At 37.6% G+C, this 144,179-nt stretch overlaps 1 protein-coding gene and 1 long non-coding RNA gene across 2 annotated transcripts; both read left to right on the forward strand.

The window, feature by feature from the left end:
* The first annotated feature begins 10,547 nt into the window (after nt 1-10,547).
* XKR4 (XK related 4) lies at nt 10,548-115,528 on the forward strand. The gene is made up of 3 exons (XM_053465967.1): nt 10,548-11,448; nt 82,143-82,342; nt 114,523-115,528. Exons 1-3 carry the CDS (start codon nt 10,754-10,756, stop codon nt 115,467-115,469), a joined length of 1,842 nt encoding a protein of 613 aa, XP_053321942.1. The 5' UTR covers nt 10,548-10,753; the 3' UTR covers nt 115,470-115,528.
* Nucleotides 115,529-133,703: 18,175 nt separating this feature from the next.
* On the forward strand, nt 133,704-134,582 carry LOC128496373 (uncharacterized). Its single transcript, XR_008354230.1, has 2 exons — nt 133,704-133,962; nt 134,356-134,582. It is a non-coding gene; the product is annotated as an uncharacterized LOC128496373 (long non-coding RNA).
* The last annotated feature ends 9,597 nt before the right edge of the window (nt 134,583-144,179 follow it).

Here is a 144,179-nt window from a genome sequence, read left to right on the forward strand (position 1 = left end):
ATCAGTCTGGAAAGGGCTACAAAGTCGTTTTTAAGGCTCTGGAACTCCAGCAACCCTCCATAAAAGCCATTCCCAGTAGTGGCCAGCTTAGAAAAAGTCCTCCAAGTGCATTGACAACTCATCCAGGAGGACACAAAAGAACCCAGACAAACATGTAAAGAACTGCAGACCTTACTTGCCTCAGTTAAGGTCAGTGTCCACAATTCTACAATAAGAAAGACTGTGTAAAAATGGCATCCATGAGAGAGTTGCAAGGCAACATTTTGGCATGTGTCTAGTTACATCTGAGGTAATAAAAACATCATACCAACAGTCAAACACGATGGTGGTAGTGTAATGGTCTGGGCTGCTTTAGTACCTGGGCCACTTGCCATAACTGATGGAACCATGCTCTCTACAAGAAAATCCTGAAAGGAGACTGTGTGGCCATCAGTTTGTGACCTAAAGCTCAAGCGCGGTTCAGTTATGCAACAATGAACCCAGAAATTACACTATGACCAATGCTCCAACGCGATTGAAAGCTGCAACAGAACGACAATCGTCACCGCTAATGGCTAGGTCTCTGTCTGACTGCCCGAACCACTATGGTACTCAAGAAATCCACATATAATGCAAATGTAAATGCAAATGTACAAGCTAATGATAGAAAGTGGAAACACTAAATAGACAATATATAATATTATAAAGAAAGAAAAAATAAAGGAATTAGTTACTAATAATAGATGATATTTTTATAGCATGTCAAGTAATGTAAAAAAAACTAAACTTATCTCCATGGGAGCAGCAAAGAAAGGATTTATTGACTTTTGGCATGATTGGGGGATGTACTGTTTTTTCTTTCATGCTATTTGGGAGTAGTAATGAAAGTAATGCAGAATATGAATTCTTACTTTCATATCGCTCATTTGTATCATCTTAAGCCAAGAAAGGTTTGATTATTTTACTTTACGTGAATCGTGTTATTTTTCTTCCAATTATTATGGGAGTATCTATATACATACAGATCGTTTTTAGAAGTTCACATTACCTTTTATTAGGTACTCCAGATGCAAATGTTCTGTTTTATCTGTAAAACTCTGCATGTGCAATATTACACGATGTGCATTTCCTATACATATACATGGCACATCATGACTGAAATTGCACATTATTAGTCAATGAAAAATTTCACCAAGGTCCACCAGTCAGGAGACAAAGGCAATTTGTCACCTAATGTTAAAGAGGCCATAAGCGTTTATCTGCCTGATTTACTTATTTACACTAGTTGGACACCAGTGGACTCGTGGAAATTATCAGCATTTTCCATAATTATGATGGATCCTCATGCATTAGCATCATATATAAGAATGCATAAAACATAGGGACTTAACCAAATCATGTAAACCACATTCAAATATGGAAAATAATTATTAATAGGATGACAGCAAATATACTTTCAGATATACACCTCGCTACATAGTTAATGGAATTGCCAACTCTCTGGAATAAGAGGTGTTCAACCCATCCTTTTGGCTGAACCAAAAGGGTTATTTCTATTTGCATCATCATTTTTATGGTGAAGGGGAGAGATAAAAGGGAAAGGGGAGATAAAAAGAAAAATTAGGGATAGGGAAAGAGGAAGAGAGATAAAAAGAAAGGGTGGGGAGATGAAAAGAACAAAGAGGTATAACAAGAAAGGGGAAGGATAAAGAGAAATATGAGTCTAAGGACTGGGATGGGAGATTTAAGGCATAAGGTGTAGACAACCAGTAGCAGTCCAAAAAGACAAATGTAAATATTCAGTCCAAAAGTTCAAGGACAGGCAGCCCAGGATCACAAAGGGTTAACAAGCCAAGGTAGTGGAGCGGGAGATAATCAAGATAACTGCTTAACAAGTCAAAGGTCAAGAAAGGTCAAGCAGATTCAACTAGAGTAATGAGCTGTAGCAAGAACAATGGGTTGGTAGCTGCCGGTACCTGAGCTTGGCAGTACTCAAGCAATGAGTCAAGGGTCAGCAGAGTTTATATAGGGCTGCAGGTAACTGGCTTCTCGCAGTGGTTACAGATAATTAACACCTACAGAGCAGGATTTGGCCAGGTGTGTTCCTTCAAGTATCCCCACCAATGAGGATGCTCCTAAACAGCAGGACAAGCCCCTTGCCAGCTTCAGTTCAATTACTCTACTACACATTAAGTTTAATGTACTATAGGCCTGGGATGTGGCCTATTCCACGACCAAGCAGCAGCATCAGGACTGTGAGGGGACCTGGATGAAGGCACTTGATGTACTGTCACCGGAAGCACCACCATATTGCCCTAAGTTCAACCTAAGGCAAAATGATGGTGCTTTTGGTGACTTCCTCTGCCTTGATATGTCCTAGGAGAAGCAGACAAAGATTGAACACAGAAGAGAGAAGGTGCAGAAATGGTAGGCAGACGCGGCAGTGCTTGGCAGAGAAGGTAGGGAAACATTTAGAGATCCTGGGAGGGAGTGAACGAAAATAAGAGTATGAGAGAATGAGTGACAGTGAGCCCACGTATTTTGGAAGAATATTCAGAGCTTTTTGCTTTTTTTTCCGTCTGATTCATGGGGGTGTGTGGCCTCATTTTTGTGGCTTTGTACGATTTCCTGAATTGACAAAAAGTTGGTAACTTTGTACAAATCCAAATGCACAAGTCTAATATACATAAATAAATATATATATACAATACAGAAAACTATTATATTATGTATTTAGATTATGTGCAAAACAATTAGCAAGGCTAAGACTGGTGCCATCGCTGAAGAAGATGTTCATTTTTTGGTACATTTTCTGGTACCAGCTGAACACACGGGCATGCAGCAATTACTAGCAGATATGACAGTTGATGAATGCCCAGGATATGAATATATTTCATTGGGAACAGGTTTCAGCTAAATGGCAAGGCTAATTGTTTTAGTCAATCTTCACCTGCCTAGTGATTTTTTTTCCCTCAGCTATGTAATTAAGTGGCATACAATGTGAAATTCATAAATCAGTCCTTTAAATGACTTTTTATCTGGAATTATCTAAAATTAAGAGACTCCTTTTTTGAACCTCAATATTGATTTCATACTTTAAAGCTTATTTACACTGAAGAAAGATCATTTCTGTATGAAGATGCCTGTAGACATTACATGCTGAATAAGCCAGTTCCTTTTTCTATACATTTCATCATACATTATAGATTTGGAGTATTCACAACTCTAGCTGACTATACTATGTGATATACCTCACCATGCCAATTTTACAATTCAGTAAAGCTAAATGTTACACAGTATCAATTTGTATCCCATGCATTAAAGGGAAACTCCATTCATTATATGCACTTACATTCTTGTTTGGTTCGCCTTGCAAATTGAGGACTCACCAAAATTCTTAATGAAACTAAGCAATGGTGTTTTAACATTTTCATGCTGGATTTGGACTTACTGGGGCTCCTAAATGTAATAAGATGGCATCAGTATAAAGTGAACAGTGTATGAGGGTAAGGGGCGCAGCTTGGTTAAAATTGTGCATAGTTAACATTAAACCCATTATAACCAGAGCTGCCATCAGAAATCTTGTGGCCCAGTACAGACATACTGCAGACATTCCAGTACAGACATTCCAGGCTGGGAATATGTATTAAATGGGAAAACACTGGGGACGACTGACATGGAAAAGGACTTAGGAGTTTTAGTTAACAGTAAATTTACCTGTAGCGACCAGTGTCAGGCAGCTGCTGCTATGGCAAATAAAATCATGGGGTGCATCAAAAGGGGCATAGATGCCCACGACAAGGAAATAATTCTACCACTGTACAAGTCACTAGTCAGACCACACATGGAATACTGTGTACAGTACTGGGCACCAGTGTACAAGAAAGATATAGTGGAGCTGGAGAGGGTTCAAAGACGGGCAACCAGAGTAATAAGGGGAATGGGAGGACTACAGTACCCAGAAAGATTATCAGAATTAGGGTTATTTAGCTTGGAAAAAAGACGTCTTAGGGGGGACTTAATAACTATGTATAAATATATAAGGGGCAGTAAAGAGATCACTCCCAGGACCTATTTATACCCAGGGCTGTATCTATAACAAGGGGACATCCTCTACGGCTGGAGGAAAGAAGGTTTTTACACCAGCACAGACGGGGGTTCTTTACAGTAAGAGCGGTGAGACTATGGAACTCTCTGCCAGAGGAAGTGGTAATGGTAAACTCAATAAAAGAGTTCAAAAGGAGCCTGGACGTGTTTCTTGAAAGCAATAATATCACAAGTTATGGATAGTAGATTAATAGGGACAGAACGTTGATCCAGGGATTTATTCTGATTGCCATATTTGGAGTCGGGAAGGAATTTTCCCCCTGGTATGGGGCAATTGGCATCTGCTTCATAAGGGTTTTTTGCCTTCCTCTGGATCAACACGGTAGGGACACAATATGTATATAGGTTGAACTTGATGGACTTTGGTCTTTTTTCAACCTTATGAACTATGTTACTATGTTACTATGAGCAGGGCTGTCCTCATCCTTTGATGCTGTACAGGCCTCGACTGGCCATCTGGCACACTGGGGAAATGCCTGGTGGGCTGCTGCCTGACATTGCTCCACACATTTAGCATATAAACAAAATGTTCGTCCTGTCATATCCAACCGTCAGATGTACTTACATCACTAAAGAGGCAGGGCTGCCTTGTTATCCCCTATCTGACCCTGTCGCTGTAAGTCCAAATTGTTATTAGATTTGTGCATTTAAATTTGTACGAATGGTAATTTTAACAGAATTTTAATATTTTGTCAGGTCGTATGATTCCTTCAAAATGAGGAGGGACTCAAAATAGAGAAAAGAGCTCTGAATTTATGTTTAAATTCCATTGGTTCTTACACTGTACCTCACACATTCACCCACATTCTCATTCACGCTTTCATACTCTTCCATGTCCTTGTCTCTGCTTCTGATCTTGCATCTTCTTGTTCTTCTGTCTTCTTTCGCCGCTCATAAAGAGTCTTTGTTCTTTATCCACTTCTCTATGGACAACGGGACAGGCACATGACCTCCCAGTGAACGTCTGCAAAATGGTGGAGCTTCTGGGCACATTCTCTCCTCCGACTGGAGAATCGGGGGAGAGGATGTGCCCAGAAGGTCTGTTTCTTTGGAAGTTCACCGGGAGGTTACTTCAGGCAAAAGGGGAGAGCCTCCCTAATACTCCAATTAGGGGAAAGGATGTGCTAGGATGCTCAGCCATTTGACGGAAGTTCACCGCAGGTCATGTCCCTGTCCTGTTGTCCAAGGAGAAGAAGACAAAGAATGAGTGCTTTTTAGAGCAGTGGACAAAGACAGAATAGGGAAGACAAAGAACAAAATAAGAAGCAGGGCTGCGTGGCACAGAGATAGGAACATGGAAGCAGAGGAGGAAGGGAGACATTGCGGAGAGTGTGAGAAAGAGTAAATGAGTGTTCGAGTGTCAACTAAAGTGTGAGAGAGCATGAAGGAGCATGAGGGAGTAAATAAGTGTGAATGTCAATGAGTTGTGTTTCTAAATGTAAAAAAGCCCCCCTAAACAAATTGGCAGGAAATGTAATTTGTTGCCAGAAAACGAAAATAATAATAATTGTTTACACAGAAAAGTCATTCCAGGACTATCCTGAAATCTCCGATTTATATGCTTCTAAGGTGTCTGCTTCCTTTTTGTATTTTTTTTTTGTGCTTAAGCTGTGCTACTTACATATTTAACAGGGTAAAATGAGGTCAATCTCTCAGGAAAGCTCCCACATTACATATTTATGCATAGGATAGCGCATTGCCTAAAGAATTATATGATACTTAAGTAAAGGTTTATTCAACAATCTTTAGACTGCACTTAATGATATTCTTTATATACCATACAATACCAAATACTGGATGGATATGAATGAAACACAGATAAATTGAATGACCACACACAAGTAGACAGAACTGAAGTGGATTTTTAAAAGAAAATGGAACAAAAAGGTGCAACAAACAGGAGCAACATCTTTTTCATTTTCTATTTCTTATCGTAAAAACATAACGTTCGTCCTGTCATATCCAGCCGTCAGATGTACTTACATCATTAAAGAGGCAGAGCTGCCTCATTATCCCCTATCTGACCCTGTCGCTGTCCAAATTGTTATTAGACTTGTGCGTTTAAATTTGTACGAATTGACATTTTAACAGAATTTTTATATTTTGTCAGTTCGTATGATTCCCTCAAAATTCCCTCGTATTAAAAATATGTTTACAAAAGGATTGTGCATTTTGCCTTTAAAACTTTTCCATTTTTTGTACAATGTACAGTATGTTTGTTCAGTATGTATGTATTCTAGCAAACTTGGCGGCAAATTCAAACAGAAGTGATGTCATATATTGGTTGTGTTACCACTATAGGCGAGTCCGCAAAATCGTTGATCGCCTCCTAAGCTCTGCCTCCAGTAAATTTCAGTGTCGCTGAATACCTCGACATTAAGGCATTATAGCAACACCGTTTAAGCGAAGAAAGCAATCTTACACCCTGCTTTCGAAACATATTTAATGCCATGACGTGCCATTAAAGGACAAATTTAAAAAAGAAGGGCAGGCATTCCCCAATAGCATAAATTTATGTCATTTTCTTTCTTGATGAAGGACAAATTTACATTAGGTTTGCTTTTTCATTGCAATGGTTTTATGATTGCCACTTTCCATCTGAAAAATAGGCATATGGCTCCTGAATCCAAGACAAGACCAAGGCCTGATTCATTTTTGAGCCTTTACAGCAGATAAAACAGGCAGATTAGATGGGCTGAATAAGTCTCATCTCTTGTCAATTTTTTTATTTTTCTTTCCAACAAAAAAAAAAATCCATGGACACTTTGCCTTCAGACAGACACATCTTTCCATAATACTGGGAGCTAAATGAGGATTATATTATAATTGAGGGTAGCTTCTACTGCACACACAGTGTACACTACACACTTTCTATGTGTCTAGGTATGCACATTAGTGTCTGCCTGGGTATGTATGTGTGTCTGGGTTTATTAGTGTGTGTCTGCCTGAGTATTTTAGTGTACGTGTGTCTGTATGTTAGTGTGTGTCTGGGTTTTGCCTTCTTTTGGATCAAGAATAGGAAGGTTAGGTAGAAGGGTTGAACTTGATGGACTTAGGTCTTTTTTCAACCTTATGAATTATGTAACTATGTATGTATGTCAGTGTCTGCAGGGCCGGCCCGACAATGGAGCCGAGTGGGACAACCGCTCCAGGCGGCGCTTTTGAAGGGGCGGCAAAGCCCTTTTTTTAAAGCCGAAAAGAGAGAGAGGGCGCCGAGTGGTTTTATCTTACCTCTGCGAGCCCTCTACCTTGGTCTAGGTGACAGCTGGTAATGTTGAGTGCCGGAAGATGACGCCATTTCCGGCGCTCAGCATTACAAGCCGACAGGGAGACTCACCGCGGGACTGCTGAAAGGTAAGTACGGGACGGGGGGGAGGGTAGATAATGGGGGGGCGGCAGGGAGAGGAAGGGTAGATAATGGGGGGGGCACCATTTTAAACTTCGCCCCAGGCGGCATTTTGTCTTGGGCCGGCCCTGAGTGTCTGGGTATATTAGTGTGCCTGGGTATTTATATATGCCTGTGGATGTATACAGTATCTCACAAAAGTGAGTAAACCCCTCACATTTTTGTAAATATTTTATTATATCTTTTTCATGTGACAACACTGAAGAAATGACACTCTGCCACAATGTAAAGTAGTGAGTGTAAAGCCTGTATAACAGTGTAAATTTTCTGTCTCCTCAAAAAAACTCAGCCATTAATGTCTAAACCTTGGCAACAAAAGTCAGTACACCCCTAAGTGGAAATGTCCAAATTGGGCCCAATTAGCCATTCCCCCTCCCCGGTGTCATGTGACTCGTTAGTGTTACAAGGTCTCAGGTGTGAATGGGGAGCAGGTGTGTTAAATTTTGTGTTATCACTCTCACACTCTCTCATACAGGTCTCTGGAAGTTCAACATGGCACCTCATGGCAAAGAATGCTCTGAGGATCTGGAAAAAAAAGAATTGTCGCTCTACATAAAGATGGCCTAGGGCTAGGCTATAAGAAGATTGCTAAGACCCTGCAGCACAGTGTGCAATACCATACAGCGGTTTCACAGGACAGGTTCCACGCAGAACCTGGGTATGTTAGCATGTGCGTGTCTGGGTATGTTTTTGAGTGTGTGTGGGAGGGAATTTTATTATGTGAACATGTGTTTATGTTCGTGTGTGTCTGGTTGTCTTAGATATATCTAGATATATTTGTTTGGGTGTCAGGGTGTGTATGTTAATTTGTGTGCATGTGTGTTTGTGTCTGTGCTGAGTGTCTAAGTGTGTTGGTGCGAGTGTCTGGATATGTGTGTGTGGTTGTGTGTTAGTTTGAGTGCCCCTCCTGAGGTCAGGCTCTGGATCCAGCCCTGGCATGCTCACTGCAATGGAGCAGTGAGACAAAGGCCTCATGCTCCCACCACCTTAGGTCCTTAGCAAGGTAAGTGATTGGAAAAAAGAGGAGAGAGATATAATGAGAAAGGGGAGATATAGTAAGAAAATTGAGAGATAAAGAGAAAGGTATATGGGAATATAATGAGAAGAAAGAGGAGAAATAGAGAGAAGGGGAGATGAAAAAAGAAGAGAGATGGGAAGAAAGGGAGAGTAATAATTAGAGATGGGGAAAAGTTGTAGAGAAAACTAGAAAAGGGATAGATAATGAATAATGGGAGAGATAAAGAGGAGGATGTGAACAAAGGGGATAGATAAAGAGAAATGGGAGAGATGAGATAAAAGATGGAGTGAAAGGGTTAAGAGATGGGAAGAGAGATAAAGATAAATGGGAGAGATGAGATGAAGAAAAAGGGGAGCGTTCATGAGAAAGGGGGATCAAAGAAAAGGAGAGAGATAAAAGACAAAGGTAGAGCTTGGGAGAAAATAGAGAGACAGAGAATGAGCAGAAGAGATAAACTGAAAAGGGAGAGATAGGGAAAGGGGTGATGTAAAGAGAAAGAGGAGAGATAAACTGAAAATAGAGAGATGAGGAAAAAGAGGAGGATTAATAATGAGAAAGATGAGAAGTAAAGAGAAAGGGGAGAGATATAAAGAAAGTGATACAGAGAAGGGGAGAACTAAAGAGAGATGGGGGAGATGTGGCTGCTGGGGCCAGTCCTGTGTGCTCAATCTGGGTATTGGGCAGTTCTGTGGATGCAATCTTGGTGCTGGGCAAGTCCTATATGTACAATGTGGGCACCAGGCTGGCCTTTGGGGTGTGCGATCTATGTCTGTAATGTAATGTCATCTTCAAAGGGGGTGGTCTTGTGTATGATGCACTCTTATGACTCGGTCCCCAAGGGTGGCATACATGGGGCGGAGCCGAGAGGGAGGCAAATTTAGTTTTGCACCAGCCCTGTCATAAAATGTGAGAAAATGAATGACCAAAAAGAAAAATGTGATTTTTGTCCTCCTGCACAAGCCTAATACTCATTCCTATTTCACATGCTACATGGTTATTGTTTCTGTTTGTATTATTGTATCAATAATAAAAGTTGCATTTGCATCACTAAAGCCTGGCAGGGTGTTCTGTTATGGGGGAAGCTCCACAGTTTGCACGCCGTGTGTCTGCCGCCTGACCCGAAACGCCTCCATTCCTGAGGTGAGCACCTGTACGTCTGTGACAGATTTATTTTTACTTCTCACCGTAACCCTCACCGCTCCTATACCCGGGCATTTATTACCCGGTGACCTCACTAACAACCCGTGCCTTTGGTCACGTCCCAAACATATCCATATTCCGGCCATCGCTAAAGGCTGCGAGAGCCTCGTCACGGAGCCCCCGGAGCCACACACGGTGATCACATCCTGCGCGGCTTTCTCCCCATTCGCTTGGACCTGTGCGCACCCGGCACGCGTCTCCCCCATGAAGGTATGAATGGATTCACTTTGCATGGGATTGGTCAGGATCTGCACCATACATGTGCTTCTTCATACATGTGCCTCTTCATGCATGCACCTCCTTAGCATGGAAACATGCACCTCTCTTGCCGTGCAATATTTAACCCATTCACTCCCCTGCACGATTGTGCTTTAGCTGGAGGTAGAGTCCTTATTTCTATGACATCAGTAACTCTTTCGGCACTGGGATTTGAGAAAGTCATCCTTCGCTGCCCCGCATGCGGTTAAGGAGCGGGTGGGGGGCGCGGGGTTTAGGCACACGGGGGCCGTCCTTTAGTTATTGTGAATGGTAGCGCCTTATTCCGGCATGGTTTCTTTGTGTGCCCGGCTATCCTCGTTTCACCCCTCTCTCCGCCCATTTGCAAACCTCCTTCCCATCTCCTTCTCCCTCTCTCCTCTCCGCACTGGTAGTGAAAGAGACAGGGGGAGGTAAAGGAGAAGGACAAGAGATGAGGTCATCCCTCCCCCCCTCCTCCATCCGCCGGTGGAGGAGTGACAGGGTGGGGAGGACCGGGATGTGGTCGGGGCTCTGTGGCTGCAGGGTGAGGTTGGCTGGCTGGCTCCACATGGCCAAGCCCACCCTCCACTCGATGAGGGAGCGCTAGGAGAGCAAAGGAGCACCAGAGGCAAGACGAGGAGTGCGGGGAGGAGGAGGAGAAAGCCCGAGGGGAGGAGGAATCCGAAAAGGATCGCTGTCATATAAAGGAGGGCTTTTCTTCTTCTCTCTCTCTCCTTTCATCCTTTTATCCATCCTTCATTTTTTTCTCTTCCTTTTGTTTTTTTTTTTTGTTTTTTTTAATCATCATGGCCGCTAAGTCAGACGGGGTGCTGAAGATGAAGAAAAGCGACGTTGCATTCACCCCATTGCAGAATTCGGATCATTCGGGCTCAGTGCAAGGTCTGGCTGGAGGGTCGCAACCCGGATCAGGTTCTGGCGACGGGGGCTGTTCGGACGGCGGATCCCGGTGCTGCTGCAGTGGCGGTGGGGACAGGAGAGGCGCTGCTGTGGACGGTGGTGGGTCGCTGTCCCTGCGCCTGGGCAGGGAGCAGCAGCGCTATTCTGTATGGGATTGCCTTTGGATCCTGGCCGCGGCTGCCGTCTACTTCGCGGATGTGGGCAGCGATGTCTGGCTGTCTGTGGACTATTACATGCGGGGCAGGCTGTGGTGGTTCTGGTTGACCTTGTTCTTTGTGGTCCTGGGGTCGCTCTCTGTGCAGGTCTTCAGCTTCAGGTGGTTCGTGCACGATTTCAGCACCGAGAACAGCTCCCAGTGCTCTCCGATGGAAGCCAAAGCAGTCGGGGGCTCTGCTGCAGTAGGAGAGGTGGATGTCCGACCCACCACCCCGCAGAGACAGGCATCAACAGCCAGCAGCAAGACAAACAACCCCACCAGCATCAGCACCACCAGGGCCAACAAGAGCAGATCTGCCTCCTGCTCCTTCTGCATCTGGGTGATGCAGTCACTCATCCACATCCTGCAGCTGGGACAGATCTGGAGGTAAATAAACACCCAACACACAATAATATAGCACACACACATTTATGTATCCCACCACACATTAATATAGCACACACACACTAGTGTAACACACACACACTAATGTAGCACACACACACGCATTAATGTATCCCACCACACATTAATGTAGCACACACACATTAGTGTAGCACACACATACACACTAATGTAGCGCACACACGCACTAATGTAGCACACACACTAATGTAGCACACACACTAGTGTAGCACACACACTAGTGTAGCACACACACTAATGTAGGACACACACACACACTAATGTAGCACACACACTAATGTAGCACACACAAGAGTGGCCCTATAGTCAGGAGCATTAGATGAGTGATAGCTTCTTCCCCTCTTCTGTCATGTCTTGAGCTGACAATGGGTCTGGAGCCTCATATCCCAACAGGTGTTCGTTTAGTGTGTGTGTACACAATGAAAAGGGCAGGTGATAGTGTGTATGTTTGAGTGCAACCACAAGAAACACAAAGAATTACAAAAAATGCACATGCTGTTAAAATATGTATGCCATGAACAACTACTGTTGGGCCTGAATCCATAGTTCTTAAATGTTGCTGTAACCATATGCTATATTCCTATTTACTAAAAACAATTAATATAATAAGCCAACAGATCATGGTATGAAATATAGTAGTACAAAACCTCAGCAGTCACTTCTTCAGATGTACTGTAACAACATTACCAACAGTTCCAAGGCAGTTAGGTTCTCTATTTTATCCTTATTATTGAAAAGTTATTATGCATACATTTTTATTTTTGTCAACCTCCAGTAGAGGGAGGTGAAGGTATTGTAGACCTGACCACTTTCTTGCTCTTAAAGGAATCACCTGTCATATACAAATAATAAATCTTATCATTTTGTTACATTGGGGTTATTGCACTGCCGCAAACCTTTAGTAAATATAGTTAAACTCTAATGTTTTTAAGTGTAACAGATTCCCTAAAATTCAAACCTTTAGGCAGATTTCTATTAATAGGCAGAATATATTGCATATGACTCCTCTGCCTGGAATTGGTTCTACAGTTTGCTTAATGTGTTATCCGTTTTATGTTGGTTGTCTATTAGCGTACTTATTTTTATCTATTTATTAAAGCTAACTAAGAGCCGTGTACTTTAAAATAATATAGAATAGCATTAGGCTAAAACATTTGTCATCATCACATGAATGATAGTATTCTTTGTACTAGACGGCAGTTTTATTATTATTATTATTATTGTTGTATTTATTTGTTTTGTATTGTTTGCTTTCAGTGTGTATTTTGATTATTCCTAAGATTTGTAGAGAGCACAAATCTAATGGAATCCTGGGCGTTCTAGCAAACAGGAAATCCTGGCTTCTCTTTCTAGGGATGCAGCTTTCGAGGGCCATGAAAGCATCAGAAAGCATTAGCTTTAATGTGGTACAAAGAACAGGAGCCCCTGCTGTGTCTGCTTACCATCAAATTATCTTAAATATAGCTAACAAATAAAGCCACCAGATAGAGATGCGAAGAAAATCCCCCGATTTATGAGTCATGTATAATAGCATGTTTACGGTGGAATTTTATTTATGCTGTGCTGTGTTTGCAAACAGTTTGTCCAATTTTTGCATCAGTTGTTATAATTACCAAGTTATGTTAAAAAAAAAATCTTGAATACATTACAAAGATTTTTATGCAATTACAGGGAACCTGGGTGACTCCCGCAGCTGTGGGCTATAACTCATAATATTCTCAGTCATGAGAAGGCCAAACCTGAGCCTAAAGGGAGTGGTAGTCCATACTCACTGGAGTGTTACAGATTGTCTACTGTTCAGTGTGGTTGGCCAAACTGACATGATAGGTATTGTGTAAACGTAGGTGAACAAGGTCCTCCATTCAGAATTAGTTGTTTTTATGGCTGTTTAGATGTTACAAACACATTTTTAATACCATACAAAGAGGTTTGAGATGAACTCACAGTATGAGGACAGCTGGTTGAATGTCAGACCTTGTATGGTATTTGTTTCACCCTTCAGGATATCTCTTGGGGCCCACATCAAGTGGAAACATGGACCTCCTTGCTCACTTGTGCCTAGAAAGATACTAATTGGACCCCATTGAGTAGGCCCATGAAGGCAGAAATGCACTTCTGGGGTTGTTGGGTCCCTCATGTGGAGGAAATCTGCATGACTTTTTGGTTGTGGACTGCCCTTGTGACAGGGTCAGAGTGATATGTTGATGGAGATTTTTCCTCTGTAATGGCATACAATTTGATCTGATGAGTCAGCATACACAGTAGGACAGGCTGTGAAGAGGTTATCTGTCCTCTGTGAGTTAATCCCAAACCTTTTTTGTATGGCATGGTTTTTGTATTATATAGTTCATGGGTTTGCTGCATACTCCTATAGACTCCTATAGATTGTTTGGAACAGTTAAAATGTTACATTTTGTCCAAAGTAACCTCCGCTTCTTTAAATACAAAATGTAACATTTCATCCAGTTACTTAAAAAAAGGGTAGATAAAGACATGGACCATGTGAAAGGAACATTTACCTGTTTAGTCTGGAGAAAGTAAGAATAGCTATAACAGGGATGGATGTACACTACTGTTGCCCCCCCCTCACAGAGTTAGAATAGAAATTGTCACTGTGTGTCATAATAAGCAATCTGTCTTCCATATCTGTATTTCCTATATGTATCCAAGATCAATGCAAGATTACAATCTACTAATGCAATCTGTACACTGGCAGCTGGTTTAATTATTATTTAGTTAATAAGAAATAATAAAATTATTTAGTTAATTTTAAAATGTTCTTATTTTAATATTTCTCATAAATTCATATATATATATATATGTGTGTGTGTGTGTGTGTGATAACAGGTTTTATAAAAACATCAGTGCTTTGGGGAGGTTTTTGGACTTTCTGTCATAAGAGGTAACCTGAATGACCCAATAAGGAACAATATTGTGGTCTCAAAGATATGTTATTGCAGTTATGTATTGGCCCCCTCGGATGCAGAGGATGGCGGTACAAAAGTCCCATCACTGTATAACCCTTTCTAATGCATAATGAAGTTTTATGTCTGTGAACTGGATTCCCTAAAATCCAGTAAAATTCACTTTCACTAATGTTTTGAATGTTTTGAAATCACCCATTTTTTGAAGGGTGACTGCTGGGGGGTTGTTCCAGCAATCTTTATATGTCTTATTATATATATATATATATATATATATATTAATATTTCTGTTATATAAATTTCTATATTCTATGTATGTCTAAAGTTTCTTCTTTTGTCAAAATTATTGTCCCCTAAGTACAAGACAACCCCCCAAATATGAATATTAATTTAGGAAAAAAAGAAAAAGCCTGAATATAAGACGACCCTATAGGAAAAAAGTTTTACCAGTAAATTTTAATTCATCTAAACTATTTTTTTTTTAATAAAAGCTATGATTGAGAAAAATATTTTGGTTTTATTTCCTTCTATTTTCCAACCTGCCCCCCAGTTATGCACATCTGCCCCAGAAATGCCTTATACCCCCTATATGCTACTGTGCCCCATGATATGCCTTTTAACCCTCTAAATGCCACTGTGCCCCATGATATGCCTTTTAACCCTATATGCCACTGTGCCCCATGATATGCCTTTTGACCCCCTATGTGCCACTCTGCCTCCAGAAATGCCTTATACCCCTATATGCCACTCTGGCATTTAGAGGGTTAAAAGGCATATTATGGGGAAGAGTGGCATATAGGGAGGTTTAAGGCATTCAGGAGGCAGAGTGGCGTATAGAGGGCAAGGCATTTCTGTAGGCAGAGTGGCATTAAGGGAGTTAAAAGGTATTTCACAGAGCACTCTGCCTCCAGAAATGCCTTATGCCCCCCATTTAACACCCCCCCATCGCGCAGACCTTCCCCGACTGTCAGAGATCAGAGTTCCCCGCACCGGAGAATCCAGGTCCCCTGCAGCTGCGGGGGATCTGGATCTTAGTCGTATCATAGTCAGACCTATTTGCTCTGAAAAAAACCTTGTCTTATAATCGAGCAAATACGGTAAGTCACCTGAGCATGGCTCTGTATGTAATGTTAATTTGCCCTAGATGTACTGTTTAAGGCAATAAAATATAGCATTTGAATCCAAAAAGTCTTTGTGATACAAACATCTAGGCATAATATTAGAAAACAAATAAATTAAATGTTTGGGGTCATTTTTTTTCTATCATCCAAAAACTGTATAAATATGGTTCCAGGTATCAATTTACATGCATATGTAAAAATAATCAGGCTTTATATAACTCTTTAGTTTTCTTAAACAATATTGATATTTAATTACAAAAATACAAAAATGTTATTAAAATAGGGAAAGGGTGATATGTTCCAAAAGCGTACGAAATATGACCTTAGAAGGTCTTGTGTGTTTCCTGGGTCAGCTGTTACTGACCATAAGCAACAATAATCTTTCATGATTGTTCATTATACAAATATGTAAATTTGATGGATAATCCGCTGTATCTCAATACATCTCTCTCTATTTACGTAATAGAACACTTTGCTTGACTGATATGTTGCTCCATTACAAGATATAACAGTCTACAAAGGCTGCTTTTCCCTAGAATCGATATAACTATAAAATCTATCTGACTGTATAAATATGTGGAAATGAGAGAAATGTGAAATGATTAAATGGAAATTACCATCTCAAATTGCCTACTTATGCCATAGTAAGGTTAGCTGCATTTCAGATGTTGTGAGAATGCATGTTTCACATTCGGATTTTAATATTTCAAAAATGTTTATTCTATCCCATTTATACAGAATTATGGAGCCTGTTAAAAGAAAAAGTCACATCATTTTTTGTAAAAAAAAACAAAAACCTGTTGTTGTGACGGTTCCTTTAGCTCCAAAAATCTTCCCCACCTTCCCTGCTGAATGTAACGGTTGGGTTTCATCTGATGATTCTTTAATCATGTAAACATTTGTGTAGTTCATACATTTTATGGGTAAAACTTAATTGTCATGTGACACAAAAGTAGGCACTGAATAGGATGTTGCCATAGACACTAAAAAAACATCTTAAAATGTTTTTGTGTTGTTTTTATGTAAACGAGAAGAATGAAGGGTGTGTTTGCTTAACATACAGGAGAGTGCATTCAAGCAGGGCCTTACAGGCTGTCTCTTTATTTAAACAAAAAACAAAATACTGTCTGCGCTTCTTACCCTAATAAAGTTGGCAACAAATATATAAACATAATATAAATGAGAGGTTTTGGTTATATGAATTGGCCAAAGCATAATTAAGCTCACCCGCCACGTCAAGGCACACTCTCAATAGGGTGAGCAGTTTATACGGCTACCAAAACCTTATTAATGTGTTGGGGGAGGTGCAATTAAACCTCCTCCCTATTAACCCCTGGACAGCAAGCTGCAACCAGACTGATGAGGAGCCAGCAACCTCAAATATGTGCAAACTGTCTCTTTAGTTAAGTTGGACAAAAAGAGGTACCCATGGCTTTATGAGTAAACAATGAAAATTAGATTTTTACATTATTTTAGGAATCTGATAGTTCCACTTTTAATGCCATACAGGAGTGATCACAATTCTGTCTAGGACTACTAACTAGCCCCTTGGCATGTGGTTTGATTGACACGGAGTCAGCTCTCTTGGCTGTGGCCCTGACCTGGTGATTTATCTGAAAAATTGCCGTAGACCAGCAGCAGCAAGAAAGCCGGGTCCTCTAGACGATTTACAATGCCAACTTATCAAGCGATCACATCTTCACCAAACATACATGTCTCAATATCTTGGTGCCATCATACTCACTCACATGCATATTGAGTTGTGGACCAACTGAAAAAAGTTGCATTGCAATTGGAATTCCACCAAGCACACGTAGAAAAAATATTGTATATAGATCAGACATGGTTCAACGATAAAAAAGGAGAATGTTTTTCTGATTTCTTTAAGTGCTCAGGTTAATCTCATCAAATAGAGGTTTGGTATTGGCTTTGATCCTCTACTGTGTCTCATTCAAAATTGCCCATAACTACACATTTCTAATGATTAAATCAGCAAGTAACTAAAAACACATATTGAACTTCTCTCTGGCTTTGTAAATTATTAAATAGTAACACAGCTAACAGTGCCACTCAGTCAGGAAGAAGGCAGGTTCTGTGATTAGAAGGGGTGATTCGAAATATAACCCATACGGTTGTTGAGCTAAAACGTTCAGCTCAACTTCGGGACAACTCACTGGTTTCCAGCTTAGTGATCCTTGTACAAGCAGTGATTTTGGTCCTAGAGGTTGCGTTTCACAGCTGATGAAAACATCCTGGATCTCCACAGTTACTCTTACATACCTATTTGATGCTAAATAACCTTCGCTTCAGCCATTAAAATCCCTCTATTATTGTGTGTGACACAGTAACATTAGACTGTAAAGAAGAACTTTAGTATTTCGGAAAAGGTCATATAAAATTAAAATAAAAAAAAAAGAGTAAAATATTACTTTTTTAATTCTATCGTAAAGCATTTTGAAAGTAGAATCACTCCTTTTTGACCTTTGCATTACATTACATAATACACAGGTGTATTATTTATTTTTTTCTGATTTCTCTACTAATAATTTTGTATTATGGCTTTTAGTACAAGCTATCCTTAACTGCGAATGAGTTAATACTTTTACAGCTCAAAATCCAGTCAAGTATTTGATTAGCTTGCCAACAAATCTTCCTTTGCTTTCCTTATTTATTTTGACCTAAAATGAACATTTGGAACTAAAAATATCAATTTTATACATACTGATGTGTTCCTATGTTCAAATATACATGCATATATACAGGACTCTTTCCAGCCAGCGTTGCCATGATAATAATGATTTATATGATATCATAATTACCTTAGGCGAGGTTGTCCCCATCACATTATGAAGGCGTATGACCAATAAAAAAAAGAAAGAAACGAAATTGGACTTTTGGAATGAATACTGAATAAGCAATGGCTACATCATATCTCATGCTAGTGTTTTATATTGGGAGAGACATGTTGTCTGATTTCTTGCCTATTGGAGCAGATAGAGCCCTGTGGGGTTTATTCAAGCATAGTACTTGTCAGTAATCATACTGGGACATACATATATTCTGACAGGTCCACTGGAACGCCGCTTTGCCTTTTTAGCAAATCTAATTTATTTTTGTCACTGTGAAATAATAAGAATAAGTATGGAGGGCAGGGTTTGTCATTATGGCGTGGTAAAGGAATCTCATACCATAGAATTTTGTTGAATACAGGCCAACAAAACATAATATCTTAATTAAGAGAGTGAGTGAGAAACTTGAGAATGACTCACAATGTCGTCTATTAAGGTGCATCGTGGTACATGTGGTATGTATTGATGTCATAATTCCATAATTAAATAAAAAGCCACGCCAATACTTTTGTTCACATGCTTTGTTTTCTAAAGGAGATCTATAAAAACTCTGCAGATGTACTTGGCTCTACCCATTCTAGAATGATGGCATGTTAGCCTGACACCTGTCTGTTGGGGAGTATTTATATCCCCATCAATCTATCTATCTATCTATCTATCTATCTATCTATCTATCTATCTATCTATCTATCTATCTATCTATATATATATATAATGTTATTATATAGTTATATAACATTGTAGAAGCATTTCCATGTATGAAATCCAGAATGAACTTTCAACTCTATAATATAGTTATTTGACCAGAAGCTACTGTTCTATTTTATAATAAAAGCTTCTTTTAAAAAATATATTAAAAAATCATCTTATATTGTTGCCTTGTGCTAAGATATACATTAATTTTCTAAGAACCAGAGGAACATCAGTGAGGTTACTTTGTGAGATGACTTCTGTTTCCATGACGACTCTCCACATCAGCAATAAATTTGGTTCTACATGTGCTAACATGGCACTGCGCAATGTTCGCTCTCTACAGAACTGTCTCCCTTATTAATAATATTTTGATATATTACAGCAGTGGAACTTCAGCAGTGAGATATGTCGGTGTTGATATTTTGTGGTTTTATAGCTGTGAGCTCAGAATGTGCATCAAGTCAGGGAGTTCATCCTTCACAAACCTGCGACGAACCTCTTTTTGTTGTTAAAAGCCGAGAACATGCGTAGAGCAGAAGTGGCATGTTGCTCTGTTGATAAATGATGTATTTGTGGATTACTCATTTTTTTGGCAAGAGACTTGCGTTTCCTGTTCAGAAGCGAGTCGGGTACATTTCGGAAACAATGTAAGATTCAGATGCACACTTTGTGCCCTGAAGCAAATGTAAAATAATAAAGCATTAATCTATTTATGCAAATGGTCTTTGCAATCCATTTTTTATATAAGCTGCATGCTTAAAAAAATCCTATTGTCATTTCTAGAGAGATAAGCAATATATAAAGATCTCTCCCATTGTCATGGTACACATGGCACAATGACATGTCGGATCTATGAAATGTTCTATATATATATATATATACACACATTTTTATGCATGATTTTGCTGACCTGGCAGCATATTCTGGCTAGAGTTGGACAGCAGTCCGGTGGCAGCCTTTTTGCTGCATTACCAGTGATTTGGCTGCCTTTATATCGCTGCTCAATGGGACCAGTTTGGTAGAACACAGACGTCCCTTGTAACCTGTGTATTTACACAATGGAGGTCTGTGCCTAGCCCCCACAGCCTCTATAGTGTCACCCATGTAATTTGTGCTGAGCAAAGTGCCAGGATATGACATCATTGTGCTCAGTATAGAGGTGCTGAAAAGTGGAGACACCGCTTTGGGGGCCAAAATGCGATGTGCATTCACGTGACTCCACCGAGTCCCTGTGCAGCCGCGGCGGATGAAGGTAAGCAGCAGTTAATTAAAAAAAAAATACCACCACTGTATAAGACGCACCCAATTTTTAGACCCCAGTTTTTTCTAAAAAAGGTGCGTCTTATACATGGGGAAATACGGTAGCTAATAAAACCTGACATGTCCCAAGTTGAGTGTTGAATGCAAAGAGAATGCCTCCCTTCTGTCCCTCTTTGTGCGGGATAGTCCACTCTATCCCATTGTCCCACCAAGCTCTACCTCTGTCCCAAAAAGCGGGACAGAGGTAGAGAGCACTTTGCGGGACAGAGGTAGAGCTCAGCAGGACAGCAGAAGAATGCATAGCGCTGGGACATCCGAGAATGCATACTGCTCATGTGCAGAATTCTGCACTCCACCTCCCAAGGCTAAATGTTTTTTGCAATCCACAAAACGAGTGCACTCAGTTTATTTTCTTAAATGTTTTCAGATTCATACATCTCATCCATGGTCATAAGAATCATATATCGCACACATTCCTGGATTAATCAGGGTGTGATGTTCAAGTACCGATATACAATCCTAATGTTATGAATGTATGTATTAGCCAGGATATGTCAGTGTTTCTGAGATCTGCCGTCTGCAATTAGCGAGTTCTACTGTAAAGCAGGAAATTCTGTATAATCAGGGAAAGTTAAATCAGACGTCTCAAGGAACTCCGCTAAAATGCCTGCTCATTGACTAAATGGTCAAGAGGTTTTATTAATTCTTTAATAATGATGCTCTGCCTAAACAGCCGCCCCCTTACTCCATGTGAAGGCTCTGAATGCAGTTAAACAGCTAGCCTATTTATAGACTCTAGAGTGCTTCATCTTCGCTCATCTGCCGAAGCCCCGGGGAGAACAGGAAGACAAAGTCGCATAAACTCACTTGCTTTATTCCTCCTTCTACAAAAACAACATCCATCATATGTTACAAGATACCTGTGCTAATGTACATGAACTATCTTGCTATTGTGCACCTTCTGTTCATCGTTTCATTATTCATTATCATGTTATGTGTAGTTGAGCTGTTATATTTAATGGAGATAAGCGGTAATTATTTAATTGGATCTGTCACCTAATAAAAAAATAACGTTACCAAGAAAACATAAAATATCTATAATGCTGTGTTAGCTGTGTTTTATAGATCAAGCTGTTTTAAGATCTCTTAATATCAGGTTTCCGTGACTTTACTCTTGGGCGTAGAATTTAATATTATTTAATGAATTCTAAGAATTGACGAGCTGCATTGTTTACAGTGTAACATAAACACAGTGTATTGATTGTATATTTAACCCCTTAATGACAAAGCCCGTACATGTACGGGCTCAAAATGCATTGTTTTCAATGGGTTTAGGGACCGCCCATTGTCCTTAAGGGGTTAAGGTGGTAAAATGTCCATATGTATGCATATATAAGTTTCCAGTGTCCTAATTCAGAATATTGGAACATGTGTGATGCGAGGGCTGTGGCATAATGCTGTGCTATGCATGCGTTATGTGGGAACGTTGCCAAAAAATGGCCAAAATACAGATTACTCGGGTTTTCAATTCCACGTGTGCATAACCACAACCCACGCGTGGCTAAACTTCCTTTGCGACTCACTTGCACACCCTCCCATAATAACAAGGAGGGGAGACTTCTGGGCCAGGATATTTAGGAAGTTCCCTAGTACTCATCACATTGGTATTATATTTAATTCGCTATGGAAAATCCTTTGGTGCACGTTTGGTCTTTGAGTTTAGCTCCATCTAGAAGCTTTAGAAGGTTTAGCAAGGCCATTGAGATAACCTGACTGCACATGAGGATACAGCTAACATGAAGTTGGCAGAGAGTGGTTGGAGCTAATCCTAGTCCCTCACCTGGAGGTTAAAGAATAGCCCCAGAAACTCTGTATTAACAAGTGGCACCAGATAGCTCAAGGGCAGGGGACAGCCAGCATCTTTTGGCTAGCGGGCAAGAACTCCAGGGCACATCCAGAAAATGACCAGGTATTAGTAATTCAGCTACACCCACCTGCCTTCCAAGAGGTAGTTAATGTAATATACCTCTAAAGTACAGCCCAAAATGAAATCCTGTCTTGGATATGTTATTTGATTTTTAATCCTTAAAAGAAATATATTTAACACCATACACTAACACATACTAACCCTAGCTCCATACACCCACGTCTACTCACTTAAACACCAACCACTAACGTACACTCACTTTAACACCATGCAGTCACACACTCTCTCTTACCTTGCACACCGCTTGTCTTCAGAGTGGTTTTAGCTGCCACGCGTCTACAGCTTGACCACAAAACACCAACAATAGAACAGCAATGCAAAAATCTGTGCTTTCTATGTATTGTCACAACAGTCTGGCTGAAATTAATAAATGTCTTTGGACAAATTAGTGAAATCTAAATTGGGATAAAGAAAGAATAGCTACAAGTTAAAGGACTCTAGAGTCTAAATTGATGGGAATCATTTGTGCCAAATGTAATAAGAACACATTTTTAACAGGTGCACAAACACCTGTCGTGTTCACCTTTATTGACCTCTGACAGTGTCTAGATGATTGTCACTAATTTACAGTAGATCATTTAGAGAGAAGTCCATAGTGCAAATTACTGTGCTGAGGATATGATGAACCTGGGAAGAATATCAATGTTTTAATATACAACAAGGTTCATAAAGTTGATCCATGATTAGTATTCAATGACAGTTTAGCATACATCTGAACATGATCAACTGAATTTTAATTCATTATACATCCTCCAATCAACCTAATGAAAGACAGCATTAGCTTATTTTATGTTGGAAAAGAAGGACCACTGCATGCATATTGTCTAGTTTAAGTATTATTTGAATCATTCAAATTAAGTTTCACTTTTTAATCACAGGTATTTATATCACTTGAAGTGTGTTGTGTCTCCGCAGTTTTCAGAAAATGGACATGCTGCATGTCTACTACTTTGCAACCAAAAAAATGTAGAATGGTTAAAGTGGCAGAACATCAGAAATATGTTTGCACTCCATAACCCAGAGAGGATTATGATAGTTCTTAAATGTTTCTGTCTGGTTTTTGAATGAAAATGTTATCTCATTAGAGTATAACTTGCATTTTCCTGTGCTGAAGATGTTATTAAAAATAAAGTGATGGCACTTTAATGAATTGTCTGTTGTGCCTAGAGAATTATATCTACCAGCATGCACCTGGTCCCCTCTTGCTAACCAGCTGCTCAATTTATCTTTTTGAAATTTCTACAACTTACTTTTAACTAAAGAGGTCATCAGACTGTAATGAAATATTAAATATATATTTAAAATTAGTAAACAATAAAGAATAAGCCTTTGAAGCGACATTTACAGTTCTGACACAGGAAGAACATTTATGCCCCTGACACTCAAAGGATGAATGCAGTATAAGTCACATGAGAGGACTATATGTATCGTTACAATGCCATTTTATTCCATTTTGTGATCGATAAATAGGCCCTTTAAATCATCAAGCTCTTAGGCAATGATTTTAGCAGTCAGAATGGAGTGTGCCCTGCGTTCTAACTTTCCTTATCACATCTGAAGTGTTCTCAGCAGGGATCACTGTGAGGAATCACCATTAAGAGACTGCATATGAGGGCATTAAAGCTACTATCCTGTTCAAGTGTAATGAAAGGACTCTTAGAATCTGAAAGGAAGATGTTTAGTCACCCAAGCGGAGACCTACGAAAAAAAATAATAAACAGATGCAGGTTTTCTTGTCTTTATTTTTCTACTAACTGTGCTTGTATAGCTAATAGATAATAAAGCTGTTCCACCATAATACATTTTATCCTGTGATGTCTTTGGATTAAAGGTCCAGGAGTCCAAGCCAGATAATGATGTTCTCAAGCCAACAAAGCTGTGGGTTCTTATGATTCAAGTCTCTTATCATAAGATACATTAGACAGCAGTCTTTGTAATAGATGTTCAGAAGACTAAAACATCGCTAAATCTCCAGGAAGTAAAACTTTGCCAAAGCTTTCTAGAAGGCTGGTCTCCATGTAACCTTTATATTAATCAATAGAATATAAACATGTCTAAAAGCACCATTATTTTACAGAACCTTTCAGCAACTTTTATGTTTAATAATTGTAACAATATTCATACAGGAAGCCTTGGGCATATATATAAGATCTCCCAAGATTTCCGGCATGGGCTCAATGACAGTTCCTGGGAACCATCAGATATCGGTGTGTACTGATGTTCCATGCCGTCATTATAGGTTATAAGGCACACTTGTTCTTAAACGCATGGAAAGTGGAAGGGGTTAAAGGCCCCGTAATTTTAAATAAAACAAAATATACCCCAAAAAACATGGAAAAGCAAAAGAACAAGCTATAGGTAACTGTGCTAAATTAATTTCGGTATGCTAAAAACTCTGAAGTTTGAGTTCACCAAAACTCAGTGAGGTTTGTCCCAATCAACTTGCAACTGGTAGATGACAGGTGAGGCTCCAGATCCAAATATCCTATTAAATCCATTGAACGTGTTTGCAATTCTGGCTAGTGAACATGCTTCATTTATTTATTGGAGTTAGAAAATAAGACTTCCTACTAAAAACAGGAAGCAAGTATACTTCTTGCACATCCACATAAACGCAAGTGGCTGATTCACCTATTACTTTCATTGGGAGTGCTTTAGTATGCTTCCTCATAGAAATGTGAAGTTTTCAGAAAAAATGAAAGAAATGCAGAATGGAGTAGTTTTACAAATTGAACATCATTTTGTTACACTGGGAACATGAAATATAAAATATATAAAAGTATTACGCTCGAAATAAAAGTACAGCTTATTACGGAAATAATATACTAAATTTGCTTTATAAAACTTTAGTTTTTGTTACAAATGGAAAAAGGTCTGTATATGTGAAGAACATTTAAACTATACGCGAGAACAGGATGTTGGTCTAACCATTTTACTAAGAGGAGTAAAAGAAAAAACAATTTACTGGCCAGACTCGGATTATAGGTAAACTTTACACTGTGACGGGGAGAACATTAATAGGAATCATTTAGATAAATGTTATAAAGATAACCTAATTTTTTAGACTCTTACCTGTCAATTAAGGCCTAACTGAGAGGACATTAACAATCAACTACTGTATCTCAATAAGATGGAGCCCGGCCACAACCAAACTAAACTGATACCCGTTTCCCTGCAGCGCCCCTAGAGGCAGAAATGCATATCGCTCTTATTTAAGAACTGCATTCTCAGTATTTGAATTATATTTCAGGTATCAGTCTTTTATGAAGGTCTTTACGTTATATAGTTAGAATACCATGTTTTAAACAAATTGTTTATCATTGTAAAATAACATATTCCACGCTACATATTTTTTTCATTTAAAAAAAAAAACGGCCGTCAGAGAAGGGGGCAAAGGGGACAGGTTACATTAAGTACAAGGGAATGCTTGAAAACACACTTAGACATAGCAGCACCTATCATCGTTTGTGTTCTAATTTAAAATAAAGTCATTTTAAATATATAACTGCATTTCTGATGGTTTATCCCCTTATGCTTGTGAAGCATGTTTTAAATACCACTCTTCATTACAGTCATTATACTAATGCACATCCTTTAGGTATCACTTTCCTGTATCTTGCCTGTTGGTCATTTCAAAAGTTTTGGGGTGGCACATAAAAACTAAATATACCATATAATTATATGTTTCCAATAGGCTGCTTTGGAGAAGAGACATTTAATGTAAATTACTTTGAAATTGTATATGAACTGTAAAGTTTTGAATTTACTGTACCCAAAGCCTAAATTATCATGGTGAATCAGATATAACTGAAACGGGCACAGCAGATGAGCATTCAGTACTCCTTGCACTACATTGGTACTTCTGTCTAGACATATCAAAAGAGACAATTCAAATTGAGGACAGGTACGCATACACTAGCTGTAATTAGGGGAGGGGTAGCACCTTTTGGCTTAGGGGTCAGGAATAGCCAATGCCCTCTGCTTGCACCAACATCCCCAACAATCCTTTATCCCCATGCCAAAAAGACCCCCACACACATACACACTGTTACTCACCAATCTGGTCTTTTTGATGTGTGTGGTGAAGGCTACTGCTCTTCTACTGCAAGGTCATGTAACGTGAGCCTGCTGATCATCCACCTCCCACAGCAGAAGAACCCAATGTTAAGGGTCACGCAGATTCAATTTCTGGAAATCTGACTGGCTGGAGTGGGGGGTAGTTGCAAGGCTGCTGTTATCTGGAAGAAAATATGGGTATTAGTAGTAGACTGGTAAATATTGTTAAATAACTACTTAAAAGCAGACAAACATTTCCAAATAAATTCTGTTTGCCTCTGTGCATTTGAATTCCTGTTGCCAAGAGTAACCGAATTAATATGAAAAAGGTCAATTTAATGAGAAAAATTGTACCAGGAGATATATTCCCTTAGTACTTATTCCTTGTGCATTGACCGCAAAGAGCACAAACGTTCCAGAACGAGATACAGCAGGAAAGCTTGATATGGACAAGTCTTGATTTGTAATTAACAAAAATACTTTTGATTACAAATGAGAGAACCTGTCCAAACACTGTAAATAAAATTAGACGCATAATAGCATAAAAATTTATTCACAGGTTGTTATTTTCAAGGTGAAGAAGAGTAAGTGAATGCAGAATGTTCACATATTTGTAATCCTCAACCATTAGAGAAAATCTAAAAGCTGAACATGTACAGAACAGAAAGTGTTGGATCAAGACACCCGATATATGAATAGCTTCTCATATGTGTGGCTGAGGCTGTGCATACCTAATTTGTAATAATGAATAATTTAATCATTAAGAACTTGTATACCGATGTATTACAAATCAGTAATACCCAAAGAATGGATCTAAATGTAGGGCCTTGTAAATCTCAAATGATCAAACCATAATTTGTACCTCAAACTTGTAGGGTTTGTCTTGACATGGGCTTCCTGAGATACCAACAGCATTGGCAGGTGTTACATAGGATGAATGTTGTATTTTTAATTGGATAGGCATAATGTACTGAAGTTTTATTTAGACGTGGATTTTCACCTTTTTAGCTATCTTTGAATTTGAAATGTCATTCAGTAATACGTGGGTGGCGAATAGAGGTGTTGCTTGTGCTCTAGAAATGAGTTTAGTAAGGAAAGCCACGCAGGGAGATGAATTTTTAGAGAGAGACTTTAAAATTCTATGAGCCCAGTGACAAGCTTTTGTTTCGATAGGAAATTAAATCCCATCAATGCATGCAGGTAATTAAATGGTTCTCTTCAGCATGAACGGCTGCATTCCCTGCAATGCTTTTTTTGTCATTTTGAAACCACGCACATTGCATTCTGATATCATGGCTTTTCTTTAAAACCAATTTAGATAAAATTGACTATTTTTGCTTTGTCTAACAATTTGGCAATGTGAAAATGACCATAAGGTACTTAGCGAATAGCTTTCACAATGTTGCATTTGCCAAGTAAAATGTATATCTCAATCTATTTTTATATTTAAACATTATTTGAGAAGCTGCATAATTATCGCAGAACATTTGTAATCAAAGTTGCAGAAAATGACTATGTCTCTGTTTATCATATCAAGTATTCTTCATTTTAATTAGGATGAACAGATATGCTCCCTAATAAATGACAAGCAATATCTAGACTCTGATGTAATGTTGTAACTGACACTATATAATTAAGAATGTTTGAATACAGCTCTGGTCATCCTGCGTAGATGATTCAGATACCCAGTCCTGCTTTATTAACCATGTTAGAAAAGAACAAGATAGGTTGGGTTGGTAGAAAATGTGGACTATTTCAAAAGTAAGTGTGATGGGAAGACCTGTACCCCGTCTCGGTACACCTGCCAAACTGTGCTTCCTTCTGGTGAGCGTAACCCCTTCAGCACCAGGTAGAACCGATGTTGTAGAGAAAAGGGGATGCAGCTGCACCAGAGCTGCACCAGTACTGTTCTGTAAAGCATAGTGAGTTATTATAGCAGCCCACCTCAAACATGAGACAACACCAATGTTGAGGTGAGAACTGAACTGCTTTATTAGACACACATACAGCTAGTTATATACATACAACAGAACAGAAAAACACACTAAGTCCTCCTTCAGGTCCAGCAAAGGGAATACACAAACAAACAATACATTGGGATGTTAGGACTATCCCCCTGGTGCCTGACTCTGGGACCCCCTGGGGAGACATAGTCTGGGGAACATAAAACATGCCCCCCCGAGCCCCCCCAAGGGAGCTGACCCACAACAGGTTGTCATTTGATATCTCAGGGTCCCGCATAGCTCAGGATTGTCTGTAATCCAAATATGACCCTAATCGAGCATTGGGGCCCTGAGCAACACCTCTTTAAAGATTTCCATTTTCCGGACGCAGATGGAAAAACACCCAGTGAGGAGTTCCAGGGAGAATTAATCCATTTACCCCGGCAGAAAAAGGTACAATTTCATGTGGAGCTCCTCTACAAGTAAGGTGTCAACCGGGATTTCTGGACTCCATCTGGTAACTGCAATCCGTTGCAGGAGGTCCGAGCTACACCAATTAAATGTCCAGTGGGTTGTGGCAAAGTTCTGATCTGCTCGGGAATTCTACCGAATCAATATGTTTGACCCGGTCAGGCCCATGAAGTATTTTCGGTCATGTAGAGCCCCCCATAACTCGCTGGTCCATGGAAGTCTGGTTAGGGCAGACCAGACTGGATTTTCCAGTCACCCTATGCCCCCAATGAGGACAGGGTGATTTAGACATAAGAGGGTACTGGGCAGGCAGGAATTCCCCAAAAAATTCATCATGGCCTCCCTCCAAAACTCAAATCTACCCCCATGTGTCCTCAGCCTCAGGGGGTTACCGTGACAGTAAGACTTGGATCAAAAGGTTTGTAGTACAGTCAGGGCTGATCTTGGTTATGAATGTGTGAAAGCAACTTCAATAGTTACACGATCTGTAGATGAGTCCTGTTGAACCTACTCTTGTCCTTTGCTTAGGGCTAAACACAGGTCAGACTAAGATAAAGCTAAAGAGATATTAAATGTATTTGAAAACTTCTAGGTCGATCCAAAGTTTTGGTGGATTGTCTCCAATCTCAGGCTCTCATGGTGAAGTGATAAACTTCTATATTCAGTGCCTCCTTCTAAACCTATTATTGCGGCCTCAGATTGGTTATTTTCTTTCCATATGTCATATATCACAAGTAATTTATGAGTAAAGAACTGCTGTTATAACCATTTAGGCATTATTACATCAGATCTCAACTAGAAAGTTTCAACAAATGTAGAAGCATGTTATTCACAGATCCAACTTTAGGAGAGCAGACCAAAAGGTTGAGAGATTTTGTCAGGTCTGTTTGTTAATATATGTATATATATATATATTCATACACTCACTGGCCACTTTATTAGGTACACCTGTTCAATTGCTTGTTAACACAAATAGCTAATCAGACAATCACATGGCGGCAGCTCAATGCATTTAGGCAAGTAGACGTGGTCAAGACAATTTGCTGAAGTTCGAACCCAGCATCAGAATATGGAAGATTTTCACACACAACCATCTCTAGGCTTTACAAGGCATGGTCCAAAAAAGAGAAAATATCCAGTGAGCGGCAGTTGTGTGGACCAAAATGCCTTGTTGATGTTAGAGGTCAGAGGAAAATGGGCAGACTGGTTTGAGATGACAGAAAGGCAGCAGTAACTCAAATAACCACTCGTTACAACCAAGGTATGCAGAATACCATCTCTGAACGCACAACACGTCGAACCTTGAAGCAGATGGTCTACAGCAGCAGAAGACCACACCGGGTGCCACTCCTGTCAGCTAAGACTGGAAGACTGGAAGAACGCTGCCTGGTCTGATGAGTCTCTATTCCAGCTGTGACATTCAGATGGCAAGGTCAGACTTTAGTGTAAACATGAGAGCATGGATCCATCCTGCCTTGTATCAAAGGTTCAGGCGGGTGGTGGTGTAATGGTGTGGGGGACATTTTCTTGGCACACTTTGGGCGGAACGGGAGATTGGCATATGGATCAAAATCTCAGGAATATTTCCAGCACCTTGTAGAAAGTATGCCACATAGAGTGAAGGCAGTTCTGAACGAAAAGGTGGTCCAACCCGGTACTAGCAAGGTGTACCTAATAAAGTGGCCAGTGAGTGTATATATATATATATATATATATATATATATATATATATATATATATATATAAACACACACACACATATATATAACTGCTTTACAATCTTATAATCCAGTTTGGTCTAAGACAATGACAGAAATAATCAGACCAGGTTTCATCTTTTAGAATCACCACAAGTGTTCTTATCTGTTTAAATTAAGGAATTACAAGAAAGAAATACCATTACAAAGCAATAAGATTTAGATAAGCACCAAATACAATTTCTACTGTCATGCATATAGAAGGCATTATGGTTTTAAGGCTTGAATGTGCTTGATTCAACAAACATTTAATTACCTTGTGCTGTTTGGAGATGTTACAGGATGTTGTCACGGTCTACATTTTATTCAATCAAAATTCTAGCATTTATACACAGCATATTAAATAAGTTATTTTTCAAAACATGACATGTATCCTGTGAAATACATTCTACTGATGCCTGACATCAGATCAGCTGTACATGTTCATGCTGTAAGTGGGTGTCTCAGCTTTTTAGGGTCCCCTTTACTAAGGTGCCCCACTGGTAGACAAGAAAATGCACCTACCAATATGTATACTGTGTTCCTTGGCGTATAATTACCATAATTTTACTTAGAAGTTTGGTTATTAAATGAATGTCACTTAGAGCCCTTAAAGGCCTAGAGCGGTTTTTCTTCATTTCATGTAATTGTCTCTACTTCTATTTCTGTTCTTTCTCATTCTCCCCACCCACTTCTATATTCCCTCCATCATATGAATTTTCCTTCCTACTCTCCCCATCTTCTGTTTTCATATTGCCTCATTTTCTCTTTCCCCTTCTATGTCCATGCATTTTGTCCATACCTAATTCTGTTCCATCCCCCACATTTTGAGTTACTCTTCACCCTATTCAGCTCACCAGCTTCCACCATTTAAAACAATATTGGGGTTTACTCATGAAAGCAGAAGTTGGACAAAGTGTTTGCGGGAGAGATGCAGTTTCAAAATACACCTTCTCAACCACAGTGAGTTTATGCTGTTAGAAGAGCTTGGCAGACCCTACAAAATGCATAAATAAACCAGTGATATATTTTTTTTACCTGGGAACTTCCTAAATAAGCTAACTCTGGAAATATTAACCCATTAGTGGCAAATCGTGAAGATTCTATGTAGTGACTCGCCAAATGTGTTAAGAAAATGGCTCTAAAACCAGTGCTCATAGACAGTTGGAAACCTAGACTTGTCATTATTTAAAGATACAAGAGTCACCTGCATATTGGTAGCAAAAGCAGCATTTGGAAATCTTAGATATGATCACAGCAGTATAGAATAGCAAGAGTCTGTTCCAGACTGGGACCTTTATAATCTGAATATTTTTTACTAAGATCACCATTTCAAAGATGTTTGGTATTCCAAATGTTTATGCTATCAATTTATATTTAAAACTAAAAAAAAAACCATCATTGGGTTGATGGCAGAAACTTTAATTAACGGATCTTCCGATTACAGGATCATAATACCAACATAATGATTAAGTTGTCACTTATCCTTGTTAAAAATGTAAAACAACTTACGCCACACTGTGTTTAGTTCTCAATTTGTGTAACTTTATTTACGGCCTAACTGTGCTTTTTTGGATTTTGACTAGATTCTTAATTATATAGCAATCAGAGGATTTTTATACATCTTACTTGAGAGAACTGGGGCTAGATTGTCATCATCTTAAATTTGATGCATCAGCTGATTAGCCAATCCCAAAGGTTTGAGACTTTTCTTTAAAAGTACCTCTATTGAAATAATTTAATGAAAAATTATCTTTGGAACCAAAACATCTGATATTTTTTTTAACTGTTTTTCCTAGAAAATAGCGCTAATATATATAACATCACTAGGGATCAATTGTATTACTTACATAACTTGTAGCATCAGTATGTATCCCCCAACATTTTTGGGGGTATGACTGTGAGCCAGAATTTATATTCAAGATAATCTAATTTCTATAATATGATAGATTATTAAAACTACCTTTTTTGTTTTCTATGTGAAATATGGGAAATTACAATTTTCTTCTTCGTTTTTATTGCTTATTTTGCTTCTTTTGGCTCTGACATGATATTAGCAATACAAAATCTTAACCTTTTCCTTACCAAAGTTTTTTTAGCACCCTACATACCGCACGCTACTTCATAATTTTTAATTGGTTTAATTAAGATTCCAATTTTATGTTTGATGTACCCACATAAATTAGACATCCTTTTTTCAGGAATAATAGTGCTTTCGTTTGAAACACACAAAAAAATAATTGTAAGTGCTGATAAAAATAGCTACAATAAAAAAAATGCCATTTTGCGTAAAATTTAATCTACACGGTTCGGTGCTACTGATAAACAATGATTTAAGTTATGTTTCACAACATTCCCTGATTATATACATACCTCACATATATATTTTTATGTGCTAGAGTACACATAACCACATCTATCACTTACTTAGTACTTTATCTGGTAGAATTTTTTATACTTCTGCTTTAAGGAGTTTGGGGGTAATGAATGCGGGCTATCATTTTTAAATGTTGTGCTAAGGCAATGCAATATCAGGGATTTTTTTTTAAAAAAAATTGCTATGTGGATAGAGATCCCTTTAGGGATTCCTTGTACATCTTATGAATGCCAGTGATGCCACAATGCCTCACCATATTCTTATTTTTTCCCTTTGAAATAAGAGAGAAACATTCACTTTTCACTCATCTCCACTCAATTGGACCCTGCTTTATCTCTCCTCTCCTCCAAAGAGCTTTGTAATGGAAGGGAATACCCAATCAAAGAGCGCTGTCTTCTGCTGACAGGGGTCCAGGCTGTCAATAGAAAGTCTAATGTGAAAAACCCATGAGCATAACTGGGAACTTTCTGGGTTTGACCTGGAGATTGCCGGGTGAGCACTGCTTCTCCGGTTCTCCGGGTCAAGACCTGAATCCTCTGGGTCGCAGGCAGGGCCGGCCCTATAATGGGGCAGACTGGGGCAATTGCCCCAGGCGGCACTTTAGAAGGGGCGGCACTTTGCCGCCCCAAGCACTTTTTTTTTGTTTTGTTTTGTTTTTTTGAAGCGGAGGAGAGAGAGAGGGGCACCGAGTGGTTTTCGCTTACCCGCTCGGCGCCCCTCTCTCTCTCTCCTCTGCGGCGAGTCTCCCTGTTCGGTCCCGGTGCCGGCTTGTAATGCAGAGCGCCGGAAGTGACGTCAATTTCCGGCGCTCAGCATTACAAGCCGGCACCGTGGCAGAGCAGGGAGACTCGCCGCAGGACTGTTTAAAGGTAAGTACCGGGGGGGGGATCGTAGAATACGGCGTCGGCGAAGTTTAAAATGCCCGGCGTCGGCGTCGGCGGGCGGCGTTTTAAACTTCGCCCCAGGCGGTGTTAAGTCTGCGGCCGGCCCTGGTCGCAGGAGTGGGGTCTTGACACGCCTGCTCCCCGCCCATTTTCCCCTTAAATGGGGGTGTTTCCCACTGCCGTCAGCGGGATCACCCCTGTCGTCAGCGGGAACTCCCATTAACGTAATTGGAACAGCCCACCGTCGTCATCGGGACCGCCCACCGACATCAGCGGGACTGCCCACCAGTGTGCAGTCCTGGCCGCGTCCTGCAAGGGAAGGCTCCGGGTAGCTGGAGCCCAGAAGTTCCCAGGTATGGCCATGAGGTACAGGTACATCCTAAAGGCAATCTTGACACACATTTTGTAGAAGTACCAATATGCCTATAGGGTAATGAATAGGTTAAAGTTTAAAAAACAAAACGGGTAGTAATACTAATAATATGCCAATTAAAATATGCTAGCACAGTAGGCTGTAGGCCTGCTTTAAAGACTAAAATGAAATGTCTAATTCTCGATTATCCCAATCCCATTTGTTACACCTGCATACATGATATCATTGAAATAGTTTCTCTTAGGGATTAATATAACATAATTCCTCTATTATTTTTGTTGTGCTTTATGTGAAAGCTATTATCCTTTTTCTCCATCACATTTTTAACTTAGAGAAGTTGAGATAATATCTTTAGAGACAAACTACGTGGTTCTGTTCATTGCTATGGACATTCTGTTAATACAATGTAGCTTGAGCTGACAAGAGTGATAGTGGAAACCAAATGAATGTTTGCATGAAATACTCTTGATGTCAGAGGTGGAAAATATAAAACTGAATTGCTTATAAATGGAGCATAAACTACAAAATAAGATTAACTCAAGCAAAGGTTGGTCTTCAGGGATGGAATAAGTTATAATTTATATGTTATGGGTTGCAAATATGTAGCTAGGGTTATTTGCGCCTGGACAGGGTTGGAGGTCCGGTTCCGTTCTGACATCATATCCACTTTTTTAAAGAGAAAGGAAACATAAAGAGGTGCAGGAACATTGCCACAAAGCAGCTGAAACATGACTCTCACCTTGCCAGGCCTTGGGCAGCTGTCCCTCTTGCCCCATGGAATGTAAGGCCCTGACGACTGAGTGACAATTTGAACAGGCCAAGACTGTTAGACTAGATCGATAGATATAAATGAAACAAAAAAATCTAAAATAATTTTTTACCTCATCAGTATGCCATCAAAGCCACATTTTGCTTTCTCTGGAAGATTTATGATTCTCTCTATTACCGGGGTTTATTTTTTTTTTCCCAAGCAAAGGAAAGCAGCTTTACAGTATATTTAATAGGGCCATATAACATAAACTGCGAAGGCTATGTTAACATTTTTAAAGCTAATTTGCGCTAAAATATTTATCGACTGACACACAATTTAACACTGGGAGGAGTGTTATTACCAGAAAATATTTTTCATTTATAACGGCACAGGGAAATGTTGTATTTCAATTGCAGTTAAATAAGATTTAACAATATACCATCATTATGGGAACTGTCCTTGGGCGCCAGTTAATTTGAGTGTTATTAATGCAAATAATCTCACTCTTCTATAATGTATGGTTTCTTGCTTTGCCAAGCGATATATCTATTTTTTGTCATGTTATTTGTATGCTTCTATTTTTAAATGTCTCTGACAAAGAATTAAAATTCCCTGGGTTCTTTTGGATTCATTGTGCATATGCGATTTACCAGAAAGCATGGTTTTCTTATCTATACAACCATATTTTGGATAAACATTTAACTTGTACGGCGCATCCGAGCCTGGATATCTTTTTTTGTAAAATGTTATTAGTTTAATATACCTCATGGGGATAGAACATTTATAATCTGGCCGATGATCTCAAATGGAGGAAATACATTTGTATAATACATAGATTTTTCATTTAAATGGGTTCATGTCACACTTTTACTAAAAACCTATTAATTAAGATATATTGTATAACTAACAATCTAAAATTGTACCCGTGCTACTTGTATTTTCATAATATGAGTCAGTCTTTAGCAGCTTTGTCTATAATTTATTGTACACTTGGTGGTATAGTTTTCTTCTTAGGGTATTCTTAAATTTGTGTCCCTGGGTAAAACATTCCGAATGTATTTGTTATTAGCAATTGCAATTTGCTGCCTTGTATATGGGTGCAAAATAATAATAATAATACTTTATTTGCAAAGTGCTACCGCATTATATATTCCCCAGGATAATACTTCATATTGACTTGATGTGTGGCTTGCTGATTATTAAATAGTCTGCTTGGAATGTTGTAGGTAGCTTGATTAATAGGTTTATTATCTAAGTCTCAAGTTGTGATATAAGTTGTCATTTGGCAGTAAAGTTGTCGCGAAAGTCCTTTGAGTCAGAAGTCAAGTGTTCTTTGGGGTTGGCAGTCCACTGGAGGTCAATGAAGTTCAGGGTCAACTCATTTTCTTCCTAAGGAGTCAAGTTTATTTATTCAAGTTTGAATTCTTCTTGAAATTCTGGTCGAATTCAACTTAAAATTCTGTGAATAAAACAGTTACTATGCTTTTTCATGGTAAATTAGGGTATGTTTTGCCCATCAAAAAAAGTGAAAAACCTCTACTGTAATAAAAGTCTCTTTATACATTTTTAAAAATTAAACTAATATCATACTTTTTTTTATGACTAATAATGTTTTAAATGAATAATCTAATTTTTTTCAGACCTCCTGGTCTGCTTAAGCAGTAGAACCTGACCACGCTGGTAGTGACAAGAACTTAATTGGTTAAACAGTAATATTATATCTAAATATACTATTATTTTTCTACATTTTTGTTTTCAAGGACTAATTTGTTTAGACACGTGTATTAGTGTAAAGAAAGAACCATGATGTCATGTCGGCTTGTGTTTACATGGAGAAGTACAGGGGAAATGAACTGACGATTGATGCAAGAGGGAAATAAAAGGGAGAGACATAACAGGAGGGCCAATATGCTGCACACAACAGCTGATGCTCAGCGGGTTACTGTCTATTTAATATTGGATATCAGATGGTGCCATCACTGCTAATTTCTTCCTTGTGATCTAATCAACTATAGCATTCAAAGGGCTGTTTTGGTAAATCTCTGGAGTGAATTATTCTTTGCATCTGCTTGTTACATTGATACAAAAATTCAACATATTATATGTATGATAACTTTCCAGTTGTATTATGGGTCAGCATAGGCAGAATCAAGTTTTAAACATATTATACTAGTGTTATTGTTACAGAAAACATGTATTGTATAAGTTCACAGAGAATTGCCAATAAGTTTGCACATAATGTAAACATACACACTCATGCTAACACACTCAGGCTAAAAAAAACTTATGCATACAGTACATACTCCTGTTAACATACTCTTACACATAGTCATGCTCATACTCATGCTCATGTTAACACCCACATACACACTTATGCTAAATGCACATTCACTGTACCATATATGCATACATCCATACTAACTTATCATCTCTCTCCCTCTTTCTCCTCTTCTCTCCCTCTCTCACCGTATTCTCTCACTCTCTCCCACCTCTCACCCCCTACCATCCTGCAGACTTCTTTGTTTTTCTGTGTGCGAGCAGCTGCGCTTCCTCCACAGGGTCATGCGACCCAGTCACGTTCCAGCTTCCGAGAATTGCCCCCTACCCCCTAGGCCGCCCCCTATTTGTCCTAGCCCTACCAGAATTAAAGGTGAGCATGTCAAGTCAGAGCAAAATATTGGCTGGATTGGCTTTATAAAAGTAAACTGCAGTTCAGATGAAACCTTTAAGATCACATATTTAAACATGCCTTGTGAAAGGGTAATCACTGCACCTTCCTACAAGAAGGAAATAATTGTATCTTGCCCCATAATGATGGGCAGTACATTCAGATGAAATATTACTGTCACCACTTCCCATGAAGAACCTCATATCCTAGTGAGGAAATCTCACTAAACTTTTCTTTTGAATTTATTATATTCTTAATTTCTGTTAAAATGCCCCTTTGAAAGAAGGTCTTGTACAGAATCAGGTTGTCTGGGCACTTCTTTTATCGTACTCCACAATCTTTCTCTACTGGTTTCACTTCTCTTCACTTTTTCCTAGCAGGCTCCTCTTACACCCCCTGTTCCTAACTAATTCTGAATGTACAGCATCCTTTTTAAATGCTCATCTAATTCTCCTGTATAATTATGAAACAATTTACAGATAATTCCACCAGTAATTTGTATAACAGTGTTCACCATAGACATCTGCGATGTATACCCATGCGTCTATCATTCTTCTTTCCATAGTCTAAAAAAAATCTAAATTTTTCATAATGGTTGACAAATGTCACAATTGCATTAGAGCACTGGAATCACTAGGTTTGTCTCGAGCCAGCAACCAAATGTGGTAATTGCATTTGGGACAAGTCGAAAGTCAGTCTTATGGTGACAACATTTGTCCAGGGATTTTGGATAAGTGAAATATTCAGATGTAGTACACTGCACGCTCACATCGTCTGTGTCCCTGAAATACACAACTATACATGTATAATTAAAAGTACAAAAGGGAAAAGCAATTTTCTTCGTGATAGTTTTCCTTTAAGTTCATGTGAGGATAAGTTCATATGAGGATGGAAAGAATGGCTTGTTTCTAGAAGGATGCTAGACAAATATTGTTTTCCTAGCCCTGATCTCATTAACCCAAGGGAAAAGCTACAGCAATTCTCCAAAGGTTCCTCTAGAGGATCCACAGAGAAAAATAGCAAATTTTAAGTTAACAAAGCACTTAAATCTTTAGGGATGGTTGAGATGCAATAAAGAGAAGCTAAAAAGCAGGAAGAAAAGTGGAAGTACACGCTTGTTAGGAGAATGGAGCATATGCTAATCTTCTTCAGGCATCATCATGATCACATCTCATGAATGTTACATGTTGGGTAATGTAAAGGAAATATGACATGCCATTCATGACACAATACTGGGAAAATCCTTTTGCTGCCAAAATTTCACATATCAAACAAATGCATATATCATTTTTTTTTACAATGACAATATATACGAAGTGTAACATAAATTACCCGTGTTGAGGATTGGGAAGAACAACAAGTTGATGTTGCATATTGTAAGACAAATACACGGCTTGTGAGATCTGTGAATGAGTTTATCTCGGAGACAGCTGATTTTCTGTGGGAGATTGATTTATTCATGGTTTTGTGGTTTTCAGTGGGATCTCCCTCCATGCGTTCAGGTGCCTGAAGCATTTTAATATTACTTTTTTCTACATGCAGAGTTCACTGCTTCTGTTTCCATTAAACTTCTTGGTGTACATAAAATATTTTGGCAACTATTTACTATTTGATATCACTCTGGCAATGTACACATCGTCATTTGGAAGAACTGGGAGACACAACGAGGTTTACGTGAAAGCTTTTTTTCAGCTCCGGTATACTGTATGTCCAATCAGCAAGCTTTGTTCAGTCTCTGTACTCATTAAATTATGCATTATACAGGGCCAGCTCAACCCTTCACACTGGAAAAACGTGCTTATGTTAATGACTACAGGTAATGTTGTTGGCATGTAACCTTCTTGCGATCATTGCCCAAAACCTATATAATAATAATTAAGTTGATTTATGTGAATCATAAGCTAGAGGTCCACACTTTGCCATATCCCAGTTAAGGCAGCAATTCTTTATTATTTTGTGCATATATACAGTATCTATCTAGATATAAAATATCTATTATTACTATTATATATGTTACTATTAATATATCTTACACCCACATTTTATAAACATTTAAATTTCATATTTTATTTTGTAAAAATGGGATTATGACTGTCTGTGGATTACAGCTCCCATTACCCTCAGCCAGGTAGATGATTAGGGTGATAGGCGTTGTGGTCCACAATAGCAGGTGTATGAGAAAAGCAAAAGGTTGGCATACTTGTGAATTTTTTTTTTTTCCTTTTGTATCTTTATTTTCATAACTGTCCAGAGGTCTTCTCTTCAAAAATATTGACATTTGTGAGGGTATTTTGAGCTGGTGCGCTGATAAACAGTCCCAAAATAAAATGCGCTCCGTAATGTACAAAAAACATAGAAAACCTACACGTGTTGAGTATTTTCAAAATCAGGACAATGAAATATTTTAATCAACTGAACTAGTTTTGGGACAATCATCAAAGGAAAATACTTAATGCATTATTCATATTACATGGTGGGCTATACATCTAAAAATGGATATGAGAAGAAAGCTCTATTTTGTGTAAGGACACAAAGAAGTAATCGTGGTTAAAGAAACATAATGTAAAACTGCAAAAAAGCAAATAGATTTTTACGTACAAAATACCCTCAGTAAAATAGGAGTTAAAAGGCTATTTTTAATTTAATTTGCTTTGGTATGTCTAATCCTTAAATAGCACAAATACTGATAAACCCTACCAGATTGTGCACCTTGTAGCAGGAACAAACCCTCTTTTATTCTGCCACAATAATAATCAAATTGTTTTTGTATGACTGCGCTACAATTAATAATGCATTGAGAACCTCATACCATAACTGTTTTAGGGTGGAAGTCGGCTCAACATGCTATGTGGCCCAGAGCTATGTCCTATTATGCCATTGTGAATAAATCCTTAAGTAGACATCCTACCAAGCATTATGACTGTTGCCTTATGAATATTTATTCTGCAAAAGCATAAAATAGATAATTTGAATGTTTTTTTGTTTTCTGTTTTCTTCGTAATGTATACATCTCAGCTGAACTTACTGTATGGTTGATAGAGATGGTGCTATCGTATAAGCAGAATAAACAGCTGCTTAGGTACCCCATGTGTCTAAGGTGTTCCCTCAGAGCATATAAGGATTGTCGCAGATTTCTCACAAATATATAGGACAAAAATCCATTCAGCCATGAGGTGCCATGTTGAACATGTTGAACACCAGTGACCAGAGTGTGAGAGCGATAACACCACATTTAACACACCTGCTCCCCATTCACACCGGAGACCTTGTAACACTAGCGAGTCACATGACACCGGGGAGAGGAAATGGCTAATTGGGCCCAATTTGGACATTTCTACTTAGGGGTGTACTCACTTTTGTTGCCAAGGTTTACACATGGCTATGTGTTGAGTTATATTTGAAGGGACAGCAAATTTACACTGTTATACAGGCTGTACACTCACTACTTTACATTGTGGCAGAGTGTCAATTCTTCAGTGTTGTCACATGAAAATATTTAATAAAATATTTACAAAAATGTGAGGGGTTTACTCACTTTTGTGAGATACTGTATATCAGAAACGATCATTTGGAAATATAATGCAATCAGACACCATGTGATTAATGTTACATGTTCTCCTAAGCAGACACTTCCCACCTTATCTTACATACATTTTTTTTTATTCACACAAGACAAGTAAAAGTGCTAAATTAGAAATGGCACCCAACCGTCAAAGCGGTGACCTACAGTATATATATATATATATATATATATATATATATATATTTATATATATATATATATATATATATATGTATATATTTATATATATATGAGTTGTGACTTACTGTGAGGAGGGCTCATATGCACTTCCTCAGGATCTGTCATTAATTCCATTGTGTTCTGATGGAGTTCCCTTCATATACTTTGATAATTGTGATTGACCTTTAAATTAGCTGTTGCTTTTAGGATTGTAACAAAAACAGTGTGTGTGTAGATAGAAATAGTGTCATTTTTAATTGTGAACAATGTCACAGCTTATGTGATGGAAATAATGCTCTAATAAGAAAATTAGCATCTCCAGCTCCCCCTCGTTGGTCACCATTTTCACTACAGAGCTACAGGACATGACATCCTGTTGCAAAGTTCCATGTCTATGGAGGCTGTGCATATGAGGAGCAGGGGGAACTGTCACGCCTCTGGACCCCCTGCCCTAGGCCAGAATAAATCACTGTTTAAGAGTAATGATGGGTGAAATTTACTCAAAAGAGGGGAAAAAGTCACTTCCTGTCTCCATACGGACCTTTTCAGTATAAATAGGCTTATAAAGAATAGCATCCTACTGATGCCAAACTACCTAGTGTTTAATCTGTGTGCATTTTTTATTTAATTTTTGCCCCCAAATTCCCCAATAAAATATCTTTTACTTTTGTATTCACATGATAAATTCACGTGGTGTAGAATATTCTCTGGTTATACGGTATAAAAGGGATTTACTAGCTTAAAAAATGGAATTGGTGCATGATGGCTGGGCATCTGTACATGTAAACTTTTCACTAAAAATTCTGCTTTTCCATTGTGCCAGTGGTTGGGAGTCTGGCATGACCACGAGGCATTGCATGTATCCACAGCTTGGGTTCATAGAAACAGGCAGAGTAGGAAAAAAGGAGGCTTGGGTACTATCGTTATGTTTAAAAAAAAAAATGACATCGTCATTTGTTCAAAGTGGCAGGGAATGTTTTTTCTGCTGAGTCAATGACAAGTCTTTTAATCATTTTGTGGAACAGTTCTCGCTCAATTGTTTAAATTCCATTTTACAAATAAAAAAAAAAAAACTCTTTGCAAGATGTAGGAACATCTGTCAGCTTTGTCTGTGAAACAATTATAAAGGTTGTATGGTCAAGGTTTCATGTCCCAGTGCTCCACATGCTGGATATCAGCATTTCCCGTGTCTTTCTCAATTAAAAGGACACGTCACAGCATGAAATCATACTCATCTTGTTTGTCAAAACACTTATCAGGGTCAGGGATTTACTTGGTTCAATGGGGACTTGTTGAAACATTTGCTGGAGGGCCTCAATGTTTAACTCATAAGACGTTCATGAGATTTGCTAAAGCAAATGTTAAGGTCCTTTTTATTTATTATATCCATATATTTCTTTTGTTTTAATTTTTTTTTCAAGTAGAAGTATTAGTCATATTTATCTTGGTTACTTATATGATGAAAACAGTTTATTCAGATCTTTATGTATTGCATGGGTCGAGTGGTATATTTTGTTTGAGGGTTGCACTAAGTTTGACCCAGAGCAGCGCCCCAGCTGCCCATCACCTCTAAGGCCACTGTCCTTTGTTGAACACAAAGCTATGACATCATATCCCACTGTTCAGCCTCTTAATGACTTGTGGCACTGGGTATAACATGCTATGGCACCAGTGCTGCCCCCCTTTCCCCAAACCTGCCAAACATAGTGCTGTGAAAACATATTTGTCCCTTCCCTGTTTCTTCTATATTTGCCTATTTGTCATATTAAAATGCTTCAGATCATCCAACTAATTTTAATATAAGGCAAATACAACATGAGTAAACATAAAATATTGCTTTCAAATGATCATTTTATTTGTTGAAGGTCAAGAGTTAAGTAAAACCTTTAATACCCATGTAAAACAGTAATTGCTGTCCTAAACCTAATAACTGGTTGTGCCATTCTTGGTGGCAACAACTGCAATCAAATGTTTGCAGTGAGCATTTTAAACTGTCTAATCCCAGCTCATTCCTTTAACTGAATAGTCTAATGTCTATTGGCCTCAGGTGTGTAGCACTATTTACAAGAACCCCTTTCTTTTTCTCCTGGAAAGCATACCAACATCATTGCTGAGATGTGAAGTCCAATCTGCTTCAAAAATTAAGCTGTAGAAGTGTACTACCGGGCATTGTGGGTATCGCCGCAGTCTCTGTTCGCTCAAGCTGCTTCGAGTGTTATAGCCAGTCCTAGCTAGTCATATGCGTGGAAATGAGCGAAAGGAACATAAGCAATTTTTAGAGCACTCTTCTTGGCGGAATTGTTAATTTAGCCACTTTAAAGGGGGTTTTAAGCATAAGCTGCCTTTTTAAGGCCATGCCACATCATTTCAGAGGTGGATTTGCTTGTGTGCTTTGGCTCATTGTCCTGCTGCATAACCCAACCGCACTTGAGCTTTAAGTTACAAACTGATGGCCAGACATTCTCTTTCAGGATTTTCTGGTGGAGGGCAGAATTCATGGTTCCATTGATTATGGGAAGTCACCCAGGTTCCAAAGCAACTACAACCACTGTGTTTGACTATTCGTATGTTTTTATTGTGGAATCTTGAACCCTGCCTTAACTGAGGCAAGTGAGTTCTTTACATGTTAGTTTCGGTTCTTTTTTGACCCCCTGGATGAGTTGTCCATGTGCTGTTGGAGGAATTTTGGAATCTCGGACACTTCTGGGAAGGTTCACCACTGTTCCTTCACATTGTAAGAAAGGATTCAAAAGGCCTGGCACTAATCATGCCTGGGTGTGTCTAGTAAAATTGAACCCAATTATCAATTTCATTTAGTTAATTGGTTGATTTTGTAACTAAGGGGAAACTACTTTTTCACATAGGTCCATACTTTCAAAACTGGAGTTTGTTTGCTCAGGTTATCTTTGTATAATATTAAAATTAGTCTGATCTGAAACATTTGTGACAAATATGCAAAAATTTAAGAAATTGGCAGATGGTGACAAAATGATGCAAAGTAAAGAAGGCCTTGCTTGCAATCTTAGAATTTAGATATTGATTTTTTTTCATTTTGGGAAAAGGAACTGGGCACAAATTGATTTTGCTCTATGGAAAACACAACTCTGGGCAAGGTGCCCAGAATGTGAACAAATCAGTCATATATTAGCAAGGTCCTTCCTCTTATGGCACTCAAATGGGTTAATCTCCTAAAATAGAACACAGGATCTCAATCAAGAAACGGTTTCTTCAAATGTACGAGGGTCCAGACGGACTTGGTGGCCAAATTGCCAAAGTAAAAAATAATATAACTATCCACCCGCATCATACGTGTTTCATTCGAACATCCTCAGGGGTCTTGCAGATATAATATACTGAAAACAGATATGCTATATATATATGTACCTGTCCAATCTCACCTCATTCCTGAAAATGAACAGCCATCGGCTTCATGTCTGTAGCGCTTTTTTAAAAGATCTCTTTATATTTCTGAGAAAACAACATATCCTCTTCCTGGAAAGCATACTGACATTGTTGCCAAGATGTGAAGGCCAATCTGCTTCAAGAATGAAGCTGTAGAAGTGTAGCAGCGGACATCATAGGTATCACGGTAGTCTCAGTCCGTTCACGTGACTGCTGCTCCGATTTACCAATAATGACATTGAGTATCATATCCAGTACTATGTAGTCATATCAGTGGATAGAGGAGCAAAGTGTTCTAAAAGAAACATATGTTTTTTTCTTACCCTAATAAACTGGCTCTGGATCGAAGTATTCAATCAAATTTAAGATGCTGGAGTATATAGAGTAAAATCCCAAAAATGCATTGAAAACTTATTTATTTTGGTTCAAAGATGTTGTAAAATCGATTAAAAAATCCCATAATCCCAGATAATCAGGAAGGCGTCAATATAATACAGCAAAAGGGTTATTGTCCCAGATGGTATTCTCTTCCCATTAAGTCCTATAGAGATTTGGCATAACTAGAGGCAAACTTGGTGCCGATGATAGTGCCCTGATATTGTAAATAGTTGTGTATTGTAAATTGTAATTCAAATTTAATTGTAATTTGTAATCAGGGCCGGCCCTACAATGGAGCCGACTGGGGCAATTGCCCCAGGCGGCACTTTAGAAGGGGCGGCACTTTGCCGCCCCAAGCGTTTTTTTTGGTTGTTTGTTTTGAAGCGGAGGAGAGAGAGAGGGGCGCCTAGTAGTTTTCGCTTATCCGCTCGGCGCCCCTCTCTCTCTCCTCTGCGGCGAGTCTCCCTGTTCAGTCTCGGTGCCGGCTTGTAATGATGAGCGCCGGAAGTGGCGTCAATTTCCGGCGCTCAGCATTACAAACCGGCACCGTGGCAGAGCAGGGAGACTCGCTGGCAGGACTCTTTAAAGGTAAGTACGGGGGGGGGGGAATAATGGCATCAGCGAAGTTTAAAATGGCGCCCCCCCCGCGTCGGCGGGGGGGGGCGGCATTTTAAACTTCGCCCCAGGCGGCGTTAAGTCTTCGGCCGGCCCTGTTTGTAATTGTAATATTGTAAATATTGTAAATAGACTGTATGAAGTGAAGCATAATTATACTTGGGTCATGAAAAATCTTAATACCTAATATTTGAAAGTTTCAATAGAGTTGCATGTTGCACACGAAAATCTGTTTATTGTCTCATGTCATGATATTGAAACGTTAGCTAAGTGTGAATAAGTAAACCCCTCGCAAATCATTTATTTGTGTCTCTTAGTTCTTTTCCCTTGGTATATTACCACACGTACAACAAAAGGGAAAATCGGAACCTAGTTGCTATGACAATGTTGTGTTCTGAATGAGCTACAGAGATAAAATAAACCGCTTCCTGCGATATGGTGCCGAAAGGTTCCCTGTTTTGGACTTGCTTAGTGCTTAAAGTGGTATTTCTTAAACACATAAACATCTGTAGACCCCAAGACATAGCACCAGGCAAGGGAAGCACACCAACAAGCAAGTATGTATTTTCTTATTTTAGCAGATCTATCATTTTAATCTGTAAAGGTTATATCATACATGAACTACATAGAACTGTTTTATTATTTTTCAGTTTCTATGACAACAACCTATCTGTTACAATCAGTGACATTAATTTTTATTGGCAAAGATTCCTAAAAATACAGTTCTACGAGTGTTCCTAATGCAGCATTTAGTTAAAAAAAAGTGTTTTGGAGAGCATGTAGAAAAGTTAATTTAACCCTTTAGTGCCAACTACTGTAATATATTAGAGGTAGCCATCTCCCTTCTTCCCTAGTCAAAGTCTTGTGTGTTTAACCGTCCATGTGCGACGATAAAGAGGAAAGCCTTTTTATAAGACTTCATTTTAGAGTGAGGAGACAGTTGCTGATCAGTCGCAGACTGGGCAGCAGCTTCTCCAACATTAAATAAAGAGTAAAAATGAAACCTGAAAAAGAGACATTTTCATTAAAAAAAATTGTCTGAGTTTCTGTTGACCACAGCTCTCATCACTCAACCAGAATGATGATGTGGGAGATAAGACATGCAGCTCTGAAAAGCATCCGCAAAAGAATATGGGAAAATTCAGTTTAGTTTTTTTTTTCTTTTTTTCCCCATCAGGGCCGACATCAAGGGGGCCCCAGACCCCCCGCTTGGCCGCAGTGTCTCCACTACCGCGGGGTCCCGTAATGCATGATTCACGGCATCAGTTGCCAGCGAGCATTGCAAGAAGCAGGATCCGAGGCCTGCTCCTTTGATTGATTTTAAGCAGGTGAGAGGGAGATCCTTGATCAACCGAGCCTGCTCCTCTAGCGGCGGACATGCATAGTCCGTCACTGGAAAAGTGCACACCCGCTGCCGGCCTGGTGGTAACTCTCTGATGAGTGGCACCCGAGGTGGACCACCCGCCCTGCCCCTCTTTAGGTTAAGCCACTGCTATGCATGCTCTGCAAGTGCCGCCTAGCATTTATTACAACCACCAATGATTCACATATAATTGGAGTTCTCAATAGTCTTCCATTTATTTGTTGTGAAAAGAATGTGCAAACGTCTGCTAACAATAGGGCTGCTTCTACTTCCTCTGTGCAATGTGTTCACTCATTGGAAATACGTCTGCGGTCAATACGTATTTTTTAGTTAGCAGGAGGCCGTTATCAATGGTTACTGCTACAATTTGTGTGGAAGCCAGTCATCAGAACCGCTGCAAATGAAAGAACACTGATCAAAAGATGACTTTTCTTTCTCTTGAATTCAAAATTACTGTCATTTCATTATACTGCTAGGAACTTGCCAGCCACAGCTGTCTGAAACTAAAGAAAAACGAATGATTTCTGGATCTTAACCAAACGGAGGCTTTACAAGCAAGCTAATGCAAAAAAGACAGCTACAACAAAAGACAAAAACATCCTAACAAGCATGTTGTTTAGAATATATTATATAAAGAGGAAAAGGCTTGATTGATACTTGTTATGCGGCAGGCAAGCTAACAGGTTCAATTACTAAATCAGGCTCTTGTAGATCTTGTTAATAACATTATGTCCCAGTTCCATACTTGCCAGGATTGTAGAAACACCTACAAACATGCTATGCATCCGTGTACACACACAACACTGCCATTTTATCACAGGCATTGAGACAACGGATTGCAAGACGTAGACAAACATTGGGGTTTTCTGCTCCCCTTCCATGTGGAATCAGAGAATAGTCATGTGTAGGTGGAGAGGAACCATTGTCTGTGTTGATGAAGCCAGGCAGGCAACAGCAGACCAAAATCATTTTACTTTTCTTCAGAAACCAAAGGACTGTCAGCAGATATAATCTACCCGCCTAGAACCGCCTGGGAAGTAAAGATAAGGGCCTCGACTGCCCCAGATAAATCAGGACTGTTAGAAAATATGCAAAAGGTGTTGCATTTTTTCCTGGTGAAATGATAATAATCCAGCTGCTGTGTATAACCCTAAAGACTCTAGTGCTAGATTGTCCGCATTAATAACCAGGGAATCTACATTTAATAAAAATATTTTTATATATTTCTATAGAGAAATAATAGGGAAACATTCTATTATGTAGAGTTTCTATTGTTAGCTGTAGAGTTTTAATGTTATTCTATAGAATTTACTCATCAGCACTAAAACGAACTGCAAAAGTGACGAAAATTTTGTTAGGATTTGTTCATTCATCGTCAAGTGTAGCCGCCTCCATTACAAGATGTTTCGGCACCTTGATGAGGTAAAGTGGGAAGGGACAGTGCATATGAAGTTACATATTTGTCACGTCCTACCCAGGCTGCGGAGCTGCATAACTCGCTCTTGTTTCAGTTTCCCTGTTTTGCTTCAATCCATTTCTGGATTTCCTTTTGCGCTGTTCTGATCTCCCATTCCTAGCTTCTGCTTCAGTGCTATGTGTTTGGATTTCATGTTTGGGGTGTTTCGTATCTTTGTTTGCAGGGATTAGCGTTAGGACTCACCCTCATTGGAGTACTTTGGCGTAGTGGTGGGCTAAGCATACCATGGCCATAAGATGACGAAATCTGCAATAGTGATCAAACGGTCCTAGGCTAGTTTCTGTATTTTTGTGTATCAGTCTGTATCAGAGGAGCTTACAATCTAGAGGGCGTTAGGGTGTATTACACAATAGGTAAAAGGTAAAAGTGCCAATGTTAGGGAAGTAGAGAGATGGGAGGGAAATTGGACAGATCAGTCGGGTCAGCCAGCAATCATGCTGATTACAGACAGGGTAAAGGCAAAAAAGTGGAATACCTGGATAATTAATTAATTAAGCAGGACAGCCAGCAATGATGCTGATTACAGACAGGGTAATTCTATGTAGACAGAATTTGATGGCACAAAAACATGAATGGCAAAATCTCAGAAATGCCATTAAGATTTGCTCGTTTGCAACATTTTGGCGCCATTACAATCGGTTATGCCCATTTACATCACTAGCAAAACCTCTAATTTGTGGACAAAATGATAGATCATTTATACATATTGGTAACAAAATTAGGCATTGGACTATTTGATGATGATGGTGACCTGGGCTTAGAATATATTCCAGGGGTGGAGTAGTCAAGCAACAAATGTTCTAATCATTTCTCTGCTAGATGTGTGGCTCCTCCCACTGAGCACAGGCAGCAGCGTAGCTATGCCACTGGTTCCTCTACATGTACTGGCACCACTACTACCGCCACCATCATAATAATCATCACTAATACTGTTGTGGGGAAAAAAACACTAGTACCACTGCTACCTCTCCTGGTGGGCAATGCCTTAGTAAAATATCGGATCATTTTCAGACTATGCAAGATAACAGCCACGCCCAGCAGTAGCAGCAGCAGCAGCCAGAGCAAAGACCATGGTGAGGCCTTAGCTTCCTCTAAGGGTGTGAATGGTTCCCAGAGACCGGTGGAAATAGACATACACAGCAACAGCCTACCCTAGAAAATTTTGGGGGCTTTTCATTTAAGGGGCATGTCAAAGCAGCAGTCAAATAAGATGGCACAACTGCTTGGTCAGCTTATCGCTATTGGGGTGCTTTCTTCTCCATGAATGAGGGGGAGCTCTTCAGGCAGCTGATAGAGGCCCTCGGTCCCCACTACCACCCCCCATGACACCACCTTGAGCAGGACTGTAGGACCCTCCCTTTACCAGATATGATGGCACAGTAGTGGCTGCCCAAATATTTGGAGGACAATACCATAGCTAGTGTAGGCAACAAAGCCCAAAGAAGGGTCATTGGTGCTACCACTGTGCATGAAAGGTGTACTTTCATGTGCCCAGATGGGACTACTCTCTGGGAGCACCAAAAAAGTAACCCCGGACTACTTGCTTCCTTGATCCATAAGGCCAGAGGATCCAGCTTTCCCCTTCTCACAGATACTTATTTGACCTTAACCAAAAAGCCTAAAAATGTTCATATATAATCTAAACGTGATTTTTGGAAAATGAATATTATAGCCCATTTATCACAAACCAAAAGGCTAAAGCATGCATGCCCCCTTTTATTAATACTGTTATAAATCATATATAAGAAAATATGGCATTTATGATTATTTCAATTATACAGTCTGTTTTTGTTCAACATGAGCTTTCAGTTTGCATCAATGCTCCCTTGAAAAATAGCATGGTTGTCGATCTACTAAGGAAATGATCACTTCAGTTTGCTATTTGCTCTGCCAGTTAAAGACCTTTATCCTATTCAGGACACTGAACGTGTAAATATTCTACACACCTCCCTGACTAGGTGGAGGTTAACGTGTCTGTCTGCTGAAAGCGGTTTTAACCTTGAAGTCATTGAAGTATACAAGAACATCCATTCATCACTGTCTCATTGTCCCAAGACATTCAATGTTTAAACACCTCGTTGACCTATTTTCACAGTAGAATGTTTTTTCAGCATTGGATGAAGTGTAGCATTTTGAAGCCACTAGATTCCCGTAACAAGGTTGACAGATCATACAATAACAAAGGCATGACACAGAAATGACATATATAATTTAATATTAGTCATTGGCTTTTCAAATGATATTACCTCTGTGCAGCACAATGCACGGATATATTAGCAAACCATCACAGTCGGAAATAAATGAATGCTTATAATGCGTATGACTATGCTTTACAACATTTCTACAAGAGGATTCTATTTATAATGAATTGGTTTACACAAGACCAGTTTGTGATAAATAGCATTAATGTTATTTTAATGTAAAGTAATTGCTTATCAAGAAGGATTTCAAATAAATTAGCAGACCGAGTTCTAAAGTTATGGTCAGTACCAGAGAAGGATACCCTGATAAAAAAAAAAACAAGTCTATGGAATTCTAATGATTTAAATTCATGGGTTATCCATGACCACGAGGTCTCCCTTTGGATAGTTCTAGTTCAATGCATGGCGCAAAAAGGATCAGGTCACCTGTACACAATGTGGATGTGTTGTCCATTGGCCAAATATATTAATTTCACTATTATGACAAAAGAATGTTTGCAAATAATGTGTTCATAGATATGTCAATTCATTTAGGAAGATCCCAGATATTATCATATTGTTTATGCAGAATGACAGACATTAATGGAATCTGACCATGTACATGATACAGTTTACAGCCAGGCTCCATTTAACTCATCCCTAAGCACGAGTCTATTCCTGGATTACCTAGAGACAAATCCTATATTTTTAACAAATGCTGTAAACTTTTTCTAAGTCATCTGTTAAATGTATGACAATAAGTGATTGAATATTCACATTTTTTTTTACTTTTTCTATTTAGAAGATTAAAAAAAACATGAACAGTTGGCCAAATCAAAATAAAATGTCATTAAGAACTCCCACTCAAAAAAATTATATTCTTTGAATAAGGATTAAAACAAAAAAAGAAAACTATATATGCTGCTTAAAGATCATTACTAACTGCAGACAGCTGTAGCCCACATAAAACTGTCAAATACAAGTTTTTTACTTTCTTTGGTGAGAAAAGAGTTCTGTGAGTTGAGGATTTGTATAGCAATCAAGCAAGAATTATTTTACAAGAATGCATTGCAGAAAATCATACAGAAACCTTAATTACTAGCTTCCGAGTATCAAAACCTTAACATCTGCAAGCATATCAGCAGGAAAAAATGCTTGTGTTCATTAAGCCTATTTTTGTATATAAAGATTCCTTTCCTGCGTCTTCCCCTCAACAAATCAATGTAAGCAAATGACAAATAAGAATGTCTGCGAAAAAGTAGAATGATTTTCCGTACATTCTTGCAACATTGTGATATAGCTCACAGCTAATTAATATGTGTTTGAATAGTTTCAAAGTTAAATGAAAACTCACTATCATTGTATCTTTAAATTAAATGCATAGAACCTAATTTAAGAAGAATACCATCCATAATGATTAAATATGTCACTTCTCGGCAGTTGCATACTGTGCATCAATGCACATAATCAATGTTCAAACCTGCAGTCCATTATGGCAACATACATGATGCATAATGGAAATTAGCGAGTAATAGGCAAAGTATCACACGTTGTAGAAGTAGAAAGAATTTTACCCCTTTGATCAAATAACAGATTACTTTTAACTTGCTTTACAGTTAATGAAGATGAGAAGCATGGGAATATTATATATTATATATATAAAAAAATATATTGCTCTATGAGAAACACTGGTCTATATAAATTCCCAGAACTCTAGAATTTGTGTCATTAAGTTATATTACTTTATTTTTAGGGTGCCAACAGATTCTGTAGCATTATTACAGTAAAGGGACAGTGAAAATTAACAATAACATTCTAATTGAAAATATACAATTTGACAAAAAGATTGACACACATTAAGACAAAAGGGCAAGCTTACAAGCCATGAACCTGTGCATGGCTGTATATGAGCATACATGGAAACTATGGCTCCGGCTACCCGTTGTCGTCGGTGGTGCGGGGGCCGGATACATGGCGCTTTTTAAGGGGGAAATAGGCGAGGAGTGGGGCGTGTCAGAACACCAATCCTGTGAGTTTCCGGTGTCCCAGAGTCTCTAGGCGAAACCAGGAGAGTTCTTAGGTCTGCAAATGAGTTTATTTAATATATAATCAGATAAATTATTTTGGGTCTGTTAGGATGTTTCTCTCTACCCCAGGCATTAGACACATGTTTGTGTCTGGCCTTGAAGTGAATATATAATCAGACATTTCTGTTTCAGTGCATCTGTCTTGTGTTGATGATGGTGGATGTATCATCCTGAAGCAGTTGATTCAGGCCTTTCTCTCCCTGTGTTAAAGTAACTAGAATACTCTGAATGTATTAGCCCCAAGCAGTGTACAAAGTGCTAATTAGTAAAAAGGAAGATTAAGATTTGATATGAGAAATGAGAAAGGAAAATCAAATGACAGGCTAAACTGCATATGTAAAAGGAGAAAGTTGTTCCTGAGATGATCTAACAGAGTAGTTTTAATCTGCTCTTTGTAGAAGCTGAAGGAGAGCTGCATTTGGGAATAGAAAGTATACATATATGTATAAGTGAGACATATTGCTATGTGTTGAATATAAAGCCAGATAATTAGTTAGTAATCACTTCTTCATTGTAACATCTTGCATTTTTTTTTATACATATTGTGATGCATTTTATTTTGCTTTTTTATTCTCATGGATAGTCTAATGCATAACACTATTCAAGTTCACTTCTTTAATACGTTGGATATCCTTAGATCCGACCGCACCCGGCCAGCACCCACCCACTCGACTAATGTACCCACTAGATGCTTCCGAATGTAATGGGTATTTCGCATTGTAAACCCACTAATCTCTTACCTATGATTGCCTACTTATCCCATGGCAATTCTTGGTATATTATTTGAGATTTGTTTTATTTTCCGATTCCTTTGTTGTTTTTAGTTCTGTTTCAATGTACGTTTGTGTTCTCGATTCTCTTCCGCATCTAAAAACACTCAGAAACCTTCGGCTCTGGCCTTCCTGGATTGGGACTCCATTCACCATTACCATCATTCTGGCTCTCTCATTACACGTTTATACATTTACGGCCTTCCCCTTTCATCTTATTACATTGGAGTCCTCAACCTAGTGATGCTTACGTGTGTCATCTCTTCTTGTCTCATCATGCTGCACTTAGAATCAGTACAACATCCTGCGTGACGGTTGTCTACTTTTTCCTGTGTATTGATGACATTTCTCTTGTACTGTGTCAAGGACCTGATGAATAAAACTTTTAAATCGAAAAAAAAAATATGTTGGATATCCATTCTGAAAAAAATATCTTAGTAATTAAAATAAAATACTAGCGATCTGGTACTCAACACAGAAAAAACTACACTTTAAACATACTGTTATGTTTCAAGTGGCACGCACAAATATATTCTAAGTCTCTGTAAATGTAATGAATTCCTAACGATGTAACAAGAAAATAAGGATACTTCTGAATATCTCTTTGATAATCTGTCTATAGCTATCTGGCATAGAGAATATCAGGAAACACGAATGTCCTTCATCTTTAAGTGGTACTTTCAGAGATGGCCTAATATTCTGTAGACAGACATGTTTTCTTACTTCTCAATAATTTATTTTGGATTAACCATTTCTATTTTTTTTACTCTTTACCTTTTTTGTTTACCTATTCACTTTTTCATGTTTAATGACTTGTATGATACCTCTCAACCACAGGACAGGGTTGAGACATTAATTAAATATAAACATATGTATTTTGCTAAACCGATATATGTTGGGAAGATCTTTAGCAGGTATCATCCTTCTGCCATTGTTGGTTGATGGTTGTATGTATTGTATTATCCACCTCAATATGTGTTGACAATATTGCTTTCCATGCTTGTTTTGTACTATTGGTGTGCAAAGTTAGTTTTGCACTTCAGTAATACTTTGTTGCTATTGGGGTTATTGGATAGTCTTTATATTGCTATTTAACCTCTTAAGGACAATGGGCGGCCCCTAAACCCATTGAAAACAATGCATTTTGAGTATGGGCTTTGTCATTAAGGGGTTAACAACTGAGTTTCTTTTTTGATCTATTGTGGCTAATAAATATACATGCCCTCATGTTTACCTTTAAAGAGATATATTCACTTATTTATCACAAGTTAGATCACTATATATATATATATATATATATATATATATATATATACAGACATATATACAGATCCACATACCAAATTGATAGCACCTCACAAGTTCTCAGGTATGTATATAAGACATATCTAAACGGAATCCCTGCTTGTTTTGCTTATAACTGATTGCAGTCATCAATTAGTCAAACGGAAATCTACATTATGTTCTGCTTATCAAATCATTGACCGACTCTTGCTGACATAATTAGATGATTTTTTATTATAACAGCAACCCTGTGGCCAGATGTACTTGATGCAGGCCCATCCTTTTAGCATTGTTTATCTTCAATTCTCTTCTGCCCATCTGTTCAGCATATTGCTATTAGCATTTATACATTGCTTTCGGATTTTATAGAAACTAATTGTGAGAGTATTTTATATTCCTATCACATTGTAAAATAGATTGAACTGAGCACTGAGGCAAATCCCTTCACATCCTGGAAAAAGTCACAATATGCATATATTTAAAATCCTTGTTGCTAACATATAAGGCCCTCCATAATACTGCTCCTCCACAACACTCCCCTACTCAATCTTTTGGTTAAAATGGTGTAAATGCTGATTGTCCAAAGTGAACCAAAGTAGGGGGAAAAAATCCCACAGGTTGTTGGACCCGTCAATCACAGACATCACCATCAATAAAATGGCTACTTCTAGCTATCAGTCATTGATATGTACCCTCCTATACACAGTCCCTCCCACATTAAGTCCCTCCTACTTTACCTCATCAATTGTAATGGCGCCAAAACTGCTTGTAATGGCAGCTACACGTGGCAATGAATGGATGTATCGTGATAAATTTTTTGCACTTTTGCAGTTTGTTTCGTCAGAGATGGCCCTCGTTTTAGTTGGTTCGTAGGAATGCACTATGCATAATTTTTAGTTAATTTTTTCAATCACAACCCCATGTATTTCATGTATAAAAAACCCATGCAAAGGAATCAACAAAAATATATTCATACAATATAACAAAAATAGATTTAAAAAAATCATATTTAACGTGCACATCTAAACAGATTCCTTGTCTTGGGAGGCATCTCAGAATGCATTTGAATGCAATGCATCATGGGAACAAAACAGTGCTTTATGGGTATGCTGCATCCGTGCCTGTACTTTCTAAGATAAGAACATTTGCTAGCAATGCGGGCTTTAGCTTATTGATAATCCTGTATACTGAAGGTGGGATTGTTTTATTATTATTATTATTTATTTGGCATTTTAACTGGGTTTTATTTTCTGTATTGCCAGCTGCTTGGAATTCACATATGTGATTATTATTGAACGCTTTTATTCAACGATAAGCATTATCATTGCTGCCTATTTATAAAGATATTATACACAGTTGATTACATTTTTTTTAGGGTAAACTATGTACCTTTATGCTTACAGTATCTAGTTTACAAAATTTAGTTCATAAAACACCACAATTTCCCATTCCATCGGTATTATAATCGAAGGTATAAACCGCATACAGAAAAAGTAGAAGCAGAAAACTTAAATAAATACGTCTCCCGCACACAAACAAATGAAACATCTTCACCAGCTCAAGAGATAACGTACGGTTGAACAGTCTGGATGAAGAAGCTATTTACATGAAGATGGGACACGGTGCTCAGGCAGAGCTGCTCTGGAGTGCGCACGGCGTCTAGTGGAAACAAAATGTTAATGTACTTTTTCACATATTGACATGGGGCTAATTGAATTTGCTGAGATGCAAAATTGTGTAAAAATGGATGTTTCGTCTAGAAGTTCGTATACTTTGTGATGGTTTCCCGCAAGACTTATTGCAATATACAGAGATTTTTTTATTTTGTTATTACAATATTGTCTAATCGTGTTTGGAACCGTATAGAATTTACTGAGTGAATATGTACAGAACTGTCTTGATTATATGTGACATGTGTATTCTCAATGTTGTTTGCTCACTACAGATGATAAGGAGTGGGAAGATGTGACAGGATTAGGTTATTTTTGTCTTGTGAACTGAAAAAGATAAATTTTGTTTCCACAACAGGGCTTTTTTTACGCTAATGTACCAAATGATGCATTTATAACTGTCCTGATCAAAAAAAAGGAATGTCCTGGATTTGGACTGGATACTTACAATACATTACATTTATTTATAAAGCGCCGTCAGATTCTGCAGCGCTGTACTTGGCTTTCAGTCTTAAAAGTGCATTGTAAAGTCTATCAACGTTTGGACGAATTTGATTAAAAACAAATAATAGCAAAATAATTACAGGTTACTACAATTCCTAGGTTACTAGTCACACAGTGGTGTATTGTGTACACATACTTAGGTATACTAGCACATATACATATCTTGTAAGTTTGCGAGTAGGGCCCTCTTTACCAGTTCTAGTTTCATTATTGGCCATGAATATATGTATTGTAAGAAGTGTGTGCATGTGTGTGTATATACAGTATATACTGTATGTGTGTATACGTGTATGTGTGTATACGTGTATGTATGTATAAATATGGCATAACTGGGAACTCTCTGAGCGCCACTTCTCCAGGTCATCGCGGAGAATCTCAGAGTCGCGGGAGCGGTGTTGAGTCACGCCCCACTCCCCGCCCACTTCTCCTACCAATTTTTTTGCGTTTGGCGCTAGCCCTGCATGCAACATCAGTGGGACCTCCCACTGATGTCAATAGACCCGCCCACCTACATCCCAAAAGAGGGAGGGCTTTGGGGGGCTGGAGGCTGGATATACCCAGGTATGATAATAGGTAATGTAAGCAGCATTCTGAAAATTATCTGTGTCGAGTATCATGTTAGAGGGGAGCTTAAAGCAAACAGTTTATGTGAATTGTATATTTTATTTCAGCAATAAACTCCTCTATTCAGATAGATTTATCCTAATATTAAAACTCTAAGGTGAATGCATTGTGTCATATATGGAGGAGTACAATTTAACGTTCACTACTCATTCTTTAGTAATACTAAAAATATTGTTTAAAAATCCTTATGTACAGTTAGAAGATTGTTGCCACCAGAATAAATAACATGTAGTTTAACCAGAACTGAAACATGACAGATTGTACGTACATTAATTCTAATTAATATGTAATGTAATTTGCATAATTCTTAGTGCATTCTCTGTGCCATGACCTGACTAATTACCCTTACTGGGGGCATAATTTCACTTTGTCATCAGTTTGTCAAGTATTCAAGCTCGCATGCTTGAGAGTTATAAAAAGCTATTGCTAACACTATGATTTTGTAACCTCATGGTATGTAGTAAAATACGAACGGGATATAATGCTGACTGTATGGCTTTATGATCCCCCTACTTGAAACATCCACCCTTTTTTAACCAGTTATTAATCTAAACTTTTCTGTATTTATTATGCCCATGTAATTTGCAGCAGTGAAGAACTGCTAAATTTGTTCAGTCTTAAAGATTATGGCCACTTTATAAACGTGCTACTCGGATTAACCCTCACTTGGAAACCTACCTTTTTATCTAAACATTGAAGTCTTTTTTTATTATTTGCAAGTAAGAAGAAAATAGAACCAATGTCAAACAATAATGACAGATAATATTAGACAATAACTCCAGTCAAACTAAAGAATGATGCAGTTTGTCCAAATTGCTTGTCAAGCCTGGTTATTGTACATTTATTATATGATATATTAATGGTGAAACAATTCAGGTATGGCAGATAAGAAAGTAGAGTAGGAGAAAAAACTAGAATTGTGTCATACCTTTTACAGGGAAAAAACACCCCTGCCCCTTTTAAATAGTTTTGGGAATATACTCATATTTTGGTCGATGTGGAAGATGTAGCATTTTTATGGAGAAGGGACTAACGTTCCTCAACCCTAATAAAGTATTTTATGTTTATAGCAGCTTTTTCTTCTAGGGGTGGTTTTTGGAAAGTTTCAGATAAAGGTTAAATATAAGATAATAAAAAACAATACTTTCCTTGGAACTCAAAATCACCCTCTACTTTAAACTACAACTTTCAGAAAAAAGTAATTTTTATATTTAGGTCTTCATAAATATACAATGACATGATCGTCAGAGGACTAACTATGTAACTTTATAGTCTCTGTTTATGTTGTTGTTCTGGTTCTTATAGTTTCAGGATCTAGCAGCGAGTTAGCACTATACTTGTGAGCTTTACTGTACATCAAGTATTGCTGGACAGCTTGCGGGCCAGGGATTCAAGAGTTTAACCGTCCTCCAGGGCACTTCAGACACTAGAGACAAGCACTGAGATATAAGGGGGTATGGTAAAGACATGGACTTGTATAAGGATAAAAGCCACAGTTATTTGGTGTCTGGCAATTACGTTGGAATGCAGGACAATAGGCTTACTTCTGTTGGCCTAACTTTTGGGCTTGCCGTAGCTAGACAACATTAAACAAACAATGGTAACATATTAAGACATATGTTTCAGATGTAATACAATTAATTTTCCCCACATAACTAATGGACTATTTAAAAACAATGATACTTTCCTCTTTAATTCATTAAAGTGATGACTTTTTTCTCAATTTAAATTCATTTTCCTAATATGTGAACCATAATAATTTAACAATGAGGTTGATACATTAGAAAGCAGGTCCTCAGGGGAGGGTTGGCATTACTCAACCTTGGGGAGAAGCCCAGCCTAGTGCCCCATTAACACAAAACATCAAACACATTTGGGATGCCCTACCTCATCAATCTTAATATATATTCCATAAGTCTGTCATGACTATGTTAAGGCTCAGTTCTGGCTTTCTTTGCTCATAACTTAAAGTCAGCTTGTTAGATAGAGGGCATTAGAATCCACATTCACAGAAATATAAGCCTATGAAATAACAATTCAAAGACTATAATACGCGAAAAGGTTGACTTCATCTCGGCTGCTTTGGCTTATAAGGTCATCAAGAAGAAGATTCTCTAAGATGTTATCAAAAAATTACTACTTTATTCTTCCTATTTTCATTTCCCATCCCATAATTGGATATACTGGATTTGAATTGCTGCCAGAACAGTCTCTCTCTGCTTCCAATCCTTTCTCTGAACATCAGCTAATGAAAGAACAAAGACTGTGATTGCTGCTCTTGGATGCATGGACTAATTTATTTCCCCATTCAAATGTAGATAGCTTTGTAACTCTTGGAAGAACAACTTTAGCTGTTAAAGTTTTACTCCCAAAAGACACAAGCAACGTGTTTACAATAATGCTGCTCTTAGTTAATGGCAGGTCAACAACATGCTAGACTGCGGTTGAGAGTATAAGGAAAGACACTTTCATTTTAGCTCATGTTTATATCTGTCTGTAGAAATGTAGTTAGTAGTGAGATCCAAGACTAGTCAGACCATAGGCCATTCCAGAATAACCGTATTAGAACACAAGCTAACTCATTCAAGCCTAAGATGATCCTGCAGTGTTGTCTTCTTCAATTACCCTAGTCATTTGTTACTGTGCAGTGTTTAATGGGTTTGTCATTAGTAAAAGGGGGTTGTTCTGAAAAGATCATGGAGATCATCAAATATAAAGTGGCTAATTCACTTCCTCTTTTATTATCTATTTAAAACGCGCAGACTTACAGCTGTCCAAATTACATGCACGACTTATCCATAACTCATATGTTTACCTTTAATTTAACTCCATACAATCCTCAGATATTCTTGGTTAGCATAAATCAAATACATTTTGAAGAATTTAGGTTTTGGAGATCATGATGAGGTTTTCTTAAATATTATCAAGGAAGTAGGCAGATTGGGGGACACCAGAGAAGTAGTTTGGCCAGGGTACCTTAAAGGGTTTGTCCTGTAATCCCCATAATGTAAGTATATACTGACCCATTGTTAACCACACCATTTGCCATGTTAATAATACCTATTCATTTTGTTGCCCCGCAAAAAATGAATCTTTAGACAGAACTCTGTCCCATCACAATTCTGGTTTGCAAAGTAGGTTTTGCTAGTAAGTATTTAAGAGATGCTAACTTTCACATTACACCACAGAAGCCATAATCTTAATAATATTAAAAAAAAAAAATATCTTGCAGTGTAACTCATAATAAAAGTATAAGATATCATTTATAATTCCTTATCAGGTCCTCTTTGATTCTCTTCATAAAAAAAGGTTTATTACTAATCAAAACATGACAGCTCTGTGTCTGCTCCTAGCTTCTGATGAGTATTGACATTTAAACACAGCAGCTCGTGTGTATCAGACCATGTCAGCGAGACCCGAATGTCAGATTGGACTTTACAGTGTCTTCTTCTTATTGCTCTTTTGTTCCGTTTTAACAGAGAAACATAGAAGTTAAAGCAGAAAAGAACCATTTGGCCCATTTATGCCTGTTTTTATAGCTGTAAAGACCCAAACCCTAATCAGTTCTTGGTTCTGGTTTCAGCATATACCTAAATATACACCTATATATTATATGTTTAAATGCCCTTACTGTATTAACCTCTGCCCCTTCTGCCGGGAGGCAGTTCCACTTCTCTGCCACCTTTCAGTGAAATAAAAATTCTTTGCATTACATGTAAGCCTCCGGCCCTCTACTTTTAGACTCAGTTCTAACATTTTCGTGCCTTGCAACATACCCCTTCTAGGTGGTACATATACAGATTTTTATTCTCTGATTTAAAAAGAATGGGATAACCAGGAGTCATTTAGCTGAAGCCAGGAAATGTGATTCTCCAGTGTATAAAGTGCAATCCATTTTTTTTTCTTTATGACCAGAATTCTTGCCATTTTTAATAAATGCATGTTTAATTATAATTACCCTCCTCTATGTTTATTGTACTCACACCAATCATACATCAGTTTTTGAAGACGTTCCTTTGAAACAATATTCATACATATAACGCAATATGTATTTGTACTACAATATATTGTTCAGCCGCAAGCCCCAAATCCAGTTATACCATTTTAAAGGGCCACTGCACTTTTTTTTAACATTTTAAATATGATTTTGGGTTGGTAATTATTTTTTAAAAATTTCTGCTGGGAAAGACACAAGCTGTTTTATCTGAGACTTTAAAAAAAATCCTTTTTACAATTTTCTAATTTTATTTTTACAATTTATTTTGTAATTTGTTTTACCCTGCTGTCATCAGAGAACTTTGCAACACGACTAGATATAGCTCTTATAACTAGATGTTACTGCCTATGATGTCACAGTGACATCACTGGCAATGCCATATTTCTTTAGATTGTTACTTTAGGCCTTTCCCAGGATAGCACCCCTACCTACCTCCCAGACCTACCAAGCCCAAGAAATTCTCCTCTGGATTATGGGGTATTATCTCGGTGCTCACCATCTCAGAGCCAGCTTGTTATGCTTCCCAAGGCTAACATTCTCTTCATTTTCCATCATTCATACACTTAACTGTTTCCAAAGGAAGCAAAATCAGTTTACCGAAAGCAACTATTGTAGCAATTTACAAAAATGCTATTTTCCCCTGACAGATGTAGCCAAAAACCGACTTTGTGGCATAGCAATATCAGCGCTAGAAGTAGCAGAATGGAAACTGTCTTTCAGTTTGTGCTTGCTCAGTGGTTGATGGTTTTTATATTACTTAGTAGACTAAAATAAGTGAACAAGCATGGCGGTGCCTTTGGAAAACATACACATGGACCCATTGTGTTTCTCTTTGAAAACCATATAAATTTAGATTCATTCAACTCAGCATTCAGATGTCTGCAATGTGCAGTCATATCCACAAAAGCCAAAAGCACAACATTGTCTTATCCTAAATGAGCTAAAACATGAACTTTAATCATATGTGTTCTTTTGTTGTCAGAAATTTTTTGATCATCCTGTACGATTATAGAACATGATTCTGGGAAGCAATCAAATTATGATAGGGCTTGGTCACCACTCAATGTGAAATAGGATAATTTCATCTGCGTTGAAACATTGTGATCACCCATCGGACGTGTGCCACTAGTGTATGACCCAATTGAAAGTGATTGGGGAGTGTATAATGGGACAGAACTGAAAGAACACCACACAGGTAGAATGCCCAGGATTTCATTGTAAATTCAAAGTGTTGAACGTGACTTGACCCTGACTAATTCTAGAGGAGATCTTGTTTTCTTGTGTCTTATTGTACTTTGTCCTATTACTGTTTTTTTTCAGCTGCACAATTCCAGGATTTCATTACCCATGGTGAAATGTCATTAATCCCCAAATGGATAGCCGTTTGAATTTAATTTATTGCTTATGAGTATTTTTTTAATGCTTATAATGATGTATTTCTTTTTACTCAAATTATCAGTGGCTTTAGTACTTACGGAGTCAGTACCCAGTATTTTGTACATTATTATTTAGGATTGTAGTAATACAAAGTTTCCCAGAATAAATGTACACATTTTAATCCGGTGTTTATTTTAGATCACTTGTCCTTGGACTAATTAGTGGCTTTCCATTAGATAGTTAAGAGAATCTTTTTCTTAAAAACAACCCAAACAGTCAAGCCAATTAGTGGAGGGAATAGCCACAGGCTACAGGATGAATACCACTAGTCAGTACTGTCAACAATTTGTATGCTACCAGAGGAAGAAATTGTGTGCTAAAGGAGTTTTGTACCCCTCCCCTATACCCTTATATCTTTCACTCAACACAACCAACAGCTCCTTTCCTGGAGCCTTTGCCGAATCCAATTAAAATTGATTACTCCTTTTCCAACAAGTTATTAAATTAAATTGCATAGTGGTCCATGCTTCCCTTGCCATTGTCTTCAGCCCTGCTCTAGTGGATTCACTACGTTCTAATACGTATGCCCCAACTGTTGCGATCAACCTGTATCTAAAGAGACAGCTAAGGTCAGACATGCATGGCCAGTCTGGGTCAAGGACAGGAAATATCAAGCTGAATTCCCTTCACATCACTTCTGACTTTGTTGACTAATGTTCTTCATTTAATTGTGAGATTACGAGAGGTTTGAACGTTTCAATTGGCCAGTTTCACTTTGAAGGGTCATAAAGCTTCCCTTGCAAGAACGGATGAGTTGATTCATGCCAACACATGATTTACACAGAGAAATATTGTAACTGCACGGAACAACTATGTGTTATGTAGGGTGAGATCAGCCATTATTTTCCCTTGCTGCCTAATTCAAACCCCATGGGACACCTGGGATTATACCTAGAAAGCCTAAAATCTAGTTAATTGAAAAAGTGGCATGAAAAATTCAAAAAAATGGAACGATTATTTGTATGCAACAAATTAAATAGTTCAAATGTAATGAGACTAATATTTTAACAAATGGCTGTTTTGACAGATGACATAAAGACTAGAAAGCCACTTATTTGGAATCTTTTTTGCTGAGTAATTACTTTGTAATTGACAGATTTTTTTTTATTCAGGTTAAAAAAGCACAGTTCCTTCGGCACAGAACAAAACCTTTGTAATGGGAATTATTCACACGATATTAAGCAGTCATAATTGTTGTTTCAAATGTGTAAAGCCACCCACTGTTTAGATATGAATAAAAACAGTACCTGGGGTTACAAATTCCGTATTTTCACACAGCAAACTCCATTCTTATTTGATTAAATTTTATTTATAGCGTGCCAGCAGATTCCTGAGCACTATAACAATGAGGAAAAACATGAAATGTAAAATAACTTTAAAATTAACAATATACCAAATAAATAATAACATTAACATGCATAACACTAGAAGGAGAAGCCTTGTAAGCTTCAAACCTAGTAGGAGGTATAGGACGAATGAGGCCAAAGATGGATTAATACATTGTTAGTGATCATTGAGCTTCAATATATGTGAAAGCATCTCATTTATATTGATGTGAAGTGAATCTCAGTGTACTTGAGTTACCAATATTCCCAAGTTATGTGCATTATTCCCTTACAAAGCACTGCTTTTGACAGACCACAATGTAATGTGGCATAGTCAGAAGGACAGAGGATCTGCTGCCCAGTTAACTGTATTTGAGCGTTCTGGTACCAAAGGAGAAGAGAGACCTGTTTGTTGCGAGCCTACAGTCTATTAGGAGGTTTAAGATACGGTAATTTAAACACAAGTTAAGGACACATTGGACAAAGATGACTTGATTGTAGCGAAGGTCATGTTTAGCAGTATCTGACCTGGAGATCAGATCCGACCTTGAAAGTTGGAGAGAGAGGATGGTTTATGCTAGATTTAAGAGGATAAATGGTTTCATCTAGCTATTGCATGTCGCAATAATGGTAAATGAACCTGGTTAGTTGGAAGATAAAGCATGCATCTACAGGTATGTGCATTTAGTTATTTATCTATCCTATTGTGATATATGAAAAACAATTAAATGAAGAATACACATTTTAAGAGTGTTTGAGATGATATGTGTAAACTTAAATTAAGATATTGTCTATAATTTAAAAGACACACAAAATGCAAATTTTTTTTGAACATCATGTACTTTCTTACATGGCTCTCAAAAAAAAAGCATTAAGATGACATTTAAAAAAATCAATAAATCTTCAGTGACATTATTAAAGATCAGCATTCAGCTCCCTCAATTTGAGAAAAGGCATATATATATATATATATATATATATATATATATATATATATATATATATTGTGATGGGAAAGGTCATTTTTGCCCATTTGTAGTTTGATTATTTTAAAACCAAGCTGTTCATTAACATGCAAATAGAGGTTAATTCCGTAAGTTTATAACCAGTTACTCCAATGTTCGATGTATTTGAAGAAGGTAAACAAAACAGAGATGAGGTGAAACCTTACAATATTAAATATAAATAAAAGGTTCTTGTCTACAGACATGTATGTCAATCATGGCCGTGGCAGGAGGAAATGAAGGAGAGGGCTGGGGTACCATTGTACCCTTGACCAGTGCAAAATTTTTCACATAGGTCTGATACAACCTGGAGAGAGCCACTTGTGGGGGGTGAGAACACAGCAGGACTGCGTAACGTGGTGTTATGTTATAAGAGGATGCTCGCATAGTGTGTGTGCAGCCCGAAAGAAGGCTGCGGGTGAGGTAAGGGGGTCAGAGACTGAACAAGTGAGAAGTAATGAAAGGACTGAGTATATATGCATTGTGATGTATGTATTATGAGTGCAAGGAGTAGTACTACAGAGTAAGGAAACACAGCCCCAGAAAGAGAAATAATGATAAAGTGTGCATTTTGGGTCCCTGGGATGGAATATCAAGAAGAGCATGGTGGGCCAGTTCTCCAGAGCGGGTTTTTGGGTGGTGCCTGGCTCCTGGGAGCGTGGAGCTTGTGGAGATATTTACCAGGTAGAGGGTGATTCAGTGCTCAGTATGTGTGTGAAGGCTAAAGGGGAATCTGACAAACGCTTGTGGTCTGTTACATGCTGCTAATTGAAATAAACAAGTCCTGTGCAGCTGGAAAACTCATCTATGTTTCTGGTGATTACTTTGTGTTACCCTGAATGGCCGTGCAGTGGCAGATATCCCAGATCAGCTGGAATATGTTAAAGTAAGAGTGTATGTGCAAGAGAGAATGTGTGTTAGCTTTTATGTGTAAGTGTGTGAAAGGGAGTGCGAGAGTGTGTGTCAGTGTGGGAGTGAGTATGTGTAAATATGTGTGCATGTGAGTTACTTAGTTTTGCCAGCCAGAAGGCGCTAGCCTTCCCCTGATGGATAGACATGGGTAGGAACCAAGGGGTTATAGTTTAACAGCAGCTAGCCAGAGAATTGTTTGCCACAACTTGTATTAACCCCCTTTAAAATGTATTTCATTTATTTAAATAACATATTTTTTAAAAATACTTGTATCATGTGCTTTTTAATTAGTATAATTGTTTTATGAGTTAGATAGTTTAAAAAAATTGTGGCAGAATATAACACAACAAGCTTGTCTAATTGATTTGGTGTCCTGATGATAATTTGCCTTCTCTTCACCCCTCCCATGCAAATACTGTCTGAACTAATGAACAGCAATGAGTTAAGATTGTTGGTAGGATATACACATAAGATGATTTGTAATATATATATATAATGTGTATATACTGTATATAGTTACATAGAATTCTGGGGTTTTCAATTAAAATATCACCCAAGAAAATCCCCTAATAAATCTTAACAATACCCAGAAGAGCATAGATCATTGTCTATATGTAAAAGATGTTTACATCGATTTTTACCTGGGTAAAAAAAAAATAGACCAATGTCCATTTAAAAATAAGTTTTTCAGATGTAAGTAAATAATGCAGTTGATGTTTCAATAATATTACTATTGCATAACTGTGTGTGAATAATAATATTAATTTGTGTGACATAATCACACAAATTGCCCCATCATGTCTGCAGCAGCTTCACTATCTGGTTGCTCTTCTCAGAATATGCGTTTCATTTCCGAATTGGCATTTGATATGTTGACCTTAAATGTTCCTTTCTGACATATATTGTAAGGCAGTAAAATAATCAATTAGAGGATGGTTTGGTGAGGCTTTCCTAAAGAGCTTGAGCATCAGTTCCTTGACTTGTGACAGCTGTTACCAAAGAACAGTCTATAATTACAATTACCCTATTTCATCAAAAATGCGTTATAGATCTGGTCACCTTCATAATGGCAAGCTCTTTAAAAAGATTTTCTCAGCTGGGTGAAAAGGAAATGGCAGTTGTCATACTGAAATAGTTTCATTTGGTGAAAGAAGGCCTAGGTCATATGTCACTGCTCTCGGGTTATTAATCATTGATGAGAATTCAGTGTGAGATAATTGCGTGACATCAAAGTCATTATGTAAAATGACTTTCTATCCTCATGGAGCCTCATTCTGTAACATCTGATATGTTTTCCAACAATGACTGTTGAGATGGTAGAGTAGAAACCCAGGGCATAACAGGTGTATTCATCCATTTTCTTAATCATTAAAATTGCATTAGGATCTCTTACTTCAGACTTGTTGGTTTAAACGCTTTTGATGTTCTCCAATCTACTAAAGACAGCTTCCTGCTGGGATAATGTATTGTTTGGTCACTAAGAGCTCCTAATGGCGGAGCAAAGCTATAGAACGACTATTATACTTAATTTATTTTTTATAGGGCTCCCACATGTTGAGCAACTATTTACAATATTTAGAGTATTTATATCAAGCAAGACATTCACAAAGTTATATGTTAAATAGCGCAAAGTGTTAAGATTTAAGTGCCGCATTTTTAAGAAGGGAGGAGGCTATATGCAACAGCCTTCCAGGAAAAGAGGTAGAAGTTAGAACAGTTTCACATTTAGCAGAAGAATGTTTGACAACTTCATTTATTAACTTTCTGCTGCTTATACACATGACACGGTATTCCATTTATAGCCAAAAGGACCATAATCCCTCTGCCCCCCCCCCGCCCCAATGTCCCTCTATTCTAGGAGCTCTGAAGGTTTGGTGGGCATAAGTGTCTCATAGTGTTGTACAGCCTTACATATCACAATAATATATAGGAAAAGCACAACATTATTTTGTAAATTAAGTTGTATATATAAAATACATGATACTTCTGAATTTCTTATGCATTAAAGGAAAATTTAGGTTTTTTTCAAATTTAGATATTATATGTATATCATAGGATCCTTGTAACCATCATATTTTACAAATGTCTCCTCCCACTCCCAATACCAGTCGATTTGAAAGAAATTCCATCAAAGCAAACAAGATTTTTTATATAACCTGCAAAATAAATGTACAAATACAAAAAAGCAATCTTCATTTTCTCAACCCTGTTACTGGGCTTAATTGTACAAAGCATTTCAATGTTTGGAAACATGATTCCCTTTAAGATGCTTCAAGAATACATAATAGATTTTTGCTAAAGGTTAATACAATTTCTTCTTTATTAAAAGCCAGAGTTCAGCTTCATGACCTTTTTTAAATGGTAAACCTATACAATGAAAACAAACTGTAACAGCAAACATGGAAAATAAACCAAGAAACATAGATATATTTAATGAATATTTACATTAATATTGCTATTTTTAATATGTGGGGGGACTTTGACATTTGTGGCTAGTAAAATAGCTTGGCAAATAATTTATTTGTTGCTAAGCTTATATATATGTACATATACTGTTCAGCAACGTGTAAAATGTATGTATGTCCAGGAAAAAAAAACAATGGCTGATGTGGTCACCTTAGTCAAAGTGTCTTTTTTTCATAGGAGGAAAATGGAGTAACCAATATACTTCTTCATTTTAACAGAATGTAGTTATCTTTCTCAGTGGAACCATCCTTTGCTCCTGTGTTGCACATATAATATGAACAAAGGAGAGTAATTCCCTTCTATCGCAGATTAAAGCTTTTTTCAAATGACACAGTCAACTCTTTCCATGCCAGCACATGGACTGTAGCTGAAGAAGAAACACCTATGCCACTTCTACACTAAATGATACACCACTGAACTAAGGATGGTTTCTTATGCAATCATACATTATTATCCTATTATTTGACACATAATTGTAATAATGCTATGTTTTATAATTTAACTGTATTGGTTGCAGAAATATTAATTTAATATGGGGTAAAAAAAATTACCAAACACACTAATGGCTGTAATGAGCTTCTGCTGTGGCAATGACCGCCTCTGACATCAAACGGATGTTTTTATTTGGTCTTATGAGGTTTGTACTGGTTTAGATGTGGAATCCGTACACATTGAAGAGATATGCTTGCTGAATGTGTATTTCAGCACATAGTAATGGATTTTTCATTTGAAGTGTGAGGTTTTCACTTTTGGCAGTAGACTGAAGTTTATAATGGTAATTGATCATTGATTCCAAATCAAAATGTCAGTTGTCACCATATGTTTTTCTATTTAGTTTATTAGTAAATTACGTTACGTAGTTCATTTCCTTTACTATTCTGTGTTTGTTTGTTTTTAGCTTGGTCTCTAATCTGTTGCGGTAGGAATTTACTGTAATAAATTCTGCCAACTATTGTGCTTGCAAATGATGTGGTTGGAATCCTTCATTTTTGTCTGAATTCTTATTGTATTTCATATTGTTTGAATACCTATGGATTCATAAGGAGCTTTGAAAGTATGATCTGGCTGACAGAACCACATATCTTTTAGTAAAAGTGCATATTTATGGTTTATGAATTTTTGATTTCCATAATTTCTGACCTTTTGGCATAAAATTTAAAGTTTAAAATTGGAGACAAGGGTTTTGTTTTTAGTTATTTTGTACCCACAAGTTGTAAATACATGATCATATTTTGAAGATTCTATATGATACAGTGATGATGACAATAATTCTAATAATATAATAAGGATGCATGCTACTGGTACACAACGCCAAAACCACAAAGCAGCACAAACTGCCCCAAACCATTAAACTATGTGTATAAAAAAAAAGATACCTCTCAATTACAGAAAAAATTGAATTTTATAAAACTGTTCCCTTTTAATCCAGACAGGCAAAAAAATGCCCAGTTTAAGAGTGTGTCTAACCTGACCCTGGAGCTATCAAACAAACCTGGACATTCAGATGGAGGGAGGACACTTAAGATCCTGATGAAAACAAATCTCTGTCTAAGTCAGCTCTGATCTGTCTTTTCCAAACCCTGGGAGCAATGGCACTTCCAGTAAGGGTCTGGATCCTTAAAGCCTATGAGGAGTTCGTGGATAGAACTCCTAAATCAGAGGAAGGCTATGTAAATATTGAGAATTGTTTCACAATGCTATGATAAATGGCCCCTCAGGAAATTGACTAATGTAACAAAAGAAATAACTGAATATGATACTGCTGCTCAGGAGGCACATACTAAATGAAGGAATGCAGGGTCCAAAGAGAAAGGCAAAAGAAGTAATAAAAACTGAGGGAAGATCAGTGGTACGCATTTTCCTCCCGGGTTACTAACAGTACATGATTTAGAACACATCCAGATTGCAGTTCAAATGACTGATCCATGTATTGGCAAGAGCTACTGACTTGGGCAGTAGATTCAGGAGCGAAAAGGGAGACAAACCTTATGCCGTAAAAGATTTAGACTTACTAATCCTTTCAAATACAAATCTTTTGTGACAAGCCAAAGGGCCTGACCTTTTTAGTAATGGGAAGTGTAAAACCACAATGCTGAGAATGCAACATTTTAGGTGAAATATAGAAATAACAAATATAAGAGATCCGCGTTTATGCTGCTCCTAGAAACATAATGTAAAATTGACATGTTCAGCCAAGACATCAAGAGAAGTTAAAAAGTCAACGTTATCATGAAAGTCATTGACATTGCAGTAGAGGCTAGTTTAATGTAAATTCGTCTACATAAAGCTAAGACTGAAATGGGTTAAGAAAGGTTTTCTTCGCATTCTGTCAATCATATGTCTTTCATTCTCATTCAAGATTTGTGAATTATGACTTTAGGAGTGAGGAAATCATTTATTGGCATTAAAGATGCAATGTTTAGTTGATTTTGTGCATTCAAGATGGTTGAGGATTTAACTTTCTGATATCGATATAGGAGCTTGGCATATATTCTGGCATAACTGCAGTTGAGTAGTCTTATGAACATAATTGTATAAGCTTTTGTTCACATAATTTTCTTTTTTATACTCATAGTGTTGGTAAGAAATGTACGTGTCTATCTCTAGGTGTAAGTTACATTATTATAGTGTTAGTCATCAGATTTCGATATTATATACACAGAAGGAGTAAGTCATGTTCATGTTTTTTTTTTTCACCAGTCTGTTATATCTATTAGGCTTTTCCTGGAATCTGACACTCTTCAAACAGAATAGTAATTTTGTCAATTTCCTCAGGAACTGACAATTTCAAATAAGGTCCTTCTAGTATAACTAATACCTGCTGTTCTAGCAGCCATCATATAAATTGGCATTTGCATTGAAAGGATAATGGATTTTGTGTAGACACCCAATTATGATAATATTGTGGTGATACCACAAAAGTTTCTGTACATCAGTGACATTCTTATGGATATGTGGGTTTTATTCACATACAGCCTTAAACCAGTTACATGTTGATAGATTTTAGGAGTCATCAGCTTGTGAATCTCAACCATGGACCACGGCAGGTCCACTGAAAGTTCTGAGGAGATTTAGTCATATTTACCAGAGCTTCCCATCACAACATTTTCCCTGAGCTAAAAGTAAATTGAGGATAAGTAGTGAATTACTGGTTTTCTTTAGGGTGACCACATCGGCCATGTTTTATAGGACACATATAATTTTTACATATTGCTGACCAGAACAGATAATATGCTGCCCTGCAGTATGTGGGATGTATAGACTTATAAAAAGGGAACCAATTAGTCAGTTATACATCCCTCATGTTGCAGGGCAGCACTTTATCTGGACTGCTCAGCAATATGTAATATGCAATGTTATATGTGTTCAGGAAAACATGGCCAATGTGGTCATCATAGTTTTATTAATCCAGTGAATTGCATGATGGCAGCCAAATTAAATATTTTTTGGCACTTCTGGGCTGCCTAAAGTTGGAGGCTGTTCTATATATTTTATTTCAAAGGTTTCATATTTGAATATGTCTAAACCACTAGTGTTAGCAAGCCTTTACAGTATTGTCGAACAAATTAATGAATAAGGTGAATATTATAAAGTTATTTTATTTCTGTAATATTAAAATTACTTAGCAGATATTGTCTGCATTATTTATCATGAACTAATTGAATATTGTTGAATGGGTTTGCTGTTAAAAAGACACGTGACATGAACCACTGTTGATTCCAAAAGACGTTATAGTATGGAGTATGCCAGTATTATCAGGTATTGTACTATTTTCAGTTCAGTAGTATAATGGTTTCAGTTAGTTAAGCCAATGTTGTATTATATGTATTTATATAACACCAGCAGATTCCATAATGCTGCTACAATAAGGGACCTTGAAAATATTGAAAAAACAGGGGTATGTTTTATATTGTTCCAGGGAAATTCCTTTAGCTGCAGGCCTGACATTTAAGTGACATTCATAAAAAACCTATAGTGAGATGATTGTTTGTGGCAGAGATAATGAGGTTCTGCTTATGGTAATAAAGTCCCTTGTTAGTCCGTCCTCCTAGAGGTCCATTAGTCAGATGTCCATCTGGGTGTCATGTCTTTTTTCAGGGAGTAATGAAGCAAACTGTTTCTGCTTCACTGGCTCTGGTCTTTTAACAAAGGAGCCTACACTTCACTTTGAATCCCACCTCACTTACTTTTGTCTTCTCACTTATTGTTCCTTCTCTTGGTGCTCACACAAGGTTGCCACATTTTGTGATTTTAAATGTGAAGCTGTGGTTGTGTTTGCTGTTTTACTGGTAAAAGCTAAAATGTTTGGCCCCACAGCAGCAGAAATAGTCAGTCATGCCTTTCTTTCCACACAGTCAGCACTCACAGGGCTGTGGGTCATCTCCCCAAATCTCCAGCACATAAACACCTCCATATTCTAGTTTAGCCTTACTCCTAAGAACAGCGCACGCATGCATTTAATGTCAATGTTCTCCCTCAACATGCCTCACCACACGCATTCCACTGTGCTTCATGTGGCAGCTTTCAGTCTCCTTGCTGAATCCAGACTATCATGAACACGGACACAGCATTTTCCTGGACATAAAGAGGTAAATCTGGGGCCCGGGACTGGCTTGTTTGTGCTGGTATTTTCCAAGTGAAACCTGGATAGGTAGCAACCAGATGCTCATGTATTGGTACTGGATGAAACCACAAGATGGATTTTATTTATTGTAGTCAAATTATGCAAGGGACAAGGGTAATCTTCCTCCTTAAGTGATTAACTTGGCCTCTTATATAAACCCCTACAAATGTATGGGGTTATCTATTAAATTGTGCCCTCTCAGGGATTTTACCAGGATCCTTGTTTGCGGATTCTCATTATTTTGGACTCTCCAACGCTCCAACATATAGCTTTGTTTTGAAGTTGGCTCTGTAAGTTCGTTTGTTGTATTGTTCTGTTCAATGAGTCTTTTGATAGGATCTGGATTGATTTTTTTATCTCTCTAAAGACAAAAAACTTTACCGATGCATCTACCGTGCACTCCCTATTTCTATTTTTCAGTGAGGTAGTCAAGATTAATTTGTCACACTGTGAGATCCATCCACTTCAATATTCATACTGACTAAATGTGTGTACATTTCAGAGAGAGTGTTGCCTTTTGTATTGGAAAATATAGTAAATGGAAATTATTGTATAATTTTTCTTCTGTTAGTGTGTTTTCTCATTGGGAATTAAATTCATACTTTTCAAACCAAAATGTAAAAAGTCAAATATATATATATATATATATATATATATAACAGTATTATTAATAATAATAATAATCTAGTATTATTAATAATAATAATTAGTTAACTGTTATATACTCCAGTCTCCACTGCTTTTCCTGCTAAGTCATTGATAGACATTCTCGATTTTGATAAAAGGCTAGATATAAACGTACACAAAGACGAAGGCACACAACACGAAGAATCTTCATCTTCATCTTCTTCTTCACCTGCTAATCTCCCTGGTCCCTTCCTCATCTAGCCTACCTTATCTATGCAGCATCGCAGGGGTTGACCGATGCGGAAATCCGTAGGTTCGCCTTCAGGGGCCGTGCGAACGACTCTTCTAGTTGCCAGCAGGGGCTCGTCTTTCATCAACCAATTGGTTGATGCCAGAGGAGGACCCTGCAGGCGACCAATAGGCTCACTGACGGCGAACCTACAGATTTCCGCTCCCATTAACCCCTGCGATGCTGCGTAGATAACAGGAGCGGAAATCCGTAGGTTCACCGTCAGGGGTTAACTTTGTGCAACTTGGCTGTTAGAGACCACTGGTCTCCCTGCTCCAACAGTTAAAAGTCAATACAAACGACCAATAAAGTAGCTTGTACGGACCTTCAGCTGTTGGAGCAGGGAGACCAGTGATCTCTGCCGGCCAAGTTGCTGGACCAGGATTTTAAAAGTCTGTACCAGCGACTCTATTGGTGTACTTCATTGGTTGATGGCAGAGGAGGCCCCTGCCGGCGACCAATAGAGTTGCTCATACGGACATTTAAACTCCTGGTGCCAAAGCTGCAGCTGCGTGTTAACCCCATATTAACCCCTTCTACAAAAAATAGCAAAAAAACAAACACGAAGAATGCACACGAATATTCTCCCGAACCGAACACAGGAACGGGCAAATATTTGCGGAATACGAACATTTATTCCCCCACGAAGACGAAGACAAAGAGTTGGCCAGCGCCCAAGTCTATTTTATACTACCTAGAAATATAAACACTTAATAAGGGCAAGAGTGTATTTTGTATAGTTAACGAAAGCTACCAATACTTTAACAATGTTGACTGATACAAAAATAGTAGAAGTATTACCATAAATTAAGATTCAGCAAATTAACGTTTTATGCAAGCCTTGTAGTCCCCTGTCTATGTATATCTGAATGCTCAGTGGACAGTTCCTATCACTGGACAGACCTGCACCAGATGTAGGCAACAATGCCCCCCCCCTCAGAAAATCCTTACCTGTGCCTGTTTAAGTGGGGACCATCAGCTCAAGTGCTAACTCTAAACTGAGTTGGACTTTACAGTTTATCTACTTCTACCAGTGCAACAGTTGTGGACTATGAAAGTGTGTAAAGTTATTTCTAAAATCACTCTAATTGGTATGAGTTTTAATGAAGATATCCTATGTTTAAGACAAATCTAGCCTTGCAGGTATACTGATAAATCTCAAACATACAACACTAGGATAGAACAAGGCAGTTTGCAAAAGGAGACTTTCTGCTTCCTTACTCTATATGCCGATTACCTTGCTTATCAATCATTTGGAATCATATTTTTCAAGCTAATTGAAGCTGTAGACAGACAATATATTATAATATAGTTTAAGTCTCGTTTCTGTATCTTACATTTGCATTTAATGTGATTTATGCATTGTTAACTCCGTCGACAGATCTGAAACCATCCACAATATATATTTGTATCACTGTCAGAGGTCTAGCTGGGAAAGACTGATTTATCAATCCTGTCACAAAGCTATTCAGCACAAAATAAAGAAAAGTAACAAAAGCCAATTTTGTAAACTGTCTAACTCAGAAGCCTTTCCACTGTAAAATCCATCTTCTCTTTGGCTGTCAGAGCTGACAGATTTTTCCTGGAGGTTATGTTGTTCTGAAAGGTATGCGGCATATTACCGTACAGAATATTTCCTGCTATTTTTTTCATAGCTCTTTGACTACAGCTAGGATGAAAGGAATTACTTTTAAATTGAAATATAGAAGGGGGTTTTTTTTCGTATCAGTTTTTGTAACCCTCAAAGAAATAGAAGAGAACACTGTACTTTGGAAATACAATTTCTGGAATCTAGTATTAATTTCTTATTTCAAAGAGAAAAGTATAGTTTCCAGCTGTTCTTTATTGGCTAGGGCATTTTATATTTTGTGGCTGTCTATGGAGCATATGGTCACGGAGGAAGCAGGTGGACCTGGGGCTTCAAAGAACTGTTTTTTTTCACTTTTGTTAAGTGTAGTGTAGAATTATTCATTTGTCTTAACAAAGGTCCGTGGAGGTGTTGGATGTGTTTCTTGTAGCTAAGCGTAGACAGCCTGTGAGTATCACAAACCACAGAACGTTACCCTAAAAACACAAAGTATATCTAATATTAGTAACTAGGTCTTCCATTTAAAAACTTTGTAGCCAAGGTTGGCTTTGGAGGTTATGTATGTAGAGCAATTCTGGTACAACGCAAACAACAAAATGTTCCAGCCAGTTTAATACTTCATGCCACTTATCTTAACTTACTTTATGTTTTTAGGGGTTGAACAGTGTGTACATTTTGTAGCAACAGATAGAAGATACAGTGAGCTTTCACTTTGCTTGCTTTTTGAGAGCTAGCAAGAAGTTGCTTGCCTAGAGAAATAGACAAGCAATGTGTGAGTGTGGGACAGAGGAGTTCACTGGTTGAAGGAGTTAGTTGTTACTCAGGTTGGTGAGATACTGCAGGGGACAGGCTCCACCTGAACGGCATGGACCATGGATATACAGGTGAGATGAGGATTCAGACCTACCACAATCAGAATTATTTTATCTGCTATTTCAAAACGGTTTCAATTTAATTTGTCATATTAATTATAGCAGAGGAAATTCCTTAATGTATATGCATGCATATGTGTGTGTATATACAGTATATACACTATATGTCTATAGGTAAGTATATTTTATATATATATATATATATATATATATATATATATATATATATATATATATATATATATATACTGTATCCAAGGTAGATAATCCGAACCTAGCAGATAGCATTTGTAGGAACATGTCCTAATGTTTAAATATTTTAGAGGGTCTCTTGGTTTAGTATGGTGGCATTCCCTTGTACATTAGAGGACTAACCTTGCAAGTGTTTTTGATACATCATAGAAACTATTACTGTAGCTTGTTACATCGTGAGATGCTTACCATAACAGCTTAGAAAACCTTAGATCAATCGAACTAGGATTCTGTCTAAACAGCCAGTAAGTGTACACATTATTGACTTTTCACTTTTAAAGATACTGCAAAGAATGCGGGATACTAGAAATACGTCTCTTAATAAATATCACACACACACTGGTGGGCTATGTTTAAAGAGAAATTATAGTGCAAATCACCACAGATACCTGTGCAATAAGCCTGGTAATTAATCTGCTATTACCTATTTAAACTGAAATTTGTTGTTTATACATAACCCCACTGTTTATTTTATGTTCCCAATATTGTTTTTAAGCATCACCAGTAATTTAAAGGGTAGGTTCCATTAACTGTCGTGTGAAGGCTCTAGAGGAGGTGCTATTGGCAGCCATTTTGGAATTTGTACATTTGAGTAAATTTAAGTGTGAGTCATAGAGGTTGGCTGAATAGACAGTGAGTTTTAGATGAATTAAAGTAAAATATTTTATCGATTGCATAAACAAGGAACTAGAAGAAGCCAATCTTGGTGACCTGCCCCATTAATATTGCAAAGGTTATGTGCTGTGAGGAAATGTTTCTTCTCATCATAACTCTCTGATAACTCAACCTTACTGCCTGTAAAAGCGAGGAGTATGAGAGAGATGCTGAAGGAGAATGTACAACATTAAAATACACATATTAACTATTCAACAAACACAGAGAGACAGAGAGAATAGGCATATACACACAAAGGTATAAACATGGACTTAACTTACTTTCTGAAATGCCAAATGTGATGTGTTCAACTGCATATTGTGGCCTAGGATCACCAGGATCCTCTCTGTTACATAATTTGGGGCAGATTGCCCGATTCGGCAGTTAGACTACCTGGTGCACCCCTTACTGTGCTGGCATAGAGGACAGGGACCACTGAGATGAGAGCAGGCTGGACATTAACTAGGGTTAGGCCCAGCGCTGGATGCTTAAAAAAATTGAGTCTCAGGATTCACAATCACAAGAACTGCTTTGATGAATTCACTAGAATAACACAAATGCAATATTGATAAAACAGAACAAATTCTGGGGATACAGCTTTTAAAAATACTCTGTAAAAAGAATAAAAACCACAAATGGTGCAATAACGTTTAAAAGGTTTAAAACAGCCCCCACTAGTTGTGCCACACTCACAAGATTGTAGTAGGAACTGCGCCTTAAAGATAGCCTGTATCTTAGGAATCCTGAAGATTTACTGGAACTTTTTAAAACCACCTCAAAGTTTTAAAAAACCGGTCATCTGCTGGATACAAACGGATGATAGGCAGGCAGGGTATCTTCCAAAAGTTCTTTATTTAAAATAGCCCATTAAAAATGCTTAATGTTTTAAGAAACTAAGTCCAACGCGTTTCGTCATATATTGACTTCATCAGGGACTAGTTATAATGCAATATTGTAAGATTTAAAATTTTCCTTTTTTGTCGATCTTCCACATTATGTAATTTTTGAGAAAGAACTGTTCTACTTCCTTGCAATTATCTGTGCTTTTAAAAATAATTAGCAATTAATTTACCATTGAGAAAAAAAACAATTATATAAAGTCTGCTTTATAGCAAGCAGTTTAAATGTATGGAAGTAACACATCGTGTAATAATTTTGTGTTGAAAACCTTTCAAAAAACGAAAGATTTTTTTATCGTCGAGCTTGTTTGTGCTGTTCATATTAATGATCTACTATCTTATTTTCCAGCAACTATGTTCTCAAAAAATAATATTCTGCCTAACGTAAAAAGGACAAATAGCAGTGACACTTTATTTTTTTGTTCTCTATACAACGTCAGCTATTGTAAATTAATGTCAAGTACTGTGGTTTGTTTTTGCCTCTTTGAGCTGTCCTTCAGTAAAATGAAATCGGGAAAGGGATGCAAACCCTATTTCATGCTAAATCAAAAATATGTGTAGGGTGTAAATTAGATTTTTGGTCTTTGCATATGAATAAATTGTCTGGTCTTTTCTTCTTACCGTTCTGGACTAAATAGCAAGCTGTGGTCTGAAAATGCACAATGTACAGATATTACATAGTAATACAACCACATTAAATACACGATTTCCTTTCATGGATATTTTCCACATTAAGTGAATTTGTAGAGGGGATAAAACAGCTGGTACAGCTTTTTTCATAGATTTACCTGTGCATACATTTATCCCTCCATCTCTCTATTTATCCATCTATCTATTTCTCCATCTCTATATCTCCATCTCACTCTAGCTACATTCCCAGATGGAGCTTTCCCACTTCTGAGACTTCATGAAGGAATGGAGCTAGCGACACATGGGTACAGAACTAGCTATAGACATTAAGTAGGGGCAGTGGAGTAGATTTGGGTTGGGCATAACAAAATATTGCTCCCCTGCCCAGAAAAGGAAAAAATGGACCCAAAGACTACTCTGGTATGCCTGTCTATCAGCCTACCAGTTTTTCCATTTCTTCTTCTGTCTATCTGAAAGATGTCAACATACGAAGGCAGATAAGAACCATTTGGCCCATCTGGTACCTTTCCCTGCTTTTAAAATCTCAAACCTTATGTGGGCTTTGGTCTTGTCATTCAGTTAGGATAACCATGTGCTTTTGCCTTATCCATATTCCTGCCCGTATATAATAAATATATATAAAATCAGGGGAGGGCTGGCAGCCTAAGGCCTGGTGGGCAAGTCAAGTCAAGTGGCCCATTGCACCAATGAATCAGCCCACCATCCATGCCCATCTTTTCCTAATTTTTTAACGCATACTGATGTAATGTGATGAGATTGGGAGTAAATCAGTCCACTAGAAAAAGTCATCATACACGGGACACCTGAAGCCACAATTTAGTGCCACTAATAATTTTTTATAAGATATGCAAATGTGATCTGATCTACATCTAAATCACAAGTATAAACAAACACAATGTGTTTAAGCTAATAACAGACAAAAATGCTAATCTTTCATGTCTTTATTGAACACTCCCATTAAACATTCATAGTGCTGGTGAAAAAGGTAAGTAATCCCTCGGATTTAATAACTGGTTGAACCTCCTTTGCCACCAGAAACCTCAAACAAGCACTTCCAGTAGCTGCAGATCAGACCTGCACAACATTAAAGAGAAATTTTAGACCATTTTAAAACACACCTCCAATCCAGTTTCATTGATTGGGCTCCAGGTTTGCTAACTCCTGAATCCAATTAGCTTTTGTTGAAGTCACTAGCCTAGAGGTTTGGATACTCTTTCCAACCCGCACTGTGAATGATTGAATGATGTATTACAAGAACAATACAATATTGTGTTTGTTCATTATAATAAATTTGATGAAGGTCATTTCATATTTTAAGACATGTTTATACATGAATGCTGGTATTACTAAGGGGTTTACTTAGCTTTTTCTTGCAACTGTATATACACAAGGTTGCACAGAATAAAATTCTGCTTATTGTGTTCATATGGCATACCTGTGTTTAAATTGTGCTCATTGTACTTATGTCAGATCAGTTGAAAAGTAATTTCAGTCTCAGTTGGAATTGTGTTTGTAGCAGCAGTGGCAGTTCAGATAAGCAGGCTGATAACTAACAGGATTGTATTCTGCAGATGTCCAGTTTGCATTCAAGCTAACTTTCTACAGGGATTTACTGGACTCAGCTCCAGAGAAAACAGAAATTTTGTGTTTAGCAGAATAACATGTTCAAATTCTTACTGTGTTGTTGGATATTTACTGGAGACATAAAGCTTAGAGCAGTCTCTAAATGCATGTAATAAACATACATATTTATTTTCTTTTAATAACCATGTGTGAAGTACTAAAAACTTAGGGATTACAAACCTGAAAATATAAAAAAAACTGAACACCAGTTCAATCTAAGAACCATATTGTGGTGCCCCCACTTAACTAGCATTCCAGTCACACTACTAGTCGCATTCTCCCACACATTGTTTTGTTCTTCTGCTAACACTAACAGCTAATATCGTCTGCAGTTGTTTCTACACTCAGAAATCAGAGCGAGTCTCTGCTTCATCTTTTATGGATTTCCTATACATCCTCTTTCTGTAAATGTGTTTTGGACAGGGAAAGATAATACACACAGAACATGTTCTCTTCTAGATGCCATTTGAGCTGCTTCATTACTGGGCCAATTGGTTTTATTAGCCCCTAATCTGAATGTTAGGCAGTTAATGACTAAGCACAGTTTGTGCGAAACGAGGCAAGCGGTTTAGCCTTTTTTTGTTCGTGTTTATGCACTGTTGCTCCTTTCAATTTTATTGTCCACGGACGCTTAATAAATGTATATTTTTTTATACGTGCATGGACTTCCTGGTGTGATACTGGTGTTGGCTGGCATAACTATCGGTTTTTGTGATGCAGTTTGGAACCTGGACCGGGTCCTTTTGGCGTTGCAGCACCCAGCTACGCTTGGATTTATCATTGGAATTTATATGGGATTGTAGCCTCTCCATTTGTTTCTTTTTCCTAATCTGAATGTTGCCAGCCCTCCCCTGTATGTAAAACAAGTTCTTGAAAAGTATTTACAAACTAGAAGTGAACTGGATTACTCTCTCGGAATGTGACATCTTAAAAGTACTATAAATAATCAAGACATTTGATTTGTACATATTAACTTTATAGTGTTATGAGTATCTCCCCTAATCCCAAACATTCCCAATCATTACATTATTGTTAAAATAACAGAGAACTACAGTATGTTGATAATAAAAGTAGATTAGCTCTGACGTTTCACTGAAAATATTAGAAACCAAATATCAATGTACGTAACAATACACTTGCACAAACCCACAATACTTTTGTTCTCTGTGACGACACAATCATCTGTTTGGATCTTCAGTGAACCACTATGGTGAAATGCTACATGAGTATTTCTTTTTTACTTCAGGTATTTTCATACAATATACTTGGGAATTCGAAGTCGGCAGAGTGGAGAAAATGACAGGTGGCGATTTTACTGGAAGATGGTATATGAGTACGCAGATGTGAGTATGTTGCACTTGCTTGCGACATTTTTGGAAAGCGCCCCTCAACTCGTCCTTCAGCTGTGCATTGTCGTACAAACTCGGAATTTCCAGTCCCTTCAAGGTAAGGAATAACTAACATACTCATTCAGTTTTTAGCTCGTTCAGTGTGCTAGACAATTACTTAGTGTGAGCAGAACTAAAATGTTTTATTACGTTTTTTTTCTGAAAATCAGTCCATGCTGTGCCAGACAAATACTTTTCATGAGAATAATTACAACCATGAATAATATGTTGTAAAAGTACATATTGTATTAATTATGGTAAAACTGGTTAAGGTTTTTCTTCCTCTACTCTACTTAAAATTGTTGCAATCAGCAGCAGAAATACATTTTAAATAGTAATATAATAAAGACCATGATATGAACAATAATTAGTTCGAAGGGTACTCTCTAGTTTTAGCTTAAAATCTATTAGGAGGTTATAGGGGAATGAGACAGAAGGAGATGGGCTGCATGGGTCATGATTTCATTGTAGCAAGAGTGGACAAATGAAGGACCAATGGTTTCTTCAGGAAACAGGGTGAGGAGGATAGGTTCCCTGAATAGGTCATTTTTTTGTAAACATTTAAAGTTAACATAAGTAAGAGAGAGTATGACAGAATAGGAAGAGCGTATGTGGGTGGGAAGAGATGATAATGGTTAGTTATGAAACCAGGTCTCCATTTGCTTCAGTATGGAACTGACTCTAAAGCTGGTTTCAGAGGGACTCTCTGTGACCAAATTAGTGTGTGTGGGGGGGGGGGTTGTTTACATAAACAGCTTCTCATGTTTCAACTTGATTTTTTATACAACTTTATAGTTTTCAATATTCCATTGAGACCCAGGGGTCAGCCAGTAAGTACTAGCAAGCTGGATCACAGTTCAGACTATAACACCTGGGTGTCACTGTTTTAGTTTCAGAATTTTGACCATGTACTTGTGTTCTTGAAGTCCACGCATCCTGATATTGTGACAACATGTATGTTTGGTTATCTTTTATGTGTACTATATTGTTTGTTTTTCTTAGTATTTGCCCTCGGCTATTTCATCAACCTTGATGGAATTCAGTCTGCCCTGACACTTTGGTCTGCTTTTTTGACTATAAAATAGCATTGTCCCTTAGTGCTTTGGTTTACAGCGCATGCTATTGGCAGAAACCTTTTACTCACATGGTTTTCCCTAGCTATTGTAGACCAAGGGTCCATTAAGGATGCATTTGAGTTCAGATTAGTGAATACAGTAATAATTTCAAGGTCACACTGATTGGAAGGTTTTGTCTTCTGCTCTGTTCAAACTCTTTAAAATGAAATACAAAAGAAAACTCTCAACTTCTCACCAAGCTATGTATGAATGAAATAAGTCTAAATGTTTCCATATTAAATTTGATTAGATGCAAAAAAGTAACATATTAGGTGTATTCATTTGCATGTCATTACCTAGTGTCCCTGGGTACAGTATTGTGTTGACAAATTACTTTCAGAGAATAAAATGGATGAGCATTCATTTTCTTCTGTTAAAATCTAATACACATGAAATAATTCCAATTGTCTCCTGCCAAAGAGTATTATCATTGCAAATACTGATTCAGCATTTGTTCATTATACAGTTCTTAATTGAAGAGCTTCATTGAGGCCATCTTGGGAATTGTCCCCCTTAATCAGAATGTTTTGTGAAAGCTCTATTCAGTATCTTATCAACAACTATTATTTCCTTTGAAAATATTGTATTGCCTTTGTCTTATTGTGAAAAAAAAAAAAAATCAAGTTACTTTTAAGAGTTTTGGAATTGCAGTTTAATAACTGCAATTCCAAAACTCTTAAAAGTAATGTCTATTTGGACAATTTGGTTTCTTTTACATGCTGTCCCGATTCAGTAGAGCTTAGCAGAGTTTCTACAACTGAGTGTCAACTATTTCATCACTTGTCTCTTTTTGCGTCTGCCAAACAATAATTCTGCTGGTGTCTTACTATATTTTAAGGGAGTAGCTCTACAGCTTAAAAGTACCAGACATGGAATATTTCCCCTTATTTTGCTTTACAGAGTATGTTTTTCACTTTACATCAGCTTCTGATGTCCATTGTCTTGTGGATATCGTGGGCTGGATGTTCAATGTTCAAATTCATAGGTCTCGCATTTACCTCTTAAGAAGTTGTGGAGTACAACAAACCACATAGTGTGCAGAAGGATGCAGTCACTGTATAGTGAATATAAGTGGAGGTCTCTGTGAATATTGGGTCCCGGGCTCTTCCAACGAATAGAAGGAAGTATGTATTGATCCAAGAAGTCCTGGAATAGTGCCACAGTTTTTGAGGTGCTTAATGCAATTGAGCACTAGGGCTGTTCTTAGTGCCTCGTTTGAATATGAGTGTGTATAAATGGAATAACTATACCGATATATCCAGGGCCGGCCCAAGACAAAATGCTGCCTGGGGCGAAGTTTAAAATAATGCCCCCCCCCCATTATCTACCCTGCCGCCCCCCCATTATCTACCCTTCCTCTCCCTCCCTCCCTCCCTCCCTATTATCTACCCTACCCTCCTTGTACTTACCTTTCAGCAGTCCTGCGGCGAGTCTCTCTCTGCTCGATCTCGGTGCCAGCTTGTAATGCTGAGCGCCGGAAATGACGTCATCTTCCGGCGCTCACCATTACAAGCCGACACCGAGCTAGAGGGCTCGCAGAGGAGAGAGGGGCGCCGAGCAGGTACTGACAACTTGGTAAGCGAAAACCACTCGGCGCCCCTCTCTCTCTCTTCCGATTTTAAAAAAAAGGGCTTGGGGAGGCAAAGTGCCGCCCCTTCAAAAGTGCCGCCTGGAGCAGTTGCCCCACGCGGCTCCATTGTCGGGCCGGCCCTGGATATATCCTTTCTTCTCTTTCTCCATATACCTTTGGACGTTCTTGGAAACATCAAGTTCAGTTGGTCTATTGGTCTAATCAGAATTTCTCTCATCTCTCTTATTCGGACAAAGAGAGTTTTTTCCTTCTTCATTTAAGGAGGGTATCCTCCTTCCTCCTTAAATGCAGATGAAAGGTGTGCGAGGTAGATGCATTGATAATCACCTTTGGACTTCCTGCTACTTTCTGAGGTTGTCAAGATACCGTGATGATACATGTGACAACATGGGAGAAAAAGTTAAAGGTTAAGCATATAATACAGTGCTGTATGTAGTAATGTAGATAAGTAGTGGCAAAAAAACAGTATTATCTCATTTTTTGCAATAAACATCCTTTATATAGAGACCCTGAGGCTGCCATAGTTGTCATATTTGATATTTTGGGGGCTTGTCCTTCTCAAACACCACACTGAGCTGATTTTTTATGACAATGGTAATACATCTGGAATCTTGCAGATGTAGGTCAGTAAAGGATCAGAAATGGTTTCAGTCCTTGAAGACCAGTTATTCAATTGCGATCCCTCCATGAGTTTATGAGTGCGAGTACAATTACCATTACTCCTCTTAAATTAAACAGTTCATGCATTCCTCCGATCCTTCTGGGACATTTATCACAAATGTATTAACTGTACATAGTCGTTAAAATGTTTAAATGCTTAAATGTTTCATTTTACAGTGTAAAAATAGTGTGTGGGGGGGGGACTATACATTCTAAATAGTGATGTATACTATAACACTAAACAAAGTGGTTTATTCAATCAAGTCAAACCCAGAAGATAGGATATATATACTTAACACTCATTTTTATATATATTTTGTTATCATGTTACAGAAGTGTTGCCTTTATACTAGTTACTATAGTAGATTTTTAATTCTAAACTTTTAATTTAAAAATCCAAGTAACAATTCAATTCAACAAGTTACAATGTCTGGAGTCTCCTGCTGGGTGATGTTTAAGTCAGAATTATCAGTGGTCACCAACCTGGTTGGATGTTTTCTGTTTTTTTTTTCTCCTCAGAACAAGCAGTGTTCTGTAACTCCTTTTTTTACATGGTCTGTGCCTGTTGCCTAATGATAAATTTTCCCTTTCAAGCCTAATTAGTTTATTAAAAATGCCAGTTTTTTTTTTCTTTATTGGCACGGTGTAGGTTGCTGTGTAGTGCCACTTCACACAGCACTTTATGCAGCTGAGACTCTGCTGCTCTATTTAATGCAATCCCGTTCACCTATCTAGCAGCGATGTGATTATACCCCTACATTTGATATAGCACTTGGTGAATAATTTCATCACAACACCCACAAAACGTTTCAGTTTTTTGCAAATCCCCATTACCACCTCCCCTAATTTTTGAAAACACTAAGTTTTAAACGTGGTGAGTAGCAGAATGGCATGCAGTATTAGGCATACACATATATAGTTACAAAATATTATGCACATGTGAATGTATATGTATAAACACATACATATGCAAAAGAAAAATAAAAGCATATGATACCTAATATGTCAACTTATTTTACTCCAAAATATCCCTGGGTGCCACAAATGTCCTGAGAGTTTGCGAGACTTGTAGAAAGCAGGGTTTGCAGGCTCTTTTACCCTTTTTGGGGAAGGGGAAAGTGGAGGTCCTGCTCTCCTTCATGCTTGTGGTCTCTGTATCACTGATAAAGCGGAGTTCTGGGATATGACATCATATATTAGATCTCTGCAATGCAGAGACCATGAAAGTTAGGGAGAGGTGCGATAAATAGTGGTACTAAGTGGCCCTCCCTATTACGGGGCTCAGGACATGAGCCCTGCTTGCCCTTGCATAAGGGCCACCACCCAATTGGTGTTGAATTATCTAATTGGTAAGATACAGTAGAAGCAAATAAATAGAAGACATTATGGTCAGAGAAACTAGAAAAGTTGACCCCATGCATAGTAATGCATATATGCCCAAATGAAAGCATTTAATATAGCTTTAATGTATTAATCTAGAAGTTTAATATATACAGTACCTTGAAAAATCTTTTTAACAGACCTGTTTTATTATTTTCAGTTTAAAATATGAAGCAGAAATCACAATATATGCAAATAAATGCCCAATCAAGCAGGGGACTAATACTGATGCATCCCAAGTACCAATCATTTCTTTAATCAAGCAGGCGACAAGGTCTCTTAGTAGTCTGTAACCATCGCTCCCCATGTCATTACTATGATTTGTTGTTTATAATTGATTTTACTAATTGGGGAAATCATTTGAAGACCATTGTGAACCATAAAAGTATATTAAAGCTCATGGTTAACTCAGGATGTATTGAGAAGCAGCTCTGCCATTTATCATTCTTTCTCATGAAATCATGTCACATAATGAAGAAAGCAGAATGGCAATTGACAGCCAGACCTCCTCTGAGATTCTCTAGCAGCTAAGATCTTTCCGTTCAATAACTCACCCTGGCCGAGAAGGTTTTTACAGCCCTGCCAGAATAAGAAATCTGAAGATTGAAGGCTACTGATGCCTTGGTGTCTGGACCGCTGAGATTTGTCCTCTAGTGAAAATACTGCCAACTTGCCCTTGGTGGCTATGAGCTTCCTACAGCTTGTCAACCAGCAAGTTCCAAGAAGCACTTTCTGTTACAGGCAAGTCTTTAAAGATACAATGAACTGCATATTGTAACCTCTTCAGTCTGACTGTACTTGATTATTATTTTCATTTATTTTGACTATAGTCGCACATTATACTGCAGTAGAATATAAGAAAATGAGTGGCCTGCTCATTAAAATTGGATAGTGTTATAGCAGCTAGCCAATTTAGCTTCAGCTAGCTGGCAGGTTGCATTGTCTGGCTATCATGCTCTGTTGTATTAAATAGCCACTGCAGCAAGAACCATGTGTTATCATTCTGCTGCAAGTACTACTATTGATCTCACTTCATTACACATAATGAGAACTGAATGTGAGCTCTGAGCTATTTTATTGCTTCAAAATATGTAGGGAAACCTTTTTTTACCGGTTTCCACATATGGAGTCTTATGACAGCACATAGTTTTGACAATGTATTTAATGGTTTTATGATTATTCCCTAAACTTGCTGTCGTCCAGGACAGTGTTTTTTTTTTTATCAAACTCATTTTTTTTCTTTGAGTATTGAATCTAAGGTCGTAACCTATTCAGTTATTTTTACTAACTAAATTGAAGAGGTGTAGGGTTGAGCAATTGATTGTTAGTAAGCACCATAGTGATATATAATCTACACTATGAAAAGGAGAGGGCATATCTATAGGTTCTCTAAAATACATACCTCCCAAGTGTCCTTTTTAAGCAGGTACTGTCTTGTTCTAAATAACTGCCCCACTGTCCTTGCTATGTATTAAAGCAGAGTGCAACACTGTATGGTCATATGCTGGCTTTCTGCTTCAATGCACCTAAATTGGTAAGACTCGCCAAGTAGATGGAAGTGCTGCCCTTGCCTTGCCTTTAACCATGCGCCTAACAAAGATGTCCCACTTTAAACACCCGGGATGTTGGGGGTATGATGGTATTTTCTAGAGTTGCCTTTGACAACTATAGACAGAGAAGATATTTGTCTGCCTGCAATGCTGGAAGTTGAAGTAAAAGAGAAACCTTAAAACACGTCATGTAACCATTTATTTGCAAAGAAATAAACAGATGCCGTATTAGGGTGATATAATCTGAGTACACGTGTTGAACAGCAGATTTTCTGACCAGATGTCTGCAGCAGTAATATTATATTTTATTTATAGAGCACCAGATGATTCTGTAGCACTATTACTGTGATGAGAGAATACAACAAATTAACAATAACGTTAACAAATATAAGGTTAAGAGGGCTCTGCTTTTGCAAGTGTAAAATTTATTTTAAGAAGTTGAGCGTGACTGCGAGAGGAAGAGAGGGACTGCTTGGGCGAAGATGATTTGGTTATAGAAATGTTCAAGTGGAGAAACAAGTAGCCTGCATATCTTGAAGAGGAACAGGTGACTTGTTTTCTAGAATGCTGGACGTGAGGAATTAAGAGAATAGATTGTTTATTAAGATGCGGGTTTTGGGTGAGTGTGTAAAGCTGCAATAAGAAGATGAGAGTCTTATAGAGGCAGTAAATTACAGCAAATATGTGCAGCTTAGTATTTTAGTTGCATCCTGTGCAAGAAAATGACAAATTCAATGAATATTTTGCAGGTGAAGGCATAAATTATACTACTAAGTCAACAAACATGGGTTTGTAATGCCTGGGTGCAGTATTTCTTCGGCTCCCCCATAACTAGAACACTGTGAGGTTTTAGAGCGAAGACTAATAGAGCTAGAGCGAAGACTAATAGCAGGAGAGCGTATTAACCTTTCTCCAGGAGTAACGAAGATCATAAAGTATAGCCAGGGTAAGGATCACAAAAAACATCAAAGTCCAAATAACGATAGCCAGGGTCAGGTTCACAGAAGGCAGCAAAGCCCAAAAGCAACAAGATCAATCAAAATAAACTCCACGCAAAGAGGAGCTCAAACAAGCACAATAACTGAGCACTGAGTGATACTCAGTGCTGGGTTTTAAACTTGCCGCTCATGTAAGCTCCGCCCCTGTGTGTAACACCATCCCTGACGCCATCCAGTGCATTCCCATCGCCTCCATTCGGGAACGAATAAAGTTAGTTGAGGGCGTGAATTCGGGAGGCAGCAGAGGAGGAGGCAGAAGCAGCAACACAGGACCAGGTACCTGCCGTTAGCAAGTTCTCCGGTGAGTGACTCCCTTGGGGTCCCTGACAAACACACACACTCACTCATTTATGCATACATACACAAACGATCTCCCTCCTCTCCTTCTTACTACTAACCCTACTACTCTCCCTTGATACTCTAACACCATATGTTTATGCTAACACCATATACTCACACATGCACACTCTAATGCCATACAGTAACATACTCATGCTAACACTATACACCTACACATACACACACACTCACTCTGTCCCTCGCCCGTTATCCTTGCAGCTCATACAGCTGCAGACATCCTTCTAATAGTTTATCGCTCAATTATTTTATTGGTTTGAATAGGAGAGAGAATTAATTTATATGGCATTTCTATCCCACTTCAGTAACGCCTCATAAAGTGAACCTTAATTCATTGTGTGAAATGTAACACTGTCGGCAAAATCATTGTTTCATTTTTTATGGTTTTCTAATTTGACCTCACTAAGGCTTTTCTGACACAGCTAATTAGGTATTTTCTGTATGCACAACTTGCTACATATTACTGCCCAATACCTGACACATCTAGAAAGCGCTGTGTGTTACGGAGTGTTTCATGCGTGGTGCTCCGGGAAGCCTGTTGCCATGGATTTACTCACATGCCTGACTGCTCTAGGAAAAACAAATTAAAAATATGAAGGCTAACTAGCCAATTTATCTCTGAGGCTGTGGAACTTTAAACCTTTACATTTAAACAAAACATGATAGGATATAGGTAACATCAGTCAACAAACATAATCAAGGTTTGGAGTCAAACAGTGTAATGTAAAATAAGATGTAATCAGATAAAGAGCCATGTTTTAGGTTCTGATTGTAGTATCACATTTAACACACAAATAAAGAAGAACCTGGTGGATGATGATGGCAGCCTGTGGCAGGGAAAGCCTCTAATCTATTTCCTGCCCAGATTTTCCCACCTTCCTCCTCACCCTCTCTTTGAAAGGCTGCCGGAATCCTTCCGGGGAGGGGTGGTGCCAGCACCAGAAGTTCATGGCCCCCGTTACCATACTTGATGAGCCAACTCGCAGCACTTACAGGATGTCCCAACTGGCAGCTACCCGGAACAGCGGAACAGGGCTCAAAAATGAGTTCTGACCCGTAAAAAAAAAGTGGGAAAGTTTGGGGGGGAACATATAGTACATTGGGTAAGAATAGTCATGATAATCCGAACAGGAAGTGAGGATACTTTTTATATACACTTTATGTTTGTTTTTAATATGTATATACTGCTTATTTTAATCCATAGATAGCATTATATACCTACTCTCAATGGTTATGCTAACATGGGGCTTCGTTCACAGTTGCTGAACTAACTGAAGCTAAGTAAATTCTTTTGATATCGTTTGACATAATAAATAACATTTAACCCCTTTTTGTAACTTTTTTGACCGAGGCTGTTTTAACACTTTTGCGGTGCTCATGTTAAGCTGTAATTTTCGCCTCTCCCATTTAGTGTGCCCACACAAGTTATATATTGTTTTTTTCAGGGCAAGTACGGATTTCTTCAAATACTCTTCGTTTGTATCTTCTAATTTGCTATATAAAAAAAAATATGATGAAAAATTTAAATAAAAAACACCTTTTCTCACTATTATTTGAAAAATATTTTACTAATCTAAAAAAGCTAATGAAAAATCCTGCTTAATAGATTCTACTATTTGTCCAATGTTTTTATGGTTTTTTTGTTGCTTTTTCTGCAAGTTATTGGGCAATAAGTTCAAGAAGCGTTTTGCTATTTCAAAACCATTTTTTTCCAAATCTGGTAATTCTGCCCTTATGTGCTGTTTTGGGTATCTTTGAAGTTGGCCAATGCAATTTATCCCATCAAACCAAGGTATTTCAAATGCTGGTATTTTAACCCTTTCCATACACTAATTCTACTATCATCCTTTGTCAAACTTTGTCAAACTGTACTTGATTATTATTTTCATTTATTTTGACTATAGTCGCACATTATACTGCAGTAGAATATAAGAAAATGAGTGGCCTGCTCATTAAAATTGGATAGTGTTATAGCAGCTAGCCAATTTAGCTTCAGCTAGCTGGCAGGTTGCATTGTCTGGCTATCATGCTCTGTTGTATTAAATAGCCACTGCAGCAAGAACCATGTGTTATCATTCTGCTGCAAGTACTACTATTGATCTCACTTCATTACACACAATGAGAAATGCACTTCAGGTATGGATATGCAGATCCTGGTATCTGCCACTGTCAAACAACACCCAGTATGTGTTCAGCAACATCTCCCGAGTACAGTGATACCAACCATGCATGGGTTTGTCAGGCTGTTTGGGAGGTAAAACGCCACATTTGGGAAGTTCACATTTTTTATCTTGGAGCTTTGACATATGGTCCTTTTGCCAACATGTCCTATTTGGCACATCTTTGAAGCGGGTCAGTTTACCCCATCAAATCATATATTTTTTAAAACTAGACACCACAGGGTATTTCAAATGCCGGTATTGTAACCCTTTCCATGCACTCAATTTACCACTAGACTTTGTCAAAATTTGTGGTGGTATTTTTTTCACAAACATTGTACTTCAGGTATAGATGTACCCCTCCTGGTATATGTCACTGTCACACAACACCCCAATATGTGTTCAACAACATCTTTTGAGATACAGTGACACAGTGGCAAAATCTCTCGCAGTGGTGGTTTTGGTTGCTCTCTGGAGCGCGCATCCACTTCCCACTCACTAAGGGTGGGCTGGGTTTAGCCCCACCCATACAAGTTACTAGCCCCACCCCTTCATAATGCAACTCCCCTGTGAGCCTACACAGGAATTATATTATATGTATGGTAGCTTTAAGCAATAAGAACGGCACAGAACATTATATAATTCCATACTTCCCTGAATTTATTTAAGATGATACTGTATGGACTTTTCCTCAGCCTGCTAATCTCCGCTACGGCAATCTGATATTGATTGAAAACAAGATGCTTCCATGGGTAGAATTTAAAACAACATGTTGGACGCAGATCTAATTAGCAATAATTCTTCGAATTCATTTGGTGGCACAGGCAGGAGCAACACTTAATGATAGTGTGAAGCAGTCATAAAAATGTGTGTTTTGACAGTGCCTTTGACCAGTGTGGCATTTCTTGATTTTCTTGTCAGTTTTACGTGATGTAATTTCAGAAGGTCATTGACCTGATTGCTCATTCGTAAAAATAAAAAGCTACATTTACAGTTATGAGTTATGCTAGTATTTCAACAGTGTGAGAGAGAGCTTGTAAATATATCAGTACTTAAAAAAAAAGGGGCACAAGTTCAGTATCTGAGTAAGATGGATTTTAAATCATACATCCTAATGGCAGAGTTAGCCTAATTGTGTAATATAAATAATGAGACAAACATCTTGGATGCACATTTTCTGAACATGAATAGCTAAATGAAAGCCAGTTTGCGTAGCTCAGCCTCCTTTACTAATAGAGAATGCTCCAAGCCTCACAACCCTGACTGGAGGTAGCCGGAAACCGTAGCCGGAAACCAGAGCCGGAATGGGGATGACAGGGTGGCCCTGACACCTTAAGGCTAGCGACAGTCAAATGACATAACCGGTAGGCCACACATGATGTTTTTATATTCAAACATGCTGTGGCCGGGCGTATCCAGCCTGTGGCCCCACACGGCAGCACCTGATGTGGCGCTTAGGGGACATAGAATGGGGCGCTGCCAGTCGCCAGCCCACTGGGCATTTGCCCCGTGTGCCACATGGCCAGGCCTGGCCTGGCTGGAGCTCAGTGCTAATCTGTCCTTCAAGAGCAAAGAAGAACTATTCATTTTCATAGTTCATTAAACATTAATGGAGCATACAAGGAGGCTATTAAAATAGTGTGTGATTGAGTAAGGTGTTCTAGGAGGCAAGATCACCTGAGTATCCTGTTTCATAGTGGGCCGGTTACGTGGGAGATCTTTGATCTCCTTAACTGGCCTATTTATACTATGGAGACTGTACTGACTCAGTGCTGACTGTGCTGACTCCTCGAAAAATAAATATAGCAAAAAACATAGAATAAAATAAGTATTTTGAAAAAATAAAACCATAGGAAACACCAAATACCATATACTTTTTTTTTAACCAGTTCATTGTTTTTTTGAATGGCCGAATTGCTGGGAGTGCCTCATACAGAGCCTTACAGCAAAGATTTTTTTAAGCAAAAAATGGTGTCCTTAAAATTTTGTTTAATTTGCAATGTTTGATACACTTTTGCAGTGTCGAAATATAAACAATGAATTAATTAGTATTAAATGTGTGCTGGGTTTTTTCCCCCAAGGGGTATAAGAAATGGAGAACACTCACTTGCTCATCGAGATCACATATTAACATATTGCTAATGTTTCCAGAAGTATTTTTTTGTCTTTGTTTTGCACGTGTATTATCAGGTATAGTGTGAATTAAAATGTTTGTTTTTCGTTAACTATAAACTCATTCAGTTCTATGAATAATAGAAGCTGGAAGCTGTTCTTCAAATTGGAAACAAATATGTATTAGTTTGCAGGGAATCACACACACATATTTAATAACCAGTTTTCTTGTGTAAATAAATAGGTGACTAAATAAATGAGAATGAAAGAAACCCATTAGTCATACTCAGAGGTGCAATTAAGATGCTGTTCTAAAAACGTCTAAATATGCAGTTAAATATATGTTATATATTTCTGATTATTGCTAATGAAGCTTTCACCTGTTTGGAGGGGGTAGGTGACAAGCACCGATGTAGGTCATCAGGTTCCCTATCTAAAAAGTGGAAAAAGGTGTGCCCCCTTCCACTTAAGTGATCAGTCTCAGTGGTCATCAGATGCCATATGAACTTAGGACGCTCCTGTTTACTTGGTTGTCACACTATCCAGTGACCACTGAGACACCTTTTTTACCCCACCTTGTACACAAGCCAATGGACAGCTCAGGTATTATAGCATACCAAAACGACAAACTTCCCAACAAGCTCAATGCATGGATTCTTATAACATCTCCTGTAACATCTGACAGTTATTTATTCAATTGACAACAATACTTTTTTATTGTCCCAGTGCACTTGATTCAACCATACATCAAGAGCCAGCTTCTTTAGTCATTTTAATAAAAAGCTTTCCTTATGAACTTAGCCATTACTGTTGAAGATGCTTCATGTCCTTACAACTTAATCTCACAAAGATGAAGTTAAGTGAGTCATCATTGGTGAGACCAGTTAGATTTTTTTTATGTTTTTCTTATAATGTAATAAACATCCATTCTTGCATGTTAATCACTGGACCTCATGCTAGCATGTTCTTTGTCATAAACAGACAAATAATTATGATCTGCTAATGGAACATTAGATAATGATTATGATCAAAGGCAACAGACACCAGTGAGTAATCTAGCAGTGATGTATTATGTCAACTGAATCCCAGGGTATAACATCATCCCATTAAGTAACTTTGATGGTGTATTTATCTTCTAGTAAGTGTTTTGTGACATCAATAGGACATTAACTCTTCCCCTTGAGCCCATGGTAGCTAACATCCATGTTGCCCTCACATTCAACTCTTACTCCAACTCTAAGAGCTGTCATAATTTTATAGAACTAGTTTTGTTATATAATGTATAGGAAATATCTGCTTTGTGCACAAATCCACCTTTTTCCAATTTTCTAGGAAACTGTATAGTCCAAATGATAAGCCTTCATAATATCTCAATATATTATTTTGAGAGGATGCTGGGACAGTGCTGGTTCAGACAGTTCAGTGTGTCAAATGTATCTTCGTTAAATCTCTGGGGTCTCGCTTTAGAATGATTCAAGCTTACATCACCAACTCATTATACAGTTCGCTGGCCACCAAATGCAGCCACTCTCCCCATTCCCCAGTGTCTATCTTAAAAGTACTGTATAATGGTTGAAATCCATTCACCTTAGAAACTAGAATGTTTCATTGTAATAGTTTATTCATGGTAATTAACACTCTTCACAAAGCACTGATTAAAAACCTTTCTAAGAGAACAGAAATGGCTTGAACGCAGGTGAAATGGCAATAAATTAATTGAATTACTTGCTACAGGTTTGAGTTTGTATGGTTGAGCTGGCAGATTTCAAAATAGCTCCCAGTGAATATGAAAGCTATGATAGCCTTTTAGAGTAAAATGTATACCTGTAACATTTTAACACCCTGGCATCCTCTAGAATGCTGACATGTACAGTGCCTCTTCATTGCAAGCATTAACCAGAATTATAGTACAATAAAAAGTGCTCAGAAGAGGTGATATAATACGCAATGTGTTCAATTATGTTACTCAAAATAAAGTACAGATTTTTACATCAATTTTATAGGGTATGTTTGTCTCTAATTAATGATATTGAAGAACTCCTATCTCGTGTGTGTGCAGAACCACTCCTTACAATCTTGCTAAGGTTTTAGAAGAGCAGATGGCACAAGCTTAAGAGATTGCCATGCTGTATCTTAAATTGGAACGTTTTACCCCATAGATACCAAATGCTCAATGGAAATGCCTAATCCATGCACAAATAAGTTCCATATACCCAAAATCTCAGGTCAACTTCAATTTCCCTAACTAGCTCCAATCCTCAATTCTAATTCCCGTTTAATTCACACTTTAATGTTGAGCTGATGAGTTTTCACTGGATAACTTTTCACTGGATAAAACAGAAGATGATGTAAGGTCCAGGCTCACTGACTCATTGACAGACAGATAAATTATTCTCCTGAAGGGCTGACAAAGACCATCCACATTCGCTTCTAGTTCAGGAGGAGGGTTGTTGTTTGTACTTTTTTGTTGACTCAGTACATGTACGCTTTTCTTTTGGCTGCGCACTACATCCGTGGAATCCAAAGGATTCTTAGAAACTGCTTATATTTAAAAGAAAAAGAAGTACACTTCCTTTCAGTGGAATAGAAAAAAGGGTACCTATGATCTGAGGTTGTGCATCGGCCTATGCAGCCATCGAGAAGCCTGTGGACTGCTTGATCTCTGCATCCATATGAGCTCATCTGTCCTGGACTGATTTCAATTTAGTGGCATTTATAACTTGTTGGCTCCAGCCGCCATTGCTGGATCATTATCCCGTAGCCCCTTGTTTCTAGGGGATACTGGTTTGTTGAGCCTACTTTTTTGAGGCTATGTACTTTTAGTACTGTCTTTTTCTTTTGTTATTGATTGCTGCTTGCTTGGCTTAAGATCCCTGGCTTGGGCTTTAATTGCATTCTTGTTTTGTTCTGTGGTACTTGTTTTTACTTTGTTGTTTACCTGCTTTCAGACCTCAGCCAGGACTTTATTTACATGCCTGTCTTGCCGTTTGGTACTGTGTTGCACCTCCAGCAGCATCAAATCTACTTTGGGCTACAGTGATCTGTTACCAAGGCCCTGTCTGCAGACTTCTGTCTACAAGGTTTTGTTTATGAACTTCTATGAGTATTGATTGTGGGTTGTGCGAAACAGGAAGACTAAGACCCAACTACCCAGCATGGAGTCCTGAGAACAATAGTGTCATTAAAGAGAGAATCCAGCCTGACTTGGCATTCTCAGTCATGAAGCCAACATATCAAATGCATTCTTAAAATCCTTAGATACCAAGATGACATAAATCAGCTTTACTTTTTGTCCTATGAAATGTTTGCCGGTTATAAGACTAATGTGTTTGTAGATCGAAAGGTTCTTTGGTTTCTCTGTACTTGTTTGCATTTACCTTGAAAACATGATTGTGCCTACTGCTTTGGTACTCTAATTTGCATAAAAATAAATATCAATATTATACCATCTGAAGCAGCGTCAAAACAGTTATCAAATAGTCAGTGTTATTCCATATGGCTTTACTCCGTAGCACGTTAACTCTCAGCCTCGGGAGAATAACTATGCTTACATACGCTTTACATACTTCATTTACGCTAGTCGGAAGTAAAGGGGGTGTGAGAAAAAATGGTGCTAGACACTAAGAAATATTTATTTATTGGGAACTAAAGCACACCACACAATATGTGAACAGATATTAAGTATAAACATCGGGATTATGTTATAAGTATACCAAATACTTTACAGGTTGGAAACAAGTAGAGTATCCATTTTTAATACAGGACATGGAGGACAAATCTAGGGACTACAAAAGCTTGGGTAACCCACAAGCCAAGGGCTACGTTCCCAAACCAGGCAGGTTCCAGGATATTTTCTGTTACCAGCCTAGATGATGTCTGCGTACGCCAAGACCCAGACATGATGTCATATCCCATTGTAAGCATTACTTAGGTAATTACTTAGGTCAGGAAAGGCCACAATGGAGCACTCTAAGGCCACAGCTGCCCCCCACAGAAACCCAAGGGTGATTTTCTCCGTACTCTGGATGCAAACGTGTAAGAGAAGGAAGTGGTAGGAAAAATCTGTTTCTTTGGAAATCCTAATCCAAAACTGATTTTGTGTAGTTAGGGAGACTTTGTGTGAAAATCCCTATGTTAGAGCAGCAACAGAGTAACGGACGAGCTGGCAGTAGCAAATCTACTATTACTATTTTCTGTCCTTTATAAGACAATGAAGTGTAACTAAAAATGTAATGTACACTGCACCCATTTATGCACATTCCATGTCTTTTTGTACTTTAAACATGTCTTTGATATATTTTTTTTACCAAAGGGTAGGTATGGTAGTTGTGGCAAAGGCTTCCCAGGTAAGTAAACTTGATATGTTCTAGAGTATGGTATACTTTAACATTTTCCCCATTGACATATGTCTACAGTATTTGTTAAAAACTAGATTTTCTGCTTGCGTTAGATCTCCAGGGTCATTTTATTTTAAGTTCCTATGAGACAGCTGTTTGAAAGCATTTTACCCTAATCCTTTGAAATGCAGTTTGAGTTTAAGACATGTTTCTATTTTTTTTTCTTTTTAGTGCAAGAAAAATAATAAAAATCAGTATGTATAATTGTTAGTGAACTGGTAGCATAGGTTCTGTTCCATTTCTCTATCATTCCAAGTAGCATAGAAATATTAATAAAAAAAAAATAAAAAAAAACCTTCATTCCTTTTTACAATTTTATTAAAGGCTTGCATTCCGCTGTGCAAGAGCAAAATGAAAAGACAGATTTAATATGGCATGGCTCTATGAAAGATTAAAATTCTTTCAAAGGCAGATGTACAGAATCTTCTTCTTAAATGATTTTGTATTTACTGAAAATTCTATGACGGCTGTAAGTAGAGATGTAAGCCAGTGTATTATGGGTTTTATGTCTCTCCAGCTGAAGAATACATTTTGATTCCTTGCTCACAGAGCTCTGTATCTATAGTAGTGACAGGATGAAGAATGCATAAGGACCTTAAGCTGCAGTTGTGTTAGTAATGTCTAATGCAGGGCCGGCCCTATAATGGGGCAGACTGGGGCAATTGCCCCAGGCGGCACTTTAGAAGGGGCGGCACTTTGCCGCCCCAAGCGTTTTTTTTTTTTTTTTTGTAGCGGAGGAGAGAGAGAGAGAGAGGGGCACCGAGTGGTTTTCGCTTACCCGCTCGGCGCCCCTCTCTCTCTCTCCTCTGCGGCGAGTCTCCCTGTTCGGTCCCGGTGCCGGCTTGTAATGCAGAGCGCCGGAAGTGACGTCAATTTCCGGCGCTCAGCATTACAAGCCGGCACCGTGGCAGAGCAGGGAGACTGTTTAAAGGTAAGTACCGGGGGGGGGATCGTATGGCGTCGGCGAAGTTTAAAATGCCCCCCCCCGGCGTCGGCGGGGGGGGTGGCGTTTTAAACTTCGCCCCAGGCGGCGTTAAGTCTTCGGCCGGCCCTGGTCTAATGATAATAACAAATACAACTGAATTAATAAATGTGTATTTACTGATAATATACTACATATGCATATTCCACATCCTTAGTACCTAAGTTACAAGTAAACTAAGACTCTGGCATACCCTTCCACTTGTTTGCTAATGTAAGAGAGCTACTTGTATCATATGCCAATCCTAGTAGACTATGCCTTCTAATATTCTATGACAAAGGCCTGGACAAATTCCAGGATTTTTTTTTTATCCTCTAGCCTACATTTTTATCGTTGTGCCATCTACCATGGATATTCTTGAGTTCTATAAAATACTCTAGGGCTCTATCTCCCTTAGCTGCATTGAAGCAATGCGTGTTGTTGGGCATTGCAATGGAATTTGTTATATTTCTTTGATGGTCAACCAAAACATCTACTGCTTATGTCAAGCTCATATATGGTCTGATGTTAAAGAGGAAGTTCCATGGAAAAAAAATATTTTTCAACTTAAGCATAACATAGAGTTCTGTATACAGTAATTTAGGTTGTAGGTTGGAACTGATAAAAAGCGTGGCTTTATCCCCTTTAGTTCCAATAAGCTTCTTTGCTCCGCAGATAAGGGAGTTGCCATTGTTGTCAGTCATGCAATATTTTGGGAGAATATTTCTGTACAATCACCACACTAAACTGGTTCTTTATGGCAACAAAATGAAGACAGTTCCTCTATAGACTTTCATTACTCAGAGTGTCCAGCTAGGTGATTAACAATGAGCCATTCTATTCTTGACTGTTGTAGCTTCGATTTTCCGGGCTAGGCTTAACTCCCCATTAAAAACCCCAATAATGACACCACACCATAGAATATGGATAAGAAAAGGCCACAGCCAATTTTATTTATTAGAGTCATTGTCACGCCAAAACCTGAAACAATAAACATAGGTGTGTTAACAAGGACAATGACTTAAAACACCAACATGTAAATATATACAATAAACACCCAAGCTTGCCAAGTAATCCAGGTACCAACCAAACACCACTTAAGGAAGGGACATACCGAGATGCCCCCACCCTGACCTGAGGTTCCCAGCACTGACAGCCAAGAACCTCCCACCAGATGTTACCAACCATTCACTTACCACCACATTAACCCCCTGGATACCTGGCAAGCTGCCGCCCACAGACTGTGACAAACGACACAAACCAACAAACAAAAGAAAAAGGGAGGGAGGGTGGGACACGCAACCAGGTAAGCTAACCACAAGAATGGTTCCTGAGCCCGGGAAAGCAGCCACTTATATAATCTTCCCCCAACTCCACCCCCGAAATTCCCGCCAAAAAGCCTACCCCTCCTCCGCACAACAGTCAGGGCCCACTATAGCCCATGCTGGCCCCCCCGTGGGTATCATTACCACAGGCAGTGTGATAAGGAGTCATGGTGTTTGTCTGAAAAATTACATAATGCAAAATGTAGAACTGTTACAAAAACAAGAAGAAACAGCACACTATTTTTAAAAATATTTTAATATGATACTAGTAAATGGTGAGAGTTCCTCTTTAAAATGTCTCTGGTTGCAGGTTAATCCACAATTCCCAGGCAACCAAAAGGTGAAAAACATTCTCTAGAACTCAGAATTTATGCAGAATTCCTCTGTGAACAGAGAGAGGATAGTAGTCAATCCGATATAGTCCTTATAAATGACAAAGTGCTCATGGCAGGGCTACCTGCCAGAAATATTATACCATGCTAACACACCAGTGAACTGTGGAATATGTAAAGCGCTTTGGCACTAGACTGCTAATGATGCAAGTGAAATAATGATGATCGTGTTAAGGACTGCACACAATCACAAATGTATGTGACAGCAAAAATTATCTGCATGCACAATGTGTACTATAATGGGAACAAAAATAATCATTTTAGCTGCCTATGTACAGTAACACTTAAACCAAGTGGGCCTAAGGTCTAGAGCCCTGTAGTGTGGGTTGCACAAAACTTTTCCACACTGTGGTTTATTATTACAAATACATTTTTACTGTTTTTTTTCTGCATATTTTTACATTCAAATGAGATCTATGGAAAAAATAACTAGAGGCATACCTACTCTATTTTCTAAAATACAATATATATATATATATATATATATATATAGATTATATACATGCAATTAATTCCATGTACACCTGTAGTGTTCCTGATTGAGAATGGTGGGTATATGGACATAAAGACTTGTCACGTTGTTCTGGGCAGGTGTGAAGATTACATATACTACTCTGTACAGTTCTAAGGATTGATCATATTATACGCTTGTCTCTGTAGATCTAGAAAGTAGAGTGATAACAGTTTCTTCATGTGCAAAACAACATAGAATGTGAGTGTTTCCAAAGACCAGTGTTTGTGTATTAAAACGAGAGCTATCCTAGTCATTAGACTGAAAAGGAAACAATTTTAGAAAACTGGCCCAATTCCCAGAATATAATAATACACAATGGAATTATACATTTTGTAATTGACTGCTACTAATTTAGCTTTATTATAGGTGTGTGTTTTTTAAGACAAATTGTAAAATTCAAACTGTGCCTTCACAGCAAACTTTTTTTACTTCAGCCTTTTTTATCATCTCTCCTTCATTTCCAAAATCTAAATATGTTGACAGCGCAGATATCTATATATCTCTTACTGATGGAATATTACACGTGAGCACCAATTAATTTATAATCTGTATATGTGTTGACGTGTCTTGGTTTCTCTATCCACATCTATATATCTAACAGGGAGAAATATCCCACACTTATAGCCTTTATTTATAAAATTGTAAAGCACCTTTTTACGGTCTGAAACTTTGGATTCTCCCAGTAAAGTTGAAGCATGCCATCCTTTTTGTGAGATGGAGGAGATGGGCAGTAGCTGCCAGGATGAAGCACTGTTTGTGGTGAAACAATTTTAAAATAGTCATGTTATTTACATGAAAGAAGGACATCACTGAGGCAAACACTGTTTTCTTTACTGACTGCTGTGATCATTACATTACATTTATTTATATAGCACCAGGGGATTCCATAGCTCTGTTACAATCCGTGGAATAATTTAAAATCACACACAACAGCCAATAGGTACAAACGGAGAAGAGGGCCCTGCTCTTGTGAGTTTACAATCTAATCAATGAGTTGAATTCCTGAAACTAAAGTTAATTGAAGACAATAGGGGATTGTTATAATAATAATAATAATAATAATAATAATAATAATAATAATAATAATAATAATAACAATAATAGTGCACCAGTGGTATATTTATGGGGTATGCTGCCCTAGCCCTGACCCAAGGCGGCACTCCAAGTATTATCATTCTAATAGTGTCCTGCCCAACTGCTTGACTTCTCAAAGTGCTGGGATATGATGTTGTATGTTGTTTTACCTTAGATGATGCTGAAAAAAACACAGATTCCCCGTTCCATCCTATTGATATCTGTAGCATACTATGGAGGCCAATTGCCTAATAATACTTTCAGGCACTCATAAAGCAGCTCAGGGGCTGCCATCATCCTCCAATCTGCTACCCTTACACTGGGAATGCAACTGGGAGAGCTTTGTTACTGTGTTACCATAAATAAATCCTATTAAAATACTTTTTATCTATACATATCTGAATTATTGCTCACAACCAGATATTCTAATTGCTAATTCGGGCTTCTGTTATTTTGATAAACGTCATGGAAAAAAAGAGAATAGTGGGATTTACTGAGCAAAACAGCTATGCTTTTTTTAAATAAGACTTCCTTGTAATTGACTAAAGTAAATGATTTCCTGCCACAATTGATGAACATGATGTAGAATTCATTTGTCCTTTAAGGTGTCCTGTGAGGCATAGAGAGAAGTATCTAAATCTATCCAATGTGGCTTTGAAGGGGAAGTAATTAAAGTCACAGGCTGAGCCATCCACATGTTTGAGCTAGATAACCAAATAATTGACTGTAATGGTCCTGTTGCTGAAGGACAATAATAAAAAGATAAATGTTACTGAAACCAAATTTATCTTGGGTAATTTTATTGATATTATACTTTTACTGTCAGGCCAAAAGAAAGTCATTTTGCAGACTGCACAATGCTTTGAACATAGTAGAATGTTCTCAATGAGAAAAAGTAATTGTTCATTTTCTGGGATGTCATTTTCATGATGATAGAGACTTTACATACTGTAGCACATATCTGTCATAGAATGACATTAAAAAGTCCAACGGCTTCTTCAAAGATGATGAGATTTAAATATATTTTACTTATTAGCAAATCTCTCACTTAAAGCTATATTTTGCAGCAGTTTGGAGAAATGTCAATCAACCATTGCCAGGTCATTGGTCAGCTTTTAGGTACTAGGGTTGGCTAAATCAGGATTTTCCATGTCGATGTCTAAAGCTTAACTGACACAAATGGTTAGAGTTTCAGAGCCGTCTGAGACAAATCATCAGAATTGTGCCAGATACTAACTGTCCAGAATGAAAAGCTGTTTATTTCCTAATTAGCAATTGAAAGAGTGCATGATATTAAGCTCTAGAAAAAAAAACAGATACCATGGTTGTCTTCTTTTGCTGGTTTTGGATGATGCAGTGATCTAATCTAATGTTCTACAGGGGGCTCACAGAGGCATTTGTAGACTAGAACTTTGCCAACATTTTACAATTTTGCTAACACATGATTAACATATTTTATTTTCAATGCCTCCCTGATATTCCTTGTAACCCCTATATGTCACTCTGCTTTGAGAAAGCCCTTAGCCCCCCCCCATATGCCACTCTTACCCTCCCCAGTGCTTCCCTTGACTGGTCCCCCATGCTTCAGATTGCTTGGTGTCTAGTGAGGCAGCAGCTGGCGATGCACGCAGACAACCTCCGCTGCTTCCGGCATTTCCTCTGGGGCTTCTATGAAGGTCATGTGATGCTGGCGCTCCATCATAGAAGCCCCAGAGGAAATGCTGGAAGCAGCGGAGGTTGTCTGCGCGCATCGCACAGACGTCCACCGGCAGCCAAAGAGGAGGATCTTAGCCTTGTAGTCAGACCTCTAAGGTCTGATTAGAAGACAACCTCCAAAATAAGACGATGGTTATTTTTCAGAGTATTTGAAAAAAAACCTCGTCTTATAATCGAGCAAATACGGTAGGTACAATAATAAGGTGTGTACTAGATGTTACTTCCCAGCAAAGAGATTTGGTCTAATCAGAGGAGGTTCAATGTTGATAATTTGGGGAAAATAAATAAATGTCTAATTTATACCTTAAATGTGAAGTTATTACATAAGAAGAATAATTGTAGACAATTCACTTAGCAACAGTGTTCAATGTCAGTCAGCTGCTGTAAAGGCCAGTAAGAAATTGTCATATGTAAAAAGAGGTAATAACTCATGTGATGAAAATATAATTTTACCTCTGTATAAATCAACAGTAAGACTCCACCTTGAACATACGGTGCAAGTCTTCGCACATGTTCTTAAAAAGGATTTTGCTTGAAAAAGTGGAGAGACAGGCTACAAAATGAATAAGAGGAATGGCCCTAGTTATGAAGAATGACCTGTTCATTAATAGGATTGAGCAAAGAACAAGACTGGAAGGAGTTTTTTAACTTAAAGAACCAAAAAGGGTTCTTCACCGTAAAAACAATAAAGATGTGGAATTCACTACCCACAGAGGTTGTGCTATCAAATTCAATAGTTGCCTTTAAGTAAAGCCCAGATGATGTTATAGCAATGAAAAGTAGTCAGGGATATAGATAGGACTTGTTAAAGCTTTTTGCTCCAGTGAGTAGTCATATTGCCATTATGGAGTCAAGAAGGAAGTTTCTCCTTTTTGAGGCACAATTGAAAATCACTTTAATGTATAGTTTTTGCTTTTACCATCTCTTGGATTGACAGCAAGTTAATAATTGAACAACTGTGGTTTAGGTCAATTTATTTTTTTATATAGCACAATCATATACCTGTGGCAAGATGCCAGTTACAGGTAAATCCTTTTTTTTAGGTACATACTACTTGGTTATGGTGACAAAGTTCTAATTATGTCTAATAGGTGGCTTCTAACCATGGTAGATATGATACTAGTTATATACTGTATATTTACACCATAAATTTACATAGGTAGTGTATAACGTCCTATACTTCTCAAGCATGGGTGACTTCATCATACCTCCCACAGTAAAAGGATTACTAGATCATAAACATGTAATTTTGAATAATTAGCAAATTTTTCATATATATATATATATATATATATATATATATATATATATATATATAGTCTCTTTTAGACATGTCTTACTGGCAAGAAAACAATTGGTTGTTTAATGTTCTTTGATGTGACAAGGCGATCCTCACATTGAGAGCAGCCAAGTTTAAGACTGAAACTCAAAAGGGTTAACCCTATTTTGTCCCCCTAACTAAGCATGTTTTTGATTACGGTGCATTAAGGTAGTTGTAGTTCCACAATGACTGCAGAGCTACTTACCGTCAACACATTGGTTTTAGCTATGTACAAATGATTGGCTTCCACAATTGCTGCTTAAGTCATGAAAAATGCGCTGGCATCAGCCAAGAGTCAAGCTAATATAATCCAAATGAGATTTTTTTCTAATAATGCTAATCAGTACTGCCTCGGGGGAATAAGTGAATACACAGCTGCTGCACACGTTATAACGGAATTCCATATTGAAGACAATTCTAAATGTATTTAAAGATCCACCTAGGTTTCGTTTCAAATGCATTGTCTTCCCCTCCTGGTGCAAATGAACTGATGCTAGCAGCTGGTCCTGCAATCCGTAGTGCCTTGTTGATAGAAATAAAACCATGGACATTTTTCACGTTTGGGTCCTTCAATATATAACAATGAAAAAAACATATTTTTCATTATCATTGAGGGAGGCAGGCATATTGGTGATGATTTGTTTTATAATCTCTTTCCAAAAAGAAACAACTTGAAAATCCATAGTGCCAGGTAACCACAGACTGCCATATGGCTACACTGTCTGTTGCAATATATTCTCTTTCAGGAGTGATCATAGCAAGAAAAAAAAACATTTAGCTAGTATATATAATTTAAAGTTTAAATCATATTCTACCATAGTTAAATAGGAACAGTGCAAGGAAATATGTTGTTTTCTGTTAAAATAGGTCCATCGAAATCAGCAAAAATATTTGAACCACTGGTCTATGGTGTCCATGTTGCATTAAACATACATTTGTGCCACTAATTCCATTGCTTCCAGAGAACAAACCTAAAAGCTACTCACTATCCATACCTGCATATGAAAGTTCATCAGCTTCTGTATTAACAAAAGGGTTTTCTCCAGTACCCTACAAAAACAATTTAGACACTTGTTCTTATGCTGAAATTCATCTAAGGCTAGACCCACCATATATTAGAGATGTATGATTGCATTTCAGGTATGGTGACCACATTGGCCATTTTTCCTGGACATATACAGTATACATTTCCCATTTTGCTGACCGCTCATGTAAAGCGCTGACCTACAGTAGACCTGGTATGTAAACTCATCACACATGAATATGCAATATTGGACTTGATTCTGAGGCCTAATCTAAGACTGCATCATAAAATCATTCTCACAAACTAGCAAGCCAACTTCTACAGCACAGATCCAAAACAAGATCACTAACTGCACAAATGCAAGTACAAGTTTAGCATGTGTATTTCATAATCCACAGTCTTACCATTAGGCATCTAATGAGATCAAAGGTAGCCTTTATATTGACATTAGCACAAGTTGCTGCCATAGCAGCAGCTCATTACAGCCAATAGTGTGAGTAGTGTCAGGGTTATAATGGAGTAACAGTGGCTTCTGTTTTACACTATAGTCTACATTTTATTCACTAAAATACTATGTTTTTGTCCCTCTGAGCATTTGGAGAGTGTTCATTTAAGCTTTGTATGGCTACTTTGATTTATTGTGTATTCAAGACACAGTTCTTTAAGAACTGTAATTTACATGTAAAAATGCAATTCATTTAAGTGATATTTATATTCTGTGCAGCTCATTCAATTGTCTAGTAGAAAATGTTTTTCTGTTGGTTATAATGTAGGTTTTTTTTTTTTTTGCAGCCACTGTCTATAATCCACAGGTTAGATCCCATTATCTGTCTAAGCTCTAATTTGTGCTAGCAGTGGTGGAAAATGCACGGTTTGTGGTTCATTTATGTGACCTCAGGTAGCAATAGTGGAAAACTACTTCTACTAAGCAACTCCATAGGGTGAGCAGACTTATGGTGCCTGAAATGGATACATTTTTACACGTTGATTCTAGAGAGAAGAAACAAACCACCCAGCCAGTGTACAGAGAGGTTTAAAGATAGTATAACCCTTTCAACAAGTATTTATAAATGACATGTTTCTACAAAGAAGCCCACTTTAAAAGGGAAAGAAAATAGTCTTCTGCCAAAACAGAAGGAAACTGACACATTTGTAGCAAGCAGTTCAATTGAATAGCACTGATGTGGTTAAATGAAGTGAGAAGTGACAATTGAAAAGCACTGATGTGGTTAAATGAAGTGAGAGGTGACATTTATCTGATAAAACCCTGAAGAGTTTAATTTCTCTCTTAGTTAACAGGGGACAAAAATGAACTGATGCAAATACACTTAAATATAATTTTAACCCTTTCTATGCTGGCGCATACTTTATGATTCCTAAAGATTAAAGCCATGCTACGTCTGTGCTACACAAATGTTACTTGCAGAGCAGCTCGCATAGAGACTGCAAGCTGTATGAAGACAGGGTTCTGTGCAAGGTAAGAGGGAGAAGAGCCATGCACGCTACACTGAGAAGGCCAGAGTGAGACTATGTGTGTATGTCTGCATGTGTAAACATATAGTGAGCATGTGGATGTTAGTGTATGGTGTAACATAGTGTGTGTATTAGTGTATGAGAGCGTGAGCTAGTGTAACCTTTTGGAGATAGAGTATGTGTGACTGTGTGGTGTTAGCTTGACCATGTGTTACTGTATGGCATTATAGTGTAAATGTGTTAGTGTATGGTGTTAGCATGTGTGTAAATATATGATGTGCTACTACATGTTATAGTGTGTGTTTGTTAGTGTATGGTGTTAACATGAGTTTGTGTTAGTATTTGGTGTCAGTAAGTGTGTGTGTGTGAGCACATTGTGGTAGAGTTTCAAGGGTGAGCTTAGGGTTAGTGATGCAAGAGAGAAAAGGAAAAGGAAGAAGGCACAACCACCCCTACCACCCTATTTTTTTTATTTTGCCACTTCAGGGGGGCAATCAGACAATCAGTTTTCTCCTTGGATCAAGAAGCTAAGTAATATTTATTCTATGATTTATACCCTTGTATGTTCTGCTTTTCTAAAAAAAAAAAAAAAAAATCCATTGTATTTGATAGCACTACCTCTCTTGGCAGTGAATTCCATACCTTTATTGCTGTTATGGTAAAGAATATTTCCTTTGTTTATGGAATTTTGACCTCTGGTTCTTTGTTCATTTCTGTTAATGAACAGGTAAGCAATCTTTTTTACCATTTGGGAGTTGAGTCTACATTATGGGTGTGATCTTCTTTTTCAGCAAGATTGAGTTGATAGATGCCTCATTATAATCACTATTACTGCTATTTGGTTTTTAGTCAAAAAGGTTGAGTCACATGTCATGTATTTTCAACCACTGTTCATACTAATTAAATTTTAGACAGGTCTTTGAATTGAGCCCATTGATTCTAACCCTGCTTTATAAAGATTAAAGATAGATTAAATAGATAATTGTCTTGATGCACGATAACAGGAGTGAAAAAAACTCCAAGGGGGTTTGTGGAGTCAATTTGTGAGTGGATTAAAGGGGATTAGCAACAAAATGTCAGGAGCCTATGAAACCAAAGATTCAAAGGTTAAGGATAGAATAATTTTTTATCTGTGATAATGAATGGATTTTTACAAACATGCCAAATGCACATCATTTTCAATCAGCAAAAAATGTTGGTGACGGTTTGATGCACAGCCTACACTTTGACTAGAGAAATCCTATTACATTAAAAAACTTAAACTGAATCATTTTATTAAAGGTCCCTAAACCTTTCAGTAAATGTATACAATATATGTGGTTATATAATTAGATATTTCCTCACTATGCATTTAAGGTTGGCATATTAATACACCTTAAGCTCCTCATTGCCCTTTCTGTGAAGCCGTAGACCACAGGTACCAGGGCTGGACTGACCAACTGGGACACCAGAAAATATTTTCCCTAGGGTTAGTCTGAAAGCATCTTCCACAGAAACCAACGGCTAGACAGCATCCTAAGCAAGGAAGCGCAGACAGGGACGTGGTAAGCTTTAGGAAGTGGAGGAGAAAGGAGGAATTTAATTATTTAATCTCTTTAATGTAGGAGTGCAAAATGTCAGTGTATATATGCAAGTGTAATTATTTTGCCTTTTCAAAGCAAAAAGTGCATAACTTTAATTGCCCATAATTTTCAGCATTTCTGAGGGTGGTCAGGGTCAGCTTGCATCAGTGTGGCTGATTGTTCATTGTTTGTGTATCAGTGTGACTAAATGTGGACAGTGTGTTTCCATCAATGTGAACATGAAAATCAATGTGTAGAAATATATATCCACCTTAGCTTGATAAATGGCTGGCATGAAGCCCAAATAATTAAGTTTACATAATTGGCTAAAACACCCTCAAAAGAAAATGTACATGGACTCCTGCCAAGACAATAAATACCACTACAGCCCTATTTCCATGTAAAATGCATACTTACTGCATGCAGATTGTAGCAGGCATCATTTAGTTATTTGTGTTATTTGTATTTAATCCCTCCACAGCTGCCACTACCGAATCAGGAAGCATTCATGAGTACGCTTTTCCAACATGCGGAGTAGAAGTCCCATTAGTCAATGGAAGCTTAGACAGAGTCCTGACAGCTTGTGACTATACAGATTTTTTACGTTTTCCCAATAAAAGGTATCACATTTGACTGAAGTTGCTAAATGTCAGCCTCTTATCTAACACAAGAAGTCTGTTTTGTTATCCTTAAAGAAAAGATACAGGGATAGAGAGAAAGCATTGGACAAAACAGTGGTAGGCCCCAAAATTGTTTATGGTGGACATTTACTGAGGTGTCTGGAGGACAATTTAATGTTGTTATATGGACCTTAACAAATCTTGCCACGGACACTGGTGTCCTTGTACAGACACATTGCCTATCCCTGGGTAACGGAGAACACATGACCAGGGGAAGTAATGAGTAAGAGTAGATAAGGTCTACATCAGGTCTGATTTTTAGGTTTTCTCGGGTTAAAGAGGAATTGATATATTTTATAATGACGGTATGTAGCAATTACCAGTCTGTATATTAGTAATAAAGTATCATCTCCTGTGGCAGGATAAGTAAATCTTTTATTGTGTGTTGGCTTTAGAGAAAGTGTGGTGCTGTGCTGTTTAGATTCTGGGCTAAAGATCCATCCCCTTACAGAGGGGATTCATCTAAACAGGCTGGCTAAGTGTTATGGGATTTGATATTCAACAAGTGAGACAAATTGGATACATCTATTCTGGGGAAGTTGAAATAAAAGACATTGAGTAATGAATGCTGCAAAGGGACATCATAGAGAGTAAAAGCTTTTTTCCAGAATATGAAAAACTGACTGGATTGTAATATGGGATGAATGTGATATAGAGGATGGTTTGATATATAATATAAAGGTGACAGTGACAGACAGGGATTCTCAGGGGTCGTTTATCACACATGAAGCAGTAGGTGAGAGTGGCTGCGTTTTTCATCCAGCACGAATGGCTTCCCGGAGGAATACAAGGTACAGTGCTATAGAATACCTCATGATTTATTTAGTTTTGCATATTTGTCACATTTAAGTGTTTCAGATCCTCCTAAAACACTAAAAAAATGTAATCAAAGACAATGTGAGTAAACACAAAATGCAGGTTTAAAATGATCATTTAATTAATTGAAGGTTAAGGTTTGATCAGTACCTATATCCTCCATGTGAAAATATAAGTTGCTCAAGTCGCCCAGTTCCTTAAGACGCAAGGCAGTCCCAGACCACCGCTGTTTTTTACTTTTGGTATAATGTTCTTATTGTGGAAAGCTGTCGGCTATTGCCAGATGTAGTGGGGCCCACGTCTTCCAAAAAGTTCCACTTTTCAGTCCACAGAACATTATCTCAAAAGTCTTTGGGGTCATCAAGATATATTTTGTGTGAGAATGTGAGACAAGCCTTTCTGTTCATTTTGGTCAGCAGTGGTTTTCTTCTTGTAACTCTCTCGTGGGTGTCATTTTCGCACAGCCTCTTTCTTATTTTAGAATCGTGAACACTGACCCTAGCTGAGGCAAGTATGTAGTTCTTTCACATTAGTCTGGGTCCCTTTGTGACCTCCTAGATGAGTCACCAATGTGCTCTTGGACGATTTTTGGTATGCCGGCCACTACTGGGATGGTTCACCACAGTTTTCTCTATTTGTATATAATGGCTCTCGCTATGGTTTGCTGGGCTCCCAGATAAATAAATGATATATGATTTAGATTGTACTCCGAAGGGGAATTCACAGCAATTGCATAAAGGGTTTGACAAGCCTAGAGTCCACAACCATGCTTCCCCAAGTCGGTGGGTTGAGTAAGAGTCAGGCAGACCATTATATTTTGAATTTATTCATGTGATCACTCTGACAATAAATAAAAGGCAGGAGAGATACTGTGAAAATAACGTAATACGAAAAAGCAATAGGACCATTTTTTTTTCATTTTCACACACGTTATTGCATTTTAAACAGTAAACAAAGCTTTTAGTGTCTAGAAAATAGTCTTAAAAGAAAGCCTTCTCTGTACTTAAAAAAACACTTTATTACTCCCACTTCAACACATCCTTTAGTTACATAAATGTGCGTGGAAGAGTGTCCGTGTACATACAGTATGAGTGTGTGGCAGAGTGTAAGTGTGCGAATGAGGAAGAGGAAGAGTCTAAGTGTGAATGAGTGTATGTGAGTGGCAAAATCAGTGATTCTTTTTGTCCATTAGGGTTGTCTTATATTCAGGCCTTTTCTTTTTTCTTTTATTAAAATCCAAAGTTTAGGAGGTCGTACAGTATTTCCACTTAAAATGTTCTAGTTGGTGCATGTAGAATTAAAAATAATGGAAAACTGGCCAAACAAAAAGGTTATATTTGTGAGAGAGAAATTATTACAAACAAGGTCAGTTAAGCGTTCGTTGAACTGCACTTTGATTTGCTGTAAAGCAGAGGTATATGACAAGGCTTGGGTTTGTAACAACAAATAATTGATGTTCCCTATAAGGAAGGATTCCCCGGTGAGATCAGTTAGTTTGACTAGAGAAAATTAACAGACGGGAGGACAATAAAAGGAAGAGACAGTGTAGAGGAACAGACAAATCATAAATTATTCAACAATGTTTTGTGAATGAGCTATTTTCGTTATAGCTGGTTTATCAGATGCACTAAAAGGTAAGGGAATCTGGGAAACCATTGTTTACACAAACAATAAACAAACAGTTAAGCCTTCAATAGCTTGTAGGTCATTAGATGAGATAGAGTATGCGGACTAGTGCCATCTAAACTACTGGGCAAAAAGAACAGCTGATCAGGGCTTGAGCATTATCAAAGGCCCATACATGACGGCCCCTTTCACTATCGTTTGTGTTTCAATATCCTAAAATAGCATGTTTTGAGACAGGTGACGTGCATGAAAGATATGCGTAAAACCATACCTGTGAACACTAAATGACCAAAGAGGGACACTTTGTGATCATATGCTACAGGCCCTGCTTCTCCAGGTCAGTTTCTGCTTTCTCTGGGCAAGAAAGAAACATTTGGATATGCCCAGTTGCCACATGCTCCCAACCAAATTTCATGCCCCACGTGGCTAACTCCTTCCCTTCACAAACCCAAGAAGAGGGAAACTTCAGGTTCCCAGTGAATGTTCCTATGTATGTTTATGATTCATTGATAGCTATTTATATAGTGAATTTACAATTTAGTTATAAACATACTTGCTATACGTGCTATTATATATTGTTTGCATATTATTTTGACATTTAGGTCTAGGGAACATTTTGATACTCATACCCAGCAAATATTCTAAGCTCATAGAAAAATGGACAAGAAGGAAGGAAAGAAGGGCGGATTCAATGAGTTCCCATAGAGGGTGTCTTTTAAAAAAAAAAAAAAAAAGATGGGTAAGCTGAGAAAAATAGATTACACCTTCCCTCAGCCTCCAAATTATTATTATTATTTTCAACAATAATAATATGGGCAAATAGTAAGTTGGGCAAAGGACGAAACAAACCCAGTTCATCAACCGGGAAAAAAGGAGTACATTGACATAGTGGGGGCTATGAAATATGTGGCCATATAGTGTGATGGAATACCTTAGATAGGTATTTTTTAATCTTATTGGCTGGGTATGCACTGAATTCTTGTTTGTTTTGTGTACCTATTGGTCATTATTATTCAAGCAGCAACCCAGGAATCTGAATTTAATGCCTTTTTTTTAGGTTGTGCGCTCCTCTATCTTTGTATATTCCTTGTGCTATGAAAAAGGGAAGACTGACTGCTATTGCAAACCAACAACAAATGAGATGAGTTGATACATGTTTCTGAAAGCTCTCTTTACGTGAACAACCAGGAGGAAGGGTCAGGGGAAAGGATGCAAAATATTGGGCTTATTTGGCTAGATTATTTCCTGAGCATTTTGGTTTAAAATGAATCTGCATTACCCGTCCCATTACAGTGGGCATGGGATTGTGTCATTTTAAATGGCAATGTAAAGATGGACTTTCTAAAACAAAAAAATAATTCATTTCAAATTAAGTACATATTTATGTAACTGATTTGACCAAATTAGTCATTATAGTTTTTTGTTTCTGTTTCAGGTGTGACTGCAGCAGCATCTCTCGTTTCCTTGGCTTGGGCTCTCGCATCATATCAGAAGGCATTACGTGACTCTCGGGATGACAAGAAACCCATCAGTTACATGGCTGTTATCATACAGTTTTGCTGGCACTTCTTTACCATTGCGGCCAGAGTGATAACATTCGCTCTCTTTGCCTCGGTTTTCCAACTCTACTTTGGAATATTTATTGTGCTTCATTGGTGCATCATGACCTTCTGGATTGTCCATTGTGAGACAGAATTCTGTATCACTAAATGGGAGGAAATTGTGTTTGATATGGTAGTTGGAATAATCTATATCTTTAGCTGGTTTAACGTCAAGGAAGGAAGGACACGGTGTAGGCTATTTATTTATTATTTTGTCATCCTACTGGAAAACACTGCCTTGAGTACCCTTTGGTATCTACATAAGGGCATACAAATCCCGGATGCATTTGCTATCCCAGCACTGTGTGTAGTGTTTAGCAGCTTTTTAACTGGTATTGTTTTTATGTTGATGTACTATGCCTTCTTTCATCCTAATGGACCTAGGTTTGGGCAGTCTCCAAGCTGTGCTTGTGAAGACCCTGTAACTGCCTTCCCATTGCCCCCTGAGGTGGCATCAAACACTCTAAGGTCTATGTCTAACAATCGAAGTGTGACCAGTGACCGAGACCAGAAATTTACTGAAAGAGATGGCTGCATGCCAGTCTTTCAGGTGAGGCCTACAGCTCCCTCAACACCATCATCAAGGCCTCCAAGGATTGAAGAATCAGTCATTAAAATAGACCTGTTCCGGAACAGGTATCCAGCCTGGGAGAGGCATGTGTTGGACAGAAGCCTACGGAAGGCAATCTTAGCCTTTGATTGTTCGCCTTCTCCGCCCAGGCTTCAGTATAAAGATGATGCTCTTATTCAGGAGCGCTTGGAATATGAAACCACATTGTAACAAAAACACAAACTAATAACAAAGTTAAAACTGCAAATAAAAACAGAATATAAAAGGACTATCAAGCGTTGAAACAATACGTAAAACAATAAGGGTTGCCCAGCAGATTGTTGGCAATAACTTAACTGTATAATCTTCTATACCAGAAATGATAAATATACCATGGCAATTGAAGCCATGGAGAAAAGCTTAAAAAGAGGCTATTCATCATGATTATCATTCTGCCTACTGATGTATGTATGCCTGAAGAAGAAGCCATTTAGTACAGTTTAACACATTGTACTGCTGAGGGACATGCAGTGCATCACGCCAGCCAGAAAACTGGCAAAATGAGACAGGGGAATAGATGGACTCCGATGGTAGAAAAGGGGGAAAAGAGAAGCACAGCCTACAGTAGCTATATGCAGCAATTGATATTCCTGTGGTTTATCTTTATTTAAAAGACACTATCGTATAAACTGTCATCATGTAATTGTGACTTTACACTAATTAAACCTACTGTTAACACATAACCCAAAATGAAAAAAATAAGTAGATAAATAACAGCAAGTCTGAGAAGCCAACATTGAATAAGGCAGTGTGTGAGGGCTCAAAACGTACCAAATGTCTTTAATAAATAGGTAAAAAAAAAACACTTTGCCTTGTTCACAAAGCATTAGCATACCATTTCTGTTGAAGAATGTAATCCAATATATCAGTCCCATTGCAAAACAGTTTACAATGTGTTGTATTTAAAATTATGTTGATAGTCTGTTTTCAATTTTATCTTTGTTTTACTGCACTTGTGAAAATGGCTAATCCGTCGAAAATCTCCCTGTTTTTCATTGGCGCTCTCTATACCTAATCCAAGACAAATTGGACAATGTCTCCAGTGCATAGCATAGAATGATATTCATGATGATATACCCAGCTGGCAAAAAAAACAAAAAAATGGACATTTGGATTCAAAGATGAGTGGACCTTTCGTGTAACTAAAGGAATTGGTTGGTTGTCCCATACAGGAGATAAGGGTTTGAGAACTCTGAATGCATGGCTTCAGATATGACAGAAGGATCTCAACATGCCATATTCTCCTAGTGCCAAACATTACATATTGTGTATGACTGCTCTTGCTGCTTGAGGAACACAGAATAAGTGGCATGACAAGCACAGCAAGAGTATGAAGCAAGAAGGAACAGCTCTCCAAGTGTACAGACAGTTTATCTTTTATATCTATATCTGAGTAACATGATGTCTCTTAGAGGCTTTTTGGCCATGGATTAGTAAGTATACACAGTTCCGTAGAATAAACTCCATTTGTGGAAGACCATCTAGATTCTGGTTAAGATCTGTTTTCATATCAGTAATGATGAATCTTGGTAAAACTCTGTTGCTCCATATATATATATATATATTTAGGTTTTTATCTCCCCCTAATATAAAATACTGTATATTCTACAAACAGTTTCCAAATGGTGCTTTCAGTTGCATTGAAACTGACCGTCATATTTACTAATTACATTTGGTGCAGTAATTCATTTGATATTTGAGTCTTAGGTAAAATATGGTTTACAAGAAACAGGTATTCGTTTTTATAGACCTTTTCATACACAAAATATCCACTTGACTGAAGACACCACAGGTATAAGATCTATAGGCTACCACCTTCACCATATTAATAAAATGTTTTTAGTGATATACAGCTGGCAACACAAATGCTCACTAAAGGCAAGTACCGGAGATATTTTGTATTGTAAAATTTAATTTTATTGTATAATTAGCAACGGACTATAAAAAGCAACAATCCATTTAACTTAACGGGGTAGTTACAAAGTGATCACTTAAGACTCTGCAGACCCTTAGGAAAACCAAGGGCTCAAAGCCCAGTATAATGCTAAGTATTCCCATTTTCGTAAAATATTAATGTTATTTTATTTACAGAATGTATTATTTCATGCTATGTCATTTTATAGGACTAATTACATTGCCATGATAAACCTTAGAAGGCAATTTTTTTTTTATATAAATTCTTATAAGATTCTTATCTTGAGGTGGTCTTCTCACCAAGGGTAGTTGAAAATTCCTCAATCAGTCTAAGCTGAGCGCAATTTTCAGAATGGTGTTTTGTGATAAAGTACATAGAAATACCAAGTAAATCCATGCTCATGCAAGGCAGTGCTATCAATGAAAAGGTTTCATAGATATTTTTTTTATTACCCAAGGGTATATCTGCTGCTTGAGAGTCATTGTCAATGACTGACATATTATGGGGATCTATGCATTTAATATTTTATTTCTCAATATGAATACATATTTAAGATACACGATATACATGTGGATTGGTCAGACCTAGTAATGATACATTTTAGAACACCTTCCATGTCAAGTACTCCATCTACACTTTACCTATTATCTGGTAACCCCTGCGTCATTTGCATCACTTGAACTAGCTAATTATTCAGTTAAATTTGTGTTCACTTGTTTCATGGATGTTTCACATAAAAGATTGTATTTTATAACCCCATAGTGATCGCATTGGAAAAAATGGCTAAAAAGTAGAATACATATTTACTGTATGTGCTAACGTCTGACATACAGCCTTTTTTATAGTGTTCTTCCAGATGGAGTAATGTTGTTATCTTTTCTTCTTCTTCTGGCTGCTGTGGTTTAACGTGGAGAAGTAATATAACCAATACTTGGCTTTTAGAGCCTTGCGCTATAATGTTTTCAATTAGCAACTAGCTGTGTCATCCATCGTGTCAATCAACGGTTTTAACAGTTTATACACATAGGACATACATACAGACATTATAATACTAAGCATTTCCAGTTTTTCCAAAGCGCATTTCATTTATTCAAGAATTTAGAAATTATTTCTTCCATTGATATTTTTCTCCGGTTCCCAGGAAAAAAAAAAAGAGTCCAAGATACACCAAAGATTGTGTTTTTAATTTTTTTTTTGTGATACTGTTTGCTTTTAAAATCTAGGTTCATCAAAAAATGTTCACAATTATGTTTTTCCACTGCTTGTAAAGAAGGTAAATGACCATTCTAGCATATTTTAAAAAAAACTATTCACAATGAAAAGCATGCCAAGGAATTAAATGATGAAAAATGCTACAACTGTAGTAAAAATGCTAAAATAGTCTTTCTGTATGTGCAAACCAATGCAATTTTTGGTGCTGTATAACTTTTGTTCATTTCCAGAAAAAAAATTCTTATGAAATGATCTATCAGTACAGACAGTAGGTTAAATATGTAAATTACCAATGTCATTGAGAAATACAGTTGGCTTTCACCGTTACTTTTCATGTTTCCTTATTCTGATTGCAGTAAGTTGACATCGCATTATTCATTCCCCTGTTTTGGATCATTATCCATGTATTAATAATGTTCAGCGTTAGATCACTGAGATTAATTTACCAGAAACAAAAGTTCTATTAATTGTTTGCTCAAAAATACTAAGAAACAACAGACAGGCTGACTCGGAGCCTACAGTCCTTTATTAGTAATGAAATCAGAGGTAGCTTAGTTTAGATGCACACATTATTAAACTCTTAATATTATTATTGCTTAAATCTCAATGTACTATGGTGATAAGACAAGCTAGGTCGTCCACCTGTCCTTAGGGTAAGAGACTTTGTAGTGACCTTCCCACATAGCCTAGTGTTTGGCTATCATTTCTTTAATCTGGTAGTTGCATTATTTTAATTTATGCTATGAAATAATATATAAAACCACTATGGTGAAATGGAAGGGCATCAATTAGCTAGAATAGTGCATTAGCTTATGCTGTTGGGAGAGAATGTTACGTAGCAATAGACTCTAATGAACACTTATTGATAATGATGATGATGATGATGATAATAATACAAAGTGATTCATTTAATGTATTTTAATTTTATGACTTTTATAATATGAATGTTTCCTTATATCTCCCAATTATATCTCCCAATTGTGTATAAATATAACTTATAAAGTGCGTGGATACAATGATAATCCAAGTGCTTTTAGAGAATGGCTAGCAAGGCTTTCATCTGAAGATTCGCCGTGATTCGCGGTGATCCAGCTAGAGAGTGATGCATATGACATCATAGAACAGGCAAGTGGTGTTATTTCTGTTCAGCTGTGAGTGACAGTAAAAACATCGATATTTGTGCAATCGTTTTAAGGATTTCATCTCTCTTTAATGATTCCAAACACCAAATATTAAACCTTTCAGTGCAAGAGAGTCAGTCAGTGAAAAAAAAACACTTTAAAACTGAAGTGGATATTAAAGCTATTAAATAGAGCTGATGTGTATGTTCATCCAAGCGCAAGTTAAGATTGAAATCCACCTTCACCAAAGGTCAAAATTTAGATTTTCTATTGAAATATCTTAAAATATTCCAGGAGTCTTGTTACTTCCAAGCAAATGTTTTCTCCACAAGACTTTTAAATAATTTTAATTATATCTGTTCACACAGGACGTAAACTCAACATAATACCAAACACAATGCCCTTATATTTTTCCGTACATCTATGTACATAATTCTAATAATTCAATGGATTGTGATGAAGTTCTTTATAATTAGTTTAATATTGGCTATAGTAACCATTACATGTATATAGGTGCAGTCACTAAATGCATTGTAGTTGTGCTCTGATTCTTACACTTAAACCTTACCTGATATCACAATGCATCAGAGCTATATTTCTGGCTCTTTAGCTTCTAATGAACCACAACTTCATAGACTAAGCATTACAGAACCCCAAGTTCATGGCACCACACCATTAAAAAAAAGGCTCATTTTGATCTATGGTCATTGGAGAGTTTGTGCAGGGTCACTCAAGGTTAGCAACATTTAAGTATAGCCTGGAATCATCGGGAATCATATTGAATTAAATTTGTAATTGAAATGTATAGTGTATATGGGAGGGGTGAAGGAACAGGCAAAGCTTCTGTTACCAGCATGCATTAAGTGGCGTTGTAGACAAGTTTGTACTATGGGCAATCCAGTCCGTCTGCGCTTGGAACATGATAAGAGTAGTCGCAGAGAACAGGAATTCTATGACCTTTTGTGTAGGTTATTCAAAAATTTTGCCTTAACAAATGGCCTTGGATTTTGCCGTTATGCTGTTTTATGTATTCTTGTTATTTTCATTTAGATTTACTAATTGGAAACACCAACAGAACTACTGTAGAAAAAATGTCCCTTCACTTAACATTATTTGACCTTTCTACAACAGTTTACCTTATGTCAAAGCATAAACACATTTTTCTGTTTTAAACATGATGGAATAAATCATTATTATAATTATTATTATTATTATTATTATTATTATTTAAATTGCTTGTTTTAATATTATATAATCATATTAATAATAATATTAATATATTACTATTATTATTATTATTTAATATTTAATATTAAGGTTAATATTATAATGTTCAAAAGGGATATAATTTTTTTCATGTTTCATGCTGGGAATTTGTACCAGGTCATTTGAAATTTCTGCTTTAAAGATATTCCATTTATAATTTCAATTTAAAAAAATAAAATAAATAGTAGATAATGATTTTAATAGTTACTTTTGCTTCTGTGCAAAACCACAAAATGACTTTTCAAAACAACATTTTAACTTTAAGGTGCAATAGAAAAGGTCACTGTTGGGTGCCTAGATCAACCCACTCGCTCCCCCTTAGAATTGCCCCCTCTTTGCCTGTTCTCCACCCCTTTAAACATATACAAACTCTCATATGGCCTAGCTCCAGAAACTTTTTAGAGTAAGAATAGCAATACAGTTTATTGATCTCACCTCTGGCACGCAGATGGGTAAATAATTATATATATATCTATATATATCTATATATATATATATATATATATATATATATATATATATATATATATATATGTAATGTATTATGGGTATTAAATCCGTATTATTTCCTATGTTAATTAAAACACTAATAAATAGATTTGTGGTGCTGCCATTTCAAATTGTTTTCAGAGTTTTGTATCAGTATTTGCTATACATTTTCTAGGCCAGTAGATAAGCGTGAGGAATAGGTGCACAGCATTCCAGATACAAGCCTGCTTAAATAATAAAGCATTATCTTTCAAACAAGAAAAAGCTAGGAATTTTCATTATAATCCTGTGATATGACATGAGGTTCATACCTGGGAACTCTCCGGATTTTTGACTAGTCTTGCCCCCCTACCTCAAACACACCACCCTCTTGCCTCCTATAAAGAGCAGGCGAGAGAGAGCACCCGGGGGTTATAAATGAACAAAAAGAATATTGTAAATATTGTTGCCTTTTATTGTGCTGTAACCAGGCAGATACAATTGTGTTAGCAGTTATCATATATTTGGTAAAAGTGTAATACAGTAAAAAATAATATTTGTGTGGTATAAGTGGAACTTGGCTTAAATACTTTGCTAACCAAAGCATTGTGTTTTTTTGTGTATAAAAAGAAATAATTGACTAGATTGTGTGTCTTTAAGCATGAATTACATGATTGTGGACTGAGATTTCCACATAAAAAATGTGTATACCAAAAAACTCAAGATATTGCATTTTCAAAAATGTATTCTAACAAGAATAATAAACCCCTTTGTAAATTGATTCTCAAAAAAACAATGTCAGGTTGCATATGACTCCCAATGTACCGAACAGTTGACTGACATTGGATGTCACAACTTGTCATGTACCCTATGCCATTAATCACTAGCAGGCACCAACACAAATAAAGATATATAATATACTTTTGTAAAATATGATTACAGTAATTCCATCTGCTGCTTTTTTATTTGTAGTATTCATTTTTTTTAAGAAATGTTATAAGGATCACAGGTAAACAAAGTTATGTGTTCTTGATTGGTGATGATAATAAAAACTGAAAACCAAGTTAACGTACAAGTTTAAATGTCATCTGAACTATCCGTTCATTCTTTGGCCTTATTGCTACAATAGTTGACTTTCCCACAAAACATAGATTTTTTTTCTGGGGGTGGAGTGAAAGGCAAGTAGGCATGTAATGTTCTGTTTGAAGAACTAACGTTGAAGAAATTGACAGATATTCCACAGGTACCTACAGAAAGCTCAATTGCGTTCTCCAAATTTAGTGCACTAGACTTGCTCCAGTGCCATCATGAAAAATCTGGCTTGTGATGTTGCCAAGTTGTGGACACTTTGCCTTTACCTGGGTGGTGACCATTGGTCCTTTTTTCAGGAGAAAGATCCCTGACTGAGACCTGCCTCAAGAGATGAATGGTCCTAGGCAAGGTCTCCTGGATGTTTCCTCAAGTGTTTTGTTTTTTTTTTTTGGTCTATTATTTTAAAGACATTGATCATGTATCAATATACAAAGCTCCATCATGACATTTCTTTAACTGAAGCCAAATACAGATTTTAGGTACCATTTATGGTGCACGTGATGAATATTGTGTAGTTCTGTTATATAGATAAACATTTCACACATCGTTTTTTTTGAAATACTGTCATCAAAAATAGTCTTCAAAGTTTTTCCAAACATCCAGTCAACTCTGCATCACCAAAGTGTTTCTTAAAGCCCCATTCTCCCCCAAAAATCAAAAGGTTCTACTGTAATAATCATTAATTATTATCATCTTAATTTTCAGAATGGTATAATACAGCCCTATTCATACAATAGTTTAACAGACTTCTTTTCAGTATCCAAATAATCTGTAAAATTAGTTAGTGGCATATAGGAGGAACATCATTCCTATAGGGCTGGGTCTGGTTTAAAGGACTGACTGCTCAAAATGGGTCTGGGTGTAGAAGAATCACTTTGCTTTAACCCACTCTATGCGAAGTTGCGAACCAACGGTAATACTGCTGTAAATAGTTCCTTATCTAAAAACAGTGCCTGGAAATGATCACAAAGCAAATCTACAGATTAGTAGTCTCAACACTGTAATTACTAATTCAATAGTACAAAGGATGGCAATGTGGGTGGAATTGTATAAAAATACAATGAGCCGTTTAATTTTGCTCATTGTTGCAATTAGGCTAACTCACATGAAGCTTCCCCTCTCAGCAGAAAGCTAAATGGAATAAATGCCATGCAGCCTTTAATACACAGATAATAACATTTTACCAAATCCACCCTATTTTTTTGTTTGGAGTGCTGATGTATCATTCAGGTCTCACTTTCCTACTCTATTAAATTATGTTTCAAATTAGATCTCACAGATGAAACATGTAATTCTGTTCTGTTTTTTTTTTTAGTAATAGAAAGATACAAAGCCGGTCTGGGGTGCTGGGGGCATCTTCTTGGATCATGCCTAGGGCAGCAACCCCAAAAATACATAATTGCTCAGGCAGTCAAGTTCCTGAGTTTTATACAAACACCAAACTCGATGGGGACTGAATTCACGCCACTAGTGACTTTACCTAATCCCTTCCGGGGACCTGATATTTTTCCGCATTATTTGTGGGGGTTATGTATATAAAAAAGCAATTCTGGTGGTCCTGCCACCTTAGCACCAATAGGACGATCCTATAAGCAGATAGGTCCTATATGTATAATTGGTTGCTGTGATAAAACGACTAATATTGAAACTTTGCAAAAGAATCGGTAGCGGCAAAGGCAATAATACGTTTCTGTGCTGGTTTTAGGAGATCAATGCCACCTCAAATATTAATAGACACATGTACAGTTATGCTTTTGTATTGTGTTACTTACTGTTAGTGTGTTGAAGTATGTCAAGCATGTCTATGAATTTGATAGCAAAAGTAAAACAGAAAATCTCAGCTACCGTAATTGTTATCCCCATAATAACAGCCCTAGGTATCCTTTGCCTCAACATTAATCTACAAAGGTAGGTAGGTGATTTTTTTTTTACACATCTGGCCATTTAATTAATCACTTTTCCACAATTTAGGATACTAAACGTGATATCACAACAACAGACAAGCATTTAAATAATAGTTATAGTATAGACATATAACCAATTACTAAAAATATATAAATGTGTTAGCATAGTTTATACAATGTTTCTCATAATGACCACAGATCTATTTTGTGGAATGTCCTGTTAAAGAAATTCTGCCATTCCATGCCACATTCCATTGTGAAATACATACACCCGAGGCATTGCTATTATTACATTTACATTAGGCCCAGTTACTAATGTGAATATATAAGTACTATGCGGCAAAATAAATGACTGGTACAGCTTTATCATTTCACATTCCTGTGGTGGTTGTAGAAAATCAATGAAGAAGCCATCATTGGTGAAGCACACAGGAAATGCTTTAGGGTAGATGGGTCATAGAAACCCTTTCCATGATTTGATGCTACAATGTGGATGTATCAAACTACCAAGATGTATAAAGCTGAATATTGCATTACTCCCTCAGGCTTCTGGCCAAATGCTTCTCAAATCTGGCATACTGGGGACTGAGAGATCTGAACAGATGACATCGTGTTCATGTTTCATGGCTTTGAAGTCATTAGATGCATCTTTCAGAAATTCACTATAGTTAACATTATTCATCTAGGTTAGCAAAAACATAGTTTTCCGTACTATGTATGTCTTTAAATGGACTTTCAAATGATTCAATTAAAAAAGCAATAAATAACTCAAAGGAACTGTGGGAATCCTAGATATGAGAGGTGTATCAGCCAAAATGAAAATAACCTATTTTCATGCCTTTATCTACAGCCCAAATCTATTCTAGCCCTAAACTGATTCTATTAAAATCGGTACCTATCAAATCCTCCACCACAAAATCATTTAAAATAAAAGAATATGAGGAGTAGATTAGTACTTTGCCAAGATGACCAAAAGATTTTGCCATCTCAGTAGCCTGTTTGGCGATATACTGAAAGCTCATTATATGTTCTTTGGTTTATGTGACATATCCTACCTCCTAGACTTCTTCAGGCCCACAGTTTATATCAACTTGTATTGTTCATGGTGCACAGAGTCAGGCTGCAGGATAACTGGGCAGCCCAGACACTTTAAGGGCAGTGATCACCAAATGGTGCCCAACCTCTGTCTGGATATGTGCAGCCGCACGTTATGTTTTTACTCGCCTACTACACAATACTCCACCTGCTCTACCACTGGAGCAGCAGATCAGGTGAGTATGGATCACAGTTGGCTTGTGGTCAACCTGGCAAATGCCTGGTGTGTCAGTTGGCGAGTCCACTTCTTTAGCCAGGAGCCTTTGGTTTTTTCAGCCATTCACATTATAATGGATGATGTTTTAGCAAAAAAGTATAGATGATCTAGAGAGAAATCTTAGGTGTTATTTTTATATTTTACAGTCAGGGATGATTTTTTTATTTTTTTTTTTTAAGCACAATTGGAAATCCCTTCAATATGGCCCCCCTTCTGGATCCACACCGGGGTTGAACTAGATGAACTTGTGTCTTTTTTTCAACTGAAGCTACTATGTTGCCGTCTGGTTGCAGCTTTTATGTTTCTTTACAACACAGACTGCCGCTGGATATAAAGCAAATGTTTTGTATGGTGATTTATTTTTAAAATATGCAACGGAATCAGAAACATTTTCAATGGCAATAACATTTTAATTCAAAAGTGAGCTATAATCATACTCTTTTTCTGCCTCAATGAATATTATATTATACAGTAATAGCATTCCCTTTAGTAATGATTTCTATTGTAATGTAAATGATGCATCAACTGAGAAGCTGATCGTGAACTGGTGATCATTGATTATCAAATGCGCTTCAATGCATGGAAATTCATTATTAGTTATATTGTACAATTTGCCACCAGTGACTTGTTCATTGCTGTAAAATATTGGTTCTGACTTTAGAAAGATCTATGTGTCTAAGAGAATAATTTTATAGACAACAAGGCCACAATACTGCAATATGGCAACCACAGGGACTTCAACTGAGACTGCAAATTTTAAGCTGATGTGACATGCTGCTGTACAAAATGTTAATAGATTTATTTTATGCAAGTATACTAGTAAGTAGTAACAGCCAGTCCGCTTACATCACGCTGCTGACATCACATTTAGATTTTTTATATGTATATTTCTATATACATCCTGTCACCAAAGCCATTAGACATAACTTCTCATGGATATTTTTGCCTTCATTTCTCATGATCCATGAAGACGTCAGCCTAAGCAGGTAGTTATAATACACTCTATGTGCTCTCTTATTTTCGTACATGGTTGGTAACTCCCTTACGGTAGTGATTGTTTCAGCAGCTTAGCTTGATGGCAATCTATGTGTATGAAAATTCGCTAACTACCCCCAAAAAAATATAATTTCCTGTCGTTCCCTTTTCTACACTGGATTTGATTCTAGTATGTGTTAAAACAATTAACGTGATCGCTATTATATACATTATTTAGTCTATTTTTTATTATTATTATTTTTGGTATCTATTCTATCTATTTAACTATACATTAAACACTTTTTTGGAGAAAACATGTTTGGTTTAATTCTGGTGAGAGCATTATCTTATGTTCCGTAGTTACCCTACATAGACTATGTACTAAAATGGGAGAGATTTAACACCGTATAGTAACCAGGAACTGGAGGGCTCTGGAAACCTTAGTGTGTCTCATCCTTAAAAACATAATAAACAATTAATATATCATTTAACTTATTGAGATTCAACACATATTGTAGGAAATTCTACTAGCTTGCCATATTCACCTATAATTATCATTCTCTCCTCTGCAATAACTTACAGATATGCAAACAAAGGTATGTATTAAGTTTTCAGGTGCAACGCTATCGCTATCTCTCAGTGGGGGTTGCTTTAAAACTTTAACACTTTCATATCTGTTAGTTATTGTTCTATAGTTGTAAGGAATGCGTATGTAATATTTATCATAAAAAGTCTCATGAGTAGAAGTTATCATTTATTTCCGGGCTTAACATGAGTCCTTTTTTCAGAAATTAGTTTTCTCGATTTGGAAGCCTCTTTTAGATTGGAACGTGGCAACAAATGCATCATTAAGAAGGAGACACAATTGTAGCAAATATTGTATTTATTGCAGGTAAATCACACTGAGAAAACAGGAACTAAGGCATATCCATGTGTAACTTTATATAAAGCTTTTCCTGCTGTTCTGCTTCAAGTAACAAAATCCTGCCAAGCACGCGTTGCTAGGGACCCTGCTGTCAATACAAATATGACAGCTACAGAAAAAATGGCGGGAGCTCCTGGTTAACTTTATGACACATGTCATTATATCTAATAAGTCTACATAATGGTGTTCACTGCTGTAAACAAGCCATATGCTGTAAACACCGTCTGTGTTTACCACAAGTAGAAACCATCTTAACTTCCATTTCTCACGATTTGTATAATTATCCCCTACCAATGAAATATAAACCGACCACTTTTAAAAAAAAATAAAGACCCAGCAGGTTAAAAAATGACATACCTTGTCTCCCTGACTGTGTGGCTTTGCCTAGAATTCCTTAAGTACAAAATAAACTTTGCACATTTACAATTCAGTCTAGAATTGTTTTCAGACATGTCCATTAGGCATAACTATATTTTATTCTACTGGATAAATTTAGCATCGAATTAAAATGAGAGATCTGTACTTCTGTAATACCATCCCCTCCTAGTCAACAAGAAGAGGCCAATGCATGCTTGGTTATGCGTTCCCAGTTCCTCTTGGCTCACAGTTATGTACCGGAGATGAGCTGTGTATTCTGGCCTAGGTCGACACGGGGCAGATAACCCTATTGAGGATCAGGCTCCATGTAAAGTCATTATTCAAACAGATGATTACAAGGAAGATCCCTAGTTCTTTTCCAATCACTCTTTTTTACACTATGGGAGAATAGCATAGCCAGCACAGCCTCCATAATACACTTTACCTAGTGCCTCAAGTTCCTTAAGAGGCGATTGCTGGGATATGACATCAGTGAAAGCTGTGGCCACAAACATCTCCATCTTACATAAATGTGTGCAAGGTGTTGGAGTACAGGACCCTGGCTATGGTAGGAACGCTGAAAGTAGCTATACTGTTCCCCAGCCACAACACTCCAAATGTCTATTTGTACATACAGTATGCACGTATCTTAGTTTGCGTATGATCAAAATAATAATATAGTGCGCTTCAAATCTTCTCTAACATCGCTTCCCAATATCTTCTTCAAAAAATCAGATCTTTACAATGTTTGCGATAAAGACTTTCAATCACAAATATATATATATATATAATATTATTTGATAAGCACAAAGGTTTTTTTCTTATAACAGGATTCCATTTTATTATTATTATTATTATTATTATTATTATTTTATGTATGTGAGATTATGTCTTTATTATTTCATGATAAATCTTTTTCAGTAGGTTGTCCATTAATACATTAGCACAGAATGAAATACATATTAAAACATAATAAGGCTTCTACAATAAATTTGAGCATGAGGTAGCAGCTAACAAGGATGTTGACAATGTTAGACAATATTTCAGTTATATAAATATGCTATAAGTTTAAGAATGTATTTAAATTATTATTTTAATGTTAGCCAAACTATTTTGCTGTTGCTAAGAGACTTCTTAACGTAGCACACTATCCATGGAAATCAAAGCCATGGGCTTGGCAATCGTTGAACACCATCAACAACAGAGGTTTGAGGAATACGGTATAATCTTCTTGGTTCCCTGGGGTGTTAGAGCTATTTATAGCCTCCTTGTTACTTTGATGCATCCACACAAAAAAAATGTGGGTGATGAATGTGTTGCTCGATGTTGAGAAGGCATGACATCAGACTTTAAACCATTATAAGCATATAATTAGGAATTATTAGATTAGTGAAAGGAGGGTGTGAGCACTAGAATGAAAATGTGCATCATTTTGTCGTACGAATGGTAATAGCATCTGTCAATTAAACTGATTAATCTGATTTAACTAGTATGTGTGTATAATACATTAGACATTTTTTAGAGAAGATTGTGAATTTGACAATGAAAGAATCTTCATCTAGGGTGGAAAGTAATGGGATTACTACATTTCCATGCATGTTTTAACTGTCTCATGTTGGTTATGATTTCTGAGAACAGAATGGTAGATTATTTTCTGGCAACAGAATCTGAGCCTTTTTTTAGAGCTGAATTAAGGCCCCTGGAGATACATCCACTCAGACTTTATGTGGTTCACACAGTAAGGGCACCTCATGTACTCAAAGGACCTAAGCATGTTAATTAGCCATAATGATATGAGGAAATCCAAGTTTTAGTTATAACTCCCTCAGGCCCCTACCCTTTTTGTGAATGTGCCAGAATTGGGACATTGCTTACATAAGCCCCTACAGCATTAATAATAAGTGACACTTAAGCCTGTGTCTCCTTAAACTTTAAATTATCAATATGTTAAGCCAGTTCTGTAAATACAAGGTGAAGACATTACAATTTTAAGACATAACACTTATTAAAAATAAAAGCATGTATTTAGAAGATAGCAGTTACTGGCCCTCTATTTCTGTAGACCAACATTTCTCAAGTGGAAGTCCAACCATGATTGGAACTCAAATACCAGAAAAGAGAAATGAGCATTCTTCAAAATAGTTTATATTTTTAATTCTCGCAATAGTAAAAAAAAATACAACTTTGACGTAGTCCCCATTTATAATCACTTTATATTGAAGTTGAATTTAATCAAACAGAGACTGTAGAACCTTAAAATAAACTGACACATTTATACTGATGGAAGCCAGAAAGCGTGTAGAGCACAGTTTTGCAGTCAGTTTCCATATCTTAGTTGTTAGAGAGAAACGATTCATTTAGGACACATAGAAATGTGCTTAGGATTCTAACATAAAACAGAACCATTGTAAATTGTTTTATAAAATAAACACTTGTGGCTGGTTTTTCTTAAAGATTCAAACTGTGTTTGCTGGTATATCAAGATGGCTTAACAACTGTGAGTGTTCTAGAATAATAGAAATATCTTGGTGGGGAGAAACATGGTTAAAACTGTGTTGGATAAAGCTGGCAGAACTGATATATATATATATATATATACGCATTTGTCTCTGATTTATTATTTAAAATGTTTATTCAAGGTAGTGTCTAGTGAGAAAAATACAAACTGTGACTGTGGAAGTTGTTGTTTCTAACATAACTGTATTATTTTCAAACTAAAACATTTAACAATATTTAAAAGACACAAACCCTTGAAAATGTACTCAGATACAGTTAGTGTTCCGTGCAGTGTATTGCTCACTTCAAATTTAAGTCCTAGTTGAAAAAAATGTTGATTCTGATGGCGTGATAGTGTACCAATTTCAGAATAAGATGGCGCTACATAAATCAATACATAATACCGGTAATATTTTCCTTCTGAAAACATAGAGTTCACCTCCACTGCTGTCAGAAACCTCATTCAATGTCAAGCTATTATCAATCAATAACTACTTAGCTAAAATTTACTAAAATATTACTAGCCTCATAAACCTTCTGCCTTCTCAAATGACATTTTTTTCAGTGGTCAACAAGGTACAAAAAGAAAAACATCCAAAAAATATACAGTTAAGGCAATTCATTATGTTTTCCTCTTAACTAATATTTTTCAACTTTTATTAAAGTAAAAGTAAAGTAAAAAGCAATCAGAAGGAATCTCTTGACATATGTTACATTTTACCAATTTCGCTTTATTTCTGTGATATATATTAAGCACATATTTCTACCTCAGCCTACCCTATATCTTTGAATTTTCTTTTAAATGCATGCAAGCACTTTTTTTCAAGTTGGCAGGTGTGTTTTTTTCAAAGAAATTTGAACAACCGCGTGTCACAACATCTCTGAATTTCTGCTTTAAGCAATGGGGTTTATTAATCTAAGAGAGTTGTCACTTCACTATTCACTACTTAGGGCAAACACTGGCAAGTTTCTCCAGCACGAAGGACTGAGCTGCCCCCTGCAAAAGGCATAGTTCAATGGGTGATGAGACTTTGAAGAAGTCTCAGCTACTTAGCCACTTATCTATACATTATACAGGGTCAGCAAAGCTATTCCTGCAGGAGAAGTTCCCCTGGTTTGGCCCTTTCTAATATATAATGACGTCAAGGAGCTGAAACGCAACTCTCCTGAAAACTCTCCTTGTAGTGAATAGACCCAAAAGTTGGCCAAGCTGACTGAAGTCATCCTTAAGTGATGTCCTCTAACATTCAGGAGTGGATCCCTGTGAGTACTCTTTCTACACAGATTGTAAAGTATTCAGGAGAACTACATTGTATAAATACATAAATGGACAGATATTTTCTCAATTCTCTGGTGTAAACTGTGCTTTTAATCTTTATATTTTTTGTTCTGCACAAAGAGAGTTATTTGACGGGCATGCATCTCAAGCATTCTCCCGCTGAAATCTCAGTTGACTTCAAGTGGAAATGATGGCACTTTGTTGTACTTGTTCTTGACTTGCAAACATTGTACCAATGTATTTGGTATTTTATTTTGAGATATTACTAATTAGTAAAATATTCCTGTAAATACATATATTCAAATTCCATGTATACAAACATTCCATTAAGTCTAGATTGTGAAGAATGTGTTTAGGGAGTATGCGGGTCACTGTTCTGTTTAGGGGTTCTCAAACTGCATTGCAGTATAGAGGTTAGTCCAACAAACAAGTCATTCATGTGTGATTAAATATGTGCTATATGTGTGGTTACACTTCACCATACATTAATGAACATGGCATAATAAAGAAAAGATGGGAACTTTAAAAACTAATATTAATATGTTTACCCAAACCTGAGATAAAACAATTGCAATAATAGATTGGCAAAACTAATTAATTGGGAGTTAAAAGTATCTCAAGTCTAAACAAACCCATACATAAAAAGAAAATATAGTATAAGAGTTATTGCATTTCACTGTTTTAAATATTAGCTTATTAATAGATTTTTCAGGGGGTTCTACTTAATAACAATGTATGGCCATATTACTCAGCTGTAATGGTGACAAAACATCCAATAACCTGGATGGAGCTAGGATAGATACCTGGCTCATCTCATCAAACTTTATGTGCCAAGACCAGCGCATATACCACACAAGGAGTATTCATACAGAGGCTTGTGAAGGCCAAAATACTAAGTGAGAATAAGGGTTTCAGCTGAAGCCACTCGATAGTCAGGCATTGGGCTTGAACTAACAAAGGCCTAACCATCTAATGAATCTATCTGCTGATAGATAGTGCTGCAAGACTACAAGTCCATGTCGGTTGGTACTAGAACTCATTATTCAAATATCATTGAATATTAAGCTATGCACACTTTGATACGTTCTTTACATTTATTGCAAGTGATGTTGGTAGAATACCTGCAGCTGTATGCTTTCCTGGGATGCAACAAATCACTCTGGAATAGACGAGCTGGGTTACATCTGTATGAAGGATCAACATCTCTAACTGTTCCTGTAACACGTGGTTTGGAACAGTAGAAGCCAGTAAAAAAAAACTTAAAAACCATTAAAAAATAGACGTAGCCATTTATGAAGTCCCCTGTGGTAAGTCATAATCTGGTTTAGTATTCCAAATTCTGATTCATATGTTATACTCATTAATTAAAGATCTCAAGGTGTGTGTGGACTAGACCCTAGTTTGAGAATCTCTCCATTATATAGTAAAGGACAAAGTGTGTGGCGTATGTGATGTACTGAAATTCTATAGTTATTTGAATATGTTCAATAAATTGCAATTTGTGATTAAAATTAGGTTGAAAGTAGTGCTTCTACACAGATTTATTTTGTTTGATTTAACTTATCTTGTAAAACAAAAAAACAAACTTGAAAATTTTATATATTTGGATTTTGTACATTTTTTTTAATTTTATTGCAACACAAGGTACCAAATCACTAAATAAAGTACACTGTGGTCAAAACGCTACAGCCTGGAAATTTCTTTTTTTGTAATTAATGGTGGTGATTCCAGTGGTTTATGTTTATCACAAAGAATTGATAACTGATTATTTTGGAAACTTATCACTTTATGACGGTTATTGTATTTGCCACATTTTTTGTGGAATATGGGTTCAGTTGTGCCACGTATATTAGGTGTGACTTATTCTGGTACATTTCTGTATGTGGTTCCACACAGTTGACAGCTGAAGTGTCTCTTGAGCCAGAGAAGCATTACAGTGACATTAGGCCTAGTAGGGCAATACATCTGGGTAAATGTGACAAGTAAACGTAAGTGAAATGACTGTTACTATTATTATAATTTTTACGCTATTAACAGCGACTTTACATTTCTTGTGGTCTAGGTAAATGTATTAAGGTGGGCTCATTAATAACAAAAGAGATTGGTTTATATATGCAAACTAAGGAACACAATGTATGCCCTACATATTAATTTTAACATACATGTGTCAAGGATGGATTGTATAGGTATTTCACCCGCCATAACCTAATGAAGGGCCCATGGATCAATAAGTGACTGTAAGAAGTTACTTTACCCATATGTGGAAGTTTAGGTTAAAATAATCTCTGAATTAATAACAGACATCCTGCTGTATTTTCTGTGTATATTAAGATTGCATATAAGTGGCCCTTCCCCCCTTGTGTCTGTTGGAATGGTGTATGCTGGTAAAAGTGGATGGTGTAGCACGAATGGGTACATTTTGCACATTGCTCCATTTCCAAAAGAGGAGGCGGTGGTTCCCACAATTATGAGGGCTGAGTTCAATTATTTACCCGAGTTTTACAGATGCATTGTTAACCAATGACTAAAACTTTTTCTATCAATAACAACCCAAATATGAAAATGGCCAAGGAGACTGGTATTCAGTATTTAAAAGAAGCTTGAGGAAGACATTTTCTTAGCTCTGCTCTAAATGGAAAACAACATAATCAAATGGTTGTAATCCATGGATCCACATGAAAAGTGTATGCCCCTAAAGTGTAAATCAGCACAAACTCATACATCTGCTAAGTTAGTGTAAAAGTCTAAAATTTAGTATCTCAGAAACACAAATTAATAAATGGTTCTTCAATTTTACAATGCACACTGACATATACCTACACATATAGAAAGGTATATTAGACTTGTGCATTCAGAGTTGTACTAATTGCAAACTTAAATTTTTTTTACAACATTTGCATATTTGGTCAATTTGTACAAATCTTTGAAAACGGGGCAAGGTCCCCCATGAAACAAACAAAAACGAAGCAAAAATCTCTGAATTTCCATTCGAGTTCTGTGGGCTCATTCACTGAACTCTCTCACAATCACATTCATGTTCTCTCATACTCTCATTCAGATTTATTCTTTCTTACACTTTCTGAATGTTTCCCTACCTGTTTTTTTCTAGCATCTTCATCTTTTTTTGTCAGAAAAATAATGGAGCTTTCAGTGACATCCTCTCCCCCTGATTGAAGGATCGGAGGAGAGGTTGTGCCCAGAAGGTCCACAATTTTGCCTGAAAATAACATCCCATGAAAATGAATCCATTCATTCTCTCTCTCATTCTGACTCTTTATTTCAATATTCTTGCTATCCTCCTTTCTCACTATCCACCCCTCTCTCTCCCCCTTCTCATGATCCACCCGCTCTCCCTCCCTTCTCACTATCTACCCACTCTCCCTTCTCTCTTTCTACCCACTCTCCCTCCCTTCTCCCTATCAACCCCTTCTCACTCCCTTCTCCCTATCTACCCCCTCCTAACTATCTATCCCCTCTCATCTCACTCCCTTCTACCCCCTCCTCAGTATCTACCCGCTCTCCCCCCTTTGAAGTTCACTTACCTTGTAGAAGTCCTGCGGTGGGAGCGCGAGGCCGCTGTCTGGTCGGGGTGCCAGCATTTCATGCTGAGCGCCGGAATACGATGTCATATTCCGGCGCTCAGCATGAAATGCCGGCACCGCGACCAAGACAGAGGCCTCGCGGAGGAGAGTGAGAAGTGCCAAACTGTTGCTGAAAACTAATACCTGAACGATCACTCGGCGCCTCTCTCTCCTCCGCGGCTGCACAAAAAAAAGACGGTGTTTCAATTGGAGGGGTACACAGGGGCACAGCATGGTGTAGGGGGGGCCATGGCCCCCTCTGGCCCCCCCTACTGATGCCACTATTTCCATCTAATATACCTTTTTCCTTCCTCCCCACTCATCTTCAAGGTCCTCCAGAAAGTCAGAAGAGAACAAGCTTCAGTTGTCCTCTCAGTTACAGGTTGGCCACAGAAGATTTGGTATGCAGATATCATCCACCTCAGCTCTCACCAGTACAGGAAGATCTCCTTTGGCAGGGTCCCATTTTCCATCCCGATCCAGAAATATTTTATCTGACGGCCTGAAGATTGGATGGCAGCTTTTGAAGAAAAAAGGGTTTTTCATCTGCAGTTACAGAGTTTCTTCTTCTAAGCAGAAAGTATCTGACTTCCCTCAGATATTAGAAGATCTGGAAAAGGTCTTGTTCCTGGTGCGAGTCAAAAGGTTGTTCTGTTTCCAGACTAATTAAGCTCAATTGCAACCTCAAGTCCCTATGATGCAGGGTGGGGGAGGGGATTCTTTTCTTAGCAGTTCCCAATACTTCATGGTGCACCTGTCCAAGGAGGCAGCCAGGGTTAGTCTATTCAGCAGCGGAAGAGTTGGCAGAGGAGTTGTGATTTAAACTCCATTGCTTTACTAATAACTATGAAGGGCCAACGCTGGCACGTTGCTCTAGAAAAAGGGGTTGTGCTGACCCTACATAATGAATAATGGAATAGGTGAGGTGAACAGAAGCTCATTGGGGTTGGCCCTTCATAATAAATAGTAGTAAATAGCAAATTTACAGAATTTTGGTAATCAGACAAAAACAAAGCAAAAAGCTCTGAAGTTTCAACGAAATTTGTTGGTCTACATTCACTTACACTCTCTCACACTCTCAATCTTTCTAAATGTTCCCCTAACTTCTCTGTTGACTACTTCTGCATCTTCTTCTGCATCGTCAATCTGTTTTCTTTTCTCTGTATGCATCTCCGCAGACATTACCAAGTGGGGACTTCCTTCAAAATGGTGCAAGTTCAGATCAGGTGAGGGCAAAATGACGGTGCTTGTGATGACGTCCTCTCCCATGTATGGTGGATGGGGGTGCGGACGTCACCCCAAGCACCGCCATATTGCCCTCAGTTCACATTAAAAATGCCCCCAAATTTTGGGCTGAACCCAATGGGCAGGGAACAAAATTTGTTGTCCAAAAGCAAAAAAGGAACCCAAAAATGTGTCAAAATCATTTTTAGCCCATTTGGCTCATCATCCCCTAGCGTTTGACTCTCCCCCTGCCTTCTTAAATCATGCTGCCCATGCACTTGTGCTCCAGTATAGTGTTTGGGTTAATTCCCTGTTTGGTTGGAGTGACTCCTGTTTGCTCCTGCTCCAGACTGCTCTCAGTGACTCTTTGTTTGGAAGTGTTTCTGAATCCTCTGCTAGCTTTTTGCCCTCTTCACCTCTTCTTCACCTCATCTTCATCCACATTCTCCTCTGCAGCTTCAAGCATTTCAGACTTTACCAGGAATGTAGTAATATGAACTTGGATTGTACTTACAGCCTCCTTTGTGATTAACTGTTCCTCCACCAGTACTATTTCACAATCAGCCAGAGAAGGTTCCACTGGAATATATGCACCAGAAAGGCTTTAGTATTTTCACAAAATACTCAGATGATATATGGGAAAAAAAGTATATAAAACAAATACAAAGTAGACTTTATTCTGCACTTATTCTGCACGCACATCAAAGATTCAAAAAAGCCATGGCTATGCCTCAGAACCCCCACAATCAGCTATCCTCCAAAAATCAGAGGAAACAGGAAAGTCCAAGTCCATTGAAACTGTGGCTAAATGGTAAGTAAAGTCAGTACAAAACTGTCACAAAGCGCATTTAATTTTTTTATCCACGTCTTCGTCGGGGGGTGAATAAAGGTCATCACCAATACTATTACACCTTGAGTGTTTTGCTGTACCACTACTACCTAACCTATGTGCAATTTGGCATTCTTTTAAATAATCACATAAGATCTTAGATTTGAGTGATTCTGGCAAAGAGGTTTCAATTTTTTTTATATCTGGTAGTAACCAATAAAATAGTCCGATCAGCAGGAACATAATTTGTTTTATTTCTCTGAAATCAATAGTCTATGTCAAAGGATGATATCTGGATTCAGTGCCACTGCTGACCTTAATGTAAAATACCAAATAATAATATTGGTATTATATTATCTATATCACGCAGTAGAAAGATTTGCCGCTGACAGTCCTACTCTGGGAAATTCTTGGAAGGTTTCCAATTTCTATCATCTATTTTTACATTTTTTTATATGACGTTCAGTACTCAGAGTCTAGGGATGTGAAGAACCGGCCCAAAGTAAAGTCCTCTTTATTTAAGTTGTATGTGACTGTGTAGAATATATAAGCTCTCTGGCTCCATCTTGTGACATAAATGGGTATTTCAAAATTAAACGGGCGTGGTTGGCATGTGCACTGAATGCAAACTAAAAATGCATTGTAAGAGAACTGGTCGTACAACTACATTAAACATACCGTATTTGCTCGATTATAAGACGACCCCCAAATCTTAATATTAATTTAGGAAAAAAAGAAAAAGCCTGAATATAAGACGACCCTATAGGAAAAAAGTTTTACCAGTAAATGTTAATTCATTTAAACAATTTTTTTAATAAAAGCTATGCTTGAGAAAAATATTTTGGTTTTATTTCCTTCTGTTTTCCAACCTGCCCCCCAGTTATGCACATCTGCCCCAGAAGTGCCTTATACCCCCTATATGCCACTGTGCCCCATGATATGCCTTTTAACCCTCTAAATGCCACTGTGCCCCATGATATGCCTTTTAACCCTATATGCCACTGTGCTCCATGATATGCCTTTTAACCCTATATGCCACTCTGGCACTTAGAGGGTTAAAAGGCATATTATGGGGAAGAGTGGCATATAGGGAGGTTTAAGGCATTTCAGGAGGCAGAGTGGCATTAAAGGGGTTAAAAGGCATTTCACAGAGCACTCTGCCTCCAGAAATGCCTTACACTCCCCACTTAACACTCCCTCCTCCAAACTTACCGGTGCTTCTGAGTGGGGGGGGGGCGCATAACACAGGAGGGTCCAGGTCCCCTGCATCTGAGCCCCAGGTGCTTAGTCCGGGCAGCATGTAGAGCTCCACGCGAATCGCGTAGAGCTCTACACGCTGCCCGGACTAAGCACTGGGGACTCAGAAGCACCGGTAAATTGGAGGGGGGGGGCATAACACAGGAGGATGCAGGTTCCCTGCATCCTCCTGTGTTATGCCCCCCCTCCAACTTACCGGTGCATCTGAGTTCCCGGTGCTTAGTCCGGGCAGCGTGTAGAGTTCTACGCGATTGTATCGTGCATTTGCTCTGGAAAAAACTGGAAAAAACCTCGTCTTATAATCGAGCAAATACGGTACTTTATTTATTGGTGAACCTTCCAAGTGCTAAAGTTATATGTGAAAACTGGTAGGTGAGGAGTTAAATGCCAGGAAGGTGTAACTCTCCGACACCCTGTATTTAATTTGTGGTGGGGTTAGTAAAGTTTTGGGAAAGCCAAGTTAAAAAATAGGAGGGTTCTCAGTTTGTTGCATATTTAACTAATTAATTGTGTTTGGCCTGTGGGAGTTATCCTTATTTCGTATTTCAACAGAGCTGCAAGGTGAATGCTGATGCTTGCCGAACCTTCCAAGTACAAAACTTCCAACTGAAAAGTAGAGTTTATTGTCAGAAATAAGTTAAAAGACTGGAAGGAGGGGAGAGTATAAATTATACCTTTTAGCTTTGTCATGTTATACCAGGGGTAGTATGTTGGGAAATGCCACATCTTGCCATAGGTATGCCCCAGGAGCCATATTGCAGTGATAAGTTGCCTACTTGGAATCCAAGATACTGGATCTAAGAGGGCAAGTAGCAACCCTGAAGGACTTTGATAATATAGAGAGGCGCTTACTTCTTACTGAGTTGACACTGGCTGTGGTCAGTGCTAGTAAGGGTGGGGTAGAAGAGGTATTCTAGGGCACAGAGATGGGTAAGCTGCAAGAGGGGAAGGAGGGTTAATATGTTTAAGGATGCTATGTCTGGTCTTGCCAGTTTCGCGTGAAAAAAAAGTACACTCTCTTCGAAATCTATGGTTTTACATATAAGGTCTAACAATTAGGTAAATGCAACCTCAGATGAACAACACATGATTGTCATGATTTATTCAACAAAAATTAAGCCAAAATGGAGAAGCCATGTGTAAAAAACTAAGTGTACCTTATGATTCAATAGCTTGTAGAACCACCTTTAGCAGCATTAACTTGAAATAATCTTTTTCTGTATGACTTTGTCTCTCTATAATGTAAATGCTGTGTTTGGTTTTTGCCAAACGTGGAAGACAACCAAAGACTTTGCATGACCTGTGGGCATTTTGCCATGACGAATGGGCAGCTATACCACCTGCAAGAATTTGGGTCCTGATAGACAACTATTACAAAAGACTGCACACTGTCATTGATGCTAAATGGGGGGCAATACGCAGTATTAAGAACTGAGGGTATGCAGACTTGTACAGGGGTCATTTAATTTTTTTCTTCGTTGCCATGTTTTGTTTTATGATTCTGCCATTCTGTTATAACCTACATAAGAAATAAAAGAAATGTGTTTTGACTGCTCACTAATTTTTTCTTTAAAAATTATATACGGTATATATTACCAATTCTCCAAAGAGAAACAGATCATACAAATGAACAAATACATCCTAAAATGCTATACGAGCGTTACCAGGATGCCAAATACATGTGCTTTTAAACATGTCTTAAAAATGGGATACAATACATCTCTACAGTGTAACTTGTACAATGACAGGAAAGATAAAGTATCCAATTGCAAGATTATCCTCTCCAACACCACATAGTGCTGTATTATTTATTAAAGTGTTCAGAGTTAAGCCTGCAGAGAACTGAAACATACAAAGGGTTTAGTGATAAAAAAGCATAAATTTAATCAGAACTCCAGCAAACCTTCAACATAGGCTTTTATTCCAGACTGTAGTTGATCCAACTTTATAATATAACAATGCCAACACTCAGGTTCTACCACATTTTCTGTTCAAATGAAAATGCTTTAAAGATTAGTAAGGTGGTTTAAAAAGTATGTTTTCCCATTTTTCTAAGTGTATAATCTACAGAGCAGAGGCATAGAAACAGAATTTTCACTAACAAAGTTAGATTAATTTAGCATGGATGGTCCTCTTTTTAATGAATACATAACTAGGGGTTCGACAAGTTGTGAAAAACTCATATATTGCTGGTAAAATGTGGTTCTCTGTACCTATTTTTCAATTGGAGCACTGTAATAATTTAATTAGAAGACTGTTCTTTGAACACTAGGTCACTCTGGATCTGTACATATATCACCTGCAAACAGTTGGAATTGGTCAGAACAGTCCAGGCAACTAGCTATTGGCAAATTTCAAAATCCCTCTGAAAACCAACCTTTTTTTGGAGAAGCATGCAACCTTTTCACCTAACACTAATCAAGCCATATGAATTATCCAACGACTTCTACAGATCATTCTTGATCCAATCAACTCATCCTTATCCAAGCAGGCTTCCCCACTCAACCACTGATTAGGTTGTAAACTCGCTGTATCAGTTCCCTTGTCTGCATTTGTATCAGTATGTGTTGATCCCTCATTTCCAGTCCCTCACCAAATCCTGCCACTATTACCTAAAAAATATCACCTGAATCCTCTCATTCCTCACACAAAAAACAAGAAAAATATCACTCCCTTGTGATATCCCTTCTGGACTTTCAACTCCCTACCAACTAGTCTCCCCCTCTGCCGCCTTTCATCACTCCACTCCATCCTGTGCTGCTAGACTATTCTTCTCTGTCACCAATCCTCATTTGCTGCTCCACTATACCAATCACTCCATTGACTCCCCATACCCTTCAAAATCAAATTTAAACTTCTGACCCTGACCAACAGAGCCCCTAACATCTCCACACCCCCTTATACATCTACCCTCTTATCCAAATACACCCCTAACCACCCTCTTCTTTCCTCTCATGACTTGTGTCTCTATTCGACTGTCATTACCTCTTCTCGCTCCCGCATTCAGGATTTCCCCCGTGCTGCAACCCCTCTGTGGAATTCCCTTCCCCATCCCGTCAGACTTTCTCCCTTGTACGCAACTTTCAAAAGCTCTCTGAAAACCCTTTCCTCATAACACGGTCAGCCATGATCCTAATCAAGCCATCTGAACGACCAACAACTTCAACAGATCATCCAACCTCGATCAACTCATCCCCATATAAGCAGTCCTCTCCTGTTGTTCCACTTCCCCCTCTACCACCAACTAGATTGTAAGCTCACAAGATCAGGACTCGCCTTCCTTTGTACCAGTTTGGTATTGTGTGTGGCTTTAAATTATCTCACTGATTGTAACAGCGCTGCAGAATCTGCTGGCGCTATAGAAATAAATGTAATGTTAATGCTTGAGGTTTAAAAACAAATGTTATGGTCTCTTATCTGTAACAGCACTACAGAATCTGCTAATGCTATATAAATGTAACAAAATGTAATATATGCTCCAATTTATTTAAGCTGCTCACCACTCATTTTGCTCTATGCACAAACTGGGTATTGCACATTTGTAAAAAAAGGGCATATATATGGGGTGAACATGTCAAAGAGCCTAGATCCCTAAAGCTTGGATGAAGTTACAATGCATACCGTAGTTTCAGCACTAATTCGCTATAGCATACTTTGTATCGGTGTGTTACTCAAGCATTCCAAAAATATGCATACAATGAAGAAAACCATAAAAAAGCATGTGGTTCTCCATAGTCAATAGAACACTGTGGCCTTATGCAGGCAATCAATGGTCCAAAAATATAAGTAACCTACATTAATTATTCAAAAGGTTATTTTTTAATTTGACTTTTTAAAACTGCACCTGCCAAGTCGTTCATTTTGTTTTAGGCATGGAGGGATAATGTTTATGACAATTTAAAAAGGCTGTTCTTAGCCTTTGACTTTTCTCACAGGGGTAATATTGGCATTTAGTATGGCAAATTTACTACCCCAAGATGCCAAGATGGTCCTTATGGCCAGGCCAGCCTTACATTCAGAAACATGCTATGATATTCATCAAGTATCTGGGTTGGGTTTTTGCAGTTATCTACATATTTAGGTGGTGACTGAAAAGTGACTGATTTTGTGTTTTCCTTAACTTTAGAAAACATTATATTTTTATAAAATATATTGTAGTGGGTAAATTGTGTGACTACCATTGACAACAAGGGAACTCCAAGTTTGTAAAGCTACTGTAATTTTCACATTAACTGCATAACCGTTTAATTTTATTGCATCACAATCATTGAGTCACAAGCCATGTGTTACTTGACTCCATTCAAATCACTTGAAGGTAAATCTGAATTACTGAATCAGACCCCCTAAACCTATCTTAAAATTAAGCATTTTTTTAATTTGCTTTGAAGCATAACAAATTCAACAGACAAACATAATAACTGTGCAAACGTGTCGAATTAGCTCATTGAATAGGTGGTTTCTGGGGGGAAAAGCGACCAGTGTGATGGTAGTTCTGTTCGATTTACCCGATTCATTGTTGGTGTATGCTGTAAAAAGAATCTGTTGGACACCTGGTCACCATGGCAACCAGAAACCACTTCCTGGTGCCCCGGGTTTTGTGGGACAAGGAGCTAAAACCTATGCAGGGCCGTCATGGTGAATCTGGAATGCTTTACATGACCCCCGATTCAGTGTGTATGTGTGTATTTATATATATATATATATATATATATATATATATATATATATATATATATATATATATATGCATAGTGTTGGCTAGTGTGTGTATGTTGTTGGATAGTGTGTGCATGCGTTAGCGTGTATGCTGTTGTGTATCTTACAGTATGGCATTAGTATGAGTGTGTATGTCAGCATATAGTGTGTGTTAGTGTAAGCACAGGTGTACATGAGTGCAGAATGTGTGTGTTACTGTATGGTGTAAGTGGTTGTGAAGATGATGTGTTTCTGTTACTCTATGGTGTTAGTGTATGGGAGTGTAAGAATAATGGTTAAACATACCATCTTGGGTCTTTATGATATACAATACCCCTATGTCATGAAGGGGGTAACCTTGAGAAAGGTACTTTTTATGTTGTCTTGTCCCAATAAAAATTGGTTAAGTGCAGACCATGGGGGTAATAAATGAAAACAACAAACATTATTGCGGGGGGAAAATTTGGACTCCTAAATCCAAACCAAATTTGTCAACCCCTTGGTTAACATATATAACATTGTCACATGCAACACAAATAATGTACAGGACTTAAAACAAATTGGTGAATGTAGCAGAATCAATGACTATTGAAAACTTTTCTTTAAATTTAATTTTCCAAAATCAATTCACAGTAATCAATAGGAGATAGATATATATATATATACAGATGAAATTCATTACAGCAATATAGCGAAAACAATGATCAGGCTGATTCCCCAATTAAAGGCTTAAAATTGCTTTTTAGATGCATAACTATAAATTTGGACGTTTGTGACCTAAAATCAGACAACTAACAATAACCTACATAAATTCTTATATTGCCAGAAAGACTCAAACAGGAGTTATGCCTGTGGCGTGTTTAACAATTTGTAAAGTACTACATTGTTCATCCCATGGCAATAAAATGGTTAAAACAACTCCACCACCTATTGTTAAGTATAGTAACTACAGATAAGTTTTGTATTTGTGTAG

Source organism: Spea bombifrons, chromosome 5 (genome assembly GCF_027358695.1).
Source record: "Spea bombifrons isolate aSpeBom1 chromosome 5, aSpeBom1.2.pri, whole genome shotgun sequence".
In the NCBI taxonomy this organism is placed as follows: Eukaryota; Metazoa; Chordata; class Amphibia; order Anura; family Pelobatidae; genus Spea; species Spea bombifrons.

Bases quoted from the DNA above. Each gene is read 5' to 3' on its own strand.
- XKR4 (XM_053465967.1), top strand. From the start codon at position 10,754: ATGGCCGCTAAGTCAGACGGGGTGCTGAAGATGAAGAAAAGCGACGTT. The intron at 11,449-82,142 runs GTAAATAAACAC...TTTTTACTTCAG, and splicing joins CAGCTGGGACAGATCTGGAG to GTATTTTCATACAATATACT. The intron at 82,343-114,522 runs GTAAGGAATAAC...TTTCTGTTTCAG, and splicing joins GAATTTCCAGTCCCTTCAAG to GTGTGACTGCAGCAGCATCT.